The sequence below is a fragment of the Phodopus roborovskii genome, unplaced genomic scaffold (assembly GCF_943737965.1).
Source record: "Phodopus roborovskii unplaced genomic scaffold, PHOROB, whole genome shotgun sequence".
Taxonomy (NCBI): Eukaryota; Metazoa; Chordata; class Mammalia; order Rodentia; family Cricetidae; genus Phodopus; species Phodopus roborovskii.
In genome coordinates, this window is record NW_026126758.1 from 19416 (window position 1) to 163594 (window position 144179).

General features: G+C 39.9%; 2 protein-coding genes across 3 annotated transcripts; one reads left to right on the forward strand and one right to left on the reverse strand.

Moving 5' to 3' along the window:
* Window positions 1-13643: 13643 nt before the first annotated feature.
* Window positions 13644-14872, reverse strand: LOC127214569 (G protein-coupled receptor 137C). The gene is made up of 2 exons (XM_051174942.1): window positions 14124-14872; window positions 13644-13966 (listed from the first exon to the last, which is right to left on the reverse strand). Exons 1-2 carry the CDS (start codon window positions 14550-14552, stop codon window positions 13925-13927), a joined length of 471 nt encoding a protein of 156 aa, XP_051030899.1. The 5' UTR covers window positions 14553-14872; the 3' UTR covers window positions 13644-13924.
* Txndc16 (thioredoxin domain containing 16) lies at window positions 14253-96081 on the forward strand. Of its 2 annotated transcripts, XM_051174938.1 has the most exons (19): window positions 20511-20745; window positions 21785-21867; window positions 25588-25661; window positions 26350-26424; window positions 45076-45197; window positions 59054-59144; window positions 62772-62922; window positions 65787-65953; window positions 66294-66354; window positions 67977-68100; window positions 70087-70230; window positions 70765-70824; window positions 76764-76932; window positions 77199-77335; window positions 78011-78095; window positions 79571-79709; window positions 82697-82857; window positions 84161-84351; window positions 95021-96081. In XM_051174938.1, exons 1-19 carry the CDS (start codon window positions 20583-20585, stop codon window positions 95284-95286), a joined length of 2463 nt encoding a protein of 820 aa, XP_051030895.1. In that variant the 5' UTR covers window positions 20511-20582; the 3' UTR covers window positions 95287-96081. The 2 variants fall into 2 exon arrangements, with proteins under 2 accessions (XP_051030896.1, XP_051030895.1); XM_051174939.1 differs by lacking the exons at window positions 20511-20745; window positions 21785-21867; window positions 25588-25661; window positions 26350-26424 and adding an exon at window positions 14253-14372.
* The last annotated feature ends 48098 nt before the right edge of the window (window positions 96082-144179 follow it).

Here is a 144179-nt window from a genome sequence, read left to right on the forward strand (position 1 = left end):
GACTTGTCAAAGATACAGGAACCAGAAGAACAAGATAACACTCTGGGGCAAGTAAAATGGGAGTAAATAATACTTGTTTGAGAGTTGATTTAATAAATCTCACACCTCTAGTTCCTTGGGAAAACACCCTTTTTTTTACTCTGGTAGATACCTGCACATTTGCTCTATGAAGATGTCAGCAAAAGACAGTTTGGCACCACACTAAAAACTGGGAGAGTGAGGGTGCACATCAAGAAGCTTAAGTATTCTCCCCTACTCTACCTTTCTTGCTTCAGTATGTTCTTAAAATGCTGAAATGAATTTCTGACTCTCTGAATTATTATACTATATCTCTCATGAGGAATCTGACCAACCCAAGAGGCTCTATGCCTCTATATCAGAGACCCCCTAACAAGTGGCTCACCCAGATCTCCCTTAAACATAGCTTTATGTACATGCTGTTTTTCTAATTATGAACAAAAAGCCAAATGTAACCAGAGAGTCTAAGAGTCTCTAATAAAAGGTGGAGATCAAAACAAATAGAAAAAACAAAGTAGAAGTCAAGCAAACAAAAATGGTCATTATATTCAGATTAAGATAATGCATTCACAAAATACAAGACACAAAATGAACTCATGGAAATTAAGTTACCCTGGAAGAATGAGAAAGTCCAGGGAAGTTGGAAGTGGAGAAAATCTTCCCCCAAAAGTGTGTGGGGGGGAGACATTTGGAAAAATAGAGAAGAGATAAGAAAAAGTTCAATATAGGATTAAAATATTTAAAACCAAGAATTCCAGAAAAACAGAACAGAGACAAAGAGGAGAAAAAACAAAAATTCCCTACATAACATGAGTGACAAATACTGCTTAATGTTAATGTTAACATTGAAAATAACTGGTTACCAGCTGTTAAAAATCTATACAATTAATATGTCCAAGTAAATAGCCAGAAATTTGTTTAATAAAGTATAATGATTTGTAGATACTGTTTTACACACTCTATGTCCTTAAAGAGTAACAACTAAAATTTTCGAAAATAAAGTATGAGAAGAAAATTTGTGAGCTTTTTTTTTTTTTTTTTAAAATAAAAAGCCAATACAATTGATTACTACAAACTGTTCATGAAATTTACCATAGAAAGTTTGCTGAATATGTCAATGTCTTATATTTAAGAAATATGCAGAACTTATTTCTGAGGAAAGAGTGAAGTTTTTTGCTTTTTTAGAAGACAGCTTTCAATAGAATCTGAATCTCTCAGAAAGAGGGAACCCCGGGGAAGGAAGAAATACAGGGAATGCTGTTCACTTACCTTTCTTCTTGACTTTTTTTTTTGTTGTTGTTACATTTTGTATTTGTGTGTATGTACAGAGAGACAGACAGACATGCAGGCAGACAGATACACACACAGAGAAATACACAGATACACAATTCATCATATGTGGACATCAGAGGACAACTTCTGCAAATCAATTCTCCTTTTATTATGTAGTTCCTAAGGATTGAACTCGGGTCACCAGGCTTGGCAGCAGGTGCCTTTACCTGCTGAGCCATCTCTCTGGCTCTCCTTTTGGTTTCTTAAAGTCACTAACAGTAGCTTAAACCCTGCTAATACCATGCTATGATAGAAAAATCATTAGTGTAGTCAAAAGACCTGACTTTGAACTCTTCTCCTTTCTAGCAGGTTACACTGTAAAACTTACCTCAGTTCATCATTTAAAATTCAGGTAATATCTACAAACCTTTCTTCATCATACAGTAAGGAAACAATGATACATTATCATTGATTAGAAAAAGTGATGCTGTTCAAAGTTCATTGTAAGAAACTAGACAGAAGGAAAATTTAATCTTAGGGATGTTCTCTTCAAGTCCACTTCCCCCCTAACTAAAACAGCAATAGATTATTAATATTTGTATCTCACTGTGTTCTGGTATTTACTACTTTCAGTATTTTAAAATAGTATTTTGAATCATCTTCACAGCTCTGAGATAGACCCAAGTCATTCCATTTTTTAAATGGAGGAAATACTGAGATACAGAAATAAACTTCTCAAAGTCAGTTAGCAAGAGTATAAGGATTAGGACTTACTGTTCAAGTTTTCTTGTTTGTTAGGTTTTGAGACAGGGTCTCACTACGTAGACTAGAATGGTCTCTCACAGTGATCCTCCTCCTTCTGCCTCCTGAGTGCTGGGATTGAAGGCATGTGCCACCAAACATGGCAGTGTTCAAATTCTTTTTGTTTGTTTTCAAGACATGGTTTCCCTGTAGCTTTGAAGCCTGTCTGGAACTCACTCTGTAGACCAGGTGGGCCTTGAACTCACCTAGATCTGCCTGCCTCTGCTTCCTGAGTGCTGGGATTAAAGGTGAGTGCCCTGCTGACAGTGTTCAAATTCTTAACTACACCACCCCTCCACATTTAATGTTCTAGTTGGATTCTGATAACTTCTAGTTTACAAGCACGAAAAATCCACTTGTTTAGAGTGAGTTCCTTAATCATGAGTGATACTAGTCTGTTTACTCATCAAAAGATAGCATGAGTAATGATCCCAGTAGGCTATCACAAGAATTCTCCCACTTTCCTTCCTGCTGTTGCTAAGTATATTTATCTACTCAGACTTAAGTTGTTCTAACACCTCTACCATTAAATGTCCCTTCAGAACAGATTTGTCAAAAATATCAGGTTTCACAAAATGAAAACGAGGGAGCACCTGACCAACCAAAGAACTTAATATGAGGCTGCAAAGGAGAAAAATTCATATCCTGTTAAACACATTACATCATCTCAAAGCAGTCCAAATGATTGAATCAGCAATCAGGAAGATCTACATAGTAGCAGAGAAAATAGCACAAAACTTAAAGACAGTATTAAGTATTTTTACCTCTGAGGGACTGAAGTCTGGAAAAACAAATTGTACAGAGTGGTTAATATGCTGACAATGTGGCAGCTATAATTCAGTTGAATTTTAAGAACATCGCTGGGTGTGGTGGTGCATCCCTTTAATCTCAGCACTTGGAAGCAGGGATAGGCAGATGGATCTCTGTTGAGTTTGAGGCTAATCTGGTTTACTTGTTTACTTGAGTCCCAGGGGAGCCAGGGCCATAGAGAGACTCTGTCTCAAAATAAACAAAAAACCAAACCAAACCAAACGAAAAACCAACAAAAGGACATACAGATTTAAAATATCCAACTACATCTTAGTCAAGAAAACAGATCAAGGACTTCAACATTTCTTTAAAATGTAAACCAGTCTGTAACATAATGAATGTATACTACATTGTAGTAGAAAGCAGATATTTATGGTATATTTCCTGTGTTCTATGGTTCTATGTTCTGGTCAGACTTGGGATGAAATGAATAGATTGTTCAAGCTTTGTTTGAACTAACACTGATGAGTATTAGAAGTAATTAAGGTTTTGTGTTATCGTTAATTTTGATTGTCAGCTTGACTCTAGAGTCACCTGGGAAGAGTCTCAATAGATTAGGTTGCTCTATGGGAGATTTTATTTGGGTTGATGGAGATGGGAAGACACACCCTGAAAGTGGGTAGCACCCTTGATCAGTTAGGCCTTGGGCTGAATGAATAGAATGAGTTCAGCATTAGAAGCATGCATATATTCATTACTCTTTGTTCCCAATTTTAGATATATCCATTCCCTCAAGCTCTCACTGTTGTGACTTCCCTGCTGTGATGGACTATAGCCTGGAACTGGGAACTAAAATATTATTCCTCAACCTAAATTGCTTTTGTCAGATTCCCTGCTACCCCAAGACAGGATTTTTCTGTGTAGCCTTGGCTGTTCTGGAACTCACTCTGTAGACAATGCTGGCATGGAACTCACAGAGATCCATCTGCCTCTATCTCCCAAGTGCTGGGATTACAGTGAGTTTTGGGATTAAAGGTTGTGTGCCACTACTACCCAGCTTTTTTAGAGTTACTTTACCAAAGTGACTGTAAACAAAACTAACACAGTTTGTTATATGAAAATTATAAATACTTTATTTGGTTGTTTTATTACTTTAAGAAAGACAATGCACAAAAACAGAAGAGAAAAAAGGAGTAAAATTTAGTTACATGTGTTGGGAATGACACACACAAATGTTTTGCTCACCTTATGTAGTATTTGTGACAATTTCCTCATATATTCAAACCACATCATAGTTTACATGTATATTTCCTATTTGTTTAATTTTTGAGACATGTAGCTCAAACTATCCTGGAACTCATTATTGGATGGAAGCCTGCCTTGAACTCCTGATCTTCTGTGTGGACCCATTTCCCAAGTACTGGGGTTACCAGATTTCCTATTTTAAGAAATATACATTTCTGGGCTTGGAGGATGGTTCTGATGACCTGAATTCTATCCCTGGAGCTGACAAGGTAGAAAGACAACTGACTACTGAAAGTTGTTTTCTGACTTCTACAAGTTTTGCAGCCTGCTCACATGCGTAAGCATTTGAGTACATATAATACAATGAATTTGTAAAAAGAAATACAAATTTCTCCTTTCTCTTAAAAAGTCACATTAGTTTATAATATTGTCTTACAGTTAATGTGGATGTCTTCTTAAGACCCAAAGTCTTTGATTCTCAGTCACCACTGTTCTCTAAGATCTCTCAGAGGATAGGACCAAGGCCTTTGTTAACATTTGAGTTTAGGACACTTATTTTAAACCAAGTAAGTGGTAAGAGAAAGAAGTGTGATGGGGAAAGGGGACTGCCATTTTGCTGCTGTAAAATTATACCTGTCTATTTGAATAGTTGTGTGTAGACTTCTCTGAAGTGTTTCCCAGGAAATGAGAGGAGTAACTTAAAAAAAGGAAGAACATTATAGTCATCAAAAACCATGGGAAAGCTCTATTAGAGAAGGGAATTAGCAAGTACAAGAGATTGAAAGGAAAGACATGTGGTATGGTTGGAATGATGAGGAACAAGGAATATTCTGTAAGATGAAATGCTTTGTAGTGTGTATAAATTTGTTTTTGTCCTAAAGAGTAACTACAGCCAATAAAAGAATAACACTAGCAACAGTGCAGAGACTGAACCTGCATGTGGGTGTAGGTGTGTTAGAGGATACAAACCAAATAGTCAGTGGCTAACTATGATAGATTACACAGTGGGTGGTAGTAGCTTGAATCTGGTATTGTGATGGGGGAATGGACTGAAGACATTAGGAGTGAATATTAGTGTGCATGAGAAGGCAGCATCAAGTATTACTTGTAGTTTTTGAATCATATTAAAAATTGAAGAGCCATGAAAGTGACTGAAATGCAGAATAAAAGTGGAGAAATAGGTTTTGGAGGACATTGATATAGGGCAGGGACATAGAAGGAAAGACTGTTCAATCTGGGCACTTTATGTATGATGAAAAATATGTTAGATAAGTGTAAACTTTAGAATGTTGGGGCTCAGAGGTGGTTTGAATGAATCAGAATAAACTTTTTTTTTCCTGTGACATTATGCCATGAATGTAGATGCTATCACTTGTGAAAGAGTGTAGACAGGCTCAAGTCTTTAGACAACCTGTACTTATGTGGAAAGGTCTTGTTTTAAAAACAATCAAATATAAACCCATAAGTCAAAACAAACACATAAGGATAAAAGTATGGAGAGACTTTTGTGCTTGTTAAGCTTCTTTATTGTTTTCTGTTTTATTATTTTCTATATTCACTTCCTCCTGTTTCCATCCTTTGAACTTATCATGTTCTTTTAAAAAGTAAATCTTAACTTTGTTAAATTTCAGGCTTTTCTCCTTTTTTATCTAATATAAAGATTCACACTTATTTCTGATTTCTGTATGATTCTGTAAGATTCACACTTAATTTTCTGTATAAATTTTTTTTTTTTTTGGCCACGTTGGACACTGAATCTAGTCCCTCCTCCTCCCCATACTACAGTAAATGCTGCACACAGTCACACTCTCAGCCCTTACAAATATATTTTTTGACAGAATTCTACTGCAATGTCTTTGGGATGAGAGAATGCAGGTTCTTCAAAATTTAGTAATAGCTGGGCTAGAGAGATGGCTTGGTGGTTAAGAGCATTGTTTGCTCTTCCAGAGGACTTGGGTTCAATTCCCAGCACCCACATGGCAGCTCACAACTGTCTGTAACTCCAAGATCTATCTAACACCTTCACAGACATACATGCAGCCAAAACAAAAAATAAAACATTTAGTAGTAGCTAATGACCAACATATGCCATATACCATTCAAAATATTAATATTTAATCTAATGCTCACAATAATCCTATAAGCAGGTATGACCATTGCTCTAAAGTTTATAAGGTGGAAGCCACAGAGTAACTCAATAATTTAGCTAAGTAACTTTAATAAATATGGAGTTAAAGTTTCCATTTACCACTCTAGCTTTAAGTATTGGAGTAAACAATCCTGTTTGTTGAGGGTGAGAGCAATCCAACAGAGGCATTATTAATGTAACATACCATACATCATCAGTGTATAGAATTCTTTGTTTTTTTCTTGAGACATGTTTTTCTTTCTTTTTGTGTGTGTGTGTGTGTGTGTGTGTGTAGCCTTGGCTGTCTTGGAGCTCACTATAACAGACTGGCCTTGAACTCAGAGCCTGCCTCTGTCTCCTGAGTGCTGGAATTAAAGATGTGTATCACCACCACCAGCAAATTCTGAGGTTTGAAAGATATATACAAACTAAGAAACCATCTACAGTGTTCTCATACTTCCTCAAATGCCCTCTTTGTTGTGTTATGTATGTTCCCTTTTCCAGACCCAAGGTGTCTAGTGAGTGACTTGTTACTACTGATTACTTTGCATTTAAAAGCATTTGTTATAAACAGAGTAAGTAAGGTCATTTGGGAATAAAAGTCTGACTTCTTTCAGTCTGAGGACTTTTAGACTCACTTTACACTGATGTATATGTTGTGTTTGTGTGCATGTGTGCCATAAACATTTACTTTTGATGGGTATTTAATTTCAGTTTTGAGCTCTTACAAATAAAACTATGTGTTAGCTTTTATATGTAAAGCTTTCTATAGGCATATGGTTTCTCTTAATTATATTATATGACAGACTTACGCTACACTTTCTAAAAGCTGTTTTCCAAACTGGTTGTAAAGCCTTACGCTTAAACTGTCAGAATATAGATACATATATACATGTATATATACATACATATCTAATTTTTAAAAATGACTTATTTGTATATGCACTGGTGCTTTGCCAGCTAACATATCTGTGTGAGGGTGTCAAGATCCCCTAGAGCTGGAGTTACTGAGAGGTGTGAGCTCCATGTGGGTGTTGGGAATTGAACCCAGATTCTTCTGAAGTATAGCCAGTGCTCCTAACTGCTAATCATCTCTCCAGCCCCCATGTATACTTCTAAGGTCAGTTGTTTACATTTTAGATTTCCTAATCAATGTTTACTGGTAATCATGATTTTAATTTTAATTCTCCTCCTAACTAATCATCCTGATCATCTTCTCAAGTGCTTCTTGGCTTTGCATATATCTTTTTGCAAAGTGTTTGTTGAACTCTTTTACTCATTTTATTGGCTTTTCTTATTCTAGAATTTTAATAATTTGTTATATATTCCTAATATATGTACTTTCACCAGCTATAAGTTTTGTAAATATTTTCTCACCGTCACTCTTTGTTTTGCAAAAACAAAAAGGCTTTAATTTTGTTAAAACTTCATTTGTCAGTTTGGGTCATGCTTTTAGTTTTCTAACCAAGAAATTTTAGCCTCTTAAGAAAACAGATTTTCTTCTACAAATCTTAGCTTTTACATTTAGGTCTGTGATTTATATCAAACAGATTTTAAAGTCTGGTAAGAATCAATGTTTTTCTCCCTGTGTATACTTAACAAAGTTTTCTCTTAGTAAATTTTGACATCTTTGTAAAATGTTCTGGTGAATTAAGTGCGTGTGTCTAATTTGGAACTCTCAATTTTGCTCTACTGATGTACTTTACATCAGCATTATGTGAGCTTGATGACTGTAGCTTACAGAACATCTTAAAAATCAAGTAGTATGATTTTCCAACTTTATTATTCTTTTTCAAAACTTTAAGGACCTGAGTCATCTATTTTCCACATACAATATCCAAAAGTATTTCACAACTATCAGAACTTCCACAGAGATTTTAATAGGGATGGCATTACATGTATAGGTCAAACTGGAGAAGTGACATCTTAACAACATTGCAACTTCCTGGATATACCTCTCATTTATATAGGCTTTTGCTTTTTCAGTGCTAGGTATCTAACCCAGGGCCTTGTGTATGTTCGCTGAATACTTTATCACTGAATTATATATCCTTCTTTTAATTTCTCTTAATGTTTCATAGTGTTCATTATAGAGGTCTTGCATATCTTAAATTATGTTTCATAATATTCCTGAATACTTTAATATTTAGTACTGTTTTATAAGTGGCTTGTTTCTCAATTCCAGTTTCCATTTTTTTGTAGTATAAAAAGTCTTATTCTATAAGTTTATTAAGTTTGCTTATTAGTTCTTCCAAAACTATTTGAGGTTTGTTTAAAACTTGGGATTTATTATTTTAAATACACTGCTGTCTCATCTAAATTCTTTCATATTTACTCCAAATTGCTTAACCTATGTCATAAATGAAAAAAGAAAAACCAGTCAATACATTTTCAACAAAAGGACTGGGAAGTTTGTATCAATTACCTCAAATTTGGATGGGATGAGCTTCATACCTATCAAGAAGCATGGCACTTGCAAGGATGCTTACTTATGTAGTGTGTGTATGTGTCTGTATGTGCATGCACACACGCAGGTGCGCACATACACTTTTTATAAAGGAACGGTCTGTTCCCAGAAAAGTTTCTAGTGTTACCTACATTTATTTCCTTCTCCCTTGATTCCATCCAACTTTTAACCTAAAGCTGTGTTTCTCCTCCAGTGTCCCATTGGCACCATCCCAGCAGATAATAACCATACTGGTGTTTTGTCCAGTCCATGGAGCACAGTTGTGACTGTGCCCATCATTAGGACGTTTGACCGCAACTATTCTACTTTTTTTCTCAAAATACTAAACTTATTTTTTATTCTTGCTATACTGTAATCGCTAAGACTTCCAGTATATTTTTTTCTTTTTTAAAAAAAGACTTTATATTATAGCAATGGAGAGGTGGCTCAGCAGTTCAGCACTTGTTATTTTTTTGAGGACCCAGGTTTGGGTCCCAGCACCCACATCAGGTAGCTAACAATGGCCTGGAATTCAAGTTTCAGGGAAGAAAATGCTCTCTTCTGGCCTCCATGGGCACCTCTACCCACATAATTTGTTTTGGTGATCATTAGGTTCTCACAGTATTGATGCTGTAAAATGCTTAGAAAATATTATACCCATTAAATATAAATCACTTGGATCCTGCCTTCTGTGATATATTATGTATCCAGAATATATATAGACTCACATTCATAGAAATGTAGGATAAAGTTAGTGGGTTCAGACAGAAGTCAAACACTGAACTAAACTATCTCCACTGTGAGACATTCATTTTGTAGACTTTCAAGTTACTAAATCTTAAAAGTAGTTTTGTTAGTAATATTTTACCAGTACTAATTAAAATTCACCTTTTCTCTATTTAAACCAAGATAATGTATGCATTCATAACATGTATAACCTTTAAACACAAAATAAAAAAAAATAACTGACAACCCACACACACTTAATTTACCTCAAATATTAATCAAAATAAGGTTTATATCATCATTCCGAATATAGTCATATTTGCTCTAGTTGCTGTGAGGCAAAAATATGATAAAATAACTTATCTGTAGGAGTTTTCATTTTATGTGGTAAAAATACATTTGTGGGAAATAATAAAACAGACCAGGATACATGGAATTGAGTTACATTTTATTTAAAGTCCCATTGCTATTTAGAATAGTACATTTACCTTGAAGAGGCAATAAACAGCATTCATGAATGTAGAAGTTAAAACCTTAAATGTAACACTTTACCTCTTTTGGCATTATAATTCATTGTATTTTATACTTATTAAGCAACTAGCATTTATATTACAAAATCTGGAGGAGAAATAGTCAATATGGGCCTTAAAGATGAACTCATTTGTTTGGCATGCACCACAGTGTTCCAAAGCATACTAACTATTATGTTGTCTTTTTATACTTCCTAATAGAGGATAGGATTGTAAGATAGTATATTTAAAAGACTTACAATCTTCCCCAGTGAAAAACAAGAATACAACATTTCATCTGGGAATGCCATCTGCTGATCTTGCCAGAAAAAATTCAATATCTGCTTTTAGGTTATTGTAGTTTTTTTCCTTCCAAAAAATCTATTTCTGGGAGGCTATCTATAAGAAGATGAAAAGTCTAATCCTTTCAGAAAGGACTACTTGTAGCGTAATTCCATTCAGGTGTAAACCAGATGAAAGAATGGTTTATGTAGTTCTTAACTTGTAAAAACCATGTATTTTGGAAAAATGTGATTAAAGTAGTGAAGATAGTTTTCTACATCTACACTGATCTATGATTCTATTTTTAAACTATGTATCTATGTGTGTGGGGTATGCATGTGTGTTGGAACTCCCGGAACTGAAGTTACACAGTGTACCACCTTAGGCAGGTCCTGGGAACTGAATGGAATTCTGCAACAGCAGCCAGTGCTTTTACTTGATGAGCTGTATCTTCAGGCCTGATCCATGGTTCTTTATAATGAAAAGGTGGAATGTTTTTTAATTCATTGGAAAGGGACACAACAAATTTTTTAAATTAAAAGTAAAATAGAATTAATATTTGATATGACAGACAATAAAGACAATACTTTAGGATAAAAATCAAATAATTGTTTTTGTCAACGAACTTTCCCTATGACTTTGCTATAGTATGAAGAATTCAAAAGCTGGGTTGGAAGCTGAGGCATCAAGATGATACCATCTTGAACTACACAGCAAATTCCAGACCAGCCTGAGCTAATTAAATTAGCAAGCCACCTAAAAACAAAACATTAACAAAACAGTGAAATAACTCCTCACAGAGAGAAACTTTATTAATTCAGAATGATCAATGGAAATTAAACTTCCAATTACTTGGAACTGTTACTTAAAAATTCCTATTTAGAGCTGGGCATGGTGTTACACATCTAAAATTCCCAGCATTTGGAAGGCTGAAGCAGGATGATTGAAAGTTCAAGGCCAGCCTGGAGAACATAGAAAGCCTACCTCAAATAAACAAACAAACAACAACAAACTGCAAGGGGGGGACCCCCCCAAAACCCCAACAAACCACAAGAAAAACAAATTCACTTTTTTTTTTTTTTTTTTTTTTTTTTGAGGCAGGGTCCTGCAATGTCCTCCTTCTCCTGCCTCTGCCATCTAAGTGCAAGGATTACAAATGTGTGATAACATACTCACCTTTTAAGTGCTTTTGCTATATAGGCATACTGTCTTAGAACAATGTAATTTAGGTTCCCCTCAAAGTCATAGCATTTTTCCTGTTTCAGCCTCCTGAGTGCTAGGATTATAGCACTATACCTGATTTCAAATACTCTTTTAAGTATAGATACCCATGAGGTTTTTTTGTTTTTGTTTTTGTAATGAATTGGAAAATAAATTCTGATTAAAATCTATATTTTAAAGCAGGTTTTTTAAAAAAAGATGAAATTTATTATAAATTTCAAGTAATATTGTGTTCTAAAATTGTTAGTTTTAGTATAAAAGACATACAAGTAGCACAAAAAGCTTTAGTACAGTATTTTGAAAGTTATATATTTTTCCTTCAGAAAGTGCATCACACAAACAAGTGATACTTTTTTGCTGTTGCTGTTTTTAGAGACAGGGTTTCTTTGGGGAACAGCCTGGCTGTTCTGGATCTTGCTCTGTAGACCAGGCTGGCCTCATACTCTCAAAGAGCCACCTGCCTCTGCCTCTCCAGTGCTGGGATTAAAGGCATGCACTACCACATCTGGCTACAAGTGATTCATTTAGTAAGACCTTCAGACTTTAATATTTTCTTACAACATCAGGGATAAAAAGATGTAAAAATTCTATTCAGATACTTTGTATTTCTTTGTTCTAGAAGTCCACTTTTTGGCCTTTTGTGCTTAAATATAGTTGATATTTTTTCCTATTGTAATGTTTTGGCCACTTTATTTGCCTTTGAGCAAGAGGTACTGGCTGGTAGAAGATCCAAGTGAACCCTTAATGAGTGGTTCTTAACTTCCCTTACTTCTGTGACTTTTTAATACAGTTCCTCATGTTGTGGTGACCCCAATGATAAAATTGTTACTACTACTTAATGACTATAATTTTGCTGTTATGAATCATACTGTAAGTATCTGTATTTTTCAGTGGTCTTAGGAGACCCCTGTGAAAGGGTAGCTTGGACCCCAAAGGGGTTTCAACCCACAGGTTGAGAAATATTGTCTTAAGGCATCCAAAGTATCTTACTCAAGCTGTTGGCAACTGGTATGTATGCATATGTAAAATCTTACCTAGCTGCATGCTTAAGATTGTGTACTTTATGGTTATGTATTACACCTCAAATGAAAAGGTAGCTAGCTACTTGGAAAGGCCCAAAGTCACATATATAAGTCAAGACATTTGTGGAGGGGGAGGCAGACATTCAAGGTATCTGATGCTCCTCTAATCATTTTCAGGTAGAGTGACTTAATATGAAGCTATAGTAAGAGTTCAATGACGGAAATTATTAATGTTCTATCAGAAGTGGTGTCAAGAAGAACTCAGTATCAGTTTATCTATAAGCTTTTTGAGAGCTGGATGATAAAAGCCATCTTCAAATAAATGATTTATGATTATGTATATTTCTCACTTTTGGCTCGTAAATTTGGGTTTGTAGTATTGTGTGGAGAATAAAAATAAAGTTTGGTTTTGTTACTTAACAATTGTTTTTAGTATGGTGAATAGCTTAAATTTTAATTTTGATTTTAAAATGATTCACTGTTTTCCTATTAAGGGAGAGAAAGAGTTGGTTTATGTTGAAAATATAAATATTTAATCTGATTCAAAAGTGCCTTTAAAAAAAAACTTTTCCTTGGAACTGTTATCACCTCCAAAAGCCTTTGAGAGGATTAGCTGCATAGACCAATACTGTTCTATATTAGTCAGTATTAAGTGTATGATGTCACCTTTTCCTTCCCCTCCTGAGCTTTTATTTCGAGGGAAAGGAAGACTTTTGGGGGGTAAGCCTGAAAATACTAAGGCTTAAATATCACTGATATACATGATTGACAACCTTACACCCCAAACCTGTCTGAAGTGGGTCAAATACTCAAGCGCTGCAGAACAATGCAATCCAAACAGCAATTCCCGGTAAAAGAGAAAGGGGGTGTGATTAGACTCCAGCTATTAAGCAAGTTGTTGAGAAAAAGGAAAAAAAAAAAAAAAAATAAACCCAGTTCCGTGGTTTGTTTCTGCACCAGGCATAGGTTAAGCTTGTTTCTTCTAATTAGCTCCCCACCTAGGGCTTTGCTGTATGAGACCAGCCGAATGGCCAAAGCAAGCAACAACTGGGGGCAAACATTTCGGGCTTTATGGAGGAGATCCTTCGACTGTCCCAAAGCATTGGTTATTGATCGTTCACCCCGCCGGGTGAGCAATCGACCAGAATTTGTGTGAGGTGTATCGAGCCACAATTAGGGACACGTATGTGTGTGTGTGTGTGTGTGTGGTGGTGGTGGTGGTGCTGGTGGGGATATAAGCGTCTAATAAAAGAAACGCAGCAACAATAGCGGAGGAACAGCTCTGCCTGGTGACGTAATGGCTGGCAGAGGTCCAGCTTCGGCAGAGCTGCCGCTACCTCAGCAACCAACCTCCCTCAACCCGGTCCAGCCCCGGCAGAGCCATCTGAGCTGTTAGTTCTTACGATGCCGCTCTGTGGTCGCCACCAACGCCTTACCGTGGAGGTCTGGAACACTGAACAAAGGGTGTCCCACAGTCTTAAGTTGTCGGGGCACGCATACTGTCTCACACTTCTCCAACCCTCTCAGGCACCGAGTCCATCAGCGGCTTAAGTTGAGGGAGAGGGAAAAGACCGGAGTGCCTCAGTTTCCCCAGGCTGCTCTCCGGCCACATCCCTCCCCTAGCCCCCCTCCCCCCATGTCGGTCTCGGCGGGAGTGTATCCCGGCGGCCCCGCTCCCCCGCACGCCGGTCCTCCCGCCTTACCTCTGCCAGGTAGAGGTTGAGAAGACAGAGCGTGGAGAACTGGAGGCAGGAGGGGAAGCAGTAGAGCAGCCAGTGCGGGAAGAAGTGCAGGCGAGAGGGCGGCCGCAGCACTGGCAGCGAGCCGCTGAGGGAGAAGGCGGCCGAGAAGAGCGTGGTCCTGAGCGCAGCCCACGCGAGACAGAGGAAGAGGCAGAGGCTCTGGTAACTGAGCCGCCGCTCGCGGTACAGGAGCAGCCGCCACAGCTGCAGGTAGGCAAAGGCGAAGAGCGCCGCGTAAAGCAGCGCGTGCAGCACGCTCAGCGCCAGCTGCACCGAACCGGGCACCGCGGCACCCGAGGCCGCCGCGACGGTGCCCCCGCCGGGCGTCGGGGGTTCGCGGGCAGCCGTGGGGACCGCGGCTGGCGCCGGCCCCGCCACTGACACCCTCATGAGGGGACGCGAGCAGCGGCGAGGGAGCGCGGGAAGGAAGCAGCCCAAGCGCCCCCGGACCTCCCGCCCGCCCGCTCCAGCCAGCGGCCCCGGGGCAGCGCCGTGACAAGACTCGGCAGCCCCGAGCGCTGGCCGCGGCTGCCCTCGGGCCCGCCTCCCCTTCCCCCCCGGGGCGCTCGGCTCCTGAAGCCGCGGCTCGGCTCCGCAGCAGCAGAAAACAACTCTCGGCTGGAGACAATCAGCTGAGAAACCCGAGCATTTGAGGCGCTCGCTCCGCACTGTGGGCTGCCGGCGATTGGCCCGGGTGGACACGCCCCCCGGGCGCCGCGCTCGGAAGACCACCGGCCTCAGAACCCGTCACTCCAGGATGCCTCGGTCTGATTGGGCTGCTGTTGTCCTCCTCTTTTTCCCCGCCCCTCTCCCCACCCACACTGCTGATTGGCCCAGCAATTGCAAGGCCAGCTCGCTCCGGCGGGAGGACTCCAGATTCTGTCACCTAGGCTCTCGCTCCGCCCCGTCGGCCTTTCGTTGGTTGCAGGATCTCTTACGTAAGGAGCACGAGGAGAAGGCGGAGCCTCGATGGTTGTTTTTTGCCCAGGAGACCGATTTTGCGGAGGCAGTGGCGGCCGTGGGCGGCAAGAGTATTCGTTTGCGGGCTGCCTTGGGAACCAGCCGCTGCCCCGCCTTCTGGCTCCGCCTCCTCTCGGGTGGCGGGAAGTGCTGTCTTCCGAGGCCGTTCTGTTTATTGCAGAAAGGTTCTGCGCACAGGTCTCCAGCAGGTGGGTGGCAGCGGGCCTCGAGATTCTGCCTGCAGGATTGATTGCATGCACGTTCGCATCCGGCAGCGTTTATCTAGCAAGGGTGTTTGCAAGGCTTCGGCTTCTGATTCAGAACACGCCGAAGGATTCTTGTTTTGATTTATTTATCATCATCATTATTATTTCCTTTTTTCTGGGCGAGTAGGCGAGGGAAGTGAATGAAGTAAAGCGTGAGCTGAAACTGTAAGTAATCTCTTGGGAAGTGGTGGTACTGGATATAGGGCCTTCTGCAAGGGAAGGTGATTCTTTGAAACCTGTAATTTGGAAAGATGTCCTTGGCATAAAATTTGGGGCGGGCGGGAGGGGGGGGAGCAGTTTGGTGATTGTCTAGAATGGAAGAAATAGAGTGTGTAGGAGCAGGTGGTGCTATCTTCATTTGAGACCAAGAGGAACAAAAATAAACGTTATATTGTGTTTTAAATAAGTGAGAATGTATATTGGACCACTATATATAATTTGTTACCTTCTTTTGGTATTTGGTAGCAAATCAGTAAAAATGAGGAAGATTAAGAGGGAATCCTATATTCTCATAGTGAACATCTCACCACAAAGTCAGTGTTCTCGCAGACAGTATTGGAGTATCCTAAATAACCTCCATTTCTAATTTTACTCATCCTTCACTCATCAAGTGCCTGTTGAACAGGAGTTTAAGATCTGTATTGTACTCCACATTCTGGGCCAGTAGTTTACCAGGCAGCAGGTATTGTCACCACCCATGCACATACACGCACAATTGTGATAAAATGAAAAGAAAGCTGTAGTATGTTTTTTCAATGGTATAAGGGCAGGGTCACCAGGTGAACTATAATGAGTCAGGGGAATCTGACGAATTTAGATTTTTTTTTTTTAAATCTCATTGGCTTTAGGGTTGTTGGAGGCTACCTACATTCCAAACTGTTAAAGATGTTAAGCCATATGCACAGTTGGGTAGTAAGTGGTGATTGAAATGGGCAGGAGGTACTTTGAGAAGATTTGGGCACTTGTTTTATGATGTTCCATCTTTCAAGCATGCTGCAGGGTCTTTATACTTTATGCAGTTTCCTCAGAGAACCCGAGTGCGTAGCTGTTACTCATTTCAGATCAGCAACAAGCAGTTCTCATTCTGTGTGCTCTAGCGCATAGTTCTCTGTGGTCTTTGGCTTTGTCCTGTGAGAGAGATAAAAACATAGTTTTATGGTTATCTTTGTCACATCTCAAACTGGCTTTGGAGTATATGGCCTCTTTTTGAGGCTGAGTGATTTGGTGAGCATGCTCCTTTGAGCATGGAATAGTGTTGGTCTAAGTTACAATCTGTGTTTGTGTAATGCAATAGTGTGGGTCTAAGTTACAATTTATGTTTGTGTAATGGGATAGTGTGGGTCTAAGTTGTGATTTGTGTTTGCGTAATGCCTGTCTTTGCTGGTACTCCCCAGAATCAATTTCAATCTCAATCAATCTCTCTCTCTCTCTCTCTCTCTCTCTCTCTCTCTCTCTCTCTCTCTCTCTCTGTGTGTGTGGTGTGTGTGTGTGTGTGTGTGTGTGTACTTTGACAAGTACAGCCAACAGCAGCTACTATTCAGTCTTCTGTTTCCAAGCCCCTTCTCTTGGTGCTTTGAAACAAGCTCATTAGCTGCAAGAATCTTGGTACACACCCATTGTAGATTTATTGGGTAGGCATGATCTCCAGATTACTACTGTTGCCACAGCTTTGTCAACTTGATGTGACTGATTCATTGATGTCAGTGACTGATAAGCCTGTTCTTCTGAAGCCCAGGCCAGTTTTGAGCTCTGCTTGATCTCCTAGCCAGTTATTGCTTGAGTGCCAATGGACACAGGCTGCTTTACGCTGCAGAAGCAACCCCTCAAATCTTGATGGCTTAAAATTTTGCATGATTTCTTCCTTAAGCTCATGACACATTAGCTAGGGTAGCTCAAGATAGCTACCATCTTGAGCATTTCTGGTGACTTTGATTAGAGGAAATAAATAAAGTCTGCCTGCCACATACTGGCTGTTGACATTGTCATCTGATATTCCTCTTTTGCTTACCTCCCCTCCCCACAGTGAAATCACATGGTGTCATAAACAACTTTAGCATAGCTGGAATGAGGAAGCTCAGCGAAGCCTGCATAATACCTGTGAAGAGGCAGGAACCAAGGATCTACCACACCCAAGGAGCCAGGTCACATTTCTCCCAAGGTTCTCCTCAATTTGTGTAGGTGTATAGGTTTTAGAAGCTCTAAGCACTGCTTTAATGCCTATTCTAGTTACTGGGGTGTGGTGGTGGTGGTGGGGAGCTGTCACTAAATATCCTCCATATTTTTATTTTTACTCTGTGATTACTGATAGTCTTTCCCATACACATTCTCTGTCCTTTATTTTAAAGATCCTTGGGTAAAGAAGGCAAGACTCTAAGCAAATGCTTTTTAGTTTTCACAGATGGGTTTGTATCTGGATAGGGTAGATTAGATTAATAGTAGAAGTTATGGAAGTTTATTTACATGCAAAAAGATTAAGATTGCAAGAGCTGAAGACAGAGGAAAGTATAAATAATAACTTTTAAAATAAAAAGGAGGTGATTTATTTAAGGCAGTGATGCAAGCTGGGTGTGATTATAGCTCATTCCTGTAATCCCAGCGCTCTGGAGGCTGAGGCAGGAGGATCGCCATGAAGCCAAACAAGGCTACATAGTAAGAGCATGAGCATGTCTGAAAAAGCAAAAAAAAAAAAAGAAAGAAAGAAAGAAAGAAAGAAAGAAATGGCTTTGTGGGTTTCAAAAGTTGCCTTGATATCCATCCTTGCCTCATTTTTTTTCTTTAGAGAGAATTGCTGTCAATTTGATGCTATGTGTTTTGACATAGACAACTTTTCAGTAACTGGCTTTTGGTGATATATTAAACCTTCTGTTCCCCTTTATATTCCCTTTGTATCTCCTAACCATTCAACTAGTGGATCCCACATCCTCTATGCTTTATGTAATTTTTAAATAGTCAGTCAAACATTATGAAAGGTGGAATGATTGAGAGATGACTGATACATTCCTTCCTCTGGTCCTTACCTGATCAGTTGCACAGAACTTTCTCATCTCTCCAGTTAGATAGAAGGCATCTCAAGTTTGCTTTGGGTGTACAGTCTTTGGAGCTGCAAAGCATGTTGAAGGGAGAGAAATAGCTACTGACTCTGAGAAACAGCTACCAACTCTACTGTCCAATTTAGGCTAAAGTAATTGAATTGTAGCCTCAAGACAAGGAAATAATTGATGATTGAGTTTTCATTTGTTAATTTAATCCAACACTTTGCAGTTTAATTAGGTTATTGTTATTTCATATAGAAATGAATGCTCTATAGTTATTCCCTTAGCCACAGAAATACATGGAGTTTCCTCTAGAATATGAAGAAAATGGTGGGTGACCTATTTTAATATGCCCCCATTAATATAAAGCAGCCCTGAAATAGGTTGCTGACAATAGCTGGAATGTATAGTCAATTTTAATGTTAATGATACCTAACTGAAAGGTATCATTAAGGTTGCATTTTTATATGCAACTGTCACTTTTCATTTTACTTTGAGTTTTTTTTTTTAAACACAGAATTAAAAGCTGAAGGCAAATCTGTTCAGTGATACTAACATGGTCTAATGAATTTCAGAAGTATTAAGTAATTCTTGAGTCATTAGTCTCATCCTTTTTTTTCAAGAACACCTGCTCTCTAGGGAGAAATCTCTTGTTGATAATCTTGGATGAATGGAGCATGTAGCCAGTGCTTTATGATTTCTTCATAAAGTTGTCATCTTATTCTTCATTGAAAAATTCTGCCCTTACTCTTAGGAGTCTACAGAAATATTTTTTTCTGTTTTCATTACCTATTTTAAAGCAATGACCTTTCTTGTATTTGAAATATAGAGGTTCTATTTCAGATTAAAAGATGAAAATTCTCACACCTGTGAGTGTACCTTTTCTCTTTGTAAATATGGTAGTTTTATATAATCTTAATTTCCTTAGAGGCTGGGAATGTAGCTCTGTGGTAAAGTGCTTGCCTAAGCTATCTTTTAAACTTTGACAGTATATATCAACAACTCCTGGAGTTGTTCAAGAAAAAACAAAACAAGACTGCAGAATAGCAAACAAGATTGATAGCAGGACAAGGAGGGAAGTAATAAATGTAGAAACTTACCAAGAGGTGACAGGAGGGTATCTAGACCAAACTGGGTTCAGAAAGTAGGACTGGACTATTGGCCGAGAAAGATTTCTTTGTATAAGCAATGTAAAATAGTATGTCCTAAGCATTAAAATAGACATATGTTCAGAAAGAATGTTTTTTTACATAATGGTAGTAGATCTCTTGTAGGAGATTTAAAAGTAGTAAATCTATAATAGACTTTGGATGTCTCATTCCTAGCCAAATGGTGTTCAGCAGTTGCTGGAGTATTTGTTGTACACTAGCTATAAGTGGGTCAAACAAAATATCTAATTTTAAAAATGAGTAGAGCTAGGCTTGGTGGTATATAGGCCTGTGCTGCCAGCTACTCGGGAGGCTTGGGCAGGAAGATCATAAGTTCAAGGGCAGCTTGGGCAGCTCAGTGATAGTTTGACTTCAAAGTAGATGGCTGGGGCTAAAAATCTTTGGTAGAGTGCTTGCATAGCTTATACAGGGCTTTGAGTCCATTGTCTGAAACAGGAAAATAAAAAAAAAAGGACTGGATAATATTTTCCATTAATTTAGATTTGATTTCTTTTATAATTATCAAAAATTAAGCTGAGTATGGTATTGAATGACTATAATCCAACAGGCAGTGACAGGACTGCTGTGTGTCTGAGGTGAGCCTGGGCTACAAACTAGAACCTTGTCTCAAAAAACCAAACACAAAAATCAACAACATACCCACTCCAAGGCCTGGGAATGTATCTCGCTCTTAGTGACACAGTACTTCCTTAAACTACACAGTCCCCAGCACTGTGAAGATAGCAAATGAAATCAAAGTATTATTAGTTCAGTGTCTGTATATATCAATCCCCTCCCCCAAAGTTTCTTACTAGAAGGAAATAAAATACTAGTAAAATCAAGTAATGTAGTGATTTAATTATTCATATGGTGTCTTTAACGCCCTTCATTTAACAAATCCACCTAACAGAACTTTGTTGATCTTCTACTCTGTGCCAGGTATCTCTTCAGGCAGTAGAACACAGCAGTGAAGACAGCAGACACACCTCCTGCACACATATCCAGCTACAGCTCATGATGTTTTCTGGCTTCATGGTATTTAGAGCTGGGGTTGTATTGGTCTTGATGTGCAGTTTTTACAAGTCAGCTGAAGACTCTCTCCCAGAACTGAGTCCTCAGCAGTATTTCAGCACATTGCAACCAGGAAAAGCCTCTTTAGCTTATTTTTATCAAGTTGGTAAGTATCTTTTAAAATTCTTACATGGTTCTTGTCATACTCATTTCTCTGTCATCATTACATTCAGTGGGAACTTGGGTAAGTTGCAATAGTATAAAGTTGTTTCTGTGATCTGCCTGGTTGGAAGAATCCAATAACCTTAGCTTTCCCCTGTTTCTTTGCTCATCAGGTCTGATGTAGTAGTGATTGCCTTCTAAGTTTTGTATGAGGATTAAGTTTTGTATGTGCTTAATTTCATAGAAAACACTCGTTCAGCCATCTGGATTTCATGTAATCATTTCTGGAGGAATGCTTGCTTATTTTTTTCTTTATATATAGCTATTTTTATAGTTTTATAAAAGGTGGGTATGTAGTTTTAGCAGTTTTAACATTCTGTATTCTGCTTTGGCTGTGTCATTAATTATACCAAGTTAATTAACACCATTGAACATAATTGTGGTAGTTTTGTGTAAGTCTTTATGCCAGTAACAGTACAGATATTTAAATTATCAAAATGACTTCACATCTCAAGTCATCCTTTAAATCTAATTGTGATTTGGGATTTTAAAGTCATTTTGAAAGTTTTGTATATGTGTTTAAGAACTGTGTATATGGTGTTAAACTTGGAGGAATAATATCATGTTAGATTTAAACTTTTTCTTTTTTTAATTTTTGAGACAGGGCTTTTCAGTATAGCCTGGGCTATCCTGGAACTTGCTCTGTAGACTAGGCTGGCATCACATTTACAGAGATTTGCCTGCCTCTGTCTCCTGAGTGCTGGGATTAAAGGTATATGCCACTACTGCCCGGCTTGAACTTATTTTTTTTTAATCATATGCTTTAAATAAAAAGTTTTTAAGGTAATTTACACAATTATATTGTGATAGTAGAAACAAGAATAAAGAAATAATAAGAAAACATGTGGCTGGATGTGTTTACTTGTCATTTTGAAGGCTAGTCATATAAGTTTTGCATGTGTTCAGATTTTACCTGTAATTTTAAAAGACCATCTTTTAAAAGAGCAGATTCACAAATGTTCATTCAACATTTCTTATTTTAGGTTCTCTAAGTAACTCTGTGTTTCTTGAAGAACTAAAAGAAGCCATTAGACCTCTCCAGGACTATGGGATTTCAGTCTCAAAGGTAGACAGATCTTTATGTTAGTAAAGTATCAGTGACAGACATTTACAATAATATGACCTAAGACTGCATATAGAAAAAGACATTGTCTTCATACCTTTTTCCAAACTGAGGAAAATGTTTTTTCTTGTTTCTTACCTAAGCACAGAAAGATAGCTTCAGGTGCTTATGTCACAGTGTATGAAGAGAAAAGAAGCTGGGTAAATCCCCCAGCTGTGAGAACTTAACTGCATTTCATAACCCATTCTCTCAGGGTATTTTCAAGCCATGGTAGGCTTTTGTTCTCTTTTGTTCTAGAAGTATTTCACAACAGCCACAATTTGGCTGCTTATTAAATTTCTATTGGTATAAATGGAAGGAAAAAATGAAGGTGATTAATTTTTTTGACTTTCTGTTTTTTATAATTGTTTATGCTATGGTTTGGACATTTTTTTTTAGGATAAATTAAAGCAAGTCAATTTGAAAACATATTTTTTTTTTTCAAAAGATGAGATGTTCAAATTTGCCATGGAGTTTTATGGACGATTTCCACATGTATCGGGTTGGGGAACATCTCAGACTTGCATTAATTTGGCATGAGCAGCCTCCTAGTGATTGTGTTCTTTTCAGATTAGTGCCTGCTTGCTTCCTCATCCATTTACTCATTCTCGGTTCTCCCAGAGATGACTGTTGTCCCTCCTAGTGTCTGCAGTAGACTTTCCTCAGGAACTTAGGACAGTACATACCTTACAAAAACCTAGTCATACTACAGACTCCATCCTTTAGGTGAGTCAGTTCTTTATGTGTAGATGTTTTATTTCCTTCTGGCTCTGTTCTAGTTACCAGTACTCATCTCCCATAAACTCTGGGTAAAAATTTAAACAAAAATTCAGAAGCTAGAGATGCTCAGTGGTTAGGAGCACCAGCTGCTCTTGCATTGGACCTAGTTTAGTTCCCAACACTGACATGGTACCTCACAGCCATCTGTAACCACAGTTCTAGGGGATCTGATGCCCTCTTCTGGCCTCCACCATCACCAGACACACATGTGGTACACATACATATACACAGATACTCATGGACACACAAAAAAATAAACTTTAGAAATGAAATAGTAACTACAGGATACTCAAAGGCATGTTTGTGCTATTTATCTAGTCATAGGTAGAGAAGAACCTAGACTTGTATGAGTGGAAGAGAATGTTAGGATCTGTGCTTAGGCTGCACTTACTGGTATAACTCAAAACTTTGATTTTTGTGGTTGAGAACTCTGAGATTTCCTAGAGAAGATGGTGAATCACAGGTCCATCCTGAACATTTAGCTCAGTCCTTGCTGCATAAGAAACAGTAAATATTTATACAGTGAAATGAGTGTACTATATTGAGTGTTCTTTAGATGACCAAGACCTAGTCCTGTTCTTTGGAAAGAACATATTGTAAATATGGAGATACATCATATTCACAGATCAACTTAGTAATGAGAAGAATGCAATCATTATTATAAGGGCTACCCAAATCCAGTCCCATGTTAAAGAAATGAAGTGCTGAGAGAAAGTCAAAGTGGTGCTGGAGAGCAGTAGCATCGAGAATGTCTTAAAAAATTAAGATTGACAGAGACAGATTAAGGAAACACCAAATCATAGATATCTTTGTTGTGAGTGTGAGAGAGAGAGAGAGATAAAGAGAGAGAGAGAGAGAAAGTTAGCTTGCTTGAATGATGATGAGTAAGATTTATTTAGTGGAGCATCTATCTTACTAGTGGTTATACCACTGAAGAAAATGACTGCTTCTCCCTCCACCACCATTAGTTACCAAAGCTCCCCCAGGCTGGGTGGAGCTGAAATATAAGTAAGTGAACTAAATATTCTGCTTAAGAGAAATATTCTCAACCTGGACAGAGTAACTAAGTTGAACTTTATGCTATTTAAAAATGTTTTGTGATTGTATCAAATTGGTTTTTAAAACAAACAAAAGCCCTTTAGTCGTCTTTGACTTTTCTTTCTCTCTTAACCAGTCCCTGTACTGCTAGGTTCTGTTGCCCAGACTTTTTAGACTCCTGCTCTCCTACTGCACTCTTACTCTCCTGGTCATCATGTCACTGAGGGACCACAGTGCTGTCCTAGTCACTGGCTGTTTCCTCTCACTCTTATCCCACTGCAGACTCCTCTCTGTGTGTGATTGGATGTGTATGATGACAGAGAGGCCTCCAGTTACAGTCACAGTAGATTAAAAGCCTGAGTGTCACAGAGCCTGCCTTGTCAGTGATTGTTTTCTGTCCCCTGCCTTCTTTTTGTTCCTGAAGCATTTTTCTGTCTCCTGAGCCTGCCAAAGGTGCCATTGCCACCAGACCTTTGCAGGTATTTCCACATCATTCACACATTTATATATGTATGTCTCTCTTCTGTTCTTAATGCCAATGTCACTTCCTCAGAGAGGCCATCCTTGATTGTCTATCTCAAATGGTCTGGTGTTTCCTGCCCTTTTGTATGCTACTTAACTTTATATATTAATTATTTGATGTTTATATTTATAAAGTTCAAAATAAAGTTTTTTATTTGGGACTTAACTATATTCCCAGTGACTAACATAATGGTAGACATTCAGACTATAGTGAATGAGTACATGAATCTCTTGTCATAAAGTCCAAAGCTTTAAAGCTAAAAACTTATTTCCACTAAAGTTCTTTTGGTGGTAGCTGACTTAATTCTCATTTTCTGTTCCTTATGTCTTTCCTACCAGTTCCCCTTTTATACTTTTTTTTAAACAAACAGCTTTCATTGTTTCCTCAAATTCTGCATAAATTAAACTATAAATAAATTAACAAGAACAAAAACCTCATTCCATCAAAACAAACAAAACATAACCAAATTCAAAACAAAATAACTGCCTCTCCAGCCTTTAAGTTAGTTACCTTGGTGGCCATTTATCTTCCTAGCTGGAAACGTGTGCTCTCCTCATGGCTTGCTTCTGTGTAGTGATAGGTGTACACTCACTTTTCATAGTTTCCCTTTCTGCATTCATGGTCCCTGTTAAGTCTTCATGGCTTCCCTCCAGGTCCCAGTCTTTGGCTTACATTCCTGCCTCCTTATTTTGTACCCTCTCACCTTCTGTCGTATTTTTCATGACTGGTCTCAGACATTTCCTCATAAAAGTCTGGGTTGTGAGCAGTCAGTGCTTGGTGTGCCAGCTCTAACACTGGAGACTTGGTTTATCTTTCTGTTGCACCATTTTATCGAATAGGATGAAGGCATCCATGCTTGTGATTGCCACTGGTACTCCAGTATTCTGATTGAGAGATAAGCTGTCAGTCTCCTTTTGAGAACTATCAATGATGTATCCCAATGTCACACATTCCCGTGGCCATCCTGACCCACTGTGGAGGCTAAAAAAGCTTTCTAATGTGACACTTTATTTTTTCAAAATGGTTCTATTAATAATGGACTTGGCTTAGGGACCAACAGAACTTAACTGGCCACACCTGAGCCTTCCTGTTTTATCTCCTTACCTCTTGATTGTTTTGCAAAATTGAATTAAATGTAAACTTGTGGAAAATTAAACATCACCTTGAGTAGCAGAGAATGGTTCCTTTGTGTGGTTTCTCCTAGTGCTTGAGTGAGTGTGAAAGCATTGAGTCAGGAAAAGTGAGAGGCAGATCTTAGCCTGGAGACAGGTGGTAATGTTTCCTTCACTGAGAAACTTGACGTTGTGATACATACCTTAAGCCTTAAATAGAATCTCTTACAGGTTAACTGTGCCAAAGAAGAAGCGTCACGGTACTGCGGGAAAGAAGAGGGTTTGATGAAGGCATATTTATTCAGGTAAATTCTCTTCGGAGTGGGACACACTAATGCAAAGCAATAGTTTTTAGACTGCTTAAGAGTACATAGCACATCACGGAACTAGAGTAATGAGATCTTTAGTGGGTACTTGGGAAGGTAGGAAGGCCAAGGAGTGGTTTGTCCTTAACCTTTCTGAGCTTCTTTACAAAAGCTGGAGAGTAATCAAGCACTCCCTGAGAGTTTTTTTTTTTTTTTTTTTTTTTTTTTTTTTTTTTTTGAATTACTCCTCAGAATGTCGGGCAAAAAGCACAGAGCAGACTGGGTGTTCTGCATGGCTCTGACAGTGCCATATTGGGAACCCTCTCTTGAGGAAACTGTCCGCTGTGGCTATGTATGAGTTCCTGTACTGTTTGGTCTGTCATCTCCTGGAGATGCGGCCTACAAAGTAGAGAGAGCCTGTTTATTTGCTCAGTAAACTTTCTCTTACCTGCTTGCTTCCTTCCCAAGCCAATTTGGAAGCCTGCATGTGACGGAGATGTTAATTTTCAAAGTGAATGTGCTTATTTGAGTGTACTCAGAAAGTATTTGAGGATATTATGAGCTAGCAGTCTGATAGGTATATGGGGCACATAGACAGGACACAGGCTGTAACATCAAAGACCTGATACTAGGTAGCCAAGCAGGTGTAAGGAGGTTCTACAGTAATGTGTTCTCAACACGTTTCTAGAGGCAACATACTGCTCAGAGAGTTCCCCACTGACACCTTGTTTGATGTGAACGCCATCGTTGCACACGTGCTCTTGTAAGTACAGGGGGCACCCATTTGCTTGTTTGTTGATTTCTCTTTTGAGAAGCACAGTCCTTGGAGATGTCTTAGAGTTTTAACATAGGTGTAACTTTCATAAAGATCGCAGGTTTATCATCTCATTTCAAGAATCTAAAAATTTTCTTCAGTGACAAAACCTCAGGAAGACCCAATGATCATACGGTTGCTATTGGCCTTCTAGTGCAATGAGTATTTGCTAGATGCTGTAGTCTGTCTGGGATGCTGTAACAGATTCCACAAACCAGGTGGTGTAGAAAGCAGAATTTTATTTTTCGGTTTTGGAGGCTGGAAGTTCATGTCAAATTACTGGCCAATTTGATGTCAGATGAGGGTCTGTGCTTCATAGAAGACTGTTATCCCCATGTCCTATCAGATCAAAAGAAACCTGGATATCTGAAGTTTCTTTTATGAGGCTATTAATCTCATCCATAATGGATCTACTTTCATGATCTACTCTTTTCTCAAAGCCCCACCTCAGAATTCTACCACTTTGGGGACGGGTATCAGTATGGGCATCACAAACACACACACACACACACACACACACACTCACTCACTCAGGTATTAGTGTATGCATCTCAGGACACACACACATACACTCTCACAGATGTCAGTGTATGCATCTTAGGGAACACACACCCAGGTGTCAGTGTATGCATCTCAGGGGACACACACACAAACACACACACACACACACACACACACACACACACACACACAGACACCCCTAGGTGTCAGTGTATGTATGTTAGGGGACACACATACACACATGCATGCATGTGCACATGCACACACATACACACACACATGGACACACACACATACACACAGGTGTCAGTGTGTGCATCTCAGGACACACACACACACACAGGTGTCAGTGTATGCATCTTAGAGAACACACACACACAAACACACACACACACACACACACACACACACAGACAGATACCCTTAGATGTCAGTGTATGTATGTTAGGGGACACACATACACACATGCATGCATGTGCACATGCACACACATATGCACACACATACACACACACACACATACACACAGGTGTCAGTGTGTGCATCTCAGGACACTTGCACATCTGGGTGTCAGTGTATGCATCTCATATGCATCTCATGGGATACACACTCACACACACACACACACACACACACACAGGTGTCAGTGTATGCATCTCAGAACATACACCCCCCCCCCCCCCCCCCCGTTGGTACATGGTTGCAGGGGATGCTCAGCTTTCCTCTTTCCCTTAGGATTTTAAAAGTACCTTGTTTCATTCTCACACTAGCCTGAATTTTTTCCTGAGTTTGCAGTTATCTGCCTGCTCAGTCAATGCAGAATAGTCTATGATGGAGTGTTTGATGAGAATGATTCTTGGTTCCCCAGCATGGAACTGTTGGTCTGGGATTCAGGCTTACCTGGGCTCTGTTTCTTCATTTTGTCTCTGACAGAAATCTGATTTTTTTGTTTTGTTTTTGCCACAAAGATAGAAAATAAAACTTTTTTCCTTTTCTTTTTGATAATGTTTTAAAATTTAAATTTGAAACAAGCTTGTTTTACATATCAGTCCCAGTTCCTGTACCCTCCTGTCCTTCCCTGTTCCCCCCACCCACTCCCATCCCAACCGCTTTCTGCTCCCCAGGGAACAGACTTCATGGGGAGTCTTTGAAGTCTGTCCTGTCATTGTCTAGGCTGAGAGAGTATCCCTCTGTGTGGAATGGGCTCCCAAAGTCCATTCCTATACTAGGGATAAATACCGATCCATTACCAGAGGCCCCATAGACTGCCCAATCCTCCTAACTAACACCATATTCAGGGGGTCTGGATTGGTCCTATGCTGGTTTCCCAGCTATCAGTCTCCCCCCTTGTTCAAGTCAGGTCAGCTGATTCTGTGAGTTTCTCTAGCCTGGTCTTGACACCTTTGTTCATCACTCCTCCCTCTCTGCAACTGGATTGCAGGAGTTCAGCTCACTGTTCAGCTGTGGGTGTCTGCTTCTGCTTCCATCATCTACTGGGTGAAGGCTCTAGGATGGCATATAAGGTACTCATCAATCTCATTATGAGGGAAGAGCATTTAAGATAGTCTCTCCACTATTGCTTAGATTGTTAGTTGGGGTCATCCTTGTAACGATCTCTGGAGATTTCTCTAGTGTCAGATGTTGTTCTTTTGCTACAATTATTGCCTAAGAAACACAAACACGAGACTCAGCACTCACATGGAGTTTATTGGTAGGGAGGAGAGAAGGCGGGGAGAGCAAGGCAAGAGAAGAGAGAGACAGAGAGGGGAGCAGAGCAAGAGAGGAGAGGGAGAAAAAGAGAGAAGGGGAAGAGAGCAAGGGAGAGAGAGAGAGAGAGAGAGAGAGAGAGAAGAGAGAAAGGGGAGCAAGAAAGAAAGAGGGGAAGAGGGAAAGGGTGCACTTGCTTCAAAAGGGAAACTTGGGCATGTGTAACTGGGTCCCCTGCTCAGCCAGGTAATGAGTGACATAGCGATGACACAGCCATGAGCACTCCGTCCATCATCGGTGGGGGGGGGGGGGTCAGCAGACTGCTGGTTTCCAACATTCCCCCCTCTTTTTATTATTAAAAAGGTGGGGGGGGTTGGGCATGGCAGGTTAGGGAATAGGGATATTGAGTTCTTAAGACTGCTTCCTGCTGACTTGGGGCAGTGATAGCCTTTGGGGGAACGAGAAAGCTGGGTTGCTGCCATGTCCTGGTAGCTGGTTGTTTCATTGCAGTCCTGACAGTATGGAACTTTGGTGTCTCTTTGAGAACCTGGCAAGATGTTGGTAGAGCAGAGGACAAGGTTAAGTTTAGAAAAAACATTTTTTCTCAGGTCTTGGTACTTGAAGGGAGAATTGTAAGATGAAGGAGGGGTTCACGAGGTGAAGGAAGGGAGTCCTGGGATCAGGGAGAGGTTGAATATTTATTTGGAGTGAATCTTACCTGTTTGGATGGGTCCAATTCAGCTTCCTGGAACTTAAAAGAATCCTTTGAGTTTGTGAAAACATAAATATTAAGACACATTAGCAGCATATTCATGTTAGAAACAATTTGGCTGAAAGAATTAACACATACAACTGGCAGATTTTTTAGCACAATGAAAAGCACCTTAATTTTGAGCTTATAGTTAGAGTTATGATTGTATAGTGGCATAGTATGGTGTTTAGTACTGTGTCAGAATTGGATTAGTAGCTCATTAAAACTTTATTGATTATGTTAAGAGTATAAACAGTAGCAACCTTAAAATGTTTGTTTCTGAAATCTGTTTTGTAACAGTTGGAGCCTTGGCTGCTGCTTTAAGCTGACAAAGCTACCAGTCATCAAAAAGCATCAGAGTTCTTGAGAAGGATAAAAGTTTACCTGAATGATTAGAGAGTAACAGAGATTCTTTAGCTGGCAGCATGGACAGCCACACCCAGGTCCTCCACAGTTGTTGAGGTTAGAGGCTTTAAGGACATCTGCCTTCTGCTGATGGCACAAGACCTGTGGATTAGGAGCTTTTGGAAGACTTACCTACCGTTGGCCCAAGCAACATGGAGAAAGTCGATTCTACTGCTCTCTTGTCCACAGTCCTTAGATCCCTTTGTTTCAGTTGAGATGAAAGGCAGGATTGCTCAGTGGCTAGCATTGCCACTTTTGTGGGTGGAGTTTCATATAAGGTAGTCATCAATCTCATTATCAGGGAAGAACATTTAAAGTAGCCTCTCCACTATTGCTTAGATTGTTAGTTGGGGTCATCCTTGTAGCTCTCTGGAGATTTCTCTAGTGCCAAATTTCTCTTAAAACCTATAATGGCTCCCTCTAATTATGGTATCTCTTTTCTTGCTTTCCTTTATTCTTTCCATGACTCAATCTTCCTCTCCCCACATCTTCCTCCCAACTCCCTCTCCCCTCCCACCATGCTTCCAGTTTGCTTGGGAGATCTTATCCCTTTCCTCTTCTCCAGGGGACCATGTATGTCTCTTAGGGTCCTCCTTGTTTCCTAGCTTTTCTGGGAGTGTGGATTGAAAATAAAACTTCTTAAAGGCACAGGTTTATATGGGATTTTTACAATTACAAGTCAGGTCTACTGTCAACATTATTTTCTCTTTGGCTGCCTCCTTCCTGCTTCTTTCTTATCTGAAAAATTAACATATAGGAAATTGAAAACTTACAGGTACAAAATTGTAGATATCATGTACAAATGGACACATTTAATTGTCCAGTTCTAATAATATATTGGAATATGAAATAGAAAAGGGTTTTGGAAATTTCTGACATCCATGAACCCTTCTTAGGTTTACAATTGCTGCAGTTGTAGGCAATTAAGGCAAGTTGGGGACAAAAGGGTTTGTTTGGATTGCACTTCCATATTACTGTTCATCATTGAAGGAAATCAGGGCAGAATCTTGGAGATAGGAGCTGATGCAGAGGCCATGGAGGGGTGCTGCTTCCTGGCTTGCTCCACATGGCTTGCTTAGTCTGCTTTCTTCTAGAACCCAGGACCACCAGCCTAGAGATGGCACAACCCACAATGGGCTGGGCCCTCTCCTACTGGTCACTAATTAATAAAATGCCTTATAGCTGAATCTTATGGAGTCATTTTCTCAATTGAGATTCTCTCTTTTCAGATAACTAGCTTGTGTCAAGTTGACATAAAACTAGCAAGACAATTGCCCCCTTGTCAACATGGCACCCAAACATGTCACTGTTAAGCTATACCTTTCCTTTCTTGTTAATACAAAGACTCCACATTAATATCAGCATGACAATTCAAAACATTTTACAAACTTTATAATTCCCACAGTATTTATAAATTCAAACACTTTAAAGCTCAAATCTTTTTTTCCCCCTGTGTCCATCTTCCTGCTTCCTTATGCCTACCTCTCTCCCTTTCTTTCTCCTAACTCCCTCTCCCCTCCCTCCATGCTTCCAATTTACTCTGGAGATCTGTCCCTTTCCCCTTCTCTGGGAGACCATGTATATTTCTCATAGGGTCCTCCTTGTTTTGTAGTTTTTCTGGCTGTGTGAATTGTAGGCTGGTAATCCTTTGCTATATGTCTAAAATCCATTTATGAGAGAGTACATATCATCTTTGTTTTTTTATGACCAGTTACCACACTCATGATGGTTTCTTCTAGTTCCATCCATTTCCCTGTGAATTTCAGGATTCCATTGTCTTTTTCCACATTGTGTAAATGTACCACATTTTCTCCATCCATTCTTCAGTTGAGGGATATTATCTCAAACTCTTAAAAACAAACAAAAACCTAAAGTCTTTTAAAACCTCAGATTTCTTTTAAAATTCAGTCTCTCAACTCTGGGCTCCTGAATAATACAAGAAGGAGTTAATTAAATAAAAGAAAGTTCTTCAAGAGGGAAGAACCAAGGCACCATCACAGTCTAAACCAAGCAAAACCAAACTATAACAGTGTAAATTCTCAGTATCCAGTCATCTGGGATTCACTCATGGTCTTCTGGACTTCTCCAAAGCTTGGGCCATTTTTCCAGCTCTGCCTCCTGCAGCACACACAGCTGTCTTGTAGACTCTGGCTGCTCCATTCCACTGCTGCTGTTCTTAGTGGTCAACCCATGGTCCTGGCATTTCTGAAAATCTGGGGTCTCTTGCTGTAGCTGGACCCCATTTTCACTGTAGTTTGTTATAGGCTCTCTTCATGGTTCCAAGCCTCAGCTTCTCTGCATGAGGTCCTGGGCCTTCAACTGCTCTGGTGCTGTACCTTCACCTTCGCAATGCTGAGCCTCAGTTGTTCTCCCTGACCCCTTCATGCCTTCAAAACCAGTACCACCTTGGTGATTCTTACACTACCAAATTCAGCTGTCAGTGCAAGCTTTAACATTGGTCACCTCTGGAACCCAGCCTCTGTGTGCTGGATTTGAGGAAATACTTGCCAGAAAGTTTCATCTCATGAAAGCTGGTCTCTACTTAATCACTGCTAAATTTTAGCTCTGGCCAGCCAGCAAAGTGAAGGTTTTGCTTTAGTGGTTTTGGTACCTTGTTAATTATAGCTGATTCTTCAGAACACAGAATCTTAATTTGAAATAACAAATGGCCCTAATAGAGTCTTCAAACTTCCCTTTGAAACTTCAGAGCCAGGCCTCTGTCTTTTGCACTGCTGACAACATGCTTGTCTTCCAACCTCCTACAGAACATCCCACTGAACTCTTCACACTTAGATGGCTTTTCTGGCCCAAAGTTCCAAAGTCCTTCCACAGTCCTCCAGAAAACTTGGTCAGGTCTGTCAAAATAATACCCCACTACACTTGTAACACCTTGTCTTAGTTAGGGATTCTATTGCTGTGACAAAACACCATGAATGGAAAATTTATCTGGCTTACACTTCCGCATTGCGTTCATTATGAAAGGAAGTCAGGACAGGAACCTGGAGGCAGGAGCTAACACATAGGTCATGGAGGGGTGCTGCTTACTGGCTTGCTTACTATGTCTTGCTCAGCCTTCTTTCTTACAGAACCCAGAAACAACATCCCAGGGATGGGTTGGGCCCTCCCCATTAACTACTAATAAAGAAAATATCTTATGGAGTCATTTTCTCATTTGAGGTTCCCTTCTTACAGATGACTCTAGCTTGTGTCAAGTTGGCATAAAACTAGCTAGGACAAGCCCTAAGGCCAGTTAATTGGTGAAAGATGACCTTTTTCATTTTAGAAGATAGTTTATTAGATATAATTCATATGCTATTCAACACAAAGTCTATAGTTCAGTAGTTTTTAGTGTTCCAAACTGAGGCAGCAGTACAGTGATGTGTACTTCCAGAAACATCTAGGTCTGTTGGCTTTCAGAAACCTTTTATTATTGGCCAACTTTCATGACTCTCACTGTTAGGTACGCAAGCTTACACCCACAGTTGAAGAGCTCACTAGACTAGCTGTGATTAATATGTATAGCTGTCTTTAGGCCTATTACCTGCTTTTTTCAGTTATTTATTTTTGAGATTATAATTTAATTACAACATATCTCCCTCCCCTTTCCTCCTACCATATATCTTTCTCTGACCCCGGTCACCTTTAAATTCATGATCTCCCTCTTTCTCTGTTTGCTAATTGTTACTGCGTGTGTGTGTGTGTGTGTGTGTGTGTGTGTGTATTCATTTCTAAATATAACCTGTTGGGTCCATATAATGTTACTCATATGGATCTCTCCCTTTTTGAGGCTCCTTATCTCAGATCTTGGCTAAGACACACTCCAGGCACTTTTGTTAAGAAGTTGCCAGAAGTCCTTGGTAAAATCTGCCTAAAAAAAAAAAATTTTTTTTTTTTTTTTGACATTTTGAGTTACTCCTAATACTTGCCTGTTAGCCTTGCCTCTCTGGATCATAGAACAGGCAGTCAAGAGCCCTTTGGGAAAATTTTGGTAGACACAATGATTGATTGTACTGCCCAGTGTACTCCTGGCTATTGATTGTTACAAAGAATCAAGACCATTGTGAAGTTGGCCCCTTTCTTTATGTAGGTGAATGAAATCTTTTCCCTTATTCTCTTGCCCCTTTCCTAATGTGTAGAGATTGAACCCAGAGCAGCACTTGCTTAAAAAGGTAAGTTTTTACCTCTGAGTATCCTGCTCTAATTACATTTCCATCATGACTTTGAGTTTGGGCTAATTGTCTTAATGAACCAACACAAAATCTGATCAGTTTTAGCACATGCAGAAACTGCTGTGTGGCCATTGTATAGTCTAGGGAAGTAGAGCAAAGAAGTAGTTTTCTTCCTGTTGCTTACACTGTGAAACTAACTGGGCTTAGCAACAGTTAATTCAGTATCAGTCAGCAAAACTGCAAACTTCCTTTAATGCTTGATTTCTTTTCCATCCTGCCCACTTCATACCATCCAGTCAGATCAGCATTTGCGGCAGACAAAGGAAAAGAGCCGTACACAGGGATGGCTCTCCCTTAACAGTCTCAGGCAGCTGCAACAACAGCTAGGCATTATGACATAGGTCGTCAGGGGACATTTACAGCAAAAACACTGCAGGGAAGATGAATGGAGGAAAGAAAGCAAAGAAGTAGAAATCAGAGAGGCAGTTCCTACGTTGTTGCTTTGGACATAGTAAAGACTTGTGGAATACAGTATTGTGGAATACATTTTCCAATAGTGATATTTATATTTAAGTTTTGAGTAACTACACCAAATGTCATGGCTATACCTTGTAAATTACCATGAAATAGTATATATCTTTTCAAGTTGTCATTCTGTTTTTATGGACTAAAACCATTACTTTGAAATACCCACTGCTTCTCAAGCAGCCTTTTCCTTTGTCATACACTTTGTATTTGCACATTGATCATAATAGAATTGAAATATGTCTTAATACTTTCTGGCCAGTTTTGTATTGTGTTTTTAACTTGATTTCTGGCCACTTCTCTTGTGTAAAGGAATCAGAATTCCAGAATTTCTTTTGAAATTCACCACTGTGATCTCTAGAGATTGTGTGGTCAAATTTATCCTTTCTTGACTTTTAAATTGAGCAATGGTCCTCTTATGCCTGTTTTTTTTTTTTTTTTCAAAGAAATTCAACCATTTTGGGGTTTCCAATTGATACACTGTTTAAAGCTATAAAAAATTAAACTCATAGTGTAGTTTCCTTGTCTTTCCTGTCCATACATGGTTTTCCTAATAACAACTTGCCATTAGTGTGACACTGCCATATTTTGTGAACCAATATTAACTGAAGATAGGTAGGTGTTCACTCTGTGTTATGTGTAATGTTTATATCATTGCAGTGTCATGCACAACAGTTTTATTGCTCCAAAGTTCTGTCCCACTTCACAACTGGTACTTTTATTGTTCCTGTAACTTTTCCCTCTGTACAGTGTCACATGATGAAACCACACAGCATGCAGCTTTTACATACTGGCTTCTTTTACTTAACCAATACATAAATGATTATATGTCTTTATGGTTTGATGGTGCATTCCTCCTTATCAATGAATGGTATTCTTTGGTGTGGATTTTCAGCTGTTTACCAATTTACCTTCTAAACATACTAGTTCCTTCCAAGTTTTGGTAATTATGAATAAGGCTGCTATAAACATTAGTGTATAGGTTTTTGGGCAAAGATTTGTGTTCACCCCTTTGTTTATAAATACATAAGAGTAAGACTTGTGGATTATAATGTTAAATTAGTAAGAAACAGCCAAACTGCTGCCCCAAGTTTTGCAATGAGAGATTTCTGGTTCCTCTGTGTCCTTATTGTATGTGGTGGCATCTCATTGTGAACATCTTTTCAGATGTTGACTGCTGACTGGCTAATTGTTATTTGGTGTGCTGTCCAGATATTTTACCCACTTTTTAAATTGGGCTGTTGCATCTTCAGATTAAGGCATTTTCAGATACATGTTTTGCTAGATAATTTCTTTCACTTTGTGGCTGTCTCCCCCCCCCCCACACACACACCTTTTCACAGCATGAATACTATTTTTTTAATAGTGAAGTTGAACCTCACAATATTTTTAGTGAATTATACTTTTGAAACTCTATTTTAAAATGAGTTATCAATCATAGGTCACCAACTTTTGGTTTCTTTTTGTAGATGGTGTTGTGCAGCCAGGCTGGTCTCAGACTTACTATATAGCCAAGGATGACTTGGAACCTCTAATCCTCTTGCCTCTACCTCTTTGTAATCCCTCAGCCTATACTGGGATTACTGGCAATACCACAACATGGGGGATGTATATGGTGCAGAGTCAGTGTGTTTCATACTTTTTGCATGCGGATGGCCAGTTTTGTTAAAAAGATTATCCTTTCTTTATTGCTTTGTCTTTGCTCCTTTGTTAGATACCAGCAGATTGTGTTTGTGTGGGTTAGTTTCTTCTTGTATGTTTCTATTTTATATTTAATAGGGTAAATATATTTAAAAATTATAAGTTATAAACATTCTTATAAATTTTATATACTACAAAGATATATAAATATGTCATCTTAAATATTTTTTGTTTAAGATTAAAATCTTTTTTTGGGATTTGATGTGCTGAATGTTGTGAGGAATGTATGATTCAGGTGGCTACTCAGATGTCCCAACACAACTGAAATAATAGATTTTTGTTCAGGGTTTTAGGTGCTGTGGTTTACACAGAACTTTTATATGTATTGAGCTCTATTTTCAAGCCATATCTCACTGGTTTGCCTGTATGTCAGTACCATTGATTTAATTTGTAGAGTTTGTAATGTATAAGTAAAGTTTAGGCCTTGAATAATTTTTGTTTTCAGAATTGCTTACTTTGTTTTCAGATGCCATTTAAAATTAGCTTGTGCAGTTTCTCCTCTCCCCAACTCTAAATTTTGCTAATTAAACTTATGTTCTCTTAGTCTTAGGGACAGTTGACATCTTAAGAATGATTTTTTTCATCATCTTAGAATATGATGATTTTTCATTTGTTAAAGTATCATTTGTGCCCTCTGTTAGTGGTGTTTTTGTTTGTTTTGGAAGATCACTGTTTTTTTTTTTTTTTTTTTTTTTTTTTTTTTTTTTTTATAGCAATAAGATGAGGAAAGCATAGAGATCTCTCATTTATTCACTTCTCTCCGCCTCTCCCCTCCCCAGGGTGGTGTATGATTTGTTAACAGTCTGTAGTGATGTAGTATTTCTTTTCCTTGGTGGTTTTGGGGACCTGACTTGTGTAGGCTAGGCAAATGCTGTATCCCTGAGTCATACCCAGTCCTGCTTACACCTGATATTCACCCAAAATCCACAAGTTACATTAGGATTCATTGTGTAAAGACTGAATCAGTCATTTTAGTATCACACAGAGTTTTCACTGGCCTAAAGCATTTGTGCCCCTCCCAAGAGACCACTGATCTTTTGTGTCTTCATAGTTTTGCTCTTTGACCCTAAAGAACTTATTTTATTTTTATTTATATTTAATTTTTATTTTAAAAACAAACTGACAAATGAATTAGGTTTACCTGTAGTACAGTTTAGGAATAAATTATAGTTAGATTGAGCAGTAGTATTTTTACTGTATATATGAGTGCTCATAAAGATATTAACACACAAATGATTTTCATCATCCCACTATCCATAGCTGGACAGTTTTCCCCCCACTGGCTTGTATCTTGTTCTTTTTTTAAAGAATGCTTTTATTTGTTGTTTGATATATTTATTCATAAGGTAAATATGTATATAAAATATGTGTATAATCACATTCTAGCATCTTATCAGGATTTGATATATTCATAAAGGGTATATGTATAATTATGTATATGAAATATATGTAAAGTCACATTATTCTTTTTTTATGTTAACATAAACATATTATGGCTCCCTCTATTAAGGTATCTCTTTTCTTGCTCTCTTTCTCTATTCTTCCCTCGACTCATCTTCCTGATCCCCCATGTTCTCCTTCCCCTCCCCTTCCTTCTACCTTCCTCATCCTGTGTTCCCTTAGCATTATATTAGACAGAAAATAGGCAACTCAACTTACTGACATTTGTAAGTTTACAAAATATTTTTAGTTGAAATAGATTGTTTTTATACAATTCTGATTAGTTTCTTCTCCCTATCTCTCTACCTATCCAACTATACACCTTTCTCTCTCTCTTTAGAAAACAAAGTAAATAAAAACCAAACAAATAAGAACAGAACAAAACAAAAAGAAAAACCAAGACAAGACAAAGGAAAAAGCTTGAGAAGCACATACGAATGCAGAGACATAAGCACACACAGAAAAGCATAAAAACAAAAATCAGAAACCATAGTACACAAACAAAAGAACAGTGTGGGGTTCAAATAAGAATGGCCCCCATAGAGTGTATATTTGAATACTTAGTCACCGGGGATTAGGAGTCACCTTGTTGGAGGAAGTGTATCACTGGGGGTGGGCTTCGAGGTTTCAAAATCCCACACCAGGCCAGTCTTTCTCTCTGCCTTTGGGTCAGGATATAGCTCTCAGCACCTGCCTGCATGGTGCCATGCTCCCCACCGTGATGATAATAGACTAACCCTCTGAAACTGTAAGCAAGCCTCCCCAAGTGTTGCCTTGATCAGGATGTTTCTTTAAAGCAATAGAACAGTGACTGGGACAATCAGTAAGGTTTTTAAAAAAAGTGCCCAGACAAAGCTTTATGAGACAAAACATCTCCCAAAATACCACTGAGTTCTTTTTGAGTGCCATCTACTGCTAGGCACAGGGGCCTGCCTTTAAGTTTGTATGCCCAGTGAGAGACTGTTGGAGAAAACTTAATTTTTCTTTTGCAAGCAGTTGTCAGTTGGAGATAGCTTCTTGGCTAGGCATGGTGGCTTGTGTCCACTTCTCCTCTCCGTAGTGAGTCCTGTTGTGTTTAGAAGACCTTATTTCCTTGGTGTCTTCCATCCTCACTACTTTTTCCATTTTCTCTTCCCTGAAGTTCCTTCAGCACTGAGGGGAGAGAGATGCTGGAGACATCCCATTTAGGACTGGGTGTTCAAAGTCTTAATCTCTGTACATTGTCCAGTTGTAGATTATTGTATTTGTTCCCATCTACTGCAGGTGGAAGCTTCGCTGATGATGACTGAGCAAGACGATGACCTATAGATATAACAGAGTTGCTGTATTCCTTTAGCAGAAAAACAGTTGATGGTTTTTGTCTAGGTGCATGCCTATCTAGTCTCAGGTACTTGACTACTGAGTAGTGTCAGGCATGGGTTTCATCTCTTGAAGTGGGCCTTAAATCCAGTCAGAGAGTGGTCGGCTGCTGTCCCATGTTTTGAGTCACTATTGTACCAGCATATCATGTAGGTAGGTCACCAATGTAGATGGAAGGGTTTATACCTTTGGGTTGGTTTTTACCTTTCTTCTCTGGTAGTGTGCCAAATTGATTAGTGTGCTTACTGAATTATACTAATTTCAGCCAACTTGTCAGTTATTTTTGGTCAAGATGTTTTACTTAGCCTTATAATTAAGGATAGGAAATATTTGTAGAAAATGCTTAGATTGTTTTCAAAACATTTGTTCATGAGCCAAAAGCTTATTTTTGAGAAAATTTGTATTTATTTGCTTGACAAATGTGTAAGCCATGCTGTTACTTTTGTTCTTAAAGCATTTGAATTTGTTATGTAGAATGTTTCGATTGAGAAAAAAGATCCATAGTTTTTCATCAACTCTGCTTGTTCCTTTTGCCAGTAGACTACCAAATTTGTGATAAAAAACTACTTTCCCCCCCAAAATATATAAAAAAAAAAATGCAGTTAGGAAAGAATGAAGTTATAAAGTCTGAAATAGGTATAAATTTAGGGTAGTGTTCACATTAATTATGTATAAATTAGATACTTATGGAGCACTATAGCCAATTACGTGGGCTTCTAAAATGATATTTAAAATGTCATTAAAACATTACTTAAATATACCAAGTTGATGGAGTTTTTATTGGATATTTAGAATAAAAGGTTGCTTGTCTTGGATGTTAATTTTAATAATTGTTAATTGGTATTAATGTTAGATCTTCAGACCTGGGAACATAATGCGGTATGTGAAATATGTTAGGTGCTTAGTACATAGTGAGTTGGTGGCTAATGAATTTGGGAAGTTCATACTTCTGCTGAATGTGGAAGGAGCAGATGTCTTCCTTTATGTGCACATAATTGTTCTCCAAGGGGTAAGCTAGTAAGAAACTATGCAATACTAGAGAATGATGGACTCATGGCTATACTTTCAGTTTGTATTTCACAGGTGGCTTCTTGTTTTCAATCTATCACTTTATGTGTGAATCTGGTAGTGGGTTAGATAATAGTAAACAACAGCCTCCTGGTTTAGATAATAGTACTTTCTAGGGAGTGTGCTATACTGTCTATATACTGTCATGTGGAAAACTGAAGCAGAAAGAATTCATTTGAGCTAGCCTGGAGTACGTATGTAGTAAATGCCAGGCTACCTTGGACTACCTATTAAATCATATCTCAAAAACAAAATAAAATGAAGCATGAAGAAAGAACCCTATACACAAAAATAATCATACCTTTTCTACTCCCTGTTCCTCTTGTGGGAGGTTTTCCATGCTAAATTAGCATATTCTGTTGCACTGATTTTTTTTGAAAGAATTTGAATTCTGACAGAACTATAATTTCTGAAAAAAAAAATTTGTTTTACTGACATCTGCTCAGTTCGTGGTCATCTGTCTTTTCTACACGATGATTCTGGTAGAAGAGTCTTGGGAAGAGCATTGCCAAAGGAAGGGAAGGCCTTTCTGGGGCAGAGAATCCCCCAGGTTGAGCAGCCAAGGCTGTCTCATCCTATTATTACCAGAGCAAGAACGTCCTGAGAGAGACTTCCTTCCTAACCCATTTCTGTCAGCAGTTTTCTTCTTTGGAACCAAAGTGAAGGAGTACAGACAAGCTTATGGGATGGATCCTTGAGCTCCCTAGACATGGCTCATATTTTGGAAATCAGCCTATTAAGGAATATAATAAAGCCAGGAAGCCACTGGGAAAAATCACAGAGATCATTAGATTATGAATGTCATTAGTTTTGGTTATTATTATCTCATGGATAATGACTGCTTAATGAGCTTTGGGACATTAGGCAAAGTAACCTCTCTAAACCCCTTAGTCTTATCTTTAAAGTGGGGTTAATGATAGTTCCCATCTCAGATGTTTGCCATGAAAATGAAACAAGACAGAGTGCATACATTCTGTAGGCTTCTTAGTTCAGACCCTGAAACCAGGGTCTGACTAATTGAAGCAGAGGGTTTGGAGTGAATACAGGAAATCTCAGTTTCACTTGATGGTCGGAGAACCAGACTGAAAGGTTGTACAGCCCAGAGTTATGGTGAGAATCATGGCACAGCTAATGTGGGGCGGACTCTTGCTGTACACTGGATGCACTACCTGCACTGGGGTGCTCGGCAGCACTGTGACATTGCTGCCTTTGAAGCGTTACTGTACTGTCACTCTGTACTGTCCCTGGTTCTTTGTATCACGTGCTCCTTCCTGATCCAGAATCTCAGACAACTGATTCCAGGTCAGTTAGCCAAGTCTTGTAGCAGGGAGGTTGGAAAAGCAAGTTTGTGATATTAATGGCATTTTGGCAGAAACTTGGGCTGTGTTCATACTGAATGTAATTCCGAGCTGAGGATTCCCATGGGATTCTTTTAAGCACACTGGATGATGCTCAGCAGGTTTTGAAGTGTCTCAAGGGTATTTTGGGACATTAGCCTAAAGGTATAGGTGTGGGTTGTCATTAGCTGTCATCCCTTATTTCAATCTCTAAGAGTGGTCAATGATGGCTGGGTGTGGTGGTAAATGCGTGTAATCTAAGCTCTTGAGATTGACACAGGAGGATTCCCTGAAGGTTTAAATCCAATTTGGGCCAAATAGCAAGACCCATTTTCCCCTGGTTCCCAAAAGGGTGGTGATAACATCAGAATATCCATCTGTTATTGTCACAAGACCTGGGTTTGAATCTTAGCTCTAGCAGCAACTGGTAAATGATCTGGGGCCAGCTCACTTCCTGTGTAGAGCAACACTGCCTCAATAATGTTGTCAGGGGTGTAAATGATGGGTACAGAATTCCTAGCACAGTGAGCACTGCACAAAAAACAAAGCAAGAGGCAACCCTAGGGACTATAGCTCACATTTTCATATTTCATAAATCATTAATAAATAGCTAAATATTTAAGCTAAGGTAATTTGGATAGGCACTTTTAGCACGACTACCAAGTCCTGAGACATAAGGCATTACTTACCTTTTTCAGCAGCATTTTCTCATGAATAGGTTCCCAGAGGTCATATGACATATAGTACCATAACATGTTGGATGTAGAAGCCGATTTGGTTTCTTATTAAAGAGATTTGCAAATATGTAAAACTGTGACACTGTTTTTATGAGTTTTTCTTTTGTCCTGGAAATTTTTTAAACCAGAAATTTGTATTAATATGCAATGGTGTTCTTATTTTCTTTTTTTGTTTTTATTTTTGAGTTTTTTTCTTTATTATTTTATTTTTCCTTATTTTACATATTGATTCCCTTCCCCTCCCTCACTCCCATGTTCTCTAACACCCCCCCCCCCCCCCGTCCCATTCCCCACCCACTCTACAGGGAGGGTGATGCCTTCCAGGAGGTGATACTCTGTTAAGTCTTTTGGAGTAGGGTCTAGGCCCTCCTTCCTGCCTCTAGGCTAAGGGAGTATCCCTCCATGGGGAATGTGCTTCCAAAGTCCTTTTTGCACCAGGAATACACCTTGTTTCCACTGTCAGAGGTCCCTTAGACTGCTCAGGCCTTCTAACTGAGACCCATGTTCAGGGGTCTGAGTCAGTACAATGCTGGTTTCCCAGCTATCAGTCTGGGGGGGGGGGTCCATGAACTCCCCCTTGTTCAGGTCAGCTATCTCTGTGGGTTTCTGTAGCCTGGTCTTGACCCCTTTGGTCATCACTCCTTCCTCTCTGCAACTGGATTCCAGGAGTTTGGCTCAGTGTTTAGCTATGGGTGTCTGCTTCTGTTTCCAACAGCTACTACTTGAAGGTTCTAGAATGGCATATTATCAATCTCATTATCAGGGAAGGGTATTTAAGGTACCTCTCCACTGTTGCTCAGATTGTTAGTTGGGGTCATCCTTGTAGGTCTCTGGACATTTCTCTAGAGTCAGTTTTCTCTTCAAACCTATAATGGCTCCCTTTATTATGGTATCTCATTTTTTACTCTCATCTATTCATCCCCCGACTCAATCTTGCTGGTCCCACATGTTCTCCTCTCCTCCCCTTCTCTTTCTCCTAACTCCCTCTCCACTTACTGCCTTCTTGCTCCAGATTTGCTCAGGAGATCTTGTTCCTTTCCCTTTCTGTGAGGGACCTTGTGTGACTCTTTTAGGTTCCTCCTTGTATTCTAGTTTTTCTGGTGGTGTGAATTGTAGGCTGGTGATCCTTTGCTTTATCTCTAAAATCCATATATGAGTGAGTACATACAGTGTTCCTCTTTTGGTGTTTATTTTTTAAAATTAAATATTTTTAAATTCCTCCTTTCCATTTGCCAATTATTAATAGGATAACATGTAAACTAATTGGACATCAGTACTTGTTAAGCTTATAAAAGGGTCTCAATCCCAAAAGGTTGGAGAATTTCTGTTGGAGAATTTCTGTTTAAGGGAAAGTGTGTTTCTGTGAGAGAAAGTTATCTTTGAATAACTTATTGTACATATTTAGATGGACCTTTATTTCCTTAAGTATGTGGGCCTAGAGAAACTTTCCAAAATCTTTAATTAGCTTAATAGAAAATATGGTATGCATTTATAGATTAAATGATAAGAAAAACTTTGCTCGTGGGCATAACTTTTATAGAAATAGGCAATAAAATAAAAGGATCCTTTAGGTGAAGAAATAGGATTTGTTAGTAAGCTGGGCATGTTGGCTTATGCTTGAAGACCAGTATATGGGAAGCAGAGGCAGAAGGGTTGCTGTAAACTCAAAGCTTACTTGGGCTTCACAGTAAAGTAGGTCTGGACCAGCCTGAACTACACAGTGAGACCCTGTCTTCATAAAACAAAAGAAGAAATACACAATTATGGTGAAGTAGGAAAGTCACTGTTCTAGACACCACAGCATCTGCTTTGTGTCCTGTCCCTGAAGCCTTAATTCAGTAAATGTGTTTATGAGTAAATGTCACAGGATTGTTTTCCCTATGTTTCTTTGTGGCCCAGGCTGACCTTGTACTCAGAATCCTCTTGTCACCACTGAGGTTACAGATGTGTGTGTCATGCCTGGTTCTTTCCAGTGATTTGACTTTACATTTCTCAAAAGGAAGCATGTCTTGCTGGTTTCTTTTGTTATTTTAACAAATGTCTGATTTCCTACTATGTACTATGCTCTCTTTTGTACTTACTGTGGCACACTGATAACAAACGTATCAAGGACCTTGCCTTAAGGAGGTAATGTTTAGCTGGAGTGGGGAATTAACAAGGAAATGAAATAAACAAAGTGTAGTTATAAATAATTGCAAATTATAGCATGTGCCGTGAAGGAATAATGGAGTAAGAAGGAAAAGATGCAGGCTTATTGACACAGTAGCAGCAGGAAGTTGTCATTGAGATGATGTTTAAAGGAGCAGATATGTCAGGTGGAGCAAGGCATAGCTTTCAATGGAGGTTCTGAGGTATGCCTGGAGTGGTCAGAATGAGCACAGAGGGACATGATAATGTCTAGGTCATGAAAGGCTTAGGGACTCTGGAAAGAAACCCACAGCTGTGACATATGGATGGCTCACCTGTATCTAAGATCAGAGTAGGGTATGAGCCAATGCAGTTCAAGTCTTTGGAGGTGGCTGTGATGGAGAATGACCACCATTTCTCACAAGTGTCCTCATTCGTGTTTTCAAGGAAAGACAGTGACCCAGAAACCAATTTTACTCCAGCACTGGAATGATTGTGTGTCATTATTCACAATTTGTTCAAAGGTGTTACACTTAAAAAAATTCAGGTTCCCTTAGTCCCAGCACTTGGGAGGCAGGGGCAGGCAGATCTCTGTGAGTTTGAGGCCAGCCTGGTCTACAAAGCTAGTTCCAGGACAGGCTCCAAAGCAATACAGAGAAACCCTGTCTCGAAAAACAAAACAAAACCCCCTACTCAGGTTCTTTAATCAGAGTTTTTACATGTGTAGCTAAGTCCATGACAAATTTTTTACTAGTTTCATCTGTTTATTTCAGCGCTCTGCTTTTTAATGAAGTAAAATATGTTACCACTCTGGAAGACCTTCACAGCATAGAAAATTCTCTGAAAGGAAAAGCAAATATGATATTCTCATATGTGGAAGCCATTGGAACACCAGGTATCTGAAGCTGGCTTGGTCTCTGCTGTACCTGTGCTTGTGTGACTACCCTGAAGGGTCAGGTAGTATACAATGTAGTGAAGCACTTCAGGCAAGCCTCTCTACCAGTGTGCCCCCAGTACTGAGCAGCACAGTGGAGTCATGCCCCAGAAGCCGGTGGTCCAGGCGGGCCTTAGGCTCTCCAGCTGCTGAGAGTGTAACTTGGACAAGTTACTTAACTTCCACTTTCCAGTTCCTAGATGGGGGAAATTGTAGAGAGCCTAGGAAGCCTGGAGTGAATGTGTCCTGAGTACGTGAGGTGAAGACCCTTTCTCTGGTCCAACTATGAGTGTTTACCAGACTGGATAGTGCCTGCAAAAGCTAGCACCAGTACTTCTTCTCCCAGATGGCTGCAATCTGAGACTGCTCCCCTACTGAGACAGGCCCACAGCACCACCCCTACCCAGTGTTGTTTTGATAGTGGGTGCACTCCATCAGAGTGAACACAGCCCACTTGATCCCAGACTTTGTGTGTGTGTGTGTGTGTGTGTGTGTGTGTGTGTGTGTGTGAAAGTCTTACTATGTAGCACTGGCTGCCTCTGCATCTGGAGGGCTGGGATTAAAGGCATGTGCCACCTACCATGCCTGGGCAAAAAGTGTTCTATTTGGGAAGAGTCTGACACCAGACTCAGAAGCTATATGTGGACAATAGATGATCTTTCTAGAAGGGATACATGCTTTCTATCAGCCATGTTTTTGGTATAAAAATGGTGGATATAACATTGGTAGAGAAGAGCTGGGACAGTGAATAGCACGGAGCATCCCTTATTTAGCTGAAAGGAGGGCTTTGTTCACAGAATGAAAGACCCCTGAACTCTGTCTCTATTTTAGGTTTCATTCTCCATTTTTTGAAGCTGAAGCAGCAGATGTAGAGGGAAGCCCATAAATCTTTATTTGTAAAATAAACACCAGGTTATTCATACCAGGCATGTTTGGGAAACATCACAGCATGCTGTTTCTCAAGATCCTCTTCTGGGCACAAGGAATGTTTGCAGTAGCCACACACCCCAGCTATGGGAAAGGAGCTTGCAGGTCTAGGTTCAGAACAAAGCATGCCTTTCCAGCTCAGTGGGCATGCTCACTATTAATGTTTTAATGTCTGAAATAAAGGAGCCAGCTAGGAAAGAAGTAATATATTTCTGCCTGCTGGGCATGCGTGCCTCATCCTTCTGTTCAAGTGAGAGCTGGGCGTTAGTGACATAAGTGGACAGGAGCCTATAATGCCAAAAGTGATTTTCTTCTGTGAGCCATTCCACAGTACAGAGACATTTTCATGTTTCTGAAATCTTTTGCAGGAATGTCTTCTCAGGATTCAATAATCAGCAGAATCCAGGAAACTCCAAACATTCACATTGTAGCCAGTTCTTTCCAATAAGGTGACCATTTCTGTGAATCCTCTGAAGATGGAGATTGGGGCTAGAGTCAGTGGAAGAAGGTTTGCTAGTGTGTGTGAACCGCTGGGCTCAGTGCTCACCACTGGGATGAGTAGTGGGGAATGGGACATTGCTGAAGATGAGAGTTTAAGGAACATAGGAATAGTTGTATTAAGTATAGTGAATTAAGAACTGCTAGTTGTCCATAATGCTTAGCAGAACAGTGATTCCCAATGACTTCGACCAATGCAGTTTCTGCAGATTAATAGCAATCAAGTGTGAGAGAACAGGAGAGCAATAGGAGATGAATGCAGAGACCCATGAGATGAGTTTTGCTGTGAGGGAAAGGGCATCTGGGTATTGTCTGGGAGAAAATGTGAGGAAGAGAAGAATTTTCAGAAAGAATGAGACAGATACAGCTTGGGGAGCATATTGACTTCCAAGCCCCCACCCTCCGTGCATGCTTATCTGTGGAGGCCAGAGGTTGATGTGTGTCTTTGAAATTTTCTCTTCCTTATAGTTTGAGAAAGAGCCTTTAGCTTGGGACTCTTAACCTGTAGGTTGTAACCCCTTTTGGTTGCCTATGACCATTGGAGATATCAGATATGTATGCTTTGATTCATAATGGTAGCAAAATAACCATTATGAAGTGGCAATGAAAATAATGTTATGGTTGGGGGTCACCACAACATGAGGAACTGTATTCATGAATCATAGCATTTAGGAAGGTTGAGAACCACTGCTCTAGCTGAATCTGTAGCTCACTGATTCAGCTAGACAGGGCTGGTGAGCAAGCCCTGGGGATCCTCCTTTGCCCAATGTCCATGTCAGAGGAGCAGCAGGTGGCGACTGACTTCAGGAGTTAGGCCCATCAGAATGCAAAGCACTGATGGGTGAATCTTGGGAAGGCAAGGCCCCAAGGGCTTCAGCTTCAGAATGTTCCATGTTACTGCTGTGCCTTTACATATTTACTGCTGTCATTTTTCTCTGGTATCTGGCATGGTATGAATGGGTGTGTGTGTGGGGGGGACCCAACTGCCTTTAATGTAGTATGATCATCTCACGGAAATATCCCATTCTACTGTGCATTTCTGCCTGTGTGTTGTTGAAGATGATTTCCCTTTAAACTGTACTGTTTAACTGAAGCAAGGCTTTTATACAATAATAGTGTTAGTTAGAATAGGATATTGGTGATTGAGGGTTTTTAATATAGTAAGGGATTGTGATAGAGGTTAATTTAGTGAGAAAGTTGATATAGGTAAAGGCAGGGTGTGGTGTTGCCCCTGCCTTTGATAAAGCAGAGACTGTAGAGGACAGAAAATAGGAACATAGACGTGTCAGGCATCTAGGACTTAGGAGTCTCTCTTGAGGAGCTGTATATACTGTGACCTAGGTTAATGCTTAAGGAAAACAGTTGTGTCCCAGAAGCTAGGCTAGCTCAAGTTCTCTTGATCTTGGGAGATGTGTTCACAGGTTTCAGTGTGCATCATAGCCAAAACAAAGCTTCAAATAATGACTTAGGTTAAGATGTGTTAATGGCTTTGAGGTAGAAATTCTTGGAAACAATTTAAAATTTGGAAAGGCACATAGTTGAGTGAGGGACTTATTGAGGTCAAGAAACAAGAACAAATACAACCTGGATTGGTGATCAGAAGTGATGATTAATTCCTTGTATCCATTTCTGCCTTCAGCTTCCTGATATAAAAATCTGTTAATGAATGAGTATGCACACCCAGGATTTAAAGTAGAGCTGACAGTTTTTCATATATAAAAAAAGTTTACACTTGTGGTCCTTTAAGATTTTTTATAAGATTACCTTTTAAGGTAAATTAATATAATGAAGTGATTGATCCTTTCCTTGTAACTGCCAAATGCAGCCTGCCAGAAAACAAAACAACAACAAAAATTGGCTGAGAAAAATACCTTGCTTGCTTACACTCTGTTAATCTACAACATGAATGTATGTGGGTTCTTGGGTGTAATTTGTTTTTACCTGTAATATGTAAAATGTTTAATCATGTAAGGGATATGGAAAAGATGGCCTTTTTTAGTTGTATTTATTGTAATCATTCACTTAAAAATAGGATTAATCACATTGTAATTTTTATATTGTTTGAAAGATTTTGCTGGAGTATATAAGTAAGAAAAAAATTAAGAATAGACAGAAGTGATATACCTAGATAGAGGTAAGAAAAGAAAGGGATGAGAGATAGATGATAGAAAGACCCTAAAGGTGTTTATGTATTTTCCCCCTTTTGTGCAAACCCAGGATTTAAGTTTTTTTACTCCCTCAAGTAGATAAATCAAATTGAGTGATTAGTCTGCTGACTTTGTGGCTTCCCCTCAGTCCCTGAGCTGGGTCTCACAGTGGCACTCCTCTCTCCACCTTCCCAGGGCTGAGATCACAGACACTCACTGCTGCACTCAGATTTTTGCTGTTGAAGAAGAAAGAGATGAATCAGTTAGGAGGTCTGGAAATAATGGTTTCTGCATATGCATGGCTGCTCACCCTGTATTCCTAGTACCGGGCTGCCATTTGAGGCCAGACTAGGCTCTATAGTAAAACTGTGTTTCAAAATTTAAACAAACACATAAATAATAAAGTTTAAAAGAGAATGATTGCTAGGCAGAAATAATATTGAATATTAGTAATTGAAAGTGAGACTGTTAGCTAACAGGTTTTGTTTGTTTTCCGTCTTGGGTTTATTTTTACGGGCATATGTACAGAATAGAGAGAGTCTTGGACTTGACATGAACTGTGTACTAGCCCGTTAGGAATGACAATAATTATAAATATTGACCATGTGACCCAAACTTGATTAGGAGAGAAGCAAAGGCCAGAATGCAGTGAAAAGCTGCATAAAGTTGTAATCCCAGGGCTTGGATTGTGCCCAGAGCAGTTAGTAGTAAAGGCAGTGTTGGAGTAGAGAAGGCAAGGAGTTGAGGGTGAGGATTTTGAAGGAGTCATTCATAAGGAAAGTGAACTCACCGAGGATTAAGGCAGTAGAGTTGGTGAGAGTGGCAGTGGGGTAAGGAGGCTGATCCTGGCTGCAGTGGTGATATAGCAAGGTGGTGGAGGTGTGTGGAGTAATCAGAAGTGAAATTCAAGTGCTGTGGAATTAAGTGGGGAGGTGAAGATAACTGCTGGAATTAGCAAAAGAGAACACAATACATGACAAAAGGAATCATCAGAGAAGTTTTCAAGAATTTGCTGAGCTAAAGGGCTTCAGCTTCTAAACTGAAGTTGTTAACAGTACCACACCCAGGATATTAAAGTGAAAACCATTCTGAAATTTCCTGGGGTTGAGTGCAATTAAAGGTTTATGATGGTTAGTTTTCATGCTCACTGTGACTGGATTTAGAATCCCCTGGAAGACACACCTTTGGGCACATCTGTGAGGGTCTTTCCAGAGAGATTTAGTTGAGAGGAAAGACCAACTCTAAACACAGGGCCCTCGATTCCATGGGCCAGGGTCCTGGGCTGAAGGCAAAGGGAAAAAGCAAGCTGAACACAGTGTTCATCACCCTACTTCCTGATTGCAGATGTCGTGTGAGCAGCTGCTTCGTGCTCCTGTTACTTTTCCTTCCCACCATGACTCTATTGTCAGGTGTTTGGTCCCATCACTGGGAACAGTAATTATCACAAGGGCCAAGAATGAGAATAGCATCAAACTTCTTAATTGCTGCTGTTAAGAGAGATGGCTGGAATCTAGTCTAAGCAGCCAGTTGTATATTGTCTTAATTGTAAAAGAATTAAGATTATTTTGAGAAACACAGGATGATGGCAATTGTTTATTTCATGTATCTTATAAGATGGTTCTAGAGAAGGGAGAGAGGTAGTAGCAGTAAAAAAGAAGGCAGGCTTAACAGGCCAAAGAACCCAGTATAAGAGAAAAAATAAGGGTAGCTTTGTAAGACACCAACAGATGATGATATAATGGGCCAGTATGCTCTAACAAGCATCTCCAGGATGATAGGCTAGCTAATGGATCTGACACATTTGAAAACTTGACAAGGAAAAGTGATTGTGGAAGAGTTTAAAAAGAAAGGCATCTAAAGAAAAAATTGTAAAGAAATAGTTACAAGTGCAGTAAAATATATTCATAAAAAGGAGAAGTAATCTGTCATTCTGTTCTCTATGGCTCGTCTGTAACTAATACTCTGAGCCATAGTGTAAACACTGAATGAGATGTAATGAAAATTAGATTCATACCAGAAGGACTAAGGGAGTGTGAAGAATGTACATTTCTAGAGCTGGGTTTCAGAAAAGAGGTGTACTTTATTATCTTTCACAGTGGGGCATCCACAAAATTAGCATAGTGACTTTATTTGCCAGCTACATTTGAGTATGTGCATGTATGTGTTTATAGCAGGTACCAGGAAATAAGGAAATAAGGACATTTACAGGCTTCCAGATAAACACCAAAAGAAATAATGAATAAATTAGAAGTGTTCTGCCTTTAGTATTAGATATGGGATAGAAAGTAGGGAATAATTTTTCTGTTTTTTTTTGTGAGTTTTCTTTTTTTTAAATTTATTTATTTTATATAACTAAGTCCATTTAAATGAAAACAAACATTTATAGACAATATTTGGGGTTTTGGGCGTCGTTCTTTCCAAACTACTACTTGCTGGTAAGGGGCGCTGTCATGGGGGATTCAAAGAAGATTCAGAAATCCTGGCTGTAGTCTGTAAGGCTGCTTTGTCCAGCTGTTTTGAATGTAGGATCACCTGGTACTCTGTTTCAGGCGGTCTGGCTTCATCAAACCACATTAGTCTGGAAGGAATCCACATCTTTTCATTTTCTGTGGAAACAAAAATAGAAATCCTTTTCCCCAGTAACTTGTCCTTGAACTTAAATTTTGTAGTCAATGCATTTTTTTTAATTTAATTTATTATTTTACATGTGGATCCCAGTTCCCTCTCTCTCCCTCCCTCCCTTCCTCCTTAGCCTCCTTTCATCCCTTTTACCCTCTCTGCCCTCTCACCTGCACTCTTACCACCCTCCCCTCCCATCCCCCCACACCAATTCCATATGTAGGGGAATGTCATCCAGTTGGGGTCATGTAGATCTGACAGGTCATGTGAAGTAGGGACTAGGGCTTCTCTCATGTCTCTAGATTAAGGCAGTTATCACTCCATGGGGGATGTGTTCGCAAAGTCCTTTTGTGCACTAGGGATACATCCTGGCTCCACTATCTGAGGTCCCTTAGACTGCTCAGTCCTTCTGGCTGAGACCCATATTCAGGGGGGCCTGAGTCAGTCCCATGCTGGCATCCCAGCTATCAGTCTGGTGGCCCGTTAGCTCCTCCGTGTTCAGGTAAGCTGTCTGTATGTGTTTCTGCCACCTGGTCTTGTCCTCTCCAACTGCATCTGGGTTCTAGTTCGACTCAATGTTTATGTATGGGTTTCCTGTTTCCAACAGGTATTAGTTGAGGGATCCATGGATAAGTTAGTTGTTAATCTCCCTCTCCAGGAAGGGCATTTATGGTAGCCTTTCCACGGAAACTCAAATTGTTATTTGGCGGCAGTCTTGTAGTTCTCTAGACCTTTCTTTGTGTTCAATTTTATCTTCAAACCAATATTGGCTCCCTCTTTTATGTTCTCTCTCTGTCTCTGTCTCTCTCTCTCTTTCCTGTCTTCTATTCCTAACCAGGCTCAATCTTCCTGGTCGCACATGTTTTCCTTTCTTCCCCCTCGTTTTCTCCTATTTCTCTCTCCATTCGCTGCTCCCCCCACTTCCCCTGAGCTCTGGGGAACTTGTCCCTTCCCAGTTCTGTGAGGGACTTTATATGAATCTCTTAGAATACACCTTGTATCCTAGTTCCTCTGGTGGTGTGAATTATAGGCTGGTGATCCTTTGATCTAGTTCTAAAATCTAGTGAGTACATACTGTGTTCCTCTTTTTGTGACTGGGTTACCTCATTCAGGATGGTTTCTTCAAGTGCCATCCACTTGCCTGCGAATTTCAAGATACCATTATTTTTTTCTGCAGAGTAGTATTCCATTGTGTAGATGTGCCACATCTTCATTAACCATTCTTCAATTGAGGGGCATCTAGGTTGCTTCCAGATTCTTGCTATTACAAATGAACAGATGTCTTTGTTGAATGGAGGTGAATCCTTTGGGTATATGCCTAAGAGGGGGATTGCCGGGTCCTGTGGTAAACTAATTCCCATTTTCCTGAGGAACCGCCATACTGATCTCCAAAATGGCTGTATGAGTTTGCACTCCCACCAGCAGTGGAGGAGTGTTCCCCTTTCTCCACATCCTCTCCAACATGAGTCAGATGTTACTCCAACAGGAGTAAGATGGTATCTCAAAGTTGTTTTGATTTGCATTTCCCTGATAGCTAAGGATGTGGAGCATTTTTCTTAAGTGTCTTTCAGCCTTTTTGATTTCCTCCATTGAGAATTCTTTCTTCAGTTCTGTACCCCATTTTTTAATAGTGTTATTTGGTGTTTTGTTGACTAGTTTCTTGAGTTCTTTGTATATTTTGGAGATCAGCCCTTTGTCGGATATAGGATTGGTGAAAATCTTTTCCCAGTCTGTGGGCTGCCGTTTTGTCTTGTCGACTATGTCCTTTGCCTTACAGAAGCTTCTAAGTTTGAAGAGGTCCCATTTATTAATTGTTTCTCTCAGTATCTGTGCCTCTGGAGTTATGTTCAAGAAGCGGTCTCCTATACCAATTTGTTCAAGGGTACCTCCTACTTTCTCTTCTAAGAGGTTCAATGTGGCTGGATTGATGTTGAAGTCTTTGATCCATTTGGACTTGAGTTTTGTGCATGGCGATAGACATGGGTCTATCTGCATTCTTCTACACACCCTCATCCAATTGTGCCAGCACCATTTGTTGAAGATGCTGTCCTTGCCCCATTGTATAATTTTAGCTGTTTGTCGAAAATCAGGTGTTCATAGGTGTGTGGGTTAATATGAGGATTTTCAGTTCGATTCCATTGGTCTACCTGTCTATTTTTATGCCAATACCAGGCTGTTTTCAGAACTATAGCTCTGTAGTAGAGCTTAAAGTCAGGAATGGTGATGCCTCCTGAAGTTCTTTTATTGTATAGGGTTGTTTTTTGCTATCCTGGGTCTTTTGTTTTTCCATATAAAGTTGATTATTATCCTTTCAAGGTCGGTGAAGAATTGTGGTGGGATTTTAATGGGGATTGCATTGAATCTGTAGATTGCTTTTGGCAAGATTGTCATTTTTACTATGTTTATCCTACCTATCCAAGAGCATGGGAGATCTTTCCATTTTCTGATATCTTCTTTAATTTCTTTCTTTAGAGCCACAAAGTTCTTATTATATAGGTCTTTTACTTGTTTGGTAAGCATTTCACCAAGATACTTTATGTTGCTTGTGGCTATTACAAAGGGTGATGTTTCTCTGATTTCTTTCTCTGTCTCTTTGTTGTCTGAAAAAAGTAGGGCTACTGGTTTTTTTTGAGTTTATTTTGTATCATGCTAGTTTGCTGAAGGTGTTTATAAGCTGTGGAGTTCCCTGGTAGAGTTTATTGGGTCACTTATGTAAACTATCATATCATCTGCAAATAGAGACAGTTTGACTTCTTCCTTTCCAGTTTGGATCCCCTTGATCTCCTTTTGTTGTCTTATAGCATTAGCTAGAACTTCTAGTACGATATTGAAGCGATATGGAGAGAGAGGGCAGCCTTGTCTTGTTCCTAATTTTAGAGGAATTGGCTTAAGTTTCTCTCCATTCAGTTTGATGTTGGCAGTTGGTTTGCTGTATATTGCTCTTATTATATTTAGGTATGTTCCTGTTATCCCTGACCTCTCCAATACCTTTATCATGAAAGGGTGTTGGATTTTTCCGAAGGCTTTTTCCGCATCTAGGGAGATAATCATATGGTTTTTCTTTTTTTGTTTGTTTATATGGTGGATCATATAAACATAGATTTTCATATGTTAAACCATCCCTGCATTCCAGGGATGAAGCCTACTTGGTCATGGTGGATGATTTCTCTGATGTATTCTTGAATTCGGTTTGTCAGTATTTTATTATTTTTGCATCCATTTCATCAGGGATATTGGTCTGTAGTTTTCTTTCTTAGTTGTGTCTTTGTGAGGCTTGGGTACCAAGGTTATTGTGGCCTCATAAAAAGAGTTTGGCAATGAACCTTCTGTTTCTATCTTGTGGAACAGTTTGAGGAGTATTGGTATTAGGTCTTCCTTGAATGTCTGGTAGAATTCTGCACTGAATCCATCTGGCCCTGGACTTTTTTTGGTTGGAAGGCTTTCGATGACTGCTTCTATTTCATTGTGGGTTATAGGTCTATTTAAGTTGTTTGTCTGTTCTTGATTTAAATTTGGTAAGTGATAGTTATCCAGAAATTTGTCCATTTCCTTTGAATTTTTAATTTTTGTGGAATACAGATTTTCAAAGTATGACCTGAAAATTGTCTGGATTTCCTCTGTGTCTGTTGTTATGTTCCCCTTTTCGTTTCTGATTTTGTTAATTTGCATGTACTCTCTGTGCTTTTTTGTTAATTTGGATAAAGGTTTGTCTATCTTGTTGATTTTCTCAAAAAACCAACTCTTTGTTGCATTGATTTTGTTTTGTATTGTTTTCCTGGTTTCTATTTTGTTGATTTCAGCCCTCAAGTTGATTATTTACTGGCGTCTACTCCTACGGGGTGAACTCGCTTCTCTCTGTTCTAAGGCTTTCTGTTGCACTGTTAATTCTCTTATGTGACTATCCTCTGTTTTCTTCATATGGGCACTTAGTGCAATGAACTTCCCTCGTAGCACTGCTTTCAAGGTGTCCCATAAGTTCGGGTATGATGTGTCCTCAGTCTTGTTGAGTATTAGAAAGTCCTTAATTTCTTTCTTTATTTCTATCTTTGACCCAGGAGTGGTGCAATTCCACATTGTTCAGTTTCCATGAGTTTGCAGGTTGTTGTTGAATTCCAATTTTAAAGTATGGTAGTCCGATATGATACAGGGGACTATTCCTATTCTCTTGTATCTGTTGAGGTTTGTTATGCCACCTCGTATGTGGTCGATTTTAGAGAAGGTTCCATGTGGAGCAGAGAAGAAGGTATATTCTTTTGTCTTTGGATGGAATGTTCTATAGATGTCTGTTAACCCCAGTTGAGACATAACTTCTATTAGTTCTTTTGTTTCTTTGTTGAGTTTCTGATTTGTGGTCCTGTCTAGTGTTGAGAGTGGAGTATTGAAGTCTCCCACTATAAGTGTGCGAGGTTTTATATGAGCTTTGAATTTTAGTAGTGTTTGTTTTACGAATGTGGCTGACTTTGTATTGGGGGCATAGATGTTCAGAACTGAGACTTTTTGTTGATGGATTTCTCCTGTGATGAATATGAAATGACCGTCTTCATCTCTTTTGATTAATTTTGGTTTGAAGTCTAACTTGTTAGATATTAGGATAGCTACGCCTGCTTGCTTCTTATTTCCATTTGATTAGAAAATCTTTTCCCAACGCTTTACCCTGATGTAATGTCTATCTTTGAAGCTTAGATGTGTTTCTTGTATGCAGCAGAAGGATGGATTCTGTATTCGTATCCATTCTGTTAGCCTGTGTGTTTTTATAGGTGAGTTAAGACCATTAATGTTGAGGCTGTGTAAGGACCATTGATTGTTGATGCTTGTTTGATTTAGGTTTGTTGTTGGCAGTGGTACTGTGAATATATTAGTTCTGCTTTACCCTTGGTTTCTGGTGTAGTTGGATTATCTGTTGTCTACATTTTTGTGGGTGCAGTTACCTTCCTTGGGTTGGTGTTTTCCTTCCAATAGTTTCTGTAGGGCCGGATTTGTAGATACGTTTTGGGAAAATCTGGTTTTGTCATTAAATATCTTGTTTTCTCCATCTATAGTGATTGAGAGTTTTGCTGGATATGGTAGCCTAGGCTGGCATCCGTGTTCTCTTAATACTTTTAGAACATCTATCTAGGACCTTCTGGCCTTGAGGGTTTCCATGGAGAAGTCAGGTATAATTTTGGTAGGTCTGCCTTTATATGTTACCTGTCCTATTTCCTTCGCTGCTTTTAATATTCTTTCTTTATTCTGTATGCTAGGTGTTTTGATTATTATATGTCGAGGGGTCTTTTTTCTTTGGTCCAGCCTATTTGGGGTTCGGTATGCTTCTTGTACTTTCATGGGCATGTCCTTCTTCAGATTGGGAAAGCTTTCCTCGATGATTTTGTTGAATATGTTTTCGGCACCTTTGAGCTGCGCTTCCTCACCTTCTCCTCTGTGCCTATTATTCTTAGGTTTGGCCTTTTCATGGTGTCACACATTTCCTGGATGTTTTGTGTTAAGGATTTGTTGGATTTATGATTTTCTTTGGTCGATGAATCTATTTCTTCTAGTTTATCTTCTGTGCCTGAGATTCTCTCTTCCATCTCTTGAATTCTGTTCGTTATGCTTGTGTCTGTAGTTCCTGATTTTTTGCTCAGTTTTTATATTTCCAGCATTTCTTTGGTTTTTGGTGCCTTTATTTTCTCTATTTCAGTTTTCAAGTCTTGAACTGTTTCCTTCACCTGGTTAATTGTTTTTTCTTGGCTTTCTGTACTTTCCTTAAGGAATTTGTTCATTTCTTCTGCTTTTTTGTTTGTTTTTTCCTCCATTTCTTTAAGGGATTTTCTCACATCTTCTTTGAGGGCCTCTATCATTTTTATACTGGTAAGTTTTAAGTCGTTTCCTTCTGCTTCCTCTGCTTTGTTGTTGTGTTCTGTTTTAGTTGGTATAGATTCCCTAGATTCTGGTGGTGCCATGCTTGTCTTTCTGTTGTTAGGTGTTTTCTTGTATTGCCTTCTTCCCATAGCTTCTTCCAGTAGGCGTTGGTGGGGTCTCCCCTTCTCTCTATGGTACTTCCCCGGTGGGCTTATGTGGGTCAGAGATTCAATATCTGTAGCTCTGTGTGGTCCAAGCTCTCTAGGAGGTTTCTCCACAGACAGGGACCCAGGGATGGGATCAAGGATGATGATCCAGTAGAAGATGCCAGCATGTACTCACAGTGGTCCCGCAGAGATAGGCGGATCTCTGGGAGGGGCCCGGGACTCCAGCAGAGGACTGGAGGTGGGGGTCAGAGACCAAGCAGGTGGAAATTATGGGTGGTCCCGCCTGGATAGGCAGGTCTCCTTTGTTCAGAGTTGCTCAGAGAGGTCTCCAAAGTAGGGTGGACTGTTGGCTCCACCCTCTGTCCCAGTGCTCCACCAGAGCGGCAGGACCATGGGCAGGTTAGGTTACGGGGTGGGGGGGCAGGCTTGCGGTGGGGATGGGTGGGGGTGTATCAGAGCTCCAAGGGTGCTCTCGATGGGGACTGGACACAGGAACAGCAGGATAGGGGCCAACCCAGGGAGTTCAGGGTGGGGGAGCGTTGTAGGGGACAGGTAGCCCCAATTGGGCCCAGAGTCACTTCTGGCAATAGCTGGCGGAAGAGGACAAAGGCTGAGCTGGAACTTGGGAAGGTTTTGCAGGATAGTCCAATCTCACTGGAAACTGGAACTCTCCAGCTGAGGCCTCTTTCTTTAACAGAGGCCCGGATTTGGGAGTCAAGGATCTTGTGGGCAGGAGCTCAGAGTGGACCCGCAAAGATCTGATTTTTCTGATTTTAAAAAATGCTTTATTGAATTGTATCTTAAAATTAATAAAACTATAGCTATAAATATGTAAACTATAACTTGAATTCATAATATTTCCCACTAATTAGAAAATTACATTTGTATGTTATAAAGATATTTAAGTATAATTAATTTTCTATGGTCTTAGTACAATTTTTTGATAATTTTTTAAATTTAAATTTGAAACAAGCTTGTTTTACATGTCAGTCCCAGTTCCTGTAACCTCCCATCCTCCCCTGTCCCCCCCCCCCCACAAACCCTCACCCCCTCTCTGCTCTCTAGGGAGGGTGATGCCTTCCACGGGGAGTCTTCAAAGTCTGTCATATCATTTGGAGCAGGGCCCAGGCCCTCCCCCCCATGTGTCTAGGCTGAGAGAGTATCCCTCTATGTGGAATGGGCTCCAAAGTTCATTCGTACACTAGGTATTAATTCTGATCCACTACCAGAGGCCCCAAAGATGGCCCAGTCCTCCTAACACCCCCATTCGGAGTGCCTGGGTTGGTCCTATGCTTATTGGTCTCAGTACATTTATAAGCTTGAATAAGATATACTTTAAATTTAAGATTTATGTGTATATGTCTCTGTGAGGTATGTGGGTACCTGAGGAGGCTAGAAGAGGGCTTTGCTAACCTCAGAGCTGGAGTTACAAGCTGCCCCACCTGGGTCCTAGGATATGGACTCAGATCCTCTGGAAGAGCAGTAACCTTTGTATCTACTGAATCATCTTTCCTTTGTATTTTTTTTCTTAAATTAATAGGTAGTAAAAGGGTTAGGCTAATGCTCAGAATAAAAGTTTGCTTGGAGTCACATACTATCTATCTCCCTATCTCTTCTTCAGCACACAGAGCAGTCATGGAAGCCGCTTTTGTGTATGGGACCTCTTATCAGTTTGCCTTAACCACAGAAATGGCCCTTTTAGAAAATATCGGGTATGTATGAGAAGCCCAGGTAAATGGTTTGGTTTTTGGTTGTTGACACTTTTCATGTTGCTTAGTCAACATTTTTATCATGTCATGTCTTGGGTTTCTCTGAAGGAATCACATACACTTGTAAATATATAGGGTCACCTGGGATGCCTTTATTACTCTAGTATCAGGCACTCTTTGACATTAAATAGAGACAGTGGTAGTTTGGGATGAATACAGACAATAGATAAGCCATGTGCTACAGTGTCACAATGGCACAGGAAGCATTTTGGGAATAGACCTGTAGTGTTCACTTAGTGGTAAACAGCAGTTTCCGAATTAGGCTTCAGAGAGTCTTTTGAAGTTTCTGTAAGTTACTTTGTCATAATAACCCTGAATGTGCATGAGGCTGTTTTTGTTTTTCAAGACAGGTTTTCTCTACTTTGGAGCCTGTTCTGGAACTAGCTCTGTAGACCAGGCTGGCCTCAAACTCAGATCTGCCTGCCTCTGCCTCCCGAGTGCTGGGATTAAAGGTGTGTGCCACCAACACCCAGCTTGAGGCAGCTTTTAAGCAGAATGGTTTAATTTTCTTTTTCTAATTCATAACTTAAAGTTCTAGATAGAATCCCACTTTTCAGTGCTTTTTGTGGGAAGGGTCACTCTAGGCTAAAGTTTCTCCTTCTAATACTTAAGGTCACATGAAGTAGCCAATGAAATTTAACAACCAAGAGTAGCCTCAAAATCTTCTCCAAGAAAATTATTCCAAAGCAAGGCAAAAATGCTATGGCCTCTTGTGGTCGTGTCGGAGTTTGTCATGTGCCCTCCTGTTGACTGAAGGACACTATAGGCTTTTGCATTTCCCCTTCTGTAGGTATCAGGTCAGTTCCAGGAAAAACAGATAAGTCTTCACAGAGTTGGGCTGGGAACTGGAGAATGTTGGTGCTCAAGTGAAGCCTCTGCATTCCTGATGCTCAGTTCTCCATGGTGGATTCTCAGTGCTGTTTATCTGTTATTGAACTTCTCTTTTTTCTGTGACATACCTTTCTAAACTTCCATGCCCTCCACCCCCTTTGGGTTTCTGTGAGTAACGAACTAAGGGTCCCCAATTAAAGTAGCTTTCCAGCTTGATTTTACTTTGGAACCTTTGATAAGAAGTATAGCCCTATCCAGGATCTGCTGTACTCAGCACTTTGTTTTTAGCAGTGGTTAGCAAGCAGTCCAGCATTATCCCTTGGGAAGCTAAGCACTTAGAGCCTTAGCTATGTAGTGGTTGCTTTCCTTTGAAACACACATTTTTCCTCCTTTCTATGAAGATTTTATGCCTTCTGTGTGAGCTCTGTGATCTTCCCTCTCTTTCACTTCTCCTTCCCAACTTGAGGCAGAATGAAATATTTCTTCTTCATAGCATCTTGTATATTATAGTTTATAAACTTTAGCTGTTTTCCTAACACATCTGTTTTTGCTTAAGCCCTTAAAGGATTCAGGTAGTCTTATTAGGCTTCACTGTTTAACATAGAGCTTTTTTAATTTTTGAGATTTAATTTAATTATATAATTTTAGCATTCCCCGACCTCCCTCTAAACCCTCCCATATGCCTCTTCCCACTCTCCTTCAAATTCATGACCTCTTTTACTGTTATTGCATGCATATATGTACTTGTGTGTGCATATCCGTTTCTAATTATAACCTGTTGAGTTCATATGACATTACTTGTGTGTATGTTTTCAGGGTTTGACAACCAGTTGGTATTTTCTTCCTGGGGAGGGCCACCTCTCCCACTCCACCTTTCCTCAGTTGGCTGTAGTTGTCTGTGTAGGGTTGAGTCCTCGTGGGCTTTTCTTAATCTAGTTTGGCATATTCATTGGTGTCATCCTTGTTCAGCTCACATTTGAGCAGTCAGGTTGATGAGACTTAATGTGCAGCTTCTGACATTACCAGGAGACACAGTCTCACAGCAAACTTCCCAATCCTCTGGCTCTTAAATTCTTTCTGCCCCTCTTCCACAATGTTCCTTAAGCCTTGGATGCAGGAGGTTTTTTTTAGATAGACACTGGGCTCCACAACTCTGTATTTGTTCTGGTTCTGGTTTTCTGCCATGGTCTGTGTTGCAAAGAGTTTTCATGATAAAGGATGAAGACTGTTCTTATCTGTGGATATGAGGGCAAATGTTTATAGACTGTTGTTAGGGATTATGCTGGCTTAGAAAATTTGTAGTTGTAGATTCTCCTTCAATAACCATGATGTTGACAGAGCGGAGAGAGTGAGGAGGCTGTGTCTGGCTTCCGCTCTCACAGCCATTGCAGGACATTGAGCTCCATAGAGACAGCGCCGGGGCAAGCGCAAACCGGACAGGCACTGGGCGACTCTGTGCCTCGCGGACAAAAATAAACTGAACATGGGCAAAGGAGATCCTAAAAAGCCGAGAGGCAAAATGTCCTCATATGCATTCTTTGTGCAAACTTGCCGGGAGGAACACAAGAAGAAGCATCCGGATGCTTCTGTCAACTTCTCAGAGTTCTCCAAGAAATGCTCAGAAAGGTGGAAGACCATGTCTGCTAAAGAAAAGGGGAAACTTGAAGACATGGCAAAGGCGGACAAGGCTCGTTATGAAAGAGAAATGAAAACCTACATCCCCCTCCCCCCCGAAAGGGGAGACCAAAAAAAAAAAAAGTTCAAGGACCCCAATGCACCCAAGAGGCCTCCTTCGGCCTTCTTCTTGTTCTGTTCTGAGTATCGCCCAAACATCAAAGGAGCACACCCAGGCTTGTCCGTTGGTGATGTTGCAAAGGAACTGGGAGAGATGTGGAACAACACTGCTGCAGATGACAAGCAGCCCTACGAAAAGAAGGCTGCCAAGCTGAAGGAGAAGTATGAAAAGGATATTGCTGCTTACAGAGCTCAAGGGAAACCCTATGCAGTGAAAAAGGGGTCTCTGGGCACTATTTTTGAGGTAGCATAGAACTTTAAAAATCGTTATCACATAACTATTTATGATGGCTTCATTTACCACTGACTCTATGGAATCATATGGTAATTAAATTAAGAGTCAGTGACTACTCAGACATGTTATTTTAAAAATAAAGTATTGAAGTGTTTTACAGTACTCTATTAGCACTACATGGAGATTTAAAAAATGCTGTTTTAATTTTGGCAAAATTTAATATTCACTATAAGTTCTCCTATTAAAATCATGCCAAAACCCAAATTATAAACTGCATTTGCCCAGTTTTGCAATTTTTCAGATGAAATTGACAGACTCCCACAGCTATCATATGGTTTGCAGCTTAAGGCACAGTGTAGCTAGAGTTAATTCAAAGTAGCTTTGATTTTAAATTAAACTTAGAAAATTTGTATTACAAATCTTCATTTAGCATAGCTCTAGGAAGATAGCTGTATTTAAAGATAATCTCACCTGTGAGTCTTTTCTAGAAACCTATAACCCAATCTAGATATTAATATATACAAGGGTTTGAGGAATTTGCTCAAATATTAAGATTAATTAATTTCCTTAAATATTTTCTATCTTATTTTGTTCAAGTTTGATTTTATTTTTAAAGTTAACACAGGTTTTTTATTAAAACAGTAATTCAATACATTAGGGTTAAGCAAATGAATTTGTTAGTTGGTCTCTTACTGGTTTTCAATTTGCAGCTCTGAAAATATAGACCGTGCACATCTCTACTTTTTTCATTGTAAACTGGCCTTGGACTTGACCGAGCGTTGTAGAACAACACAAATGGAACAACTATTGACTACACTGAACATTCACGTATTTGTCAAGACAATGAAAGCACCTCTGTTGGTATGTGTTTCATTTTACTATACCAGGTGTTCACACATGAACTTTAGTAAGTTTTGATTCACAGACAAAAGCTTACATTGATGACTGTATTTTAATCTCATTTCTTTGGACACCTTACTTTCATTTCATAGCATTTGAGAATAATTTCTTGTTAAATGTAGAATATAAATTGTTTTAAAAATAATATTTTTATTTGTTGCACCAAATTATCTAAATATAACATACAAGTGATAATGGTATATGGTAGTTGTAATGAGTTCAGATACTTGGTGAGAGTTCAGAGAGCAGAGCCAATCATGGTTAAGACAAGTCCTCTTTTATGAATGTTTCAATAATTCTTTAAAAAGTTGGTGGCTGTTGCAACCATTGGCCCATTGTGCTTCACTTTTGGTAGCATTAGCCCTCATGAGTTCTAGAGACACATTTGATGATGGTGGATCAGCACTTTCTCTGCAATGTTAAAGGCCTTTTTTTTTTTTTTTTTACTACATGAAAAGCCTTCAATAGACTTTTCTCACATGATAATCTTTAAAACATGGTTCATGTGTTTTACACATAACCTGGATAGCACCACAAAGTGTAAATTAAAAAATGCAAGTTACCCCATCTTATCAGGCAGAAAGTGAATATTAGGTGATCTCACTTTCATTATCTCTGAACCTTATGCAGATGTAGGTGGTTCAGGGGATAAATGGTGCCATCTTGTGGTGAGAAGCACTGTATTTAAATCTTATGTGGACTGAACAGAAGAAGAAACGGATAGACATCTAAAGGGATTATTCTTCTTATGAGCATTTCACCGTTACCAAGTGACATTATACTTTAGGAAAGTGTCTCAAGTGTTGAGTTATGAAAACACCAAGAAACCAATGAGTAAGCTTTTATAACTCCAGTGCTTTCATTTTAGGTAGGAGGAGGTATTTGCTTTTGCTTTGAAAAATTTGAAAATTAACTTCATAAATTTTTTTCAACTCTGTTCCTCTGACCTTTCTAATTTTTGTTAATACCATTTTTGCACTGTTAAAATGTTATATTTCTAGTCTACTCTGTAGTCATAATTCCAGCCTTTTAAAAAGCTAGGCTTTACATTTAATAGACTCAGAGCTAGCCAGCTACACTTTTGATGGGAAATTCATTAGCTCTTTATTTTAAATAACTTTTTCTTCAGTTGGATCTTGGTTGCATAGAAGTTTCTGGTTTGTTTTTGTTGTTGTTTTGAGATAAGGTCTCACTATATGGCCCAGGCTGGATTTGAACTTTGTATATAGCCCAAGCTGGCATCCAACTCATGATCCTCCTACCTTACATTCTACATGCCCAGTTTAAGAAAAAAAAATTGAAGTAAGTAGCTAATATATCTTTTCTTGGACAAAGAATGTCAGATATATCTCGTCCATGGGAAAAAAAATACCCTTTGGATTTGTTTGATGTCTTTAAGGGACAATAGAAGGGAGGGGACAGTTTATTCCCCCAGAGTTTTTCACCTTTTCTCTCCAGCCTTGTTTTCTTACACAGGTTGGTTACTAAGAATTCTCTGAATTTTGGGCCAGCAAGATGGCTCATTGTACAAAGGTGCCAAGTACCAAACCTGATTACTTAGTTCTACCCTGGGACCCCATACACATAACACAAAATAGAAGTGCTAACAAGTGAACATGAAGGGTTTTTAATCTACCTACCAGTAGGGGGCAGAATTATAACTTATACTAAATACAATATTTTTCTTCTTGCTATGTATATCTTTAGTTGTACGCTTTTCCAACTTTCTACTCATGAATTTTCTTTTGTTGTTTTTTAAAACTATGTTTCATTAGATACTCAGGAAAGGGATTCTCTGATTTTATTTAATTTTATGACAGGAATTATGAAAATAAATTTGAAAAAAAAAAACACCCAATTTTGAAGACTGTGTAGGAAGTTGGGAATAGGTTAATCATGGCCGCACCTAAAAGCATGACATGCATAAAGTCAAGGATAGTGCTGAATTCTCTGTGAACGTGCTCTGGAACCTTTCATATTTGAGTGGTGCTTTCTGGAACTGTGGGGTACAAATGACTCTGCTCTGCAAAAGGAATATTAAATTGCTGGAGTTCAGAGTGGTGTTTCTTTTAAAACTCTTACAAAATGATGCGTAGGCATCTCCTTTTTAAATTGAATTCATCTTTTCCCCCCTTGGACTGCTAAGGAACTGAAGTAGATTCTGATTCTTGGTTAGAGAAAAGAAGTCAGAATGACTGACAGCATGAAGTCAGGAAAGATCTGAATGCAAAACTAAAGGAAGGGAGTGGGGAGGTACAGAGCTAGAATGAGAATCCAGGTTTTAGACCAGTGTTTCTAAAAGGGCTTGCAAGAGCCAAGAAGACCAGACTAGCAGCCTTGCTGCAGAGGAGGGACAAGATAAATACAGGGAGCTGACAGTGCTCAGGGGACGCCTTGGGAACGAGTGAAGGCTGATGTCTTCATCTTTGTGGGATAAGCAGATGTCAGAGTTCTTATCTGATGTGGTCACAGAAGGTCAAGAAGGATCTTCAAGCACAATAATTTGATAAAAATGGTAAAAGTGGATATATAAGTTTATAGTGTTTTTTCCTGAAAAGTATTTTTATAAATTTGTATCTAAGACAGGTGAATTAAACTTTTATTTACTTCACTTCCTAGAGACTAATTTGGTAGTAGACAGTGCCCTATACTTTTTTAAAAATTATGTTTCATGCATATGGGGGGAGGCAATGGCAGGAGGTGGTTTGTGTGCTCACACTAGTGTGCATGTGAAAGTCAGGATAAGTTGTGAATGTCAGTTTAGTCTGTCATGTTGGGTTAATACTGTACAGTGAGGATGTTTTGCCTTTTTTTTCTAAATGAAGACGGAAGTAGCTGAAGATCCTCAACGAGTTTCAACCATTCATCTACAACTAGGATTACCACTGGTCTTTATTATCAGCCAACAGGCTACATATGAAGCCGATAGAAGAACTGCAGAGTGGGTGGCATGGCATCTTCTGGGGAAAGCAGGCGTTCTGCTCTTGTCCAGGTATCACATGTTGAGTGTTAATGATGCCTTCAATGTAGTTTTCCATATTTTTAATATGGCATTCTAATCACAAAAACCCTTTAAATCCAACAGATTCTAGTATTGTCAGGACAGCTCCTGAGCTGAAGACTATACACTAGTTACGAGCTTGATTAAAATTACTTCAAAGACTAGAAAATCCTGCTGGTATTCATTTATACATGAAGTTTCTCTATCTCACCAAAGTGTAATATATTCACAACTGTTTTTAGAATAAGAAAATACAGCTTTGTTTTAGATTGACATGCTGAGTGGCTTCTTCAGATTAGTGAATAAAAAGTTTATTTCTACTTTGAAAAAGGGACTCTGTGGACGTGGACATTCCTCAGCATGCTAATGTGGCCTTCAGAAGAGCAGAGAAGGTTAGTTATTGGACACACTGGTCTATAACACTACCTCTTTTAGTTAAAGTAATCCATGTGGTCTAAAGTAATGCATGTTTGTTATTGGAAAGATCTTTAAATTATCGTTCTTTAAATGCATAATGCTGGTTTTATTTTCTAATGTGTCAGTCTCTTTCCCCATGTTTTTTTTCTGAAAGCATATTTGACTTTTCCCTAAAACTTATTCTTGTTATGTAATGCCTGCCCTTATAACTTATTTTGAATATCACTGATTCCTTCCTCCAACAAAATTTCTGGCAGAAAAATCTGCCAAATGAAAAGAGATTTGTTTTTATTTATTTTTTGGAACATGGGGTGTCTACTTCATAGTCCAGATTGACCCTTCACTTAGAGAACTCCTTTTTCAGACACCTGCATGCTATGAATGCTAGGGTTACTGGTTTGTGTTATACCACACACACACACACACACACAGTGTGATGCCACACACACACACACACACACACACAGTGTGATGCCACACACACACACACACACACACACACACAGTGTGATGCAAGTGCTATGACACACATGTGGAGGTCAGAGAACAACTTATAGAAGTTGGTGTCCTCCTTGTACTCTGTGGGTTCCCAAAATTGAGCTAGGTCTTAAGGCCTGGCAGCAAGAACCTTTCTTAAGTAAATGGGAGTATAAAGTCATTTTATGTTTATAGATAGGAAATTGAATATGTGGAGGAATTCTCTTAAAAGAAGTACTAGTTCTGTTATTTTTTTAGAATGCAAAAATTAACCAATTTTGATTCCTTCAATTTGCAAGAAAATTATGTGTATTCATCTTCTTTTGTCTTGAGATATAGAATCTGAATTTTTTTTTTTGGTAAGAATTTTCACAGATACTACTTGTGACAAAAAGTGAAGATTTCAATTCCTGTTTTTGTTTTGTTTTGTTTTGCCTCCTATCAGGAGGGCATCTGTCTTAGCTGAAGTACACTTTGGATGTTTTTTCTTTGCAGTGATTATGACATTTATTTCCTTTTTTGTTTAATTTTAAAACTGAAGCTTAGGGTTTTGGTTTTATTTTAGTTGCAAGGAAGTATAATATTTTAGATTAAAATACATTGTGACATATTAGTGATCAGGATATCATGTGACAAGAAATACTAGAATACAATAGACTTTGCAGCGGTAAACAAAAATGAAATCATGACAGTTTTAGGAAAATGGATAGAACTATTAGAAATTATTATATTAAGTGAAATAAAACAGACTTAGAAAGATAAATACTGCATGTTTTCTTTCATATGCAGAATCTCGGTAGGGGTGTGTGTGTGTGTGTGTGTGTGTGTGTGTGTGTGTGTGTGTGTGTATGAGTCAGCAAACTAGAAAGGGGACCATGAGAGAGGGGAGAGGGAGAACTTACAGGAAAGGGGAGGAGGGTCAAGGGTGAAGGAATACCAGTGACAAAAGCTGCAGGGGGACAGCAGGGGTCAATAGACCAGCAAAGAGGATGCAAGAAGCTTGGGGGAGGGCTGTAGGGGGAGAGACAAATAAGCACAAAATATGTTGACACATTTGAAAATGTCATAATGAAACCTGCCACTTTCTATGCTAACTGGACGAATCAAATAACATTTCTAGGAAGTGCCTGTGGAATTTCTGGTGTTAAATGACGTTGATTTAATCGTTTCCCATGTGAAAAATAATATGTACATTGAAGAAGTGCAGGAAGATGAAGATGGAGACGAGGAAGGTCCAGATCTGGGTAAGATCTATAAGACCACTCTTCTTGCCCCCCCCCCCCCCAGGCAGTGAAATTCCCAGTAGATGACTGTCTTTGCTAATGTGATCTCATCCATGGTCTGTGAGGGAATCTGGGGAGGGTGACTTGGAATCACAATGGTTGATTGGTGAGCTGATGGCAGGGGTTTTCTCTTGGATTTTAGCACATACTTTTACTGTTTTACAACAGCTTCCCACATTTTGCCTTTGTCTCCCACAGCCAGTTCTTTTCATCCACTGGGCTGGCTGCATCTGTGAAATGAAGTTGTAAATAACTTTATTATGTTTGTAACTGCATCTGGCTGTCATCAGTATTAGTGAATTTCAGTGATATTTTAATAATTATCAGTCACGTCTGGCTTTTATTCTCATGGCTGACATGGCTTTCTTTGCTTAACAATCAAGTCCTCCTTTGACTTACAGATGAAGAATGTTTCCACAGTTATGTGATTTGCCCCAGGTCACACCGGTGGAGCCTGGCCCAGAATTTTAGCATCCTGACATGAGGCTTATTTGCTATCATTATCATTCCTAATGTTTTTCATGACATTAATCTTACTCTGTAATTGCTTGCTTACTTTTTTTTCTGTGTTTGGCTAAACTCCACATCTCTGAACCAGGGATCATGTCTTGATTTTGTGTCCTACTGGTGAATATTTGAATGCTCTGTGTATATTACTGTATCATCACCAGAATCTCCAAGGCGCTCCCCTTGAGGTGCACCTGTTATCATGATCAGCATCACAGAGCTGTTCTTTAATAAGAACTTTATCTGCTACCAGTGGTCTGCTTGCTGTTTGAGGTGCACACTGGTTCTCTTCTGGTGTGTAGAGTGGAGTTTCTTGTGTTTCCTCCCCAGATTTCCTCTAACTTAATCATCTGACCTGAGTTCTGCTCTTTTGCTTCCTGCTCTGCTCTGTTCCACTTGTCAGGGTTGGGACACCTGTTCCTGTCTTGGTTTAGTGAGATTTTTCTCCTTAGTGGCAATTGCTTATTTCAAGATTTCCCTGTGGAAGTCATGTTTCCTCTTGTCTCCTTCTGTCTACTCCTTTGCCTTCAGTTCCTGCTATCTTTTCCGAGCCTGTTTCTAGTTTTTTTTTTTGGAGGGGGGGGGAGGAGATATACATTTTTCCATTTTAACCTCCTTTTGCATGTAATCTATATTGGCATTGTATAGCATCATGCCTATATGTGTAATCCCCTCTCTGCTTTGCATCATCCCATTTACAGAGAAGTAGAAAAGGGTGTTAGGAAAGAATTAGTCACAGGGGAACTTAAGAGACAAGTACTGCCCAAAGGAAGTAGTCAAAGTGTGAGTTAGAATGGAAAGTCCTGGGTTCCATAAAAAGGCAACACTTAGAAAAGGAAAACTATGTATAAGTAGTCTATCTCACTAGTCATTTCCTTCTCTTAGTGCCTGTGTGTGCTTAGCACTTTGATGTCTCAGAGCCTTTGCATCATTATTCGCTTGTATAACGTATCCTTTGTATTCCTTGCCTGGTAGATTTAGATATCCTAGTCTAAATTTCCCTATCAAGATCCTTCACTGTATCTTTTGCCTTCAAACTGATCACAATTTGAAATTATATCTATTATTTATTGATAAGTTTATTGTCTTACTTGTCCATTGATAGAAGTGCCATGTGGTCAAGGATAAGTCTTGTAACTGCTTACCCCAGTGTTTATCACCATGCTTGGCACACTGTGAGCTCCAAATAAGTGTGGTAGACTCATTTTGGATTCTAAATTAATATAGTGATTAGAAACAAAGTTGCCATATTCCCATTGTGTGTAGAATAAAATTAAGTGATTGTTCCAGGAATTGATCAATTTTGTGATTTCTGGGTCAGAAGCATCCCAGAATCAGAAATTTGTATAAAGTACTACTTTTCCTATGATAGCTCATGGCATTTTGAATATTTAATTATGTAATCTGTATGTAAATTAACATCTCCTTAAACCATTTTAGCTATTCAAGATGATGAAGTGGCAGAGACTGTTTACAGAGACAGGAAGAGGCCATTACCTTTGGAGTTGACAGTGGAGTTAACACGGGAGACATTTAACTCGACAGTCACGACTTCTGACAGCTTAGTGCTCTTCTATGCTACTTGTACGTTTGTTCTTTAAAAGGGTGCTGTATTATATATGAGGACCCTTAAAGTGAATGGGTTTCATGTTTGCTGTCTCTGTATTGTATGTAAAATGACATAGTTTTCATGTCTCAGGTAGACTGTACACATTGAGACATTTACTGTTGATTCTAAGGAGTTAAATTGACTCTTTCTAGATATATAATTTACAAAATGAAGATTAATGATTAAGCTAGAAATTTAGCTACTTTTGACAACTAATATCATTGAATATAACTATTTTAAATAAATTGACATTTTTATAGTTGTATAGGAAATCTATTACCTTTCACTCTATACAGTGTGAATGAAAAAGTAAGTTGCATTTGGAATTTATATAAGTGATTGAATAATATCTAATGCTTTGTAGTATAGTTATTTGTTATTTGGAAATGCTAGTTTTTGTAATTCCCATAAATCTCTACATGTGTTTATGTGTGTGATATAAGTATGGTTACTCCATAGATAATCGTGTCTTAATTAATGTCTTTTTGAACTTTTTGATTTTATCGTAGGGCATGCAGTGTCCATGGCATTTCTGCAATCCTATATTGATGTGGCAATTAAATTGAAAGGTATTATCCTGGGATATGCATGCTTATCTTTTGATCCAAATATGAAACTTTTTGTAAAACTGTCTTAAAGATACAGACAAGCAAACCACACATAAAATTTTAGATTGTGACCTTAAAGTTAAATGAGTAAATCACTTGGGATAGTGGTGGTATCTCCAGTTCTTCTATCATTCAGGAGTGTTTTAACTATCCTGAGTTCTTTTGTGTTTCAATGTGAAGTTTAAAATTGTCATTTCAAGATCTGTGAAGAATTGTGTTAGAATTTTGATGGGGGAATGCATTGACTCTGTAAGTTGTTTCGGATAGCATGGCCATTTTAACTATAAATCCATGGGCATGGGAGATCTTTCCTTTTTCTGATACCTTCTTCCATGTCTTTCTTTCTTCAATGTCTCAAAAGATTTTTTTTTTGTTTTGTTTTATTTTGTTTCGAGACAGGGTTTCTCTGTATTGCTTTGGAGCCTGTCCTGGAACTAGCTGGCCTCAAACTCAAGAGATTTGCCTGCCTCTGCCTCCCGAGTCCTGGGATTAAAGGTGTACACCACCAATGCCTGGCTGTCTCAAAAGATTTTTGAACATACAGATCTTTAATTTTTTTGGCTAGAGTTACCCTAAGATATTTTATATTATTTGATGCTGTAGTGAAGGGTGTTGCTTCCCCGATTTCTTTGAATCTGTCATTTAGGAAGGCTACTGATTTTTGTGAGTTAATTTTATTTCCTGCTACTTTGCTGAAAGTGTTGATCAGCTGTAGGAGTTACCTGGTAGAATTTTTAGGATCACTTATGTATACTTTTATGTCATCTATAAATAAAGACACTTTGGCTTCTTCCCTTCCTATTTGTATCTCCTTGGTCTACTTTAGTTTTCTTACTGTTCTGCCTAAGACTTCAAGTGCTATATTGCATTGCGTAGGTATGGAGAAAGCGGACAAGTTTGTCTCGTTCCTGATTTCAGTGGAAATACTTCAAGGTTTTTTTTTATTCAAGTTGATGTTGGCTATGGGATTGCTGTAAAGGCAATTTACAGCAATTGTTGTATGCTGTATGTATGTTGAGGTATGTCCCCTGTACCCCTAATCTTTCTAGGGCTTTTATCATGAAGAGGTACTGAATTTTGTCAAAGGCCTTTCTGCATCTAATGAGATGATCATATGGTTTTGTCATTCAGTAGATTACATTTATTGATTTTCAAAGCTGAACCATCCCCGTGTCTCTGGGATGTAAAGCCTACTAAATCATGGTAGATGGCCTTTGATGTGTTCTTAGATTTGGTTTGCAAGTATTTTATTGAGAATTTTTGCATCCATGTTCATAATGGAAATTGGTCTAGGTATTACGGTGACTGTGGCCTCTTCAAAAGAATTGGACAGTGTTCTGTCTGTTTCTATTTTCCAGAATAACTTGAGGAGTATTGACATTAACGTTTCTTCAAAAGTCTCATAGAATTCAGTGCTAAAACAATTTGGCCCTGGGCTTTTTGTTGTTGTTTGATGACTGCTTCCATTTCAGCAGGGGTTATAGGTCTGTTTAAATTCTTTATCTGGTCATGATTTAACTTTGTTAAGTGGTATGTACTAAGAAAGTTATCAGTTTCTTTTAGAGCTTTCAAATTTGATGGAGTACAGATTTTTCAAGTATGTCCGTATGATTCACTGGTTTTCTCTGTGTCTGTTACATCCTCTTTTTTTGTCTCTAATTTTGTTATTTGGATATTCTCTTACTGCATTTTAGTTAACTTGACTAAGGGGTTTTCAGTTTTATTTTCTCAAAGAAACAACTCTTTGTTTTAGTGATTCTTTGTAATTTTGTTGTTGTTATTGTTTCTATTTTATTGTTTTCATCCCTGAGTCTGATTATTTCTTGCTGTCTACTCCTTTTGTGTGTGATTTCTTCTTTTGGTTCTAGAGCTCTCAGTTTGCTGTTAAGTTACTAATATGAGATCTATCCAGTTTCTTTGTAGACCCTTAGTGCTATGAGCTTTCCTCTTAGAGCTCTTCATTGTGTACCATAAATTTTGATGTGTTACAATTTCATTTTTAATTAGTTCTAGGAAGTTTTAAATTTCCTCCCTAATTTCTGTCTTTTTCTTGGTATAATACTTTAATTAATAGTACAGAAATGAGTAATACTCAGCACCAGCATAGATACTAATCATGGTTTCTACAATGAGGTATTGTGACCACAAAGGGAACAGAAATGGGCTGGAGAGATTGTTCAGCAGTTAAAAGCACTGGCTGCCTTTGTAGGACTCAGGTTTAATTCCCAGCAATATAAGACAGCTCACAACCCCCCATAACTCAGTTCCAGGGGAGCTAACACATTTTTCTGGCTTCCATGGGCACTGCCTGTGTACATGGATGTACAAAAAATAATGAGATAATTTTTAAATAACTAAAGCACTTTCTTAATTGTGTAAGTGATCATTTTAAAGAACAAGAATCTTTTCTTCTTTTGTCTCGCTCTTTTTTAAATTGAGCTATACAGTTTTCCCTTCTCCCCTTTCACCTTACCCTGCTCCACCTCACTCCCAATTTACTCAGGAGATCTTGTCTTTTTCCTCTACTGACTCAAGGAATGAGGGGTCCTGAGTGGCCACAGGGGAGTCTTAACTTCTGTATCTATGGAATGTTAGTTGTGGTTCCAGATATGCCTCCTGACAGAAGTAGTTCTCCATCTGGAACCACAGCAGAGCACAGTCACAGGAATGGGAAGCAAAATGTTTCTTGTGGGCTGCTAGAGGTGATGGTGAATTGCACCGTCCCCTTCCTACCCCTTGATTCCTGGACGCCTGAATCCTTGTTGAAGGTTAAATAGTACAATATATTAGATGCTGAGTCAGAGCATGTACAACTTTCTGGAGAACTGTGCTCCAGTCCTCCAGGCTAGTGTCACCTAGTTGGTACCATAACTGTGTCTTTAAAAGGCTGTTCTACTATTCTGCCCAGTTACTTCAAAATGATGGGAGACATGGTAAGACCAGTGTATTCTATGTGCATGAGCTCACTGATGAACTTTTACTGCAAAGTGAGTTCCCTGGTTCAAAGCAGTGCTACATGGATAAGGCCTTCTATCAGTCCATGAATAGTAGTTTTGTCAGAAGCATTACTTTCAGGAAGGGCAAATCCATAGCAAAAACATGTTTGGTTAAGAGTGATATGTTACCCTTTCCATAATGGTCCAGGTTGCTACCTCAGTGTTTGTCTCTATGATTGGCAGATCTACCACTCAGCAGCAGCTATAGCTAGGTCAGTTTTGGTGAGAGGAAGTGCATGTTGTTGAGACCATGCATAACCTGTATTTCTACAACCATGGGTACACTGTGATAGCCAGAGAAAGAGGCTGCCTCTCCACAGTATAGGTCATTCTATCTGATTGATTATGGAACTTCTCAGCTTAAGTCACCTTTTGATGGGCATTTATATGGAACACAAAAGTGACTTTGCACTGTTTGCCAGTTTGTTGAACTCTATCCATATGTTTTTCCCCTAGATATCTTTCTTAGCAATTTTCAATCATACTCCTTCTAAGTCTCCAACCATCCAGCCAAACCAAGCATTTGCTTCATAAAAAAATACTCAGCTTGTACTATAAAATTTTAAGTTATAAAAATATTATAGTGTTTTGGACATTTATCCTATTTTCTGTCTTTGATGTTGGCCTCTTGAGAAACAAAAAAGTTTTCAAGTCCAAGATTATGAGTATTTTTCCTCAGCCACAAGGTGGCAGCAAATGTCAGGTTTTTCTTTTTCTTTTCTGTTTTTTGGTACCTACATAATCATTATGTCAAAGAAAATCCCCCTTTCAGATTAGAAATTCTTTTTGAAGTTAATGTGTCAGTGAGTTAATGAGTTAGTACTATAGGCATATTAAACTGTTGACTGAAATATAAATCAACAGCAAATTCACTTTTAACTAATTCAATCTTTAACAAGTATTAGTGCTCTTTTTAATTTAAAAGAAAAATCAGTTTTCAATTTTGAGAGAACAGTTTATGAGGGAAAGAAAGGTGTAATAGTGTTCACTTGGGTCCACATTTAGATGGCTGTTATGATGCTGTAGATGAGCAGGTGTTACTAAATAGATACAAAGCATGATTAAGGGGTAGAGAACTACAAACAAATGGCCAGTGGTCTGCTTTTAGAAGGAAGAGGATATGCCTTTATTAGTTCATTTAATGATCAGGTAGTAATACACTTTGGCTTACCCATTTTTAATATAGCTTCAAAGCAATAACAGTATACATCCCCACATTTTTATGGGATATGTATTGTGAAATATTGGGATTGTAGTGGTGAATCTTACACTGTCTGTATTATTAAGCAGAGGCAACATTAAATCTGAAGTGATGTTACTACTTCTGGGAGCTAGAATCTTTCAAAACATGAAAGTTGTTTCCATTATTCAAAACTTTTTTGTAGCAGTGATGGCTGTCCTTCCAGAAGACCCAGGTTTGATTTCCATTACCCATGTGGCAGCACACACCTGTGTGTAACTACAGATCCAGGAGATCTGATGCCCTTTCCTGGACCCCATGGGCATCAGGCATGCACATTGTGCACAAGCATCCAGACAAAATACCATATGCAAAAAATAAATTAAAAAATTTAATTACAAAATATAAAACAATACATTTGATAATTTGAGTCATATAGTTTTGTTATACATGGATGTCTTACATTGATACAGATTTCTTAATTTATAAATCTATTAGCTCTTTTTATTACAGTGAATTTTCTTTTTTCTTAGTTTAACTACAGGTTTCTTGTGTTAGTTGATTTTCTAAATCTGTTTTCACCCAATGAGCTACATATTTCATAGAACTTGACATGTTTTGTTGTTGAACAAGTAAGAATGTATACTTTATATGCTATGCATTTTCCTAGGCTATAAAAAGATTGTAGTCTTTAGCTGGGGATGATGGACCCTGTGGTGGTGAACAATACAGGCACAGTCCCTTCTTCCAAGGAGTTCCCTTGGAAGCCAGAGCCAGACAGCAATCAGGAGTGTAGATAAAACAGAGCTGCTAGAGCCAGACAGCAATTAGGAATGTAGATGAAACAGAGCAATGAAACTTGAAGAAATGAGTAATGTGTTCTGTCAGCATGTAGCAAAGGGGATTAACTGGTGCAGGTGGGGTGCCCGTTGACATATACCTACACTAAGCTTGGTGTAGTGGGTACCAAAACAGGGATGAGGAAATAGGTGAGGAGGAGTTTGCTGGCCACAGAACAGATTTGAGTTTAAAAATGGTATCTCTAGGGATACACTGAATCTGGGAAGTGAATTAGAAGCCTATTGTAGTTATCCAGAAAAAAAGGAGTAATACTGGCAATAAATATAAATAGAAAAATAATTGGAAACATAAAATTTGAGTGGTAGAATTGAAAAAATACTGACTGGGTAGGCATGGGAAACTTAGGGACAGGGACACGTGAAAGAACTTGTTTTTTTTTTTTTTTTCTTAGTTGCATGAGAGTAACCCCTTTACCACTACACAGAATGGAAATTGTTTAGTTTCAGGCTTGTAGAGTTTCAGGATATGTTCATCACAGGGTGACAGAGACACCACTAAAGATAGATGAGTCTGGAACTTCAAGGAGAGGTTGAGGCCAGAGATACAAGTGTAGGCTATATTGGATTGTTAGTCATTCTCGGGATTGTTGAGAAAAGAGAGTGTTGAGCAAGAGGAAAAGTAGTTTAAACTCAGACATAAGAAGGTCCTAATTCCAGTAACAGGAGCTACAGAAAGGCCAAAGGGGAGGAGCTGTAGAGACAGGAGAGCAAACAGGGGAAAGTCTTAGAGAAGAAGAGAGTCCTGTGGGAGTAGGGCCATTGTAAGCTGGAGCGCTTACAGTGAGTGGGATTGGAAGACAGGGAAACGAAGCGATGAGCATTCTACATGAGTGTTTATAAAATGTGTGCTTTTCTTTAATTCAGGCACATCCACTATTCTTCTCACTAGAATAAATTGTGCAGATTGGTCTGATGTATGTGCGAAGCAAAACGTCACTGCGTTTCCTGCAGTAAAGTTGTATAAGGAAGGCGAGAGCCCAGTGTCTTACGAGGGCATGTTGGGAACTAAAGACCTCCTGAAGTTTGTCCAGCTGTGAGTATGCAGCTTCACTTCAACACTTGTTGACATGCTTCTAATAGGTTCAAGAGACTACTACTAGACTGAGATCAGAGTAAATGCTGACAGTGAAGCTTTGTGCATGGTCTGTCACTTTCATCTAATGGGACATATTTTTTAAAAAGAGTAATTTTATCCAATAGTCTATGTAATTTGTTGTTTGCTAGGGCCTATATGTTTTTTCACAAACTGCAAAATAATCTTTAAAAAATAATTTTGAGTATAGTTACATGTTTATCCAGAAACAGGATCTCCTGTCCAGTGAACATAGCATCCATCCAAGAAGCAGAAAAATACTTACGTGGGGAGTTATATAAAGACCTGTTCAGTTTTACTAGTGTGTCAGTACTGGGGCTCTTTAGTCCAGCCATGACATCAGGTAAGTAGAGTTAACACTCTCACTTTTTTTTTTAATTTTATTTCATGTTTGCTTCATGTGCAGTATGTATGTGTGTGTGTGTGTGTGTGTGTTTGCATTTGCAATTTTAAGGTACATATCATTTCCCATACTTGGATATCTCTCCAGGCTGTATGTAAGAAGATTTTCCTCAATTAAATAGTTAAAATTACCAACTATTTATTTGGTTATTCTATATGATTAGAGTGCTATACATTTTAAAAATTTATTTTTATTTTATGTACATTGGGTATCTTGCCTGAATGTTAAGTCTGTATGAGGGTGTCAAAAGCCCTGGAATTAGAGTTGCGACAGGTATGAGCTGCAATGTGGGTAATGGGAATTGAACCCAGGTCCTTTGGAGGAGCAATCAGTGCTCTAAGTGCTGAGCCATTTCTTCAGCCTGAGTGCTATAAATCTTAAAAAATGACATTTAGAGAACATTTGTTTAGGAAACCACAGTTGTATCATATCAATAGGTATCTTTTTAGCAACAGTGTCACAAAACACATTTGGTTTAGCTGTTACGCGTTCACTTAAACATTAGTGTTTGTAATTTAATGGTAATGAAGTTCTGCCCTCTGTAAGGCCTATGTCGGTTGCCTAGAATCCATAATGTTAGAGTTTCACCAGCTCATATCATCTGTGTCTGTGCAGCAAAAGGACATTTCAGGGAAGCTGGAGAGCAGCTGAGAGGCTCTGTCATCACGGGAGTTTATGCTGAGGATGACGTTTGGATACTGTAAGTTTATTGTCCTTCTAATTCTGGGGCAGATGAAATAATGCAATATAATTAATAATAATGCAATAGCCTGGTCTCCCATCCTCCTGCCCCCTCCACTCCCGTTTGTGTCCATCCACCCCAGTATTCTAAATTCTTAATTTTCCTCCAGGAAGATGTCTGGGAAGTTCCATGCTGTTAGGTTCTTTAAATACCCACTTTGAAATGCTCGAAGGAGTGATCTTGGGCTCATACTTAGTTTTGAAGCACCCACAGAAATGGTCATACTTATTTTTGCTCCTATAAAAGTTTTCATCTTTGGATCCTGTTATTTGTGCTCTGAGTTGTCTTTGGAGTCTTTATAGTGTTGAGAATTTTACTTCTTCATTGTTGTTTGTTATTTGCCACTAAATAATATGTAAAAGAAGATATTAAAACCCCAGTTGTTCTACCAATGGAAGATGGGATTGCTGTGGGTTACCAATATACTTTATTGGTATATTGCTATAGAATGAAGGACTGGATTGTACATTTGGAGATTTGTATTAACAATTAACATATTTATCACGCATAGCTCTTTTTTTTTCTTTTTGGTGCAAGTGGACTTATTAAGTATCAGGAGACCTATCTATCTGATAAACTAGTCACCTACTATTTTCTGCTGTTAATTTGCATTAAGATATAAAAATCTGGGCCGGTACTGTTTTCAGAGTTTTTGGTTTATAGCCAGGTAGCTCATTAACTTGGTGACCCCTCCAGGTGATCTGGAGTGGTCTCTTTACCAAACTTTATGGTATTGTAGTGTCTACCATTCTCATACACACCTTATAACTTTTTCACTTGATTTAGAGGATTTGGGTTTTATCAGATTTAGTAGCAAAAGTGGGTTCTTCATATGCTTTCTAGAGCACCTCAGTTCAGTGACTGCTGGTTTTTGCTCGCTGAACCCCATTCAGCTCTAAGACAGGATGACAAAGACTACTTTTAGAAGTCCTCTGATTGTTAAATGAAGATAGAGCTGTGACCATAATACCTGGCAGATTGTATGCTTGCCATCTGTGCCCTGCCTTACTCAGGCCTGTGGCGAACAGTCCAGAAAGGTGGAGAGCCATGCATTTCCTTGAGGGCCAGTTGCAAAGAAGACAGCTGTAGATTATTGTCATTTTCTTTTAACAGAGATTGTCAAGACTCTCAAACATTCTCAGATAACTTCACATGCAAATTTGTCTGGAAATTGAAATAGATTTCTTCTTAGCACTAGGGTTTTGTTTGTTTGTTTGTTTGAAGTTTTAAAATTTGGTGTTTGAGACAGTGTCTCAGTCGTAATCGGGGCTGGCTTCCAGTTCTCGCAATGGGAATTGCAGCTTATGCCGTCTCACTAGCTAGCAGTGAGCTTCCCTGTGCTGCTCCGACTAGGAAGTGCTGGGCTGATTGTTCATGGTTTTGGTGACTTGCTATATTTTGGTTGTGAATTTTAATAGTGTGTTTCTCCATAGGTCAAATAAATATGCCGCACCCCTCCCAGCCATGCTGCTGGCCAGGCCCAGAGAAGGTAGAATAGAGTGTGTTCCATTAGCCACCACCCCAGTGCAAGACATGGTTCAGATACTAGCAAATGCACCACTGGAAGCATTTGTGAGTATATTATATAGAATAAGAAAGTTGTTTTAAATAAAATACATGATAATATCTATTAGCATACAAGTTTTCAGTTTTCAGAGGTACTGAGGTATCATGTTTTGTGGCTGTGTCCTTGTTTGGTTTTGTTTTGCTGTTCATTGATTATACACACAGCTTTTCTAGTTTGCTGCTAAAATTTACATGGCCTTTTGGGGCCAAAGTGCCCAATGTAGGGTGAACCATGTTTCAATTGCAGATGGTCTAGAAATGCAGACCTCCTGGTTGCAAATTAGGCAAGGTTTTATTGGTGCCTTTGCTGCTCTGAGTTTCCATGTATAAGGTGCAGAATCACTGGGAGGACTAGACAATGCCACTTTGTAGGTGGTACCTGGCCTTAGTGAATGTTCAGCAAGTGTTAGCTACTGTTACAATCGGTATAGCTTTAAAATGCCACCGTCTGACCCCCTTTCTAATGCTCAACAGATGTAACCTGCTTACTTGATTTAGTAGCTAGAATATTACATATTTATCCATCTGAATTTGTAAAGTGATGACAGGGTACTGTTATCAGCTATAAGTATTGAGTGAATAGTCCCCTGTTGTATTTCTTGTAACAATGACTTAAATACTAATACATTAGGGACTCAAATAAGTATAGTCTTTAAAGCAAGTCTGTTTGTTACTGTGAGTCTAACCCCCTGACCCTCCTGCTAAACTAACAAGTTATAATCAATCAAATAATTGAGTTATATTTTCCAGGATATAGTTTTCTTTCCTTTCCTTTTCTTTTTTTCTTTTTCTTTTTGTTTTTTTTTGAGACAGGGTTTCTCTGTGGCTTTGGAAGCTGTCCTGGAACTGGCCTCGAACTCACAAGTGTGTACCACCACCACCAAGCCCAGGATATAGTTTTCTAAATCATTATTATAGTATTTTTTAGGAGATATGCTACTAAGGAAATAAATGTTCCTTAATATATAACTATATTTTTACAAATAATACAAAATTAAGAGAAGGAAATTAGACTCAACTGTAATTTTTCTAGGTCTAAGCTTGAGAATATATTTCCCCAAAAATCTAAAAACAATTATCTATCTTTTTATCTGGAGTATATTTTCACAAAGAAAAAATATGTGCTTATTTTTATATCTACTCAATATTCAGTTGTGTTAATTTTTCATGCTTACTTAACTGTTTTCCTGTTGGTGGATATTTGTCATCTTTCAGATACCTTGATCTTTCTTTCTTGACTGATAAAGAAAAGGCGACTTTCCATCACTAAACGTTGTTTTCACAAATTCCTATTCTATGCAGTCATCCTTCTGAAAATAGGCCAATCTGTCCATGTCACTAACCCCACACAAAGTCTGCACTTTCTCGGGGACCAGGCTTGCTGAGGCGTCCCTGTCTGCTGTCACAGATGCACTTGATGTTTTGCCTGCCCTGCACTGCCATCCTTCAGCTTGCTGATGCCTCACGTGTAGCCGCAACAACTTTCTGCCTGTTCTTTTACTATCTCTCAGTATCTGTCACTCTGTGCTTGAGTACAAACTTCAGCTTGTCAGGATCTTACTCTTTATACAGGGATTGTATCAAAATGACACTTCCTCAAATCCTGAGTGTGCCCCCCCCCCCAGCCCCGCACTGTGACTTCTTGACAAATCTGCTTCTTTACTGTCAGAATGGAAAGTGCTCAGGGATCACAGCAGTGTGGTTACCTGTCTCTTCTACTGTATAAACTCTTTGTCAGCAGGAAAACTCCTTAAGAATCACCTAGCATAATGCTTCAAGCTTAGATCTTGGTAAGTGAGTTGATCAGAAAGCATCCTCATGTCATGTTTCTGGGGCTCAGAGATCTGTCAGCATTTAGGAGGGGAATGTGGCACATGTAAAAGATAGACAGTAGTTAGCACAGAAAGCCAGCCTAGGCAGTTTGAAGAAAAAGGCCTAGTACTTAGCTTGTGATGTAAGAAAATGTAGGTTGATGATTTTAAATATGAAGAGAGATGATTGGTAGAGGGAAGGCAGTTTGAGAACTAAATAGGGGAAGACATGTGCCAGCTTGATGTTTGAAGAATTAACCGTACAAAGATCATTGGCATCATTTAAAACAGTCAGGCTGTTAATGAGGGTGACCCAGTGAAATAGGCAGCTGGTAGGCAGTATGCAGCATTCTGAACATCCCTTCACTGAACATTTCCCATCTGATGTTTCTAGCTCACAGGTGCCACCAGGGGGCGCAGTACTACTGCACTGAATCCACAGCCGGCTACTGTGGTAAAATAGTAATAAAAATGGTAGATTACTTGCTTTTTACTAAATTCCTTTCAGTTGCTTTAAACTTAGAGGAAGTAAGATTGACTTTGGGGTTTGTTTTAGCATACCTCTAATTATTTTAATCTTATAAAAAATTCCTGTTGGAAAAAGTAAGCTAATCATAGATAGTGGGGAAAGGTTATAATTTTGACATTTACCTTATGTTTTAACCAGAAAACTTTACTAGAGGGAAGTATGAAAGAGTTCTCTTTATTGTTATTGTGTGTGTATCCGCTAATTTGATTCAGAGTTCAGCATGAATTATTACAAAGATATCAGTTAATGTGTCTTTTTTTTTTTTTTCTTTCTTTTCTTTTTTTTTTTTTTTTGAGACAGAGTTTCTCTGTGTAACCCTGTCTGTCTTTGTAGATCAGGCTGGCCTCAAACTCACAGAGATCTGACTGCCTCTGCTTTCCGAGTGCTGGGATTACAGGCATGGACCACTACTGCCTAATATGTTTTTAAAAGTCTATTAGTAGTTTTATTTTGACTATAATTAATTACCATGAGGTAGGATTGAATTTGGAGCACTTAAGATTTACTTACTGTGGTCAGATCTCTGAATGAAAAGTTTGAATTACATTTTATGGATTAAAATCGCATGAGTAACTTGAGCATTATCTCTGTTTTATGCTGTATCATGCCCACGATTTTTGTTTGAGGGATTTCGGGTGCTTCCTTTTTAACAGCCAGAAATCACTGTGGAAAATCTCCCCGCATATTTAAGACTTCAGAGACCATTACTCATCTTGTTCAGCGACGGCAGCATAAACCCTCAGTATAGGAATGGCATTCTGGCATTGGTGAGACAGAAGCACTTGGATTCATTTACCCCTTGCTGGCTAAATCTGTGAGTATATGTTGAATGTCTAAATCTGTAAGTTTATGTTGAATGGTCTAAATCTGTAAATTTATGTTGAATGGTCTAAATCTGTAAATTTATGTTGAATGGTCTAAATCTGTAAGTTTATATTGAATGGTCTAAATCTGTAAGTATATGTTGAATAGTTTTGTTTTGACTTAACAGGTAGGGGAAGCCTGTGGTGTGTTGCATACCTATAACCATAGCACTCATGAGTTCAAGGCCACTCTGAGCCACATAAAGGAAATACAATTATTCCATTTTCATTAGGAAATGAAATTCTATAACCTTTGTAGTTAACATGGGACCAAACTTATCATGTTTTCCTAACTTCCTTAGACAAGTTCCAAGATGACCTTGTTTACACTCAACTGTGATTCTACAATAATTGTAAGCAATATTTTTCTGATTTTAAAAGTAGTTGATGTTCATTGGAAACAATGGCAAATAAGAAAGCAAGCACTGTGATATTTACAAACTTTTGTTTGTTTCACTCCACATCATTAGAGAAGAGTTTCATTCTCTGGCCCTTAGGTGGTATTTTTTGGCACGTTTTCTAGGTGAATATCTGAATACAGTTCACATGTGCACACATAACCCACAAGATGGGAGACATGCTTTCTTTTTTTTAAATTTACTTGAAAAGCAGCAGAAATGTGGCAATGCACATTTTTTTGTAGAGTCTTACTAACATTGTATCTCACTTGAGGAAAGTTTGCCTAGTTAACTACCATGGTAGGTATTAAAGTAGTGTTTTATGTCATGTGAAATGTGCCGTATTAGGGAAGCTAGATATCTTTAATGTGTACTTCCTTATAGGAACATAGCTATTCTTGTAGCTCTTTAATGCACGATTAACCTCTCCCTTTCTCTGAGCAAAGGCACAGCCTTAGGGGAAGGATGTCTTTGTAAAAGGGAGCATCCTGTTGTAGATATGTAACAGGTTAGTTTCGAGCTGACATACAATGAGGTAGGTATCCAGGTAAACATTAAGGAGAACCTATTGATTGTCTCAAGTAGTATTGATAAGGCTTTGGGCTCTTGATGATTTTCATGGAAAGTCACTGGCTGTCTTTTTTTCTTTTCCTCCCTTGATAGACTGCCCAATGTCACAAAGAAACTTAAAAAGAATTTGATTACTAATGTAATCATAGACCTCTTGGTCTTGGAGAAGTTTGCTCATAAGCATACTGGGGGCTAATAATTGAAGTTTACTGCTCTGTAAATGATTATTTCCTTCTTTGTTGCCATAGAAGGAATAATTAACATATTCATTCATCCCTTCTTGCAGAAAGAATACTCCAGTGGGGAGGGGAATCTTGAAGGCATATTTTGGCCATCTGCCCCCACTTCCTCAGCTGCTTTTGGTGAATCTGCATTCAGGTGGCCAAGTGTATGCATTTCCTTCAGCCCAGTCTATAACAGAACAAAACTTGATATCGTGGCTTAAAAGGTTAGAAGTGGGACTAGAAAATCCTATCAGTAAGTTTTCTGTTTTGTTCAGTATATCTCTGTTTTATTTTGTTATGTAGATTTTCAATGTTAATCATAACTAATAAAGATGAGAATAAGGAGAGCTATACTATTTGTATGTACTGGAAGTATTAGTTTGTTGATTGCATTTTCTGTCGACAGTCTGGGCCCTAAAGTCCCACTGCCTCACTTACTAAGACTTTCTTTTGAATACTGATTTGTTCAGCCCACATTGCTTGTATATATTGCCACTATCTTCAGACATGTGAGTCTTGTAATATATCTACTTAAAAAAATTATAATGGGAACATTGACCTGCCAAAGTAAAAAACCATTATGTCAGTGCTTCATGTATCTTTAAGTTGCAGGTGTTTCAGGACAGTCTCATACAGCCTTTCCTTAAGTATGGCAACTTGTTGTCTTTCTTTCTTTTTTTTTTTTTTAATATTTATTGGTTTATTTATGTCCTGGAACTTACTTTGTAAACCAGAGATTCTCCTGTCTTTGCCTACTGAGTACTGGGATTAACAGCATGCACCACCACTGCCTATAAGAAAATATATAGTTTTATATGAAGTGAATAATTTATGAACAGTACATTATTATACAACACTTTGATTTTGAGTATTCTGAAAACATGCATTTCAAATTGAAGATGTCTCTGTTAGCATATACTCTTCTGTTGACCAGATTAACTGTCACAATAGCTAACACCAGTGAGTTTCATTATCTACTTCTCTAATCCTCGTTGGAAGTTGATCTGGTGTAGGTGTTGCTCATAGAAGTATCATCGTAAAGTTTATTATAAAGTTTAGTACTAATAGTAGTACTAATGCTACTAGGTGTGTACAATGTTGATTCATCATTATTTTATTCTCCTGACAGTCATACGAAGTGTATCCGTAGAAGTGTTCAATAACTAGTTTAAAGTTCCAATTAACCATTAAATGAAGAAGTGTGAATTCCAACCTAGATCTCTATTGTAGAGTTAGTTTTTCCATGGGTATATATGTGGTGTGGTGTGAGTACATGTGTGTTTATGTATGTGTGTGTATGCATGTATGTATACATATATACATATGTGTGTTCAAATGTATATGAATGCCTGTACTTGGGCGGCTTGAAGTTGACATTAGATGTCTTCTTTAACTGCTCTCCACTTCATTTATTGAGATAGGATCTCTTCCCAAGCCCAGAGAGAGCTTACTAATTATGACTAGTTTAGCCAGTTTGCCCTAGGATTCCCATTCTCTGGCTTGTGAGTGTTGGGACTATAGGCTGCCATCAGGTCTGTCCAAAGGGACTCTGACCAATTGAACATTCTCTCCAATCCCAGAGACAATTTTTAAAAATTGACAATTGGAAATCTTTAATTTATGATGTGCATGGTATTTTGATGTATATATATATGTATATGTATATGTATATTGTGTGTGTGTGTGTGAGAGAGAGAGACAGAGTGTGTATGTGTGTTTGTGTGTGTGTGTATTATGGAACACTTAAATCAAGCTAATTAACATTTGTTACCTCACGCACTTATCATTTCTTTGTGATAAGATCATTTAAAATCTACTGTTTGGGCTGGAGAGATGGCTTATCAGGTAAACAGGCTTGAGAATAGGAGTCTGGATCCACAGCACCTACATAAATGCTGGGTGGGTGAGGCTGCCTGACTGAAATCCCAGCATGCAGGAGGCAGAGGCAGGGGATTCCTACAGCAAGCTGGCTAGGTAGGTTAACTGCCAAGTTGTAGGTTCAAGCATGATACCCTGCCTTGATAGTTAAGGTGAATAATGATTCAGGAACATACCTGAGGTCAACCTCTGGTCTCTGTGTACACACATGTGCACATGTACCTATGTGCACACATACACATATGCAAATATAGTCTTGCACATTACATGAATATATAAATATAAAAAGGAGAAAAGTGTGTTAAGAGTTTTTATGTTTGTGTAATGTACTATTTAGTTCAGTCTCTACAACAGAGTTCCAGAATACTTTTTCTGTCTAACAAGTTTTGTGCCTTTTTGGGTAACATCTCACCATTTGTAGTCTCCCACCCTTTGTAACTTCTGGTTTCTTTATTTTCATGAGTTGGTTATTTTAGGTTTGTACATTTAAGTGAGGATGTGTTGTATTTGTCTTTCTATATCTGGAGTAATTTGCTAAGTGTAGTGCCCTTAAGGTTCATCCAAATTGTCACAAATGACATGATTCCTTCTATTTAAGAATGAATAGCATTTCATTCTATACACTCACCATTCATTATCTTTTGATGGACACGGGTCATCTTCAAACCATGACAATTATGAGTAATGCTACAGAGAACATGGGGATACAGATATTTCAACATTGTAGAATTCACAAACCATTCTGGCTTCAATATTTAATCTGTAGTACTAATGAAATAATATTGTATGGGAGTGTTTATGTCTGACTCCATCTCTTGGGAACATATACTGTAGCAGTCATTGCAGTTTACAGGCAGATAATATTTCACCACGTGAAGACACTACATTGTGTATCTGTCCATCAAGTGAGAGGGCACCTTCAACTTTTGGCTATTATGAGTAATACTACTATGGAATAATTTACATGTCTGTGGTTCCACCACCCTGTTGATGGTCATACTGTAGCTTTGGAGTAGGTTTTTTTAAATTGAGACATTTAATTCCTCTGACTCCATTTTCATTTTCTAAATTGTTTTGGCTATCTTGTATCCCTTTAGAATGATAGCTTGATGATACTTTGTTTTTATTTCTAAGGTAGTTCACTGGCTGTAGAAAATTGCCTGCCTTTACTATTTAGCACCAGTCATAATTTGGAAAGAGACTCCTGGTCCTTTCTCAGTGTGAGAGAGCACCCTGGTCCTTTCTCAGTGTGAGAGAGCACCCTGGTCCTTTCTCAGTGTGAGAGAGCACCCTCGTCCTTTCTCAGTGTGAGAGTGCACTCTGATCCTTTCTCAGTGTGAGAGAGCACCCTGGTGCTTTCTCAGTGTGAGAGAGCACCCTGGTACTTTCTCAGTGTGAGAGAGCACCCTGGTCCTTTCTCAGTGTGAGAGAGCACTCTGGTCCTTTCTCAGTGTGAGAGAGCACCCTGGTGCTTTCTCAGTGTGAGAGAGCACTCTGGTCCTTTCTCAGTGTGAGAGAGCACCCTGATCCTTTCTCAGTGTGAGAGTGCACTCTGATCCTTTCTCAGTGTGAGAGAGCACCCTGGTCCTTTCTCAGTGTGAGAGTGCACTCTGATCCTTTCTCAGTGTGAGAGAGCACCCTGGTCCTTTCTCAGTGTGAGAGAGCACTCTGATCCTTTCTCAGTGTGAGAGTGCACTCTGATCCTTTCTCAGTGTGAGAGAGCACTCTGATCCTTTCTCAGTGTGAGAGTGCACTCTGATCCTTTCTCAGTGTGAGAGAGCACTCTGGTCCTTTCTCAGTGTGAGAGAGCACCCTGGTCCTTTCTCAGTGTGAGAGTGCACTCTGATCCTTTCTCAGTGTGAGAGTGCACTCTGGTCCTTTCTCAGTGTGAGAGTGCACCCTGGTCCTTTCTCAGTGTGAGAGAGCACCCTGGTCCTTTCTCAGTGTGAGAGAGCACCCTGGTCCTTTCTCAGTGTGAGAGAGCACCCTGGTGCTTTCTCAGTGTGAGAGAGCACCCTGATCCTTTCTCAATGTGAGAGAGCACCCTGGTGCTTTCTCAGTGTGAGAGTGCACTCTGATCCTTTCTCAGTGTGAGAGAGCACCCTGGTGCTTTCTCAGTGTGAGAGTGCACCCTGATCCTTTCTCAGTGTGAGAGAGCACTCTGGTCCTTTCTCAGTGTGAGAGAGCACCCTGGTGCTTTCTCAGTGTGAGAGAGCACTCTGGTCCTTTCTCAGTGTGAGAGAGCACCCTGGTGCTTTCTCAGTGTGAGAGTGCACTCTGATCCTTTCTCAGTGTGAGAGAGCACCCTGGTGCTTTCTCAGTGTGAGAGTGCACCCTGATCCTTTCTCAGTGTGAGAGAGCACTCTGGTCCTTTCTCAGTGTGAGAGAGCACCCTGGTGCTTTCTCAGTGTGAGAGAGCACTCTGGTCCTTTCTCAGTGTGAGAGAGCACCCTGGTCCTTTCTCAGTGTGAGAGAGCACCCTGGTCCTTTCTCAGTGTGAGAGTGCACTCTGATCCTTTCTCAGTGTGAGAGAGCACCCTGGTCCTTTCTCAGTGTGAGAGAGCACCCTGGTCCTTTCTCAGTGTGAGAGTGCACTCTGGTCCTTTCTCAGTGTGAGAGTGCACCCTGGTCCTTTCTCAGTGTGAGAGTGCACTCTGATCCTTTCTCAGTGTGAGAGAGCACCCTGGTCCTTTCTCAGTGTGAGAGAGCACCCTGGTCCTTTCTCAGTGTGAGAGTGCACTCTGATCCTTTCTCAGTGTGAGAGAGCACCCTGGTGCTTTCTCAGTGTGAGAGAGCACTCTGGTCCTTTCTCAGTGTGAGAGAGCACCCTGGTGCTTTCTCAGTGTGAGAGTGCACTCTGATCCTTTCTCAGTGTGAGAGTGCACTCTGATCCTTTCTCAGTGTGAGAGAGCACTCTGATCCTTTCTCAGTGTGAGAGAGCACCCTGGTCCTTTCTCAGTGTGAGAGTGCACTCTGATCCTTTCTCAGTGTGAGAGAGCACCCTGGTGCTTTCTCAGTGTGAGAGAGCACTCTGGTCCTTTCTCAGTGTGAGAGAGCACCCTGGTCCTTTCTCAGTGTGAGAGAGCACCCTGGTCCTTTCTCAGTGTGAGAGAGCACTCTGATCCTTTCTCAGTGTGAGAGTGCACTCTGATCCTTTCTCAGTGTGAGAGAGCACTCTGATCCTTTCTCAGTGTGAGAGTGCACTCTGATCCTTTCTCAGTGTGAGAGAGCACCCTGGTCCTTTCTCAGTGTGAGAGAGCACCCTGGTCCTTTCTCAGTGTGAGAGAGCACTCTGATCCTTTCTCAGTGTGAGAGTGCACCCTGGTCCTTTCTCAGTGTGAGAGAGCACTCTGATCCTTTCTCAGTGTGAGAGAGCACCCTGGTCCTTTCTCAGTGTGAGAGAGCACCCTGGTCCTTTCTCAGTGTGAGAGAGCACTCTGGTCCTTTCTCAGTGTGAGAGAGCACTCTGATCCTTTCTCAGTGTGAGAGTGCACTCTGGTCCTTTCTCAGTGTGAGAGAGCACCCTGGTGCTTTCTCAGTGTGAGAGTGCACTCTGATCCTTTCTCAGTGTGAGAGAGCACTCTGATCCTTTCTCAGTGTGAGAGAGCACCCTGGTCCTTTCTCAGTGTGAGAGAGCACCCTGGTCCTTTCTCAGTGTGAGAGAGCACTCTGGTCCTTTCTCAGTGTGAGAGAGCACTCTGATCCTTTCTCAGTGTGAGAGTGCACTCTGGTCCTTTCTCAGTGTGAGAGAGCACCCTGGTGCTTTCTCAGTGTGAGAGTGCACTCTGATCCTTTCTCAGTGTGAGAGAGCACCCTGGTCCTTTCTCAGTGTGAGAGAGCACCCTGGTCCTTTCTCAGTGTGAGAGAGCACTCTGGTCCTTTCTCAGTGTGAGAGAGCACTCTGATCCTTTCTCAGTGTGAGAGTGCACTCTGGTCCTTTCTCAGTGTGAGAGAGCACCCTGGTGCTTTCTCAGTGTGAGAGTGCACTCTGATCCTTTCTCAGTGTGAGAGAGCACCCTGGTGCTTTCTCAGTGTGAGAGAGCACCCTGGTCCTTTCTCAGTGTGAGAGTGCACTCTGATCCTTTCTCAGTGTGAGAGAGCACCCTGATCCTTTCTCAGTGTGAGAGAGCACCCTGGTCCTTTCTCAGTGTGAGAGAGCACTCTGATCCTTTCTCAGTGTGAGAGAGCACCCTGATCCTTTCTCAGTGTGAGAGAGCACCCTCGTCCTTTCTCAGTGTGAGAGTGCACTCTGATCCTTTCTCAGTGTGAGAGAGCACCCTGGTCCTTTCTCAGTGTGAGAGAGCACTCTGATCCTTTCTCAGTGTGAGAGAGCACTCTGATCCTTTCTCAGTGTGAGAGAGCACCCTGGTCCTTTCTCAGTGTGAGAGTGCACTCTGATCCTTTCTCAGTGTGAGAGAGCACCCTGGTGCTTTCTCAGTGTGAGAGAGCACTCTGATCCTTTCTCAGTGTGAGAGAGCACCCTGGTCCTTTCTCAGTGTGAGAGAGCACCCTGGTCCTTTCTCAGTGTGAGAGAGCACTCTGGTCCTTTCTCAGTGTGAGAGTGCACTCTGATCCTTTCTCAGTGTGAGAGAGCACTCTGATCCTTTCTCAGTGTGAGAGAGCACCCTGGTCCTTTCTCAGTGTGAGAGAGCACTCTGGTCCTTTCTCAGTGTGAGCATGCACCCTTTCATCTGTAGCGCCTGTACTCTTCAGATGCTTGTGGTCCTGTCTGCATCACCTCCTTAGAGGGTCCTGTCAATGCTGCCACTTTGCTGTCAGGTACAAGCCTTATGGACTCTTAAAGTAGAGATGGGTGCATCTCAAATAGCTCTGCTTTAGAAACCATTGATGCTCAAAACAGCTTTGAGCTCATGACCCAGTTTTCACACCCAGTATTGTTTTTTTCCTCTGCTATGCACTGTTCCTACTTTGATACATCACAAAGTTACTTTAACAGTCAAGTAAGGCAATATGTATAGGAACTTTGCAACATGTAAACCTGAAGGATAGTTCTTCCCTGGCAAGAACATTCTGGGAGCTTTGATTGTATAGCCACAACTGTTGGCAGTAATTCTGAAAGAATCACAGTCCTCCTCAGAGTTTTCTGATAGTCTGGCATCCCTTCTGTGCAGCTTTTAATGCCTTCAGCACCTCACCCACTGAGGGTCTCCATCATTTCTGTGTGTCTGTTTCTGTTCATAGGTTTTACAAGACTTAATGGCATGACTCTGTGTGTTGTGTCCCTCTGTGCTAGCCAGACTGGACACTTAGTTAGGCAGGTCTCTGTTAACCATGCTTTGAGAGAGGGTCAGAAGCTGGCTTGGGTTGTAATGATATTCTGGGAATACAGTGGGAATGACCAGCACCACAGATGAGATGTGGCCACTAGCCATTCTTATTGGGAGTTAATGTGGAAGTTTGTCCAGTTACCCAGCCTCTATCTGCCATGGCCAGCTTTTCAGTGCCACGGAAAGATTGTGCTTCTGTTAAAGATTGAACGAGTAATGCCTGGAATATAATAAAATTTCAAGAAGTGTTTGCTACTGTTCTTTAAGTAGTTAATAATTTCATGAATAATGTATCAGCTGCATAATCAAAGGACAGATTTGTTTTCAGTTGAAAACATTAAGACCTTCTTATATTTCCCTTAGCAAATGATTAGCAACATTGAAATGTCAAGCTCTAGTAGTTATCCTTTAAAAATTGCATTTCTCTTTCCTTTAAAATAGACTTTCCTTAAAGACACTTTAATAAACATTTAAGTGAATGTTGTCAACTGCACATAGTCATTCTTACCTCCCTTGCCTGTTCACTACATTCAGATATGTATTTTCTCCATTGCTCACTTTGTAATCTGCTAATTTATCAGTACCAGTTTGAAGCTTGAGTTCTATGAATAACGTAATTTAATGCCCCCATGATGTACCAAGTTTGGTATAGTTGAATAGAAGATATTGTCTTCCAGCAATTGCACAGCATAGAGCAGTGCAGATTTTTATTTGAGCTTCTCAACTCTAATAAACTGTACTTCATTTATGCTTCTGAACCTTAAAGAGACGAGTGTTTGATTTATAAAATATTCCTAAGTTTCTATTTTCAGAGCATTTATTATTTTTGCAGACAGCATTATATAACTTCTCCTATCACAACTTATTTCTACAAGCTTACTTCATATCCTTAACTATATAGTTTATTTCTCAAAAATATTTAATTAGGTCAAATAATTTTTAGTATACTTTTTGGCTATCTAATGTATCTCATAAGTTGTACTTGTGATATGAGCCTGCCATGGAGTGTGGTTGGTAATATCCAGTGATACTCTGATGGAGAAAACTGATCTTCCCTCTCCTAAGAGGTATCTATTGCAAATAGCTTCTTGATTAGGGATGGAAGTTTTCGTTCACATCCCTTTCTCTCTGCTGGGATTTTGTCTGGTTTGGACTGGTATAGGCCTCTGCATATCAGTCTCTGGGTTCAGATGTGTATCAGGCCTGTTGTGTCTGAAGATGCTGTTTCCTTGGAGACATCCCTCCCCTCTAGCTCTTCCAGTCTTTCTGACACCTCTTCTGCGTAGATCAGTGAGCATCAAGGGGAGGAATTTGATAAAGACATCCCATTTAGGACTAAGTTCTCCAAAGTTTGTTATTCTCTGTGTAGTATGACCAGCATTTTAAAATATTATGAGCACTGCATGAGACCCATCTAAGGAAATTCATCTAATCACCGGGTATTTATAGTTCAGTTAACTCCATGGCACTTTAAAATTATTGCTTGTCTATAGTTAACTTTAAAAAATAGACTTGTTTTCATAAAGTGTATGGAAAGGGTATTGACTTAAAAACAGAAAAGGCTTCAAGATTAAGGCATTACTAGTGTGAGTAACAATGTTAAATATTTTTTCTGGAATGAGTCATAGTAGTTACTTTTCAGAGCCAGGGAGATGGCTCACTTGGTAAAGTGCTTGCTGTACAAGCCTGAAGGCTGAGTTTAATCCCTAGCACTAACCCAATGCCACTTACTAGGACCCACCTTCCAACATGGCCAAATGTTGATCAAATTTCAATTTGAGTTTCAAAGTAGACAAACCAGAGCATACTATGATTAAAACTAGTTAAAGAGCCAGCCATGGTGGGGCAAACCTTTAAGCCCAGTACTCAGGAAGCAGAGGCAGGCAGAACTCTGCGAGTTGTAGGCCAGTCTGGTGTACAGAGTGAGTTCCATGGCAGCCATGGCTACACAGCCCTCTGTCTCCAAAAAACATAATAAAATCTTTAAGAAAAAAAATAATAAAATTGAGCAGAAGAAAATAGTCACTTATAAAGTAGTCATTTGGTGCTGGAGAGATGACTCAGTGGTTAAGAGCACTTGCTGCTGTCGCGGAAGACGTGGGTTCTAGTCCCCAGTGCCCACACTGGGTGGCTTACAACTGCTGGTGATTCTAGCTCTAGGGAACCCAACCCCTCTTCTGATTTCTGGGGGATCCTGCATGCACATAGTATACATACATACACTCAGATGTGTACCTGTATACACTTACACGTGGTTATAACAGGACTCCAGATTTAAGAGGCCCCCAGATATTAGCACAACTGACTCCCCTTCTGCTTCCATAGCTAAATTGAAGCAGTATGAAGCTTGAACTTCCCAGACTCTAGAACTATGAGCCCAAATAAACTTTTCTTTGTAAATGACCCAGACTCAGCTATTCTGTTATAACCACAACAGCAACAAAGTAAGACATGTACTAACTGCATGAAATCTGAAAATTTTCATGTTGAGCTTCATTCTTGTCTATTTAGTCAGGTCAGACTTTTACAATTTGACTTTTGTTTCAGTGATTTTGAAATATTCTAGTATGTTGATATTGTGTCCAACTCTAGTTATCTAGTCCAATCCTTTGAGTTGACACTGTGTTTTCCACATGGATTTAATGATTGATGACCAGGATCTCATGGGGAAAGTACATGCATGTCTTTCTGTTGTATCTGCTGAAATGCAGTGGTAAATGCTAGATTTAATTTTTTGTTTGTTTGTTTTTGAGACAGGGTTTATCTAAGTAGCCTTGGCTGTCCTGGAACTCACTCTGTAGAGCAGGCTGTCCTCAGAGATCTGTGTGCTTTGTCTCCTGAGTACTGGAATTAAAGGCATGTGCCATCACTGCTCCTCAGTTTACTTGTTTTGAACAATAAAACAGATTTTTTAAAAAAAGTCTGGAGTAGGGAGGGAAGCAAGAAACTTGATATTTTAACTTGTACCTGTCTATAATGTTAATTTTTAAAAACCTTCAACAAGGGTTAGCTGGTAATAAGATGTTTTTTGTTTGTTTTTGTTTTTGTTCTTAGTAATACTTAACCACTTCAGAAAAATAAGTAGGGAATGAATATAATACTAAAATATGAAACTAGAGGCTGGAGAGATTCTTTAGCACTTGTTATGAAAGCAAGAGATATGAATCCAAATCCTTAGCACCTGCATGAAAGTGGAACATGGCTGCTTGTGTCTGTAACCCCAGTACTGATGACTGGTAACCCGCAAATCCTGGGAGCTTGCTTGCCAGCCAGAATGGCAAACTTCACATTCAGTGAGAGACTGTCTGAAAAAAATAAGGTGGAGAGCAATAAAGACAGTGGAATTCTCTGGCCTCTGCATGCATGATGGAAAGTGTGCATATATCCCCCTTATATAACTACAAACACAAATGCAAATGAAGATGGCTAATAAGGCCCCCCTACAACTACACACTTCAAAATAAAACATTGTTTTTTGTTTGTTTGTTTGTTTGGTGAGACCAGGGTTTCTCTGTGTAGCTTTGTAGACCAGGCTGGCCTTGAACTGCCTCTGCCTCTCAAGTGCTGGGATTAAAGGCATGAGTCACTGCTATTCAGGCTGGAGAGATGGCTCAGAGGTTAAGAGCAGTTACTGATCTTCCTGAGATCCTTAGTTCAATTCCCAGCAACTGCATGGTAGCTTGCTTTTTATCTATATTCATACAGTGATTTCATCTCTGTTTGTCAGTAATACTCTTGATTGTTTCTTCCTTGCAGCAATTTTATCTGATCAGGAGTGGAAACCCCCTCTTCCAGCTTTTGATTTTCTAAGTATGATGGATGCCCCTACACCTCCAGCTCCCACAAAGAAAGTGTCGGAGTATATGAAAGATGCGGAGGTGCAGGAGAGTGCTGAGCAGCCCCAGGGAGGTAAATCAGCCACCAGAAGAGAGCCGGCTGAAATGCTCAGAATCAGGCGCTGGAACAGGAACAGCTGGCCAAAAGAGGCTGGTGAGCCTTCGCAGCTCCACAAGGAGTTATGATGGGACCTTGAGGGCCAGCCTTGTTGCTTTAGAAACTCAAGGTTGCTTCTGTTAAGGAGTAATACTAACTCATGTCAAGTCTAAATAACACATGTAAAGTTTCTTAGTAGGTATACTTCAAAACCATAACATGATCCAGTAAAATGGATTTAAAATGTATTTCATTCAGTAAGTAAACCCAGTTAGATTAATTAATATAAAAATGTGAAGACATTTGCTTTTTCCACAGGAATTCTTCCAAATAGAGTGTGTTTCTTACTTAATGCCATTCCTCATTATAGAGAGCCACATTTCCAGTGCTTATTTGTTATGGTGGTATTGTAATGGGCAGCTCATTGTCAGACATACACTAATATAATTCACTTAATTCTAACTGTGATGAGTATTTGAATCAAAACTGGAATGTAACTCCACTGAGTAGCCGTTGACTACAGTGGAATCATAGCTGGCAGTTATATTTATTTCCTTGTGGTCATGTTAAAATCAGCACTTTTCAGTTCTAACAACAGGGGTGTTTGTCAATGTGCAGAGGCAGTTTCAATATTATGACTTAGGGATACTACTGACATCTGTGGACAGAGCTTGGGGTGCTCCTAAGCACCCTACATTGGATAGCTTGCCCCATCAAAGAATTGTCTTTTCCATAATGTCAGCAATACCAAGGCTTCTTAATCCTGTGTCCACTTAGCCTGCAACAGTGGATCTCAGTATTTTGTTAATCTGCCCAGTTTCTTTGGTACATTAAAAAAGAGTGTCTGTCTTATCCTGATTATTATAAATTGATTTCTTAAAGATGTATTTGTTTGTATTTTATGTGTATGAGTGTTTGACCTGCACGCATGTACCACATGCATGCCTGTTGCCCATAGAGGTCAGAAGAGGGCATTGGGTCCCCAGGGACTGGAGTTATGGATAGTTGTGAATTTCCATGTTGATGCTGGGAACCAAACCAAGGCCCTCTGCAAGAATAGCCAGCGCTGAACCATTTCCCCAGCCTCAATTTTTATAAAACTTTCAAGAAACAATAAAAGTCTCCACAAAAGGACTTAGAATACATGTAAATCTCTGTACATGCGTTTTGTTTTATGTGTGCATTTCTCTTTTTTATGTGTATTGTAAGTCTGTGTGTATAATTTTCTGTATATATGCATATATTATAACGGAGTCCTAAATGAGTTCTTATCTCTTTAAATAGATTGCTAAGGTTCATATTAAATAGGAATGAAATATTCTGTCAGTATCTTCTAGAAAAAAAAAAAAAAAAAAAAAAAAAAAAAGAGGTAGCCTTATCTGAGTCATGCCTGAAATCTACCCTTATTAGCTTGAGACAAAGTAGCTGATTTCCCTGGGCTATAGGACTTGCGTTTATAATGAGAATACAGGACTAAACAACAGTTGTTCATCTGAAATCACATGCTGTTGGGCGGTGTTTGCAGTGGATCTGGCTCACTTTTCCATTGTGCATTCTCCAAGGTGTTTGTTGAAAACATAGGGATTGGAACCCAGCTGTATTTCTCTTTGTGTTATCTTGTTTGTTACATTTTCTACATGTGTGACTTGCATAATACAAATGAGTTTCATAACTTTAATTTCACAGTGAAATTTCATTAAGTCTGTATATTGTATTTTATTGTAATATAGAGGGCTTACTGCTGTCCCTTGACTTTTTTTTTTTCCCCAGTAGGATGTTGTGCCCTACTCTCGCCATCCTTTCTCATTTATTTCTAATAAGTAAGGTATGTGGGTGAACTCTTTTTTCTTTTTATGCATATAGAGTATTTTTTATTTAATTTTATATAACAAAGTCCAATTAAATGAAAACAAACATTTATACACAATATTTGGGAATTTGGGCGTCGTTCTTTCCAAACTACTTCCTGCTGGTAAGGGGCGCTGTCTTGGGGGATTCGAAGAAGATTCAGATATCCTAGCTGTAGTCTGTAGGGCTGTTTTGTCCAGCTGTTTTGAATGTAGGATCAGCTTGTACTCTGTTTCAGGCGGTCTGGTGTGATCAAACCACATTAGTCTGGAAGGAATCCACATCTTTTCATTTTCTGTGGAAACAAAAATAGAAATACTTTTCCCCAGTAACTTGTTCTTCAAATTAAATTTTGGAGTCAAAGCGTTTTTTTTTTATTATTATTATTATTTTACATGTCGATCCCAGTTCCCTCTCCCTCCCTCCCTCCCTCCCTCCCCCCAAGCCCTCCCTCCCTCCTTCCCTCCCTTTTGCCCTCTATACCCTCTCCCATGCACTCTAAACACCCTCCCCTCCCAACCCCCCACCACAATACAATATGTAGGGGAATGCCATCCAGTTGGGGTCATGTAGATCTGACAGGTCCTGTGAAGTAGGGACTAGGGCTTCTCTCCTATCTCTAGAATAAGGCAGTTATCCCTCCATGGGGGATATGTTTGCAAAGTCCTTTTGTGCACCAGGGATATATCCTGGCTCCACTGTCTGAGGTCTCTTAGACTGCTCAGACCTTCTGGCTGAGACCCATATTCAGGGGGGGTCCGAGTCAGACCCCTGTTGGCTTCCCAGCTATCAGTCTAGTGGCCCTTAGCTCCTCCTTGTTCAGGTAAGCTGTCTCTATGTACTTCTACCGCATGGTCTTGTCCTCTCCATCTGCTTCTGGGTTCTAGTTTGACTCAGTGTTTATGTATGGGTGTTTGCTCCTGTTTTCAACAGGCATTAGTTGAGGACTCCATGGAGAAGTTAGTTGTTGATCTCATTCTCCGGGAAGGGCATTTATGATAGCCTTTCCACGGAAGCTGAGATTGTTAGTTGGGAGCAGTCTTGTAGTTCCCTCGACCTTTCTTTGTGTTCAACTTTATCTTCAAACCAATATTGGCTCCCTCTTTTATGTTCTCTCTCTCTGTCTCTGTCTCTCTCTCTCTCTTTCCTATTTTCCATTCCTAACCAGGCTCAATCCTCCTGGTCGCACATGCCTTCCTCTCCTCCCTCTCATTTTCTCCTACTTCTCTCTCCATTCGCTGCTCCCCCCACTTCCCCTGAGCTCTGGGGAACTTGTCCCTTCCCAGTTCTGTGAGGGACTTTATATGAATCTCTTAGAATACAACTTGTATCCTAGTTCCTCTGGTGATGTGAATTATAGGCTGATGATCATTTGATCTAGGTCTAAAATCCATATATGAGTGAGTACATACTGTGTTCCTCTTTTTGTGACTGGGTTACCTCATTCAGGATGGTTTCTTCAAGTGCCATCCACTTGCCTGCGAATTTCAAGATACCATTATTTTTTTCTGCAGAGTAGTATTCCATTGTGTAGATGTGCCACCTCTTCATTAACCATTCTTCAATTGAAGGGCATCTAGGTTGCTTCCAGGTTCTTGCTATTACAAATAGTGCTGCTATGAACATAGTTGAACAGATGTCTTTGTTGCATTGATGTGAATCCTTTGGGTATATGCCTAAGAGGGGGATTGCCGGGTCCTGTGGTAAACTAATTCCCATTTTCCTGAGGAACCGCCATACTGATCTCCAAAGTGGCTGTATGAGTTTGCACTCCCACCAGCAGTGGAGGAGTGTTCCACTTTCTCCACATCCTCTCCAACATAAGTCATCACTGGTGTTTCTAATTTTAGCCATTCTGGCAGGGGTAAGATGGTATCTCAAAGTTGTTTTGATTTGCATTTCCCTGATAGCTAAGGATGTGGAGCATTTTCTTAAGTGTCTTTCAGCCTTTTTGATTTCCTCCATTGAGAATTCTTTCTTCAGTTCTGTACCCCATTTTTTAATAGGGTTATTTGGTGTTTTGTTGACTAGTTTCTTGAGTTCTTTGTATATTTTGGAGATCAGCCCTTTGTCGGATATAGGATTGGTGAAAATCTTTTCCCAGTCTGTGGGCTGCCGTTTGGTCTTGTCAACTGTGTCCTTTGCCTTACAGAAGCTTCTAAGTTTGAAGAGGTCCCATTTATTAATTGTTTCTTTCAGTGTCTGTGCCCCTGGAGTTATGTTCAAGAAGCGGTCTCCTATACCAATTTGTTCAAGGGTACCTCCTACTTTCTCTTCTAAGAGGTTCAATGTGGCTGGATTGATGTTGAGGTCTTTGATCCATTTGGACTTGAGTTTTGTGCATGGCGACAGACATGGGTCTATCTGCAGTCTTCTACACACCCTCATCCAATTGTGCCAGCACCATTTGTTGAAGATGCTGTCTTTGCCCCATTGTATAATTTTAGCTGTTTTGTCGAAAATCAGGTGTTCATAGGTGCGTGGATTAATATCAGGATTTTCAATTCGATTCCATTGGTCTACCTGTCTATTTTTATGCCAATACCAGGCTGTTTTCAGAACTATAGCTCTGTAGTAGAGCTTAAAGTCAGGAATGGTGATGCCTCCTGATGTTCTTTTATTGTATATGGTTGTTTTGGCTATCCTGGGTCTTTTGTTTTTCCATATAAAGTTGATTATTATCCTTTCAAGGTCGGTGAAGAATTGTGGTGGGATTTTAATGGGGATTGCATTGAATCTGTAGATTGCTTTTGGTAAGATTGCCATTTTTACTATGTTTATCCTACCTATCCAAGAGCATGGGAGGTCTTTCCATTTTCTGGTATCTTCTTTAATTTCTTTCTTTAGAGTCACAAAGTTCTTATTATATAGATCTTTTACTTGTTTGGTAAGCGTTACACCAAGATACTTTATGTTGCTTGTGGCTATTGTAAAGGGTGATGTTTCTCTGATTTCTTTCTCTGCCTCTTTGTCGTCTGAAAAAAATAGGGCTACTGATTTTTTTGAGTTTATCTTGTATCCTGCTAGTTTGCTGAAGGTGTTTATCAGCTGTAGGAGTTCCCTGGTAGAGTTTATTGGGTCGCTTATGTAAACTATCATATCATCTGCAAATAGAGACAGTTTGACTTCTTCCTTTCCAATTTGGATGCCGTTGATCTCCTTTTGTTGTCTTATAGCATTAGCTAGAACTTCTAGTACGATATTGAAGAGATATGGAGAGAGAGGACAGCCTTGTCTTGTTCCTGATTTTAGAGGAATTGGCTTAAGTTTCTCTCCATTCAGTTTGATGTTGGCAGTTGGTTTGCTGTATATTGCTCTTATTATGTTTAGGTATGTTCCTGTTATCCCTGACCTCTCTAATACCTTTATCATGAAAGGGTGTTGAATTTTATCGAAGGCTTTTTCTGCATCTAGGGAGATAATCATATGGTTTTTCTTTTTTCAGTTTGTTTATATGGTGGATCACGTTGATAGATTTTCATATGTTATACCATCCCTGCAATCCAGGTATGAAGCCTACTTGATCATGGTGGATGATTTCTCTGATCTATTTTTGAATTCGGTTTGCCATTATTTTATTGAGTATTTTTGCATCGATGTTCATCAGGGATATTGGTCTGTAGTTTTCTTTCTTAGTTGTGTCTTTGTGAGGTTTGGGTACCAAAGTTATTGTGGCCTCATAAAAAGAGATTGGCAATAAACCTTCTGTTTCTATCTTGTGGAACAGTTTGAGGAGTAGTGGTATTAGTTCTTCCTTGAATGTCTGGTAGAATTCTGCACTGAATCCATCTGGCCCTGGACTTTTTTTTCGTTGGAAGGCTTTCGATGACTGCTTCTATTTCATTTCGGGTTATAGGTCTATTTAAGTTGTTTGTCTGTTCTTGATTTAATTTTGGTAAGTGATAGTTATCCAGAAACTTGTCCATTTCCTTTGAATTTTCAATTTTTGTGGAATACAGATTTTCGAAGTATGACCTGAAAATTGTCTGGATTTCCTCTGTGTCTGTTGTTATGTTCCCCATTTCGTTTCTGATTTTGTTAATTTGCATGTTCTGTCTCTGCTTTTTCGTTAATTTGGATAAAGGTTTATCAATCTTGTTGATTTTCTCAAAAAACCAACTCTTTGTTGCATTGATTTTTTGTATTGTTTTCCTGGTTTCTATTTTGTTGATTTCAGCCCTCAAGTTGATTATTTCCTGGCGTCTGCTCCTGCGGGTGATTTCGCTTCTCTCTGTTCTAAGGTTTTCAGTTGCGCTGTTAATTCATTTATGTGACTATCCTCTGTTTTCTTCATATGGGCACTTAGTGCAATGAACTTCCCTCGTAGTACTGCTTTCAAGGTGTCCCATAAGTTCGGGTATGTTGTATCCTCATTCTCGTTGAATATTAGAAAGTCTTTAATTTCTTTCTTTATTTCTTCTTTGACCCAGGAGTGGAGCAATTGCACATTGTTAAGTTTCCATGAGTTTGCAGGTTTTCTGCTATTTGTATTGTTGTTGAATTCCAATTTTAAAGCATGGTGGTCCGATAAGATACAGGGGACTATTTCTATTCTCTTGTATCTGTTGCGGTTTGTTATGTCTCCTAGTATGTGGTCGATTTTAGAGAAGGTTCCATGTGGAGCAGAGAAGAAGGTATATTCTTTTGTCTTTGGATGGAATGTTCTATAGATGTCTGTTAGCCCCAGTTGAGACATAACTTCTGTTAATTCTTTTGTTTCTTTGTTGAGCTTCTGATTTGTGGTCCTGTCTAGTGTTGAGAGTGGTGTATTGAAGTCTCCCACTATAAGTGTGTGAGGTTTTATATGAGCTTTGAGTTTTAGTAGTGTTTCTTTTACGAATGTGGGTGGCTTTGTATTAGGGGCATAGATGTTCAGAATTGAGACTTTGTGTTGATGGATTTCTCCTGAGATGAATATGAAATGACCGTCTTCATCTCTTTTGACTAGTTTTGGTTTGAAGTCTAGCTTGTTAGATATTAGGATAGCTACGCCTGCTTGCTTCTTATTTCCATTTGATTGGAAAATCTTTTCCCAACCCTTTACCCTGAGGTAATGTCTATCTTTGGAGCTAAGATGTGTTTCTTGTATGCAGCAGAAGGATGGATTCTGTCTTCGTATCCATTCTGTTAATCTGTGTCTTTTTATAGGTGAGTTAAGACCATTAATGTTGAGGGTGAGTAAGGACCATTGATTGTTGATGGTTGTTTGATTTAGGTTTGTTGTTGGCAGTGGTATTGTGAATATATTTGTTCTGCTTCACCCTAGGTTTCTGGTGTAGTTGGATTATCTGTTGCCTACATTTTTGTGGGCGTAGTTACCTTCCTTGGGTTGGAATTTTCCTTCCAATACTTTCTGTAGGGCTGGATTTGTAGATACATATTGGGAAAATCTGGTTTTGTCATTGAATATCTTGTTCTCTCCATCTATATTGACTGAGAGTTTTGCTGGATATAGTAGCCTAGGCTGGCATCCGTGTTCTCTTAATACTTTTAGAACATCTATCCAGGACCTTCTGGCCTTGAGGGTTTCCATGGAGAAGTCAGGTGTAATTTTGATAGGTCTGCCTTTATATGTTACCTGTCCTTTTTCCTTCGCTGCTCTTAATATTTTTTTCTTTATTCTGTATGCTAGGTGTTTTGATTATTATATGTCGAGGGGTCTTTTTTCTTTGGTCCAGCCTATTTGGGGTTCGGTATGCTTCTTGTACTTTCATGGGCATGTCCTTCTTCAGATTTGGAAAGTTTTCCTCGATGATTTTGTTGAATATGTTTTCAGCACCTTTGAGCTGGGCTTCCTCACCTTCCTCTATGCCTATTATTCTTAGGTTTGGCCTTTTCATGGTGTCCCACATTTCCTGGATATTGTGTGTTAAGGATTTGTTGGATTTATGGTTTTCTTTGGTCGATGAATCTATTTCTTCTAGTTTATCTTCTGCGCCTGAGATTCTCTCTTCCATCTCTTGAATTCTATTGGTTATGCTTGTGTCCATGGTTTCCGATTTTTTGCCCAGCTTTTCAATTTCCAGCTTTCCTTCCATTTGTGTTGCCTTTATTTTCTCAATTTCGGTTTTCAAATCTTGAACCGTTTCCTTCACCTGGTTAATTGTTTTTTCTTGGCTTTCTGTACTTTCCTTAAGGAATTTGTTCATTTCTTCCACTTTTTTGTTTGTTTTTTCCTCTATTTCTTTAAGGGATTTTCTCATATCTTCTTTGAGGGCCTCTATCATTTTTATGATGGTGATTTTTAAGTCGTACCCTTCTGCTTCCTCTGCTTTGTTGTTGTGTTCCATTCTAGTTGGTGTAGATTCCCTAGATTCTGGTGGTGTCATGTTTGTCTTTCTGTTGTTAGGTGTTCTCTTGTATTGCCTTCTTCCCATAGTTTCTTCCTGTAGGTGTTGGTGGTGTCTCTTCCCTCTCTCTATGGTCCTTCCCAGATGGGCTTATGTGGATCAAAGATTCAATGTCTGTATCTCTGTGTGGTCCAAGCTCTCTAGGAGGCTTCTCTCTGGCCAATAGCCGGCAGAAGAGGACGAGGGCTGGACTGGAACTTGAGAAGGTTTTGCAGGGTAGTGGGATCTCACTGGAAACTGGCGCTCTCCAGCTGAGACCTCGTTCTTTGGCAGGGGCCCGGATTTGGAGGTCAAGGATCTTGCCTGCAGGAACTCCAAGTGGACCCGCAGAGATAGGCGGATCTCTGGGAGGGGCCTGGGACTCCAGCAGAGGACTGGAGGCGGGGTCAGGGACCAAGCCGGTGGAAATTACAGGTGGTCCCATGTGGATAGTCAGGTCTCCTTTGTTCGGAGTTGCTCCGAGAGGTCTCCGAAGTAGGGTGGACTGTTGGCTCCACCCTCTGTCCCAGTGCTCAACCAGAGCGGCAGGACCGTAGGTGGGGTAGGGCACAGGGTGGGGGGGGTAGGCTGGAGGTTGGGATGGGTGGGGGTGTATCAGAGCTCCAAGGGTGCTCTCAAAGGGGACCGGAGACAGGAGCAGCAGGATCAGGGGCCAATCCAGGGAGTTCAGGCGGGGGAGGGGAGAAAAGAGGTTGAAGGGGACAGGCAGCCCCGATTGGGCCCAGACTCACCTCTGGCCAATAGCCGGACGAGGGCTGGGCTGGAACTTGAGAAGGTTTTGCAGGGTAGTGGGAACTCACTGGAAACTGGCGCTCTCCAGCTGAGACCTGGTTCTTTGGCAGGGGCCCGGATTTGGGGGTCAATGATCTTGCCTGCAGGAACTCCCCGAATAGATGTTTATTCAGGGAGAAATAACTTACAACCTAGACAGATGAACACCAGGAAATTCAACCCGATCCTCTCCTGTCCGAGTCATGCCAGCAAGAGAGCTTTTCCTGGCTCTCCCTCTGACTTCCTTCCACGGGTCCGGGTGAACTCTTAATATCAAACTAGACATTGAAATGATCATTGAGTGGACACACAGAAACATGATTGCTCATGACGTATCTGACTTCAATAGCCATCAGCACAGGCCCCTTTTGTAATTTTGCATCTCAGGCTATCTTCATGTGCTCCCCGTGACTTTTCCTTATTCTCTTGGGCATAGTTTCTTAGGTTCCAAGCAGCAGAATCTCAGCTTTGCTTATGTAAGCAAACAGAGTACTAGGTATTCACAAAATCAAAAGAAACATTAAATAGGTTTTATTTAAAAAATTATATGGGTGCTGTTCTAGGAACTGTGTCTAGGGAGCTCATGCATAGTAGCTCAACAAGTTCTCTCTTAAGCTCAGGAAGAGCCCAGGCAAAGCCTTGGTTAGGGCGTAGCTAAGTTCTTTAAGCAGCAGCCCTAACAAGACCTCCTCAGTGTAGAGGAGGTGAACTCACAGAAGGTCTAGTTTAGGGTGGAACTGGAGTGTGAGTGTGGAGAGGAAGCAGAAGTTGAAAGCCTAGAGTGGCAGTCATCACCCACTGTTCCCATGTCAGACCTGTGTAGACCCTTTGCCACACTGCCTCACCTGTGCTTGAGATCGCCCAATGCCTTTTCTCTCAAGAAGTTTTTATGTTCCTGTGTGTACCCTGATCCAGTATGGACACACATTCTCTGTAATGGGCTGTGAGTCAGACTCTCACCTTCTCCTCCCTCATCTATCTTCAGGGCAGTACTGCTCAGTCTGTAGCTTTTGGCCCTTGTGATGAAATGTTCAGTGGGCTATTTGGGAAACTCCTGGAGATAATCACAGAAGTGGCTTTAAAAACTCAGCATTTTTTAAGCTGAAGTAATCACATTTGCAGATCAATGTCTGTCTTTGGTACTAAAAAGCAATTAAGGAGAGTTGGAGACTTGTTTTCCAACCCATGGTGTAAGAAGCTGTAAGGCTATTTGAGACTTTTAAAGTGTATGTGTATGTGTGTGAGCCTGGGTGGGTTTATGTGTATCACATGGGAGCAGGAGGAGGCCAGAAGAGCCCATTGGATTCCCTGGAGCTGGAGTTACAGGTAGTCATGTAGGTGCTGGGTACCAACCCCACATCCTCTGCAAGTGCTCTTAACAGCTGAGCCATTTCTCTAGCCCAATATTTTATCCTAACAAGAAAAAAGAAGCCACAGCTTTGCCTTAGGAAAATAATCAGTGGAATTGAATTCCAAAGAATGGTAAGCACTTTCAAAGAAAAACAGGACACATTGGCTGCTTGGCAAGAATAGGAGGCCAACACCAAAGCAAGAACAAACAAGTTGGTAATTCTCGTCTGCAAATAAATTATCTTTGCCAGTTATCTTGTCAGTAAACACTGATCAGACTACAGGTATCTGCATTTTTCTTTACCCCCAGTTTCAAGCAGGGAAGCCAGGCAACACCTGCACAGACTGGGATGTGCCTCAAGGAAGGAGCTTCAAGGAACACAGACACGTCATACTTGGTATTTAGTATGGCTGTTCTAGAGGACATACTGGACGGTAATGCTAATACTTCATCACACTGGACAGTAATGCTGATTCTTCATACACTGGACAGTAATGCTAATACTTCATATGCTAGACAGTAATGCTAATATTGTATCACACTGGACAGTAATGCTAATGTACTTGAGGGGATGTTGGGTTCCTAGGCCTTAAATTTTATGTCCCTGAAAAGACAGACTAGAATAAATGCAGGCATGTGAAAGACTTACAGGATTAGGACAGAAACTGAAAATGTTAATTCTTTAAAGGACAGTGACAAGCATACACCTGTCATCCCATACTGGAGATGGAGGCAAGAGAATAAGGAGAGGATAGCCTTACTTAGCAAGAGCCTATCGAAGCGTTTGGATGGGGATGGAACTAAATGGAGAGTACTTTCCCGACATGTGTCAGGTCCTGGGGTCTCTCCCCAGCACCATGGATAAAATAAGTGACTAAGTGCCAGGTGTATGAAGGGAATTAGTGGGGAAAAGGCCCTGACATGGCATTTGCTCGTACTCACTTGGGATCCTTTATACAGACTTCAAGGTGCTCACGAGAAAGTCTAGGTCAGGAGAGTCCCCTCAGTGGCAGAAAGCAGGAGCAGTTGACCTTAACATTTGGCTGATGAGCAGGAAACACTCCTCTCCACAGACTTCTGCAAAGCTGAAGTCATTAGTCACTGGAGAAGGGCTGATCAGCCTTCCTGCCCTGATGGCCCAGGTTTCTAAGAGGCATACAGACAGCTTTCTCCACTGTGTGAGGCAAGACCTCATGGGCCCAGTGTCTCATTGCACAGAAACCCACCACCACTAAAACCCCTTTCAGAACCTCAGAAATTGTGTTAACACTGTGGTGGATGTGTGAAGGAGAGTGACACAGAATGACTGAAGGTTAGTCATCTCCAACAAAGTGACATATACATTTAGAACTAAAGGATGAGGTGGTTAGGCTTGGAGATCAGGAAGAATGGGCATTCTAGATAGAATAAGACCTGGAACACATGGGGAACTTTGTCTTCCATGAAGAATGGAATGGAGCCAGCATGCCTTGTTTCCCAGGGGCAAAGAGGTCAGTAAAGGGGGGAGACTAGAGAGCCATGAAGTGACAAAAAGTCACGCAGCTTTTTGGGATCATGGATGGCAAGGCATTTGATTTGCCTTGTAAATATATTAAGATATATTAAGAAAGAAAGTCATAAAGAATGTTTATAGGTGATAGCTGCTATGAAGGAAGAAGGCAAAAGGGGGCTGGGGATGATATGGGAGTTTTTTTTTTTGAGTATTGCTAAGGAAGGCCTTTCTGATAAAATGAGTAAAAAAAAAAAAAAAAAAAAAAAAAAAGGGAGAGGAAGCAGACATCAGAGACTTGGCATGTGGTTGTTTAAATGAGAATGGTTTTGATTGGCTCATATACTTGGCTGCTTAGTCATCAGCTGGTAGATTGTTTGGGAAAGATTATGTGTGTCCTTGTTGGAGGACATGTATCGCTGGGGTGGGCTTTGGGGTTGTAAAACTCCGGCCCAGTCTGCCTCTTTCTGTTATCTGTATCTGTACCCATGTCTCTGTCTATATCTCTGGGTCTGCCTCTCTGCCTGCTGCCCCTGGATCAGGCTGTGAAGCCCCCAGCCAGCTGCTGCTCCATGCCTGTCTGCTCAAACCCTCTGAAACTGTTATCAAACCCCTGATTAAATGCTTCCCAGTAATAGGGAAGTGACTAAGACCTGGAGATACTGAAAAAATTAAAAAAAAAAAAAGCAAGAAAAAGTTTCTTTAAACGATCAAGCAGCTAATAAAAGACTGATTTTTTTCCCAGCCAAAATCTCAGAACCTCAGTAAAGGCAAAAACCAGAGGAGAAGTAACTACATCTCTGTTATGTGATTAAATTTCACTTTTTGTATTTCAGGGAGTCATTTTGGTCTCACTTTTTTTTTTTTTTTTTTTTAAGATTTATTTATTTATTATGTATACAGCGTTCTGCCTGCCTTCATGCCTGCCTGCCAGAAGAGGGCACCAGATCCCATTATAAATGGACATGAACCACCATGTGGTTGCAGAGAATTGAATTCTGGAAGAGCAGCCAGTTCTCTTAACCTCCCACCCAGCCATGTCTCCAGCCCCTTGATCTCACTGTTTTAACAGAAACACAAAAGCTAAAGTAAATAACATAAAAATCCTTGAATGAGTTGTTAAACTGAAGCATTTCAAATTTTATAGCTGTTACATGTAGGACAGTTCGGGAATGACTGTCTGAAAAAGGGCAAAATCTTTGATAGTTTTCCCTTTAAGTTGTCAAGCATTTGATTATTTAAGCAAACTTAAAAAGTGAAAACCACAGGCCAGGTGTCGGTGACACACCTTTAATCCCAGCACTCAGGAGGCAGAGGCAGGTGGATCTCTGTGAGTTCAAGTCCAGCCTTATTTACAGAGCTAGTTCCAGGACAGGCCCCAAAGCAATACAGAGAAACCCTCTCTCTCTCTCTCTCTCTCTCTCTCTCTCTCTCTCTCTCTCTCTCTCTCTCTCTCTCTCTCTCAAAAAAGTGAAAATCATAAAGAGAGAAATATAAAAAAGAAAACATGGCATCAAGTTTCTCTAGCCACCGTGATCTGATGGTCTGAAGACGAGGAAAGAGAAATTTTAGTCTGGGGGTGGGGTTTGAATCCTGGAACTACTGGCGGCTCCAGACTTCCCATCCCTGTGGGACCCTGTAGTGGATTTGTTAAAAAACGACCACTGGGCAAGAGACCGGCTCCATCTGACTGGGAGGTATATGGAAGACAGTGCATCTGTATTTTTCCCCACAGCCATGGAGGCAAAACCCTGTGTTTACCCAGGGTAGAAATTAAAACATATTGGGACAGTGTTGTTGAAGTCAGGAATGAAAGGGAGAGCTTAGTCTTAAAGGTGTCTCTTTAATTCCTAACTGGGAGCAGGTTTGGTTCCCAGAAGAAAATGAGGAATGAGACGGTAAAGAGGGAGTGTGGGGAGGGGCTGAGGGAGAGGGAGGAGGAAAGACTGTTTTTTCATCTGCAATCTCAGTGGTTCCATGGGAAGATGCTTGAGTGTTGAGTAAGAAAGGAGGAAGGAGGATCGGCGGCATCTGCAGTGGCGTCTCTGAGAACTTGGAATTATAGCCAACCTTGAGATTTACAAACAAAACTGATGTACCCTGTGATCCGAACAAGCCCTCCAGTGATTAAATTCAGTATGAAGTAGGTCCTGAAGCAAATATCCTGCACAAGTCAATGCACATTGTTTCTAGGGAAAGGCACCTTTATGGTAAGTCTCAAAGTAGTTCCAAGACAGCTTTTCAAAGCCACGGTGTGTGTATAGCCAGAATTACACAACAACACAAGGGGAAGAATCATGCTTACTTACCGCGCGTAGGAATCAGCAAAAGCTAATAGTAAAAATGAATCAGTAATCACATTAGATACTAAAGTTACTGAGCACAAGATTGTTTTGGCTATTTGAAGGTCTTTGTGTTCCCACGTGAATTTTAAGATTTTTTTTTCATAGTTTTGTGAAGAATGTCATTGAAATTTTGATGTGGAACACAATGAATCTATACGTGGTTTTATTATAAATATTTGTATAAGAACCTGTCAAACATGAGCAGGGGAGGCCTTTTAATCTTGTAGTTTCTTCAGTTTCTTTGGTGTTTTAAAGTTTTCATCCTTGGTTAGGTTTGTTCCTTGGTGTTTTATTTGATTTCTTGAATCTGTTGTAAATGGGACCATTCCCCCCTTGATTTCTTTCTTAACATGTTTGTGGTTGATATATAGAAAGCCTACTGATTTTTGTGTTGATTTTGTATCCAGATTCTTAGATAAACATGTCTAAGTTTCCTGGTTCATTCTTTAGGTTTTTGTTTGTTTGTTTATTTTAGTAGATCCGTATTGTTTACACATAAAGAAAAATTTACCCATTTCCTGTTTGTACCTGCTTTATTTATTTTCGTATTGCTCTAGCTAAGATGTGGAGCATGATGCTGAGTAAGAGCAGAGGGAGTAGGCGCCCTTGTTTTATTCCTGATTTTACATTGAATACTTACAGTTTTTCTGCATTTAGCACAATACTGGTGTCTTAATTAGGGTTTCTATTGCTGTGATAAAGCACTGTGACTAAAAGCAATTTGGATAGGAAAGAGTTTATTTCTGCATACAGTGGTAGTCTATCATGAAGGGAAGTTAGGGCAAGAACTCCAGGCAAGAACTGAAGCAAAGGCCATGAAGGAACAGGTTCACTGGCTCACTGCCCACAGCTTGCTCAGCCTGCTTTCTTTCCCCCAGGACTACCTGTTCAGGGATGGCATTATCCACGATGGACACATGCTATACATAAATATACAGAAAGGTTAAAAGTGAAAAAATGGAGATAGGAGAGCTGGAGAGATGGCTGAGCAGTTAAGAGCATTGTCTCCTCTTCCAGAGGAACCAGGTTTGGTTTTTAGTATCCACACGGCAGTTTATAGCTGTATGTAACTCTCATCCTGGCCCAACCTCTTCTGGTCTCTGCAAGCACCAGGTACACATGTGGTACATAGACATACATGTGAGCAAAACTCCAAAACACATAAAAACAAATGTAAAAAATTTAAAAGTAGAATAGGAAAACATATACAATGCAAAATGTCTACATACAAAAAAGGCTGTGAGAAAATCCTTGATGTTAGATGAGAAAGGCATTAAATCAAAAATATTAAGCAGAGTTACTTCATAATGGTAATGCCAACTCACTAGTAAATGAAGATAGTTATAAACTTCTTTTTAAAATCTGCATTGGTGTTTTTCTTGCATATGTGTTTATGTGCTGCAATGCATGTGTGGTGCCCCTGGGCCAGAACAGGCCACCATATCCTTAGAATTGGAATTACAGATGGTTGTAATCTGCCATGTGGATGCTGGGACCCAAATCCAGGTCAGCTATGAGATCAGCTCCTAATCTCAAAGTCATCTCTCCAGGCCCAAAATAGCTGTACACTTTTTAATTACCTAATAACATTATAAATATATATGAAGTAGAACAGTAGAGCTAAACAATTTCATTATCATTCTATTTTTAGGTACCTAATTAATATAGCTAGCAGGAAAAAAACCAGAGAAAGTTACAAAGGATTTAAACAATGGTGTTGATATACATAGCTTTGCTCAGGGACTGTAGAACAGGCATTCTTTTCAAGACCTTAAGAACATTTATAAACATTGACATATTCTGGCTAATAAGGCAGTATTGTTAAAAGATCAATGTAGTATACAGTGTGCTTTCTGACCACAATGTGACTAATCAAGTCACGAAACAGTCACAAAACAATGCTTAAAGGGGCAGTGTTAAGGATCTGACTATATAAGCCAAAGATTGAAATAAAATGTGGGCATCACATTGCTTCTCACTACCAAAGCTTATAGGCTGTCTAGTGAGCTTTAGCTGTTGATACAGCTTAGAGTTAACTGAGAAGGGATTGGGGGTATCTGTGACAAATAGTGTTATTGTTAGTTAAGTAGGAGGTTTACCAGTCCCTAGGCAGGTGGTCCTAGGTTTTTATGAGAAAGACAGTTAAACAAGAGCCTGCTGGTGAGCTAGCAACAGTGTTCCTTTATGGTTTCTGCTTCAAATTCTTTATTGAGTGCCTGCCTCAGAGATGGGCTTTCACCTGGAGAGTAAGCCAAATAAATCCTTTTGTTCCCTAAATTACTTTATTCCAAGTGTTTTCTGTTTGTTTTATCACAGTAACAGAAACTAAAACAGAAATAAACTCAACTCTTTCTCATATTTACATAGTGGGATAGTAGCATATAAATATCTTTCCTGTCCATGATGTTTCTGTGAGAAAATAATTTGTGTATATAAGGCTAGAAAATAATATTAATATTACCTGCTACTAAATCATTGAGAAAGCAGATAATTCAGGCATCATTTCATTTTAGAGTTCATTTATGTTCTAACACTTAACATTTTCTTAGAGTAAGAAAATTAAGATATGTTAATAAAATCCTACCCAAGATTTAGTTTGAAGAACCCTCAGTCAAGTCCTTACATAGACATTAAGAGCCATTAAAAAAAAATAAGGAGATTGCAGAATCTGGATCCAGTGAAATATTCCAGACCACCCTCCTGATTTCAAGTAGGCAAAACTTCACGTCAGCACTTTAATTAAATAAAGCCCTCATTTCCTCTGGCATTCCATGAAGCCTGGATTTTCTGTTTCCCCTGTGGATATCGTGTAAAGTTATGTTATGACAGCTACCTTTGGATAATTAATTTTCCTCCCATTTTAGTTTAATTCTTTCTTAGAAATAAAATGTAACAAGCTACCCTGTTCTTGGTGCCATGAACATCTGCTTTGCTGTACTGACAGTGACTAATGTGTTTGAATCTATAAGCAAAGCTACCAGATAGGACTCTGAAAGAATCCCAGCCCCACATGCCAGGGCCTCAACATAGGTGAGTATGGGTAAATAAATCCTCACACAGTTACATAAGAGGCTAGGATCATACTTCTTCCTGATGATAACATTCTTAAGAAAGGGAGCTGTTGGAACGAATATATGGGAAACCTGACCGTCTAGAGCCATCAAGGAGATCTAGCAGCTAGCACAGTAGACTAGAGAGCAAATTTGATTCAGATTGAAGAATCATCAAGATGGCTAGCTGAGTTCTGCTTTGACCTGATGGCCTGATTGTAACTCTGCCCTGATTCTCCCCTCTTGGATTATAAAAGTACATAACTTCTTTTTATTTCAAAGGAGCTACAGTTAAGAGATCTTGGGTTTTTAAAAGAGACCTTGGATTTTTAAATCCTTCCAATGTTTTAAAGGTGACAGGAATTTCAAAGTTGGCCTGTATTTTTTTTTAAATTATGACAATAAAATGAGATCTTGGGGGCAAACAAACAAACAAACAAACAAACAAGGAAAGGCTGTATTTTAAAGTGATTTTAAAGAGCTCAGGGAACCCCACCAAAGAGGAGGCTGGAAGCATGTAAGAGCCAGATGTGATGGAGGACACCGGAGAACAAGGCCTCTGAATCAGCTGAGCAAGGCTCACATGAACTCACAGAGACGGAAGCAGTGAGCACAGGTCTGCACAGGTCTGCACCAGGACCTCTGTATACACATTATAGCTTTCAGCTTATTAATTTTCTGGGATTCCTGAATGTGAGAATGAGCAGATTTCTGATTCCTGTGACTTCGCTTGGAGCTTGTTTCCTTCTGCTGGTTTGCCTTGTCCAACTCAGATGTGATGGTTTATATTTTATCTTATATTTTATTTTGTGAAGTGATGTGTTTGTGTGCCAGAGTTGACAAGTGATTGCACTAGTTAATTTTTGTTCACTTGAAACCCAGGAAGAGGGAATCTTAGCTGAGGAATTACCTCCATTGTGGGCACACTGGGAAACATTTTTTCTCTCCCCTTTTAAAAAAAATTGAAAATAGAGTTCTCTTTCATAAAATATAGTATGATTATGGTTCCCTTCTTCTACTTCTTCCCCCTGTCTTTCCCCTCTAGATCCACAAACAGACATATGAGTGATAATAATAAAATATAATGGGAAGAAATAAAAACAAACATGTTAGAAGGGAATAAAGTAAACAAACAAACAAACTAATAAACAGAAGGAAAAGAGCCCAGGAAACAGATGCGGAAACCCATTCATTCACATACTTAGGAATTCCATAAAGACATAAAACTAGAAGCCATAATATATACTCAGTGTCTATAGAGTAAATAAGTAAAAGTAAAACTAAATCTTTTAAAAGCCCCACCATAACATTATGAGGCAAGGAACCTCCAAAGATGCCATTGAGTTCATTTTCTGCTGCTCACCTGCAACTGGCATGTGGCCTATACTTAAGAGTAGTTTATTTTACCAGTGAGACTCCCTTGGAGTAAACTGATTTTTCATTTGCAAATGGTTATCACTTGGAGATAGTTTCTGAGTTAGGGATAGAGGCATGTGCCCACGTCTCTTAGCTCTAGAACCCCATCTAGTTCTATCCAATTACCTGCAAATTTCATGATTTTATTTTTTTAAACAGAGTAATATTTCATTGTGTAAATATATCACATTTTCTTTATCCATACATTGATGGACATCCAGGTTGTTTCCAATTTCTGGTTATATGAATAGAGCAGCAATGAACATGGCTGAACAAGTGTCTCTGCTGTAGGATGAAACATCCTTTGGATATGTGCCCAAGCATGACATAGCTGGAAATAGGTCGAGTCCCATCTTCCTAAGGAACGGGCCACAATGGTTTCCACAATGTCTGTACAAGCTTTCACTCACACCAACAATGGATAAGTGTTCCTCTTATTCCACATCCTTGCCAACATGAGCTGACATTTGTTTTATTGATCTTGGCCATTCTGACAGGTCTAAGATGGAATCTTACAGTAGTTTTGACTTGCATTTTCCTGTTGGCTAAGGATGTTGAACATTTCCTTAAGTGTTTCTCCACCATTTGAGTTTTACTTTTGAGAGTTCTGTTTAGATCTATACCCCATTGTAAAATTGGGTTATTTGTTTTCTTGATATCCAGGTTTTTGGGTTACTAGCCTCCTATTAGAGGTGCAATTGATAAAAAAAAAAATCTTCCCATCCTGTAAGCTGCCACTTTGTCCAAATGGCTGTGTCCTTTGCCATGCTTTTCAGTGACTCGAGGTCCCAGTCATTAATTGTTGATCTTGCTGCCTGTGCTAAGGGTGTTCTGTTCAGGAAGGCTTTTTCTATGTCAATGAGCTCAAGGCTATTCCTCACCTTTTCTTACATCAGATTCATTTGGCCTTATGCTGAGGTCTTTGATCCATTTGGATTATTTTTTCAGCATGATAAATATGGATCTTTTTGCATTATTCTACATAGCTATCCAGTTTGACCAACACCACTTGTTGGCCAACATAATTTGTTGTTGATGCTGTCTTTTTTTTTCTAGTGTTTATTTCTGGCATCAAAAATCAGGTGTTCATAGGAGTGTAGACTTAGTTCTGGGTCTTTAGTTTGATCCCAGTTATTGACATGTCTGATCTGTGTCAATACCATCCTGTTTTTATTTCTATAGTTCTGTAGGACAATTTGAGATTGGAGAAGGTGATACCTCTAGTAGTTCTTTGATCATTCAGAAGTGTTTTAGCTATCCTTGTTTTTTTTTTTTTTTCTGTGTGTTTCTATACAAAACTGACAATTGTCATGACTGCGTTGAATCTGTCGCTTGCTTTTGGTAGGATGGCCATTTTGACTATATTAATCTTACTGGTCCATGAGCATGGGAGATCTTTCCATCTTCTAATATCTTCTTCAGTTTCTTTTTTCAATGACTTAAAGTTTTTATCATATAAGTCTTTCATTTTCTTTGTTAATGTTACTACAGGATATTTTATATTTTTGAAGCTATTGTGAAGGGTGTTGTTTCCCTGATTTCTTTCTGAGTCTGTAATGTGTAGATAGGAGAGCTACTGGTTTTTGTGTGTTAATTTTGTATCTTGCTACTTTGCTGAAAGTGTTTATCAGCTGTAGGAGTTTCCTGTGGAATTTTTTAGGCTCACTTATGTAAACAATCATATCATCTGCAATTAAAGATATTTTGATTTCTTCCCTTCCTGCTTATATCTTCTTGATCTCCTTCTTGACTTTTTAATGCTTTAGTTAAGACTTCTAGTACTATATTGAATATGTATTGGGAAATTGGACAACTTTGTCTTGGTTATGATTTTAGTGGAATTGCTTTGAGTTTCTCTCCATTTTAGTTGATGTTGGCTTGTTGTAAATTTCCTTTTTTTATGTTGAAGCATGTCATTTGTATTCCTAATGCCTCCAGGTCTTTTATCCTAACGGTGTACTAACTGGATTTTATCAAAGGCCTTTTCTTCATGTAATGATTTTGTCACATGGCTTTTTTCTTCAGTTAGTTTGTATGGGGGCTACATTTATTGATTTTCATATATTGAACCATTCCTGCATCTCTGGGACTCAGCCTACTTGATAATGGCAGATGCTCTTTTTGATGTGTTCTTGGACTTGGTTAGCAAATATTTTATTGAGAATTTTTGCATATATGTTCATAATAGAAATTGGTCTATAATTGTCTTTGTTGGTTATCCATGTGGTTTAGGTATTAGGGTAACTGTGGCCCCTTCAAAGAATTGGGCAGTGTTCCTTCTGTTTCTATTTTGTGAAATAATTTGAAGGGTGTTAGCATTAACTCTTTTTTGAAAGTCTGGTAGAATCCTGAGCTAAAGCTGCCTCCTGGCTCTGGGCTCTTTTTGGTTGGGAGACAATTACTGCTTCTATTTCACTAGGGGTTATAGTTCTGTTTAAATCACTTATCTGGTCTTGATTTAACTCTGGTAGGTGGTATGTATTGAGAAAGTTATGCATTTCTTTAAGATTTTCCAATTTGGTGGAGTATAGGTTTCTAAAGCATATCTTCAAGATTGTCTCAATGTCCCTGGTGTTCCTTGTGATGTCCCACTCGTCATTTCCAATTTTGTTAATTTTGATCTTCTCTATGCTTTTTAGTTAATTTGACTAAGAGTTTGTCACTCTTATTTTCTCAAAGAAACAACTTTTTTGTTTAGACTAAAAAAAAAAGATTTATTAATTTATTACACATACAGCATTCAGCCTTGGACACGAGGGGTGGGTGCCAGATCTTATCATAAATGGTTGTGAGCCAACATATGGTTACTGAGAATTGAATTCAGGACCTCTGGAAGAACAGTCATTGCTCTTAACCTCCAAGCCATCTCTCTAGTCCTCTTTTTTTTGGATTTTTTGAGTCAGGGTTTCTCTGTGTAGATTTGTAGATCAGGCTGGCCTCAAATTCACAGAGATCCACTAGCCTCTGCCTCCCGAGTGCTGGGATTAAAGGCATATGTCACCAGCTTGAAACAACTTTTTGTTACATTGATTCTTTGTATTTTTTGTTAGTTTTTTTTCTATTTTATTGATTTCAACTCTGAGTTTGCATATTTCTTGCTGTCTACTCCTTTTGGGTGTGACTTCTTTTTGTTCTAGAGCGCTCAGGTGTGCTGTTAAGTTACTAGTGTGGGATCTCTTCAATTTTTTATGTTAAGTATTTAGTGCTATGAACTTGCCTCTTAGAACTCTGTCATTGTGTTCCATAAGTTTATGTATGTTGTGTTTTCATTTACAGTAAGTTCTAGAAAGTTTTACATTTCTTTTCCGAATTTCTATCTTGACCCATTTTTCGTTCAGTAGAGTTTTTCAGTGTCCCATTTGTAAGCTTTCTGTTGTTGATAACCAGCTTTAATCTTTGGTGGTCAGACAGGATGTAGGATGTTATTTCAGTCTTGTATCTCTCAAGCCTTGCTTTGAGTCCAAGTGTTTAGTCCATTTTGGAGAAAGTTATATAAAGTACTAAGAAGAAGGGTGTGTGTGTGTGTGTGTGTGTGTGTGTGTGTGTGTGTGTGTGTGTGTGTTAGATGTAATATTCTATAAACATCTGTTAGGTCCATTCAGTTTATGACATCAGCTAGCACCAGTATTTCTCTTTTTAGTTTTTTCTGGATGACTTGTCTATTGGTGAGAGTCTCTCACTGTTGAATTCTCTTACTGTTCATATGTAAGATCAATCTATGATTTAAGTACTGTTTCTTTTATGAATTTAGGTGCCTCTCCCCAGACTACCCCCATTCTTTCCTCCCAACAGGTAAGGGCTTCCATGGGGAATTGACAAAGTCTGGCACATTAAGTTGGAGCTGGACAAAGCTTCTCCCTGCTGAGTTCAGGCTGAGAATAGCATCCCCTCATAGGGAATAGACTCCAACAAGCTAGCTCATGTACTAGGGATAAATCCTGATCATACTGTCAGGGTCCCCTCAAATAGCCCTAACTTTACAACTCTCTCCCATATACAGAGGACCTACTTTGGTCCCATGGAGTCTCCATAGCTGTTCGTCCAGAGTTCATGAGTTTCCACAAGCTTGGTTCAGCTGTTTCTGTAGATTTCTTCATCATGTTCTTGACCTCTCTTGCTCATGTATTTCATCCTCCCTCTCTTTGACTGGATTACTGGAGCTCAGCCGGGTGTTTGGTTGTTGATCTCTGCATCTGAGTCCATCAAGTACTGTATGAAGGTTCTCTTGATCCACTGTGTGCAGTCACTGTCTGTGTCTCAGGGAGTTTGGGTTTTCTGTATTGACTCTATTTCCACTTTCATATCTTGAACAGTTTTCTTCATTTCCTTCCATTGTTTGTTTGCATTTTCATAGATTTCTTTAATGGGCTTATTTGTTTCCTTTTAAAGAACCTTTATCATATTCATGAAGGCTATTTGAGTGTGCTTTCACTCCGTTGCTCTTCTCAGGGCCTACTATAGAAGGGTTGCTGGACTCTAGTGGGGATGTATTGTCCTGGTGTTTTGGTTGTGGGTTTTTAAAAATTGTGTTTTTTACATTGGCATCTAGACATCTGGTGTTGAGAAGATTGTAATCCTAGGTGCTGATATCTGTTTTTGTCTTTGTTGAGTGCATCTTTTGTTCCTTGGTTTCTGTTGTCCTTTCTGGTTCTTAAGAGAGTTGTTGGCTGTGTATTGTTTAGTAGGGAATGCTTCTGGGATCCTGACAGGTGTGGCCACTGAGGGCTCCAGAGAATATTTCTAGGAATGGGGCTGGACTAGAAGTGGGTGCTGAGAGTTCACAGGAGGGAGGAAAAACGGTGTTCCACCAGGATCTGCTTAATCCCTGGAGAATGGGGATATAGAATGAGGAGGGGCCACTGCAGGTGGTCTTCTACAGAGTTGGGGGTAGACTGGGGGGATTGGAATTGGAGGAGGAGGGGAGGATGTGAAGACCTGCAGTTGCCTTACCTGCTTCCTTGGGCTGTGTGGCCAGGAGGTTCCCAGGGAGTGTTTGCTGGAGATAGGTGCTAGGATAGGGATGAGAAGACTGGAGGACTGTGTGGAGAAGACAGGAAGACTGGAGATCTGTGTGATCCATTGGAGATGACAGCACAGGGGGAGGGGAGGCCACACCAGGTCATTTCTTACAGAGCTGAGATGAGCCTAGGAGATTGGGAATGGAGGGTACCGTGAAGACCTGCAGTTGGCCTGACTGCTCCCCTGCCCTGCATCAGGGTATTTCCTAATTGATGATTGATGGAGGAGAATCTGTCCCAGTGGGTGATGCTGCCCCTGTGCAGGTAACCCTGGGTCATCTGAGGAAGGTATCTGAGCAAGCCAGAGGGAGATAGTTGGCAAGCAGCATGTCTCCATGGTCTCTGCTTCAGTTCTGGCCTCAGTCTCCTGCCTTAGTTTCTCTTGATGATTGACTGCAAGCTGTAAAATGAAATAATCTCTTTCCTCTCCATTTGGTTTTGGTGCTTATCACAGCAACAGAAAGCAAACTAGGACAGATGCTTTGCTTATGTTTGCCCAATCTCTAGGAACAAGTCACTCTGCAGAGAATAAGGAAACTCCCTGTGTTTCCTTTATGCTCACCAGAGGAATGGAGCCCTGCTTCCCCCACTCAAAAAGAAAGAAAAATCTGACTCACACAAAAAAGCTAGGAAACATATTTACAAGTACCATAGTCAGTTATTTGATGTTTTATTTTTAGATTATATCACAAATTCATTTATATTTGTCCTTTCAACCAACAAACACTGTGGTATTTATAATTGCTGGACCCTGAGCTAAATAGAATTAAATCAGCCTTTATCAACAGGGCCTGCTGTGTGTGAGGGACAAATAACACAGAAAACACTCTTCCCCGGTGGGCTATAAGTGCTAGATAGACAGTTACCTAGAACAGTGGGTGCTGTTAGGAGGCAACTACATTGGCTTGGTGGATGGATATCTTTCCAGAGGTGACGATACTTGAGCTGAAATTTGAAGTACAAGTTACTAAAGGAACTTCCAAGGACAGAAGAGAGCAGGACCCAGTAATCCCACTCTTAGGCATATACTCAAATGATCCACATCTATGCAACAAAGACTATGTTCATAACAGCAAGAACCTGGAAGCAACCTAGATGCCCCTCAACTGAAGAATGGATAAAGAAGATGTGGCACATTTACACAATGGAATACTACTCTGTGGGAAAAAACAATGGAATCTTGAAATTCACAGGCAAATGGATGGCACTTGAAGAAACCATTCTGAGTGAGGTAACACAGTCACAAAAAGGAACATGGTATGTACTCACTCATATATGAATTTTAGACATAGAGCAAAGGATCACCAGCCTATAATTCACACTGCCAGAGAAACTAGGATACAAGGAGGAATTGAAGAGATTCATACAAGGTGTGTCACAGAAGGGGAAAGGAACAAGATCTCCTGAGCATATTGGAAGGGGGGGGCAGTAAGTGGAGAGGGAGATAGGAGAAAGAGAAGGGGAGGAGAGGAAAGCACATGGGACTAGGGAGATTGAGTCAGGGGAGGAATAGACATGAGGAGGAGGAGAAGGAGGAAGAGGAAGAAGAAGAAGAAGGAGAGAGAGAGAGAAAGAGCATAAAAGAGGGAGCCATTATAGGTTTGAAGAGAAAACTGACTCTAGAGATTCACCCCAACTAACAGTTTGAACAACAGTGGAAAGGCTACCTTAAATGCCCTTCCCTGATAATGAGATTGATGACTAACTTATCCACCATCATAGAGCCCTCATCTAGTAGTTGATGGAAACAGAAGCAGACACCCACAGCTAAACATTGAGCTGAGCTGGAATCTAGATGCAGAGAGGGAGGACAACACCAGGTTCCAGAAACCCACAGAGACAGCTGATCTGAACAAGGAGGAGCTAATGGGACCCCAGACTGATAGCTGGGAATCCAGCATTGGATGCACTCAGACCCCCTGAACATAGGTCTCAGTTAGAAGGTCTGGGCAGTCTAAGGGACCTCAGACTCTGGAACCAGGATGTATCCCTGGTGAACGAAAGGACTTTGGGAGCACATTCCCCATGGAGGGATACTCCCTTAACCTACAGGCAGGATGGAGGGCCTAGTCCCTACTCCAAATGACTTGACAGATTTTGTTGATCCTTCCTGGAAGGCATCACCCTCCCTGTGGAGTGGGTAGATGGGATGGGAGGTTGGTCGGGGAACATGGGAGGGAGGGAAAGAGGAAGGGGGGAGAGAAAGGGAACTGATATCGATATGTAAAATAAGAAAAATAAATAAATAAGAAAAAAGAAAAAGGATAACCCTAAGTTAACAACAGATGTTTCTGCTGTGATTAAAGAGAAAAATGAAGCATCTATGATGGACTGACTTTGAAGCTCATGATCCTTACCCCAAAGACTATTCCAGTCATGCTAGGATGGAAGACTTTTTGTACCAGCCCCTCTTGTCTGCATTAGCTTAAGTAGATTAAATCCTCCAGAGATGTAAAGTTGTATTAAATGCTTTATCCTGGAAACCATAATGAATCAGATATTCTGTAGGGCAGAAGTCATTTCCTGCAGTAATTTTTCCAGGCTATTAGAATACTGTTTTTTCCAATGTAGTAGAAAATATCCAAAATGGGAACCCATCAAGCCTCCTGAGCACCACGATTATTACAGTTCCAGGAAACAGCTACAGCATGGGAAGGACAGGTGGCATTTACACACCATTGTCCTTTCTTTGGTTTGTTCAAGGTATACCCTTGTTTCTGATGTTTCCTAGAAGAAGGAGTCTTGGATACCCAGATTCCCATGATACTTCTTAGTGTAATTCAAGAAGTCATGGAGGCCAAACTATTTTTAGGTGTCTTTATTTTAAAGCACAACGAAAACATTTATCTATTAGTTTAAGACCCCTTCTTGTAGTTGATTTCTGGTACTCCAAGATATTGTATCATGAATATTTTAGATAATCAACATTGGCATATTAATTTCTAAGCCTCTGTATGATGGTTTCTGTAGAAAGGTTTTGGCAGTGAGCTTTCTTCACTCTGAATCCACAAGAATTTGAACTCATACTGTCTTGTATTAAGATACAGTTTCTCCAGGTGAGAGGCCTTTGCTCAGACATTGCTTTAATTTTCTGATAGCATTATGAACAGACTCAGTATTCAAAAGCTAAGAAATTCCAATTTACTAAGTGAGCTTTCCATAAAAATAGATCTGTGTTCTTCATCACTCACTCCTTTGCCAAGATTCCTAGATGGTCAAGAAGCCACACAAACAATGCTAATAGTCATCCCAACTAGGGCCTCCTGGATGAAGAGAGTTTTCTAAAGCTCCTAGGTCACACAGCCAAAACTCTAACCCCAAGGATGCTGAATGCAAGTCAAGGGGCTTGCCCATAGATTGAATATGAGTAGAAACAGCCATGTGAGGAGCTGAGTTGGGATGGCAAGAAGGATGGAAATGAGTGATGGTAATTCATGCCACAAAATATCATTCAACAATTTTCTTTTGAAAGTACTATTTGAAAGGTAGAGATGAAATGTTACTTAATGATCAGAAATTTTCTTATTGGTAGCATTGCACAGGACAGTGGAAAAGAAGGCAGACATGACATTAGTATGGTTGTCATGCTGTGTATGCAATGTTTTTGTTTCTATGTATGGAAAAGTGGCAAAGCACAGATGAGTAGGACAGGAGAAAGCAAATATCCCCCCAGTTTTTAAGACGGCAAGATGGGAAGGAATCCGTGTAAAGCTGCCTGATAGAAGAGGAATCACTGACAGTTTTCATCCATCCAATTATAGTCAGTGTTTAGATACACAGGGAAGAACATTATTTCAGAAAAGTTGAGGTTTCTCTAGGGAAGGGAAGATCTGAGTGCTAGACACTTCTATTTCTCTATTTCTATCAATAGTGAAACTCAGGCTTAAAATAGTATAAAATTTGCTATATTGCAAATTCTGAAGATATTCTGCAAACATGTGGGAGAATCTATTCAACCACGATTAAGTAATAAATGGTAAGGACATAGAAGAATCTGGAATGAAGGAGGAAGTCCTAGAAGCCTGAAAGCAAGCCTCAGCTGTGCAATTGAGCTTGTGATAGTGAGTGTCTTAGTTAGGGGTTCTATTGCTATGAAGAGACACCATGACCATAGCAACTCTTATAAAGGAAAACATTTAATTCGGTTGGCTTACAATTTCAGAGGCTTAGTTCAATATCATCATGGTGGGACATGGCAGCATGCAGGCAGACACGGTGCTGGAGAAGGAGCTGAGAGTTCTGCATCTGGATCCACAGGCATCAGGAAGAGAACTGTGACCCTGGGTGTAGCTTGAGCACAGGAGACTTCAAAGCCCACCTCCACAGTGACGAACTTCCTCCAGTAAAGCCACACCTACTCCAACAAGGCCACACTTCCTAATAGTGCCACTCCTTTTGGGGACCATTTTCTTTCAAACTACCACAGTGATGGCCTGGCACATTTATTACTTTCTTTTTCCCCCTGTCAGCAAAGAAACCCTCAACTATGGTTTTAGGATTTTTGTCTTTGGGACTTAAAACCATGACTTTCCAAATTCTTATTTGTCAGTTATCAAAGACAATTTTCAGGCTTAGTCAGATTTTTAACAATAACACTTTTTGTTTATTCTTTGGCAATTTTGTATTTTGATCATCTTCACCTGTACATCAATTTTTAAAAACCCACAGGTTTGGGAGAATTTCTGTTCACTCATTGTCTATTGTTTAAGAACCATGTTTTCAGAAACCCACATGCTCCACAAACAAATAATAACTTTGGGAAGCTTGAACTTAAATGAGATGCCTTTATCACACTCCTCCCCCTGAGGCTCAGGGATCTATGTGGAAGAGGGGGCTGGAAAGATTGGAAGAGCCAGAAGTGTCCTTTAGGCACAACAGGACAGGTGTAGACATAAACTCACAGAGATTGTCACAGCATACACCAGACCTGCCATGGCTCAAGGCAGATGAAATCCCAGCATGGAGGATTGGGGGTGGGCACAGAGACCCATCCTTACCTAAGGAACAATGGGTAGCTTCCGGGAAAGGAAGGGCCCGTTTTCTTCACAGGAATGACACCGGGTATATTAACCACACTCTAGGGCAGTCCCCATGCCAGCACAAACTGGACTTTAAGATATTTTTATTCTTAAAGAGTGAGAGAGAATAAGAAGTTGTTGGGTGTCTAGGGAAGAGGGTCTGGGAGGAGGAGGGAAATGAATATGACCAAATATATTTTATTCTCAAGAATAAATGAAAACTTCTATTTTTAAGAGCTTGTGCTTTTGGTAATGCTTTCCCTGCTTGTCCCCCCTTCTCTCCCTCCCTCCCTCCCTCCCTCCCCCCCCTCTCTCTCTCTATATATATATATATATGTGTGTGTGTGTGTGTGTGTGTGTGTGTGTGTGTATTTTTCTTTCTTTCTGGTTTGGGTTTTTGAGACAGGGTTTCTCTGTATTGCTTTGGAGCCTCTCATGGCACTCCCTCTGTAGACTAGGCTTGCCTCAAACTCAGAGATCTGCCTACCTCTGTCTCCCAAGTGCTGGGATTAAAGGCATGTGCTACTATACTGCCTGACTTTTTTTTTTTGAGACAGGGTTTCTCTGTTAATAGCCCTGGCTGCCCTGGAACTCACTCTCTAGATCAGGCTAGCCTTGAACTCACAGAGATCCTCCTGCCTCTGTCTCCTGAGTTCTGGGATTAAAGGTGTGCTACACTTCATGCTTTTAAATCTTAGAATAGGTACCATTTCAAGCATGGTTGTGGTTGAATGACCCTTTCATAGGGGTCACCTAAGACTATCAGAAAATACAGATATTTACATTATGATTTATAATAGTATCAAAATTACAGTTATAAAATATCAATGAAAATAATTTTATGGTGGGGGAGGTCACCACAACACTGGGAACTGTATTAAAAGGTTGCAGTGCTAGAATGATTGAGAACCACTGATTTAGACAAAGCTAGCTTTGAACTCATGACCCTCATGTCCTCATGGTTCAAACTTCCAAGTGCTACAATTACAGGTGTGCACCATGACATCAAGTGTATATAAAACTTTTTAATGTTTATTATAAATAATCATAGAGTGCTTGGCCCTACATGAAACATTTTTGTTACCCCATCCAAAGCTCAAGAAACATCAGAGGAGAGAGAATGTGAGAGCTAGCGCTGGGAGAAGAACTATGAAACAGTGGTCATTTTATTCAGACTCACTGCAGCTGTATTTACTCACACCAGATCGAACCCCTCACCACTTCATTATGCCTGGGGGGAGGGTCTCATGAGGCCCTGCCCCCAGTGATGGCCTATGATCAGTTACTGAGTGCTGGGAGAGGAGGTGCCATTTTCTCCAGTGGGACAGCAGGTGATAAGCTGCTCACACTCCAGTAGATACGCCCCCTACTGTGCTGATGCAAGCAACCACAAACTCTGTAGGTCCAAAACCTCCAGACCTTAGAGTGATATGGGATGGTTATGGAAAGAAAGGAGGGGTAAGAGAGTGTAAAGGGGTGGGGTGAAAGCTCATTACAAGCAAGTTTATTACTATGTGTGGAATTTACCAAAGGACTCTCTCAAGCTCTAGGATTCACAGCAGGCCTTCACATTCTCATCCTTGTAGTCTGCTCACCACTGCAGACATACAACCACTTCCTGAAACTTCTTTCATCTGCATGTTCCGACACCCCCTCTCCCACACCAGTCACCCCCTCTGCTTCCCGTTGAGCTCTGCTTCTCTGCTTCAAACTTTCTCATCACAATCCATTTTTTTTTCAGGACAAAGCACTTTTGTGTTTTATAAATGTGAACTTGACAATTCACAATGGCCTTGTTATTATGGGGCATGTGGTGGCATCATTTGTCTTTTGGAAAACATGTGCAAAGTCTATATACAACTGGTACTTTTCCAAACATCCAATTTCAATTTTTACAAACAAGTAAGTTAAGGTTAACATTAAGAACATCTTCCTTCTCTTCCTCCCTACCTTTCTCCTTCCCTCCCTTTCTTCCTTCCATCCTCCCTTCCTCCCTTTATCCTCCCTCCCTCTCTTTCTCCCTTTCTTCTTTCCTTTCTCTGTCTATAACTAAAATTTAAATGTAGGGCCTTGTGCATGCTAGGCAAGTACTTACCATTGAACTGTATCTCCAGCCTGAGAACATGTATTTTAAAAATACATTTCACTCTGACCAAGTGTTTTCAAGTTCCTGCTGCTATGAATGACTTGCCTGGGATGAGAGTCTGTACTGGCCAACTATGAGCAAAAAACAAAAACAAAACTCTTTTCTTAAAAATCTACACATGTGGGAATACACACACACACACACACACACACACACACACACACACACACACACACACGCAAGTTTTGTGAATCCAGGGCAATCATTCAGCTCTATGTAGCTGGAGTGACTTTGATCTTTACTTTACTATGGTCCTCCTCCCTCTAACCCTCACATTCTGGGTGAATGGTGGAGAGCCAAGCTAAGGCTTTGTGTGCACTTGGCGAGCAGTCTTCCAGCAGAGGCATGTCCTCTGCCTACAATGCACATTTGACAAAACTGCTCATGCACAGTGATTTCTTTGCTTCCCTCTTTCTCCTCAGACTTACTAACAAACATGGATTGTCAAGAGAAATGTTGGTGGGAAAGAATTTCAGAGTTATTTCTAGTAATTCCCTTGCTCCCTTAATGGACAAACATGAGATACATTAAAAAAAATATGTGTAACAGATTTTATTTTGTTAACACTTGCTCTAATCCTAACTTTATAAAATAGAAGCTTTCTATCCCCACTGGTAATACAGGAGATCCAAGAGGTCAGGCTATTGGTCTGTTCTCTCAAGAACAGTCTACAGATATTGTTAACTAACTACAGAAGATAATGATTTCTATGGTGTGTGTGTGTGTGTGTGTGTATGTATGTATGTATGTATGTATGCATGCATGTGCTTGTGCATATGTGCTGGAGTTTGAACCCTGAGCTTTGTATGTGTTAGACAAGTTCTCAACCACTGAATTATACTCCCAGCTTCCAACAATCTTTTATTTTTTTAAACCTTTACTTGTATTTTGAATGTACAGATGTTTTGCCTGCATGTATGTCTGTATACCACATGCATGCAGGGCCTGTGGAGGCCAGAAGAGGGCATTGGATCCCATGGGACTTAAATTGCAGATGGTAGTGAGTCCCTGTGTGGGTGCTGGAAATCAAGCCCAGGAATGCTGGAAGAGCAGCTGGTGACTTAACCACTAAGCCATTTCTCTAGCCTCCAGTCTTCTTATTTATGTTTTATTTTATTTTTGATAGGGTCTTACTCTGTAGCCCAGGTTATCTTCAAACTTGTTATCCTTTTGCCTTGGCTTCCAAAGTACTGGCATTATATATATATATGCACCACCATGCCTGGCTCTTAGATGTCTTTTATTTATTTATCTTTGTTTTGTGTTTTACCTGCATGTATATGTGTCATATGCATGCAGTACCTGTGAAGGCCAGAGGAGGGACTTGAGTTACAGATGGTTAAGACCTGTCCTGTGAATGCCGGGAATTGAACCTGTGACCTTTGGAAGAGCAGCCTGTGCTTTTAAGCAAGGACCCATCAGTTCAGCCTTCAATGTCTTTTAAAATTGACTTCTTTACATTTGGTGATGTATTTCAGCTCACACATCATGTTTTCTGAATGAATGGTGAATTGGATAAATGATCTGTCATATACTTGTGTGATAGGCTATTGAGTAGATAAAACTTTAAACTGAAAAATTTTTTGTAACTGTTTTTTAAAAAAAGGAATTGAATGCTGGAGAGATGGCTCAGCAATTAAGAGTGCATTCTGCTCTTTTCTTACAGAGGACTTGAGTTCGATCCCAGCACCTATTTCAAACTCCTGTAACTCTAACTTCAGGGGATCTGACACCCTCTTTGGGATTCTACAGGCAGTGTACTCAGATCTGCATGTCCCTACATGTATACATATTTAAAGCGAAAAATCCTAAGTTAAAATTTTCTTTCTGACTGGAACCACAAAGTTACTATTTGATATTTTGGGATTCAATTTTTTTTTATTTATTCTAAGGAAAAACGTAGTGTTGGCAATACATAACATTAAAAATGCACATTTGTATAAATTTTGTACATGTTGGTACATGTAGTTTTAAAGCTTGACTACGTATGCCTGTATGTATGTGTAATGTTTATCGTGTGTGGATGTGTTTTTGCTTGTGTTTCTAGTATGAATTGATTTAGTAAACTGTTTTAAGAGAAAAATTTCTTTGGTTTCCTCACTCCTGTTTTACTTTTATAGTGTAACTTGAGTACTATTGGGCAGTGGTCCTGTTTCTTGTGGTTTTAAGTTGCCTAGCTCTCCAATAGGTGTTAACACAAGAGTTGTGGAGCACAACACAATGGCACAAGCCTGGAATCCCAGCACTGGAAAGATGGGGCCAGAAGATTGCGAGTTCCAGGCCACCCTATGTCACTGTTTTGCTGCAGAGCAAGATCCTATCTCAAATAATATATAAATAAAACTAAGAACAAAAGTCATGATTATTTGTAACATTAGTAATCTGATTTGACCTTTGGTTTAATGGTCCAGAATTCTTTAATTATAAATCAAAGAGAAATCCCAGGACATGAATAAAGAAAGAAATAAAACACACATTCCACCTTCGTGTTCACAGTAGGCTAGACATTGACTGATGATGCACAGTGGTTCAGGGGTGTGGCCGGGGCCAGGGAGCGGGGACCAGGGAGGTCAAGGCAGGGCTAATGTCATGCTCCACTCTGTGTATCTAAAGAGGGAATTTTTCCTTGGGTAGAAGGCACATGATCATACCTGTATTTAGGGGGCTATGCCTGTACTTTCTTTAGGACACACACACACGCACACACACACACACACACACACACACACACACACAATTTACAAGATAGCTACAAGCACAGAGCAATATATTTCAGTTTTTTTTTTTTTGTAAGCATCAGTGAATAATTTGAAACAAAATTTATCAAGAGTTTCTGCTTTGCTTTTTCACACGCAGGTACTAGTTAACAAATTAAGGTTAGTGTATTGTATTGACTTGACTGGTACCGGTATGTGGACTACAGGGAAAGTGCAGGGTTACACAATTTCATCTTATGAGACTGATACAACTGAAAACTTGCATGTTTCATGTTCTAGTGACTCCATAGGATGCTCTCTGGTGAGAGTGGCCAAGCCATGTGCTAACACAACAAGCAGTGTTGTAGCTCATTCATCCATCCCCTTTTAGCTTAAAGTCATAATTCTTCAGGATTAGAAAGAGTCTCTATTTAACTTTGTGCCGAAAGAAAACTTTTATTAATGTTTTAAGTTTGGCCTTTTTAAGTTAACACTATTCTAATGTGTATATATTAGGATCAGGTGTGTTATATTGGAGATGGTAATTAATTTTTTAAAAAGTGTGTGTGTATGTGTATATAGTTATTCATGTGCACAGATCTGTGTGTTCTTTACGGGGGTGGTAGATGAGCAGATGTGTGAATGTGCATGCAGAGACCAGAGAGGTCAACATCCAGTGTCTTTCGAAGCCCTTATTTTTAAGGCCGGTCTCTCCCTGGGCCTTGAGCTCAATGGTTTGGATAGACTATGTGGCCAGCAAGCTCTGGGGACCTACTCCTTACAGTCTACATAAGCATCTATCACCACATCCAGTCTGTTATGTGTGTGCTAGGAATCTGAACTCAGGCTTCATTTTTGAGCAACATGTTTTCTTCCAACTAAGCTGTCTCCCCAAACCAGAAAACCCATCATTTGTAATTATTAGGATGCTCAACTTTTAAAATTAAAAACATTTTAGTCTGATTCGTTTTCTCTCCCTCACTCCTAGATCCTTCCTATCTCCTCACCCATCTGACTCTCCACTCCCTTTTCTCTAGTATGAGTTAGTGGTTGTGGGAACTGATGGGCAGGACAGAAAGAATCCAACTATAGAGGGTAAAATCCAGGAGCTATATTTAAAGGGAGAGTACATATCAGGCATTTTCCAGCATTTTCTATGTCCTACATACTGCACTAAGTGTTTGATCTGACCCCACTTTATCTTCACAGCCACTCCGGGAACAGGTATGTCATTACCGATTTACAGACTGGAAATCGAAATTTGGAGGTTAAACAACATGCCTTAAATTCACACCAGTAAAGGTAGAAATGGAGTAAGTACAGCACGCTGTCTCTAGGTCCCAGGCTTCAGGCTACCACCCCAACAGAGTAAAACCAGACAGAAATTCCGCTGTGGTTGCAGTAGCAACTAAAGCCAAACCAACTGCTACAAAAGGTAAATAAGAAGAGACATCCATCTCACTTCCTGACTTACCTCCTGAGAATAAGTACACTGGATGGGACTGGATTCTGTAGGCCTTAATCTCTTGTCTTAGCAATGTATAAATAAATTATACAAGTTTAGGCTTGAAAGGAACCATGTAGTTCAACTAAAGCATCTTCACTAGAAAAGCAAATCCTCCAGCTTCCCGAAGGAGAGCAATGCAGCCAGTGCTTGAAGAAAACCTGCGAAGACAGAGTACCTTTTTTGGTGATTGCTGGTGTGTGTGTGTGTGTGTGTGTGTGTGTGTGTGTGTGTGTGTGTGTGTGTGTGTGTAGGAGCATGTATGCCTGCACATGGAAGTTGGAAATCAATGTCATTTCTCTCTCTCTCTCTCTCTCTCTCTCTCTCTCTCTCTCTCTCTCTCTCTCTCTCTCTCTCAGACAGGGTCTCCTACTGAACCCAGAGCTCACCAATTTAGCAAGACTGGCTGGCCAGTGAGCTTCAGGGGTCCTTTTATCTCTGTCTGGCTCCACCTGATCTATGCCAGTTTTAAAGATGTGCACTAATCACACCTAACTTTTTACAGGGTGCCAGTGACTCCACCTCAGGTCCTCACGCCTGTGTGACAAGCACTTTACCTACTGAGTCATCTCCCCAGCCCCTGTAGAGTCTTCTTGTCCTCCATGTTGGGGTCACTGATGTGTACTTTCCTGCCTGGACTCAGCCCTACCCTCTCCAGTAGAGCCTGTTGCTATGCTGTAATTTTTGTTGTTTGTGTTAATCAATCACATGTAATTTGTTTATACAATATTTTCTTCCATATCAAAAATAGAAAACACTGACTACCCCAGACAGGGCCAAGACTTTTCAAAATCAATAATCACTTCTTCGATGTCCAGAGACATTTCTCTTTGCATCTTTAAAACTGTTCACTGCTTAACTTGATTAAAATTTGCCTGTGTCTTTTCCTCTGAGTCCTTCTCTAAATATTCTACCAAAATCAGTAATTTCCATCCAATTCCATCCACTACCTTGGTTCATCTTTCCTTATATTGCCTCTCACTACCTAATACTATAGGATTTTCTTATTTATTCTTTCTGATGTGTCTTAGTATAACATGTGGTTGTGAAGGGTGAAAACACCACCTGTTTTTCCTATAACTTCCTCAGTGTCTAAAACAGTGTCTATTCAAGGATAAACAGTAACTGTGAGTTGAAGGGGAAATAAAATGAATGAATAAGGCTGGACTAGGAAAGATGGGAAAGGCCTTTCCATAGGTACGTTATATGCTATGCTAAAGAAGCTGGCTGCTTTCCTTGACAATAATGGAGTTACTGAGTAGTGGACGACACTGAGGAGAGTTATAGGAGATCAGTGTACAGTGTGGCCTCTGGCAGGAAGCCACAACAGACCAGGTCAATAGCCATTCATTCATAAATGAGATCCCACTAGGATAGTGGTGATTCCATACAGAGAAAGAATGGGTAAAGAAAATGTAAGAAGCAAAAATCTAAGCAATGGAAAGGCGATGACATTTGGGGAGAAGGGAGAAAGTGCAGTTTAGGTAAATGCTGTGTTCCTTGGGCAACAGAATGACAAGGGTCGTTCTGACATGCTGTTTGATGGAGCTGTGTGGTCATCACTTGAGTGTGTGAATCTGAGACACAGAAGGGAAGTTAGGATTCAGATATGGATTCAGATATGGATTCAGAGCCATGGCAAAAACAAAACAGGGAGTAGTTGAAACCATGAGAGAGGAGAGGTACTTGGACAAAATGTCATAGACTCTTTACTGGTTTAAATATAAGATTTGTTTTCAGGAACATGGACATGCTTTCTCTATATAACTGTATTATTGTGAGCCATTGATGGCTAAGCCATCTCTTCAGCCTTACATCATGCCTTTTAAAAGTCAAACAAAGCATATGATGCTTGGCATTCCTCACAAATAATTTTTTTTCTGTTAGACAATGCCATTTTCATAAAACACCATGTAATCATAGATAGGATCTCTGGCCTTTGGAAACATCCAATTGAAATGGAAGTGTCTTGCAAGAAAAGAGCTCTGTAACTATAACTTCAGAAAAATGTCATCTCAAAATGACAAACTTCTGCCAAAAAACAAAAAAATCTGCAGTGTTATTTCTGTCAATTATGCTGCTGTGTAGTGTTCTTCACAGCAAATAACACAGTTGAGCTGTGATTAAATGAGTCCTGCTTTTCTTTCTCAAAGCATGTACTTAGAGACATCATGGGGGCTTGTCACAGGTACACATGGAGAAGACATGGCATGCATGGCATGACTACTGCTAAGTGAAGGTAATTCTTTAGCACCTGCCAGCTGGCTCAAATCCTACAAGTGTGGCCTGCAGGGATGAAAGAAAACATAATGAGGATTGCCTTATTCCTCTCTTCACCTCAGCAGAACCCATGTACACTTCTTTCTTGTTTTCATAGCCCTTCTCTACAATAGCTCTGCCCGCATAAACCCCAGAAAACTCCCCTTTCTCCACTCCTTCACCCATAAACCAGTGAACAAAGGCATGCTTGGCCTACATCAGGTCAAATCTGTGGTCTAGGCAAGCCCACACCTCAGCAATGGCTGTGGCATTGCTCTGAATGCATACAACTCACTGTATATTGGGCAGCTCTATGCTACCACAAAAGAAAGTTGGTAATTAATGCCAACACTGGAGCCAAAGGGGCATAAATATATAGCATGTATGATGTATTTGGTTTCAATGGTGGCAGTGATGACTTTGCCATCTTTGGGGACCACATCATTATTGTACAACAGGCAGCAAAAACCATGCATCTACCATAGTGAGGGTTATAGTTCATTGTCTGGTTGATTGTCTCAAGTAAGAACTGGTGATCTTTCTTGAAGAAAGTTGTTTTTTTTTTTTCAGAGATGATGGGCAGGTGTGGTCGGGAGGAAGTAGATGTAGATAGAACAACAGGTTGGCTTAAAATTTTGTGAGATAAGCATTCAGGGAGAAGTAATCTAGTTAGGCGGTTAATGTTAGTGTAGTTTGAGCATTCACTATCAAGGTAAATATGACTTTGTTCACCATGAAGGCACAGGCAGAGTGCTCCAGGATGGTGTGTGTGGTAAGGATGGAGTTGTAGTACTCATATATGACTGGGGAACTAGATAAACAAGGAACTCTAGCTTTGACTTATAGGTTTAATCAAGTAAGATCCCTCACAGAGCCCTGAAAACTAAAGCATTCTGGAGATCTCTGTACTGGCCATTCAGCTTATGAATTAAACTCAGATGATCTCATCAAAGATGTCACCTCCAAGACAATCACTGGGTCAGCAACCTCCTCGACACTGGTGTAGTGCCCAGGGCATAGACATTAGTAGCATCTTGATTACCTATGATGAACTGTTCTCTGCAGAAGAGCTGGGGGTAAGTGCCAATGAGAAATCCATCAATGATCATAGTTCTTAGTTCTGTAACATTGCTCTGGGCACATGCTTGCCAGTGCCCTCTTCATTGAAGAAGGGGCTGAAAAAGTCCTTTCCTTACCAATGGTTTCAGTTTGGGGTGTTTGGCAACTCAGCTAGATACCATGTTCTAGGCAACAGCAGTCCCAGAGGCATTGCCAGTCAGGGGAGCAGCCTGGCTGATGTGGATGGAGATGTACTCACACTTGGTAACTACAGTATAGGAGGTGAAGACATGGAGGCTAGAAACAAGATCCTGGTTACCATTTCCAGTAAACTAAGAATCACGGTAAAGCATCAGTTCTAATACTTTTCAACAAGGGTATCCCATCTTCATCTTTATTTTTACAGCTATCTAAAACTTACATGGGCCATAAGCAATCTTAACAATAGTTTTTTTGTTTGTTTTGGTGAAGAAGGATGTTAGCATATTCCCCAGACTAGTCTCAAAATCCTAGGCTCAAGCTATTCTGCTGCGTCACCCTCCCAGATAGCTGGGGCAATAGGCCCACACAGTTAAGTTTAATGAGTACTTACCTTGTGCCTCATCCAGTGCCAGGCACTCTATATGTAGTATCTACTCTTGGCCCTGTGAAGAAATGTTAGGCTTCTAACAGAGGAGAGATCGATTCTCAGGGGCAATACAGCACCACCAAAGCGGTGCAGCTTATCAAGATCAGAACCAGTATTTGGCATCGCCTTGCTCCCTGAGAAAATGTGTTTTGAGTTGGGTTCCCTTATCTCACTGTGTATCCCAGGCTGACTTTAAACTCCTGAGTGCTGGGATTACAAGCGTATGGACCATGCCAGCACACACTCCCTGCCTTGTTGGCTCCTTTACCTTGTATGTTGCTTGAGTTTTTTCAAATTTCACCTGGCCTTTCCAGCCAGCTGGTAACATGTAGGAAATCAGATATTGTGATTTCTAAATTTCTCCTGACATTTTCTAAACACATAGAAGGCTGTGACATCAAAATACAAATCCACAGCTTGAATTTAAAATTGTCTTCAAATTCACTTATTCTATATTTCTCTTTTTGAGGGATTGGGTGAATTCTACTTTAACAAAAGACAGCGGAAGAATGGTTTATTCCTTATTTTTCAGAGTTTCCAAAAGAGCAGATTCATTTCTGACTAGAGCAACCCAAATATACCTTTATTTGATACTAAGCTTATGAGTATTATTGTATTATGTGCCTGCTACTATTTACTAATCACTTGTTGCTCATGTCCAAATATCTAGCTAAGAAGCACTGATTATTTGCTATGTGTAATTTAAATAATTTGTATTTATTTTATTTGTTTCTCATTGGAGAATTCTAAGAACCATATCTAGCCCATAATCTTCTTCCTGTTTTGGGTTTAGAGTTTCTGGAGAAAAGTATATGATGTTGTGGGTTTGTTTGGTGTATTCCTTTCTCTGACCCTTCATCATGTGGTTTTACCACATGTTCAAAGCAAAGGTCAAAAGAAGTTAACTGGTACAAAATGGTCTGGGGCAAAAATCAATACCAAATTTGATATTACCTGACATTTTATTTTTAAATATAGTTGATTTAATGTATATGTATGTGTGATAAATGCAGTAGTAAGGATATTATCACATGTAAATTTAACTTGTTATTTACTGTTTATTGAATTAAATTAAAATTTATTATTCATGTAATTCAGCCTTCTTTGACAATGACAGAAAGACTATCCATTCCATGTAATTAAAGAATAAAATAACAATGTTTATGGCATCACCTCACTGTGAGATATTAAAAGGTTAGAAACTTAACCCAACAGTGATAGGCTGGATGAGGCATAAATAATATATTTTATACTTGAAAATTTCTGGGAAAGCAGACCTTAAATGTTTTTACCATCACCTCCTACGGGAGGTGATTGGAATTAGATGAAGCCATGAGAGTGGAGTTTCCATGATTTAATCTTGATGGCTTTATGAAGACAAGACATGTATACATGCTTGCTCCCAATCTGTCACCCTAGGTGCTCTGCTTGGTGTCAGTACTTTACCAGTGAGCCATCACCAGCATGGCCTTGAATCATGGACTTCCAGAACCATGAGCCAAAACTAACCCCTCCTTTTTAAACAACAATAGCAGGTCTGTGGTATAATTTCAAGAAGGAGACAATTGGCCTGAAAACTGATGACTAGATGGGTAAAAGGTGTGTATGTCCATCTACCAAAGGGAAGCTGTGAACATAAAGGCTGTTTGGTAATAAAGAATCTAGGAGATTGAGGCAATGGGGACATTTCAACATAACTAAAAGGTCAATGATTTAGCGACAATGGTAGGAGGTGAGGCTGGCAGAATGGGTAGGGGTGGGAATGTGCTGAGGCCAATGCATCATTGCAAATGCACTTGGACTTTATAGAAAACTGGACAGAAAACCAGTAAGGGTGTCAAGTGGTGAAGTGGCAAGACCTGGTTTGCTGAATCAGAACATTTTCATCATATTGAGGAAAACAACTCCATAGAGGAACAGAGAAAGTAGCAGGGAGATGTGTGGGCATCTGTGGGAACCTACAGTGGTTTCCAGTGGAGAATGGTAGTGGTTTGGACTGGCCTGATGGGCAGACAAAAAAAATGTGCCAGTGGAATGGAAATGGAAACTGAAGGAAAGAAAAAATGAATTGATCCAGATTTTTCAAAAAAATTTTTAAATAAATGATGTGCATATGAACCTGTATATGGGTTTGCATGTTTACACACAGTGTCAGTGGAGGTCAGAAGAGTGTCTGTTCCCTTGGAGCTGGTGTTGCATGTAGTTGTGAGCTGCCCAACACGGGGAGCTAGGAAAAAAATATGGGTCCTCTGCCAGAGTAGCTATCTCTCAGTCTCAACTCAGCTCTCTCTCTCTCTCTCTCTCTCTCTCTCTCTCTCTCTCTCTCTCTCTCTCTCTCTCTCTCTCTCTCTCTCTCTCTTTCTCTCTGTATGTGTGTGTTTGATATGTGAAATATAAAATAAGGTAGAAAAGGCTAATTATTAGATATTGATTTATTGACTTATTTAAGATTTACTTAAAGCTTGTACTGCCTGTTTGCCAAGAATGACTTCACTTGCTACCTGGAACATAATGACCCAGAGAAACAGCTGAAACAATGGGCTGTTGCCCTTGACAACCTTCTGACTGCCACATCTTCTATAAACTCTTGCTTGCTTGCCCACCCCACCTTGTGGTTTAGAGTATAAAATGAGAATAGGAACTAGATTCAGTTTCAAAGCCTTTTGGGTATCCATTCAATGGAGATGTCTCCTCTCTTTTACTTTCACTGGTGTCAAGAGTGCTTAGAAAGATTCCTGCATCTTATGTATGTGCTTGTGTATGTGCACGTGTGTGTGTGCCTTTGTGGAGTCCAAAGCCAGTGTCATGTCTTTATCAATGGTTCTTCGCCCTATTTGGGTGTTTGTTATGTAAGTCTGTGCACCACATATGTGCCTGGTGCCCACAGAGGCCAGAAGAGGGTGTCAGGTTTCCTGGGTTTTGTGTGATAGATATTTCCCAGAGAGATACAGCACACATGCCTACTCCCCCAAATAGGGAGTCCATGGTAGACCAAAGTATTGATAACACCAAAGTCCACCTTGGTGAGCCAATGAGTTTTATTGGGGTTACTTACAGGAATATGAGTGAAGGGTTACTCCAGAGATGACTCAGTACTGGTGACAGCTTACAAAAGCTAAGAACCTGGAGCACACAGGAAAACCTGCAAGCGGCTGGCTAACAAGTTGGAGAGCATTCTTTCCAGGTACTTCATTAGTTGTGAACCTCTTCCAGGCAACTAAGCTGATTTCTGCTCCTTCCAGGCAGCTTGACTGGTCTCAGAGTCCCTTTTGCAGCTTGGCTTGCCTGAGAGTGACTGGCAACAGTCTTTACAATTTTTTTTCTTGAGAGTGAGGAACCTAGTAAATCTGGTCAGTTTCAGGGACTTCCTGGAGCTATTTTGAGTTATTTACATTGTCTTAAGGAACTTCCTTACAGGATGGAATGGTTTAATCTCAGAGGAAACTGTTACACAAGGCAGGACTGGGGTTTCAAACAGCTATGAACACGATGTTAGTGATGTGAATGGAACCTATGTCCTCTGGAAGAGCAGCCAGTGCTCTCAACCCTTGAGCTGTCTCTCCAGCTCCAAGTTCTCTACTTTATCTCTAGATGAACTTGGAAGTCACTAGTCAGCTGGCGAATTCCAGGGCACTGCTTCTCTCTGTCTCCCTGACACTCGTTTTACAGATGTGCACTTCAGCAGTCAGCTCTAGCTCAACTGTAAGACCATTTCTCTGACAAGTCTTTCATGCCCATCATTGTAGCACAAAAAGTAAAAGATCCAAAGACAGATACTGGGGTTCAAGGTTCAAGCTAAAGATCAGAAAAGCAAAGCAGCTGGCCACTAGCTCTTACTCTACCTCAGGCTGAAAGGGCAATCCTGGCTTTACCAAACCTCAGACTGTAATGCCAGACTGCTATACTCTTCTGAACATGGCTGGAGAATCCTGAGACTGAATGCCAGCTCTGAGACCTTGCTCCCTACCTAATGCTGGGATTAAGGGCGTGTGATTCCAGGTGCTGAGATCAAAGGCAGGAGCTCTGTTACTCTTAACTCTTGTGAAGGCCGTGGTGGCTTTGAACTAACAGAGATCCATCTACCTCTTAATCCTGACCCCTGGGATTAAAGGTGTGTGCCTGGCTTCTAGATCTTATGGCTGATTTTGCTTTCTGAATCCTCATGCAAGCTTTAATAAATCATAAATAATATATTACCACAAATCATAAATAATATATCACCACACATCATTGTGGCACAGATGGTAGAGGTTCACCGTTTGCTGAATAAGTAAATGGATCCACAAATGCTCAAGAATATTTAGTGAAGAAATGAACTGCCATATGCTTCATTAGAGTTCTGGAAGCATCTTATTGGCCTCATTTGACTCATCTCTTCAGGCAAGCCTCTAAACCAATTGTTTTTCTTGACTTCTCCATGTAAGTTCATGATTCTACCATTTACCCATGTGTAAAACCTCAGAGTTGTTTATCTATGGCTTTTATTGAATCATTTATATTCACTCTACTTCCTTCTTTGGTTCGTTTTGACATTTTGTTTTCTCTTTCAATCAGCAAATACGACTGTCATTTGACAAGAGCAGACATCAATGGAGAAAATTCACCTACTGGATTGGCTTGAGAGTAAGTCTGAGGGGTGTTTTCTTGATTAATGATTGATGTGAGAGGGCCCAGATCATTACAGATGGTACTGTCGGTCAGCAGATGGCCCTGGACGCTGTTGGAAAACAAGATGAACAAGCCATGGAGTACAAGGCAGTAAGCAGCATTCTTCCATGTCCTCTGCTTCAGTTCCTACCTATCTTCCTTGGACTGCGCTGTGGAAGTATAAGTGAAACGAACCCTTCCTCCCCATGTTGCTTTTGGTTGTGGTATTTTATTACAGCAATAGAATCCTAACTAAGACAATGACCTGAGAGTTTACTATGGCCAGATGTGGGGCCAGGGACCCCAAATACAGGTTGAATTAGTCTTAAACAGAAACAAAATTCTTGGCATTCTTCTATAGTATAGGTTTCTCTCCTGTCTTCTCTTCCTCCATCATCAGTTTCCTACCCCTAGGACTTCTCAAGGCTTCTTCAGAGTCTCTGTCCATTCACATGGCCACACTTCTTACTGAACGAAGCACAGTGGGGAGAGCCAACAAGAACATCTGCTGTTTGCCTTTGTTCCTCCACCTACAATGTCTTCTTTCTCTCTGTTTTGTGAAACCCCGTAGCCTTGTTTATTTTGGCCACATTTCTGATAGAACTCTTTCCAGGAGACTTTGACCCGGTCTTTCTCCCTCCTGACTCTCACTGAACATGACTGTCTTCTACTTTCTGTGGTCTTCTATTTCCTTCATATGAGCTTTGTGTGTTATAATCAAGAGCTTTTCCCCACTACACCTTGAGTTGGCACCATGACTGCATATTATCACATATGCACTAAGTAGTAGATTCTGTGTTTGAATCCAGGCTTTGGAGTTCTGAGGGTTTTTTTTTTTTTCTTTTTTTTTGAGCTGTTTAATATGACAGTATCCTTACCTGGAAAACGAGGTTCACAATATTACTTACTCAATAGAGTTATGAAGTTATGGTGGGAACTTAGTGAGTGAAACATAGGGGGTAGCATTCAGGAAGTAGCATTGGTTGAACTTTTGCACATCTAAATGACTGGCAATTTATTATTAGCACTTCCACTTCCCAAGAAGTCCCCATTCACCAGTTAGAAGGAATGCCTTTGTCTTACTTAAGAGTGTTTCATGTTTTTGTGAAGTAGATGTTCAGAATCAGGTTACCCAATGTGACATATGTGGGCTTTAATTTGTGGGAGATTATAGGAGCAAAATCTCAACCTGCAGAAGGTTAAGACACATTCTGCATCATACCTGGCCAAGCTTCACACCTCAGTGACAAATTCCTTGTCCCTAAGGTTACAAGATACTTGGGAACAGGCCACTGGTTTGCTTCTATTACAAGAAATTCCCACTATAGAACCTCTGCTATTCTAGGATGATCTGTGACATGATCCTAAGACACCTCCCCTTCTTTGACTTAAGTCTTGGTAGGGGCCTATAATGTAAGTTTTCAAAGTGCCAGAGATGATGGAAATATTTGTTATAAGATTTAAATAAGGACATGGCCACAGGGCTAGCTGGAAGTTGTCAGAACAAAACCTCATGTTTTGTCCAACTGTCATCATCTTAGGGCTTGAAATGGAAACATCAGTGGTTTGAATTCTTCGCTTCAGGAAAACCACAAATAGCAGATGTAAATTCTGTGGTAGTTTTGCTTGCAGAGGGAGCAGAGAAGTTCTGGGACTCAGTAAGAGGCGGGATATTTCCAAACCCTGTTTAACCTTTATACTCCACTTTTCTTTACATTTTTTTTTAAGAGTGGGGGGAGAGAGAGAGAGAGAAAGGGAGAGGGAGAGGGAGAGGGAGAGAGTGTGTAGGTCAGAGACCAACTCCAGGTGTCTCTTCTGTATTGCTCTCCATATTAGTTTTTGAAACAGCGTCTTTCACTGAACCTGGAGCTTAATGTATTGGCTAGACTGACTGGCCAGTAAGCCTCAGAGATACTTGTGTCTTTGCCTCCCAAGTGCTGTGACTGCATGCCACCATGCTCAGCTTTGATGTGGGTGCTGCAGACTCATTCCTCCTCCTGCCTGCAGGGTGAATAATTTACACCACTGAGACAGTCCTTAGCCCCTGCACTGTTCTTTAAAATGAGGTGGGTGGAAACAATCCAATTAAAAAGGGGAAGGGGATTAAGAACTAAAAACGAAATAGGGAATTCTCAATAGAGAAATCTAAAATGGCTGAAAGACACTTAAGAAAGTGCTCAACATCCTTAGTCATCAGAGAAATGCAAATCAAAACAATTCTGAAATACCATCTTATACCTGTCAAAATGGCTAAAATAAAAAATGTCTACAACAGTTTGTGCTGGAGAGGATGTGGAGAAAGGGGAACACTCTTCCACTGCTGGTGAGAGTGAAAACTGATACAGCCACTTTGGAAATCAGTATGGCAGTTCCTCAGGAAAATGGGAATCAGTCTACCACAAGATCCAGCAATTCCACTCTTAGGCATATATCTAAAAGATGCACATTTATACAACAAGGACATCTGTTCAACTTTGTTCATAGCAGCATTATTTGTAATAGCTAGAACCTGGAAGCAACCTAAGTGCCCTTCAACAGATGGATGGAGAAAATGTGTTACATTTACACAATGGAATACTATTCAGTGGAAAAAACAAACAAAAAACAAAAACAAACAAACAAAAAATAAAAAAAAAAACAATGGAATCTTGAAATTTGCAGGCAAATGGATGGAACTAGAAGAAACCATCCTGAGTGAGGTAACCCAGTCACACAGCCACAAAAACAAACAAACAAACAAACAAACAAACATGGTATGTACTTACTCATATATAGATTTTAGACATAAAGGAAAGGAACACCAGAGTACAATCCACACTCCCAGAAACAAGGAGGACCCTAAAAAAGACTTACATGGTCCCCCATAGAAGGGGAAAAGGACAAGATCTCCTGAGCAAATTGGGAGCATCAGGGAGGGGAGAGGAGTTAGGAGAAAGAGAAGGGAAGAAGAGGAGGGGAGAGGAGGATATGAAGGAGCAGAAAGAATAGAGGAGAGCAAGAAAAGAGATACCATAATAGAGGGAGCCATTATAGGTTTTAAGAAAAATCTGGCACCAGGGAAATGTTCAGAGACCTACGAGGATGACCCCAACTAACAATCTAAGCAATAGTGGAGAGGCTACTTTAAATGCTCTTCCCTGATAATGAGGTTGATGACTGCCTTATATGCCATCATAGATCCTTCATCCAGTAGCTGATGGAAGCAGAAGCAGACACCCACAGCTAAGCACTGAGCCGAACTCCTGGAATCCAGTTGCAGAGAGGGAGGAGTGATGAGCAAAGGGATCAAGAGCAGGCTGGAGAAACCCACAAAAACAGCTGACCTGAACAAGGGGGAGTTCATGGACCCCAGACTGATAGCTGGGAAACCAGCATAGAACCGACCCAGACCCCCTAATCGTGGGTGTTAGTTTGGAAGACAGGGCAGTCTATGCAGCCTCTGGTAGTGAATCAGTATTTATCTCTAGTAAACAAATGGACTTTGGGAGTACAATCCACATAAAGGGATACTCTCTCAGCCTAGACTCATGCGGGAGGGCCTGGGCCCTGCTCCAAATGACATGGAAGACTTTGAAGATCTCCATGGAAGGCCTCACCCTCCCTGGGGAGCAGAAAGGGGATAGGATGGATGTTAGGAGGAGGGGAGGGTGAGGGAACTGGGAATGACATGTAAAACAAGCTTGTTGCAGATTTAAATAAAAAAATTATCATAAAAATGCATACATATACATGAACTTATTTTAACATCCATAGGCTCATCATCAGCACCACTACCAATTTTAACAGTGTAGAAATTCATCAGGAACACTTGCCCAGGCTCTGTGTCTAACCCTTACAGGCTGGCTTCGTAGTGTGACACACTGGAATGGCTTGTTTTCTACTGAGGGATTACTTAGCTGACATTTCAGTTCCAGAGACATTGACCACTTCTTCTGGTTTCTGCCAGCTTTACAAGGTTTAGCTTGAAAAGAGAATAGACAGTCTTCTTTAAAGTAGGTGTGCTGAAACTTTAAAGTCTCCTTCCATGAACCAAGAAAAGCTATGGGGGAGGGGTGTCCCTGTATCATCTCCTTACTGAGAGCTCCACTGAGTTACAAGGCATTGGCCTTTATGTGAGTTGTAAAGTTTAACTCAGCTTTCCATGTGAATGCATGGATGCCTTGGGTTAATGGAGGACAGCTGAAGCAGCTTTCACAAGCAGGTGGCATCCGTGGGGTGCCTTCCTGGTGGTGTGTGTGTGTGTGTGTGTGTGTGTGTGTGTGTGTGTGTAGTGCTTCTCTTTTCCTGCTGCCTCTCAGAGTCTCAGACAGATCTGAGAAATCTGTGGTGCAGAACTTGCAGTTTTTAAAAACAGGTTCAGGGACTTTAGCACTTTGTGAGACTTAAGAAAACCTGGGCTATAGCAGCACTCCACATGCTCATGTGATTATGGTGATCCACACTCATTAACAGTAACCCCGGCCCAGTAATGGCCAGTCTCTTAACACAGTGATGGCCAGTCTCAGTCTCTTAATAGTATGTTACATTCTGTGCTACTGAGAGAAGCCAAAGGAGACAATTCAGCTGGCGTTGTTAAGTCCAGTTGCTTTTAGGCCTGAGGTAACATTGTGACAGGGGCAAGCTGCTCACCTCACAGCAGCTGCACAGCAAAGGGAGGGAGGTGAGAGGAAGGGTCCTAATACACTCTTCAGTGGCATGCCCCAAGGACCTACCTCCTAGTGAGGTCCTGCCTCCTGTGTCCACCATCTGCTAACAGCACTGCCAGTCAAGGACTGAGTCTTCGATGCACCAACTTTGGAGGGACAGTAAGCACTTTTGTTTCTTAATAATCTCAAATGTGTTTTTAAAATATGAAGAGCATAAAAATACATCTGTCTTTTGGTAGCTGGTTCCAGGACTGCCACTGAGCCAAATCCCAAGTCCCTAAAATAAAACAGCAACCATGATCATATCCCACACATATCCTCCATGTATACCACATGCGCCCAGCAGGAATCCTGCCACAAACTTTGTCAGCTCTAGATTACTTATCAGATAGACTGCAATGTAAATAGTTTTTGTGTAAGAACTAAAGACAGGGAGAAAATTTGTACATATATGACATACTCAAAATTTTAAAATGATTTTTCAAGCCACAGTTGTTCCAATCTGTGGATGTGGAAGCTGAAGAAAGTGGGCCAGCTGTACACCACACATGTGGGAGGTGAGAAAGGAGACGCTACCCTATGGGCCGGTCCTCCAAAGCTGGCCCGAGTGCAGCTGTCAGGCCCTGGTGGTCATCCTCTACTGGATTGGAGTGGATGTTTTAATAAGATCCACACTGTCAAGTTTGAGAAGCAGCAGCCTGGAAAGCCTTCTACTCCTTTGTGTTTTTAGAATGGGTGGAG

Bases quoted from the DNA above. Each gene is read 5' to 3' on its own strand.
- LOC127214569 (XM_051174942.1), bottom strand. From the start codon at position 14,552: ATGAGGGTGTCAGTGGCGGGGCCGGCGCCAGCCGCGGTCCCCACGGCT. The intron at 13,967-14,123 runs GTAAGGCGGGAG...CCTCAACTTAAG, and splicing joins TCAACCTCTACCTGGCAGAG to CCGCTGATGGACTCGGTGCC.
- Txndc16 (XM_051174938.1), top strand. From the start codon at position 20,583: ATGATGTTTTCTGGCTTCATGGTATTTAGAGCTGGGGTTGTATTGGTC. The intron at 78,096-79,570 runs GTAAGTTTATTG...GTTTCTCCATAG, and splicing joins GAGGATGACGTTTGGATACT to GTCAAATAAATATGCCGCAC. The intron at 84,352-95,020 runs GTAAGTTTTCTG...TCTTCCTTGCAG, and splicing joins GGGACTAGAAAATCCTATCA to CAATTTTATCTGATCAGGAG.